The sequence below is a fragment of the Protopterus annectens genome, chromosome 10.part0 (assembly GCF_019279795.1).
Source record: "Protopterus annectens isolate FY-2018-M chromosome 10.part0, PAN1.0, whole genome shotgun sequence".
In the NCBI taxonomy this organism is placed as follows: Eukaryota; Metazoa; Chordata; order Ceratodontiformes; family Protopteridae; genus Protopterus; species Protopterus annectens.
Window position 1 is genome coordinate 211,569,616 of NC_056744.1, and position 144,179 is coordinate 211,713,794.

Here is a 144,179-nt window from a genome sequence, read left to right on the forward strand (position 1 = left end):
TTATACAAAGACTCATTATGTTGTTACAAGTACTGGCATAAATTTCAAGCACATGTACAGTATATGTGTATGTACAAGTGTGTGTGTTTGTGTATATTTGCAAGAGTTTTCACTGAGATATGTCAATATGACAGACAGATTTTGCAAGCTACAACCACTTGTGTTTGATTAGAATATTGCAGAGAATTGGAAAATATTTGAGCAAGAATATGATATATTTATACAAGTAGCTTGTTCTGGTAAAGATGCACATATGAGGGCATTCATTTTGCTGAACCTAGCAGAGTCAGAAGCCATTGAAAGGGAGCGTTCATTTGTCTATGCACCAGCAGTTTAAGAAGGTGAAGGAGAAAATCATCATGTTGTTGTGCAGGCTGAATCAAGGGAAGACCCCGAGTGTTTAAAGCACAAATTCAGAGAAATATGTAACCCCTAGAGTAATGTTACACTAGAGAGGCATTTGTTTTACATGAGAGATCAAAAGTAAGGAGAAACTTTCACAGCTTATATTACTGATCTGAGAAACAAAGCTAAAATGTGTAGGTTTGGTGATTTAAAGGATGAGTTAATAAAGGACAGACTTGTGTGCAGTATTAATATTGCTGCTGTGAGAAAGATTTTGCTTCATGACAGTGATTTAATGCTGAGTAAAGTCATTGAGATTTGTCAGATTCATGAAGTTACAGAAAGGTACACAAATATGCTTGCTAGTGATAAGAGTATGGTTTCAGTAGGCTCCAGAGCTCAAGTAGACAACATGCAACATGTGACAGGCAAAAGCAGGCCTAAGCACATGGCAGCAGCAGCCTCTATGGGACTTCCAGGTAAAACCCGTAGTCTTCTAGCACATTCCAAGAACAGTTCAGTTAAAGGAGCATGCTGAGTGCAAAACCAAGGGTACCTAGTGCAAAACAATGTTGCTCGTACAGCATAAGAGTGAATTAGCAAACCCAAATCAAGCTTTATTGTTAACGGTCACAATTGTGGTGCTAACCATGAGTCTAGAAGAGAAAAGTGCATGGAATTTGGTCAGCAATGTTATAAGTGTAAGAAATGGAACCATTTTCAAAGATTTTGTAAATCGAGTAAGCCTCACCCAGTTACAAAGAAGGGTCACTCCAAAAGCAAGTTAATCAAATAGACCTGCAGCAGTCTGCTTTCTATGTAGATGGTGCATCAGTAGTTGGTGAAAAGATTGATGTAGTAGATTTATTGGCAAGAAATGAAGTGTCTTGTACTGTCCGGATCAAGGGTAAATCCACCGAGCTTAAAGTAAGACACTGGTTCAAAGTGTAATGTCATGTCTACAGATACTTTTGCAAAGGTCAGAACTGGTGAACAACTAAATGTGAGGTGAAGAAATTCAAACCGAAGGCTCAGTAGTGCTTTCATGTTATATGGTTAAGAGCTGAAATAGCCTATTGTTATATGTGGTTCAAAGACCTATGCAGTCATTATTCAGTCTCAGAGACAGTTTGAAAATGAATATGCTTCTTTTACCAAATAAGTTCATCAGGTAAGCACATGTCCTAGTTCCAGCTTCACCAATACTATTTTTACAGAGTTTGCAGATGTTTTCGATGACAGATTGGGCAAACTTCCAGTTGTGTATTCCATGAAATTAGACCCAGAAATCAGTCCAGCAAGAAGAGCTCCAATAGCTAGGTAGCATAAGGTCAAAGCTCAGTTGGACAAAATGGTGCAACAAGCTGTAATTTGTCCAGTTACAGAACCTATAGAATGGGTGTTGTCCATTGTAGCAGCTCATAAAAAAGGCTCAGATGAAATCAGAATATGTATTGACCCAAGAGATTTGAACAAAGCATTGAAGAGACCACATCATCCCATGTGTACAATCAAAGAGGTTGCAGCCCTGATACCAAATGCCACTGTTGTTTTCTGATTTAGATGCAAAGAGTTAATTTTGGCAAGTGATGCTTGATCGCAAATCTTCATTACTGACTACATTCAGTACCCCATTTGGAAGATATAGATTCCTCAGGATGCCATTTGGAATAAATTCTGCAAGGGAAGTCTTCCAGTGTGCAATGGAGCACATTTATTTAGGCTGTCCATGTGCCATAATAGTAGATGATATATTGGTCAGAAGAAATGGTGAGGTAGAGCATGACAAAAATCTTGAGAGAGTTCTAGACAGAGCATGTGAAGTGAACTTGAAGCTCAATCCTCTGAAGTGCAAATTCAGACTACTAGAAGTTACATATGTAGGTAATTTATTTATAAGTATGGGCTTGAGACCAGACCTGTCTAAGCAATCAGCCATTCTTGAGATGCCAGCACCAGATAATGTGCAAGTTCTACAATATTTTCTTGGTATGGTCAATTACTTAGGCAAGTTTATACCAGACTTCAGTGACTTGACAGCACCTTTGAGAGAGCTCACCCATAAAAATGTTACTTGGTCATGGTTAGACCAGCACCAGAGAGCATTTGAAGTTCTTAAGCAGAACATTGCTACCCCCCCCAACATTAAGATACTATGATGTCAACAAACCAGTGACTCTTTCATGCGATGCTCCAAAATTTGGTTTAGGTGCGTTTATTCTCAAGAAGGCAGGCCAGTAGCCTACACATCTAGAACACTTACCCTGATTGAGATGCAGTGTGCTCAAATTGAGAAAGAACTTCTGACAATAGTGTTTGCATGTTCCAAGTTTCATGATTATATCTATGGTCAAGAAATCCAGACTGAAAGTGATCATCAACGTTTAGTTACTATTTTACAGAAGCAGCTCTAGCGAGATTACAAAGAATGATGCTCAAATTACAAAAGTTCAACTTCAAAATGTTCTATACGAAAGGCAAACTTCTTTATATGGCTGATACCTTATCCAGAGCACCTAGAAATACAACAGAACAGTTTCATGGAGAGAATTTTTACTTTGATGTTATGGAAGTGCGTATTTTTTCTGCCACAAGACTTAAAGAGCTAAGAGATCATACAATGACTGGTCCAGTTTTGCAAAAGCTCAATCACTATATCAGTGTTGGATGGCCGTCAAAGCAATCAAGTGTAACACCAGAAGTGCAATCTTAACTTTCTTTACCGAGATGAGTTGTTGATGGTAGATGGTATTATTTTCAAAAGTCCTAAAATTGTTGTTCCTGCTTCCTTACAAAAAGAATATATTCAGATTTTGCATCATAGTCACCCGGGTTCTGAATCTACAAAGAGAAGAGCAAGAGAACTAGTAGTTTGGACTTCTCTGTCGAAAGACATTGATGGAGTATTTTCTTCCTGCTCAGTATGTAATAGTATTAAAGTGCATTTGCAAAGAGAGCCACTTCAGCTAAGTCAAATTCCTGATCTACCTTTGGTCAATTGTAGCTACTGACATATTCGAGTGGAACAATCAATATTACTTAGTACTGGTAGACTCTTATTCAAATTGGTTTGAGATTGATTTACTACCTAATCTAACTTCTACTACAGTCATTACTAAGTTGAAATGCCATTCCTCAGTCCATGGCAGTCCACAGAAATTAATCTCTGACAATGGTATGCAATTCGCCAGTCAATTGTTTCAGAAATTTTCCAGAGAATGGGACATCATACATTTTACTAGTAGTCCAGAGTATCAGCAATTGAATGGACTTGCTGAATATGCAGTAAAAAGTGCAAAGCAATTACTTGAGCAGTCAAAGTGTGATAATACCGATGTTTTTTTTGAATTTACTCAATCTCAGAAACATACCCTGTGATGATATACTTGGCTCACCCTGTTCGGAGACTTCTACCTAGGCAAACCAGAACAACATTGCCTATCAGTTCTAGTTTATTGAGGCCTAAAGCTAAGAACAGCCAAGCAATCAAAGCCTAGTTATCTAGAAAGCATTCTTTCCAAACGTCCAGCTATGACAAGTTGAGCAGCTTTCTTCGTCCTTTGAAAAAAGGAGAGCCAGTGAGGATACAAACAGCAAAAGGTTTTGATGGGATTGGTCAAGTAACAAGTATTTGTGCAGAGCCGAGATCTTATTTTGTTAAATCCGAGGGTGTGGAGTATAGGGGAAATGACAAACATCTTCTTGCTGTAGCAGAACTGATATCTCAGCATCGTACCTGTGATAAAGACTCTAACTCTCAGAGCAATCCAGATGATATTCCTGTTCCAGAACATGTCTTGACTCCTGATACTGTTCCAGCAGATGACTCCAGTGTGCCTAAGATTGAACAGTCAGCAGAGGCAATCCAGTTGCTAAACCAGCTCCCAAATTTTATGTCACATAATATGGTCACATTTCAGAGCCTAGTGTGAAAAACTTGGACATAGTTGTATATATGTATCTAGTTTTGTATAATTGCCTGATGAAAATCATTTCTATGGAAATTGCATATTCATTAATTTCTGTGACAATGTCTAACTCTTTTTCCTCAAAGAGGGAGGATGTAGAATAATAGGTGTGTTGTACCTTTAAGAAGCATTTCCAAGATCTGTGTGTGCATATAAATACCAAGCATGTATTAGCTTCAGTGCCATTTTGAAGGTGCAGCCAGAAGGTTGACATCCATGTGCATGACAGCTAATTTGCTTATAAGACAATGCTACTTAACCTCATTTATGATGTGTTTGCATACAATAAAGCTGCTTGAACAAGAACCCATGATGCTTGCTTGTTTTATCCTGACCTGGTGAGCAACAAGAGTGTTAAGAACATTTATGAGCACTAAAACCTCTTTGATGTTTATGCATTTTGAGCTATCTTTTCTGTTACAAAGATACTGCATTTTTAGCCCATATACACTGCCCTCCAAACGAAGTCTGACTTGTCATTTGTTACAGAGTGTGCTACTGCTGAAAGGGAAAATGGGAAACCTGGATTTTGATAAAATTGGTCTGTCTGTCAAATAATTTCTCTTTACAAACCCCAAAACTGGAATCTGGAATGTCAGGTGATGTTGATGTTGGGACCATGCAAAAGGGCTGGCCTTCTCCATGAACGAACTAGGCAACTGTCTAGGATGTCATAGTTCTGGGTCCTCCAGAGGGTGTGGTTACAACTGACTTGCTGTTCAAGTCATGTTATGTTTGGTTAAACTTTGAGAGGTCACAGTAGTACAGTAAGGATGTGGTATTACTGTTTTACAATGCTGGGAGTAATAAACCAGATATTTTGGCCAACATTTCTGTTTTTTTATTTTAATTTGTGCATGTGTGTGTGTGTGTGTGTGTAGGGGGGGGGTGGGAATGGCATAGTAAGAAGTGTTCTTATGTTTTTAAAATACTGCTACTGATTAACCATATAGTTTGCCCAGTATTATTGGCTTTTTAATTTGTGTGGGAGGTTGGGATGAGGAAAATAGATTGGTGAGAATTGTTATTACTGTTTTTACAACACTGGCAGTGATCACAAAGATAATCTGGCCATTATTCTGGCTTTTTAATTTGTGTGGAAGGTTAGGGAATGGCATGATGGGAAGTGTTATCATTTTTTAGACAGTGCTGGCAACAGTGATCAACCAGATGTTTTGGGCAATATTTCTGGATTTCTGATTTTTATGGGCAGTTAGGATGAGGGGGACAGTGTGGTGAAATAAGGGTTAATTTATACTTTAAAATACTAGCAGTCATCAACCACATAGTTTGGGCAATAATTTTCTGGATTATTTATGTCTAACAATTTGGATTGGAATACCTTAATGTGTGGCAACTTGTTTTTGTGGACTGTGAAGATGAAATAATATTACATAGCCATGAGACATTGTAAATGTAACTGTTGGGTGGGGAATTAGGGTTGCCTGGATGAAAGTAACTGGCCTTCTTGTCTTTTCTCAGTTTAAAGAGTCACTATCTGGCTTTGAAGGACTAGTGTGCTTTTATAAGAAGAAAGATGGATTATTTTACTGGACACCTGTTATGCACAGACAGTGGATGTATATGCTTATTATTTTGCCTTTAAAGGGCTAATGTGATTATATGAAGCAAAATGCAATATTTAAATTTGTGGGAACAAAGATGAAATTCGTTACAGTGTCATCCCCCATTATCATAGTCTGTAGAAGTAACACATTGGAAAGATTATTGTAATCATTATTATTTTTTTTTATTATTATTTTCCTCACAATCAAACATCTGATGCATATAGAGGTGGCTATTTTCTTTGGGAGAATAAATAAGCATGTTGTTTATATATGTCTGCCAGCAAATAGATTATGTTATTTATTTCTCTAGTCTGTCTTTAGAAGATCACACAGAAGTTGGCTACCTTTTGGGGGTAGGGGGTGAGGAGGCATGCTGTATATAAATATGACAGCAGCAGCTTGAAATATGACTTTATGATTTATTTATTTATTTGACATTTGTTTACCAGAATAATCTGACTGAGCAAAAGCCCTTTTTCAGCGAAGGCCAGGGGAGAAAAGCTCCACAGTACAAGTTAGTAAGATACAATAATACTATATGCATACATTACAAGTATAAAACATTATTACATAAATCTATTATACAGAGATATTTAGTGTAAACAGGGGGTACAGGGAGTAATATAAATGCAGTTTAGGCATCAGTCCTTAATTTTAATCCCAATTTAACCCAGAGGGGGATGCAAAGAGAGTGATTACCTATTTTGAGGTGGGGGTAGGGGGCAGGTACTATAGCTCAATAATATAGATGTATCCTCACAAGCACTTGCCTTCTCAGTATATTCTACTCATCCCAACTGCCTACACAGATCACAGAGCCAGAAATATCACCAAAAACATTTGGTTGTAAAATCAGTAATAACACTTCTTATTATACCATATCCCTCATCTCAACCTCCCTCACAAATGAAAAAGCCAGAAATATTGTCCAAAATATCTGGTTTGTCAGCTTTGAGCATGAAAGCTTGGATACAACTTATTTATTACTTGAAATTTAAAAAAAAAGGTAAGATTGAGTTTATTTTCTGTATGCACAATTTTTGCTCAGGCCATCACCGGATCAAAAGGTTGGAAAACAAGCTCTAAAATGCATTTGAGTGCCTTTATAAGCCCATGGCTTATGGCTTCCTAGCAGCCCCCTTACCCCATGTTAATTTAGTTATTACAGGGTAGTTTTGGTCAGTTAGTGTGTATTAAAAGGATTCGGGGAAAGCAAAGCTGAAGACCGAATTTCCTTCCTTAGTCCTGGTTTTCATTCAGGCCATTGTTGGATGAAACTGTTGTATAAAAAAAATCTCATGCATGTGAGGGAATCTGGAAACTTCATAGCTTCTGGGAGAAAAAAAGTTGAAAAGCAATACTAAATTTATTTCTTTGGTCATGGTTTTTGTTCAGGCAATCATTGGAAAAAAAAAGGTTGTTCAAAAAAATCTAAAATAAATCTCATAGCATATAAAACCTCCTGGTTTCTGGGGGCCTAGTGACCCTGAGTCCCCTAGCATAATCCAGTTATTTCCACTGCAGTTATCACAGTGCAGTCTTGGTCAGTTAGGATGTGCTGGAAGGATGCAGGAAAAATAGTTGAAAAGCAATAAGAAATTTCTTACTTTGATCATGTTTTTGTTTAGGCAATCACTGAATAAAAAGGTTGTTTAAAAAACTGTAAAATGCACCTCAGGGCATCTAGAATCCCCATGGCTTAATGCAGTTATTTCTTCCACAGTTATCATGGTGCAGTCTTGCTTAGATAGAACATGTTGGATGAATAAATGAATGAATAATTAACTGCAAGAAAAAAAACTATAGAGTAAAACAAACTGCAAGAGAAAGGAAGGAAAAAAGTAATCTGGATAGTGTGCATAGGTGAGGATGGAATGGACAGTGAGCGGGGTGTGCCATGGAGCCTTTTTCCCCTAGAACAGCAGATTTTAATGACCACTGAATCTTCAGAACCACAGATGCCATCAGACCAGAGTCCTGAGAAATTTCTAGACTGAGACAGATATCTGAGAGGAAAAACTCAGAAATAGATCTACATACAAATTTACTTTTTCCTGTGCAAGAAAAATTCACTGAACTGAGGTATCTAGGAGACTCCTCAGAAAAACAATCTTGTGAGAAAGATTTAAGACTTTTGTATGTTCTCCTGGAACCCCACTTTGTGTATGAGATGTCTCACCCATGTGAGAGATTTCTGACACTTTGAAAGGAAAAATGTGAATACAGTCCAGTCTGCAATAAGATATCACTTGTACTTGACACTTTATAAATACCCTTGGAGCAGTAGGTGGGGTAATGCAAAGAGCCAATAGTGTGATACAAACATAGAAAACCTTAAGAAACATAAAATCTGGATCTATAGGATTATGCTAAGCATCGTTTCCATCTAAAGAGTGACCAGAAAACTCAAATGGTGACTGAAAGGTAGCAAGTTGTGAAGGGATAACAGTTTGAACTTGGGCCTTATCACAAACTGGTCTATGAAGGAAAGATCCAGATCTGAGCTCTATTTGGTACCAGAAACATTCCTGAATAAAACCCATCTCTTAGCTGAGGATGAAGGACCACTTTTATCACCCTCTGAGTCCACAGGTTCTGAATGACAGGAGGGAAAAGAAGAGTTTGCTCCGACAGGTGAGGGGTATCCTTTGAAAAGGTGGGGGAAACTCCAACTGCCATCTGTACCATGATGAATTGCTTTCAGAATCCACCTGTTTGAACCTATTACCAAAGACAGAGAGAGAGAGAGAGAGAAAGAGAGAGAGAAAGGAAGGTACAGACTTTTGGGTAATATTAAGACTTTGCCAGGGTGAGAAGCAGGAGGTGAGTGTTGTAGATAGTCATTCAGACTTATTAGACTGTCATTTGTTCTGTTTGGAGGTCCCCCTTCTTTTGCAAAATTTCCCTGACATTGCTTTTTGAATGTTTGCCTACCAGTAGCTTGCTGTGTTTACTTAATTTGCCCTTTGAAACAGGTTGTAGAGATAGCATTAACACCTTGGAAAACATGGATAAGGAAGGCTGAAAAATCTGAGAATCAGCTTACCTCTCTCATCACACTTTTTAAGGACCTCTGCAGCAGGTGGTTAAGAAACTAACTCAATGTTTAAGGGAGAATTAAGACTTTCATCTTTAACATCTTCAGAAAGGTTTTAAGTACACAACAAGCAATACTCCTCAGAGCAGTTTTAGTGGCAGCAGCTCTGAAGGTGGCATCAGTAGAATCACAAGCACATTTCAAACAGTGGGTAGCCACTTGAGACACAGAAGCAATCATGCTAAAGAAATATGTTTTCTCCTCAGAAGAGAAAATCAATACCATAATATTCCTCAATTTCTTAAATAAGTGTGGCAGAAGTATATAATTTTTCCCAAATCTATCAAAAGTTTTCCCATCCATATCAGAAAGAGAGGGAGTGGTATTAACCAGATGTTTAGCAGCAATTGGACTCATCAAAGAAAAAACAGTGGGGTCTGATCTGGGATTAGTATATAAAAACTTATAAGACTAAGGAAATTCATACAGGCTATTTGCTTTCTTGGGGGCAACAGACTGACTGACAGGCAAATCTGAGCCTATAACAGCAAGTACATCCTCCAATGCTGAAAAAACAAGAGGAATTTTTGTAGCTTCAGGAAAATACATTTGCAGTAAATTGTAATTCTTCTTCAGAGACAGTGGAATGTCAGTATGTTCCCAATGAAACAACTGATTCCCTCTAGAAATAGTTTCAGAAAAAGAAAATCCTTTGAAGGGACTGGCTGATGCCACACCTTCCTCAGAATCTGAATCTGAAACTGTGCAGGAAAAAACAGAATTTGTCACTTTACAATCATTTTGTTGTTTAAAATCTTGAACCTCATCAGAAAAGGAAGAATTCCCTTTTTTCTTGACAAAAAACAGCTGAATTGGAAGGGTCAAGAGCCTGATAAATTGCTTATATCCAAAGTAACTGAGACATGAGAAAACATATGTCTTAAGTTTTTTTCTTCTTTTTGACAGGAATTTCTGAAGAAGTAGATCCAATTTTTCTAGGCAAAACCTTCCCATTGCCTATCACTGGGAAGGTTTCTAGGCAAAACCTTCCCAGTGATAGGCAATCCAGTCCGGCTAGGCATAAATGAATTCCCCACTCCTTCTCCTAGAACCAACAAGAGTGATTCTCTTTTGCACACCAAGGGCACTCTAACTGTTGCAGAGGATTGAATAATCTCTGGAACATAGTGGTTGTAGGTACTTCACAGAGGGAGTCATGGAAATCAATGAATGCTCTGAGGAACCAGAAATGGCCACAGCAGATTCATGCATCTGTGGCTGAGGCACTGTTGATGCCTACAGTTTTAAAAAGGCTGTTTATTAAGTTCATCTTTTGTGGCTGGTAGAAGGAAGAAGAAGGGAACTGGCAAGTTGCTTCATGGTAAAGTAGTACAAAAAGTCACTTTTGCTACCAAACATCAAGAGAAAAGCATGTTAAGCACTTACTCCAGCCCCAAAGTAAAATAACTCAACATTTACCTGAAAATACGTGGTTTTAGATAACTTTTTCCACAAAAGTAAACCATTACGCTTCTGTTTAAAATCTATTAAAATTTGCACAATAGTCAATACAAGCACATTTTCCTAGCATAAAATGTATAATTTTACAGAAAAAGTTTAACTTCTGTCATAAAAGTAAAATGTGGAAGGTTTTTGCCCAAAGGGAATGTATCTGCCCAACAATGGAAAGCTCTGATCCTTGAAAGCTTGAGAGGAGATAGCTCTTCTATTGCAGAAACCAAAGCATTCTTTCACCTTGAGCTGGGTAATGGTTTGGGTGCATGGAAGGTGTCCTTGAAACTTTGAAAGAGGGCCAGCTGTTATAGCCTGTGTAAGATATAACCCATATAGATAAGGTTACTGCAACAGTGATCAAAATGTTGACATATTCAGTTATACAGCACAACATTATGCAACTAGAACAATGGTTAAAACTCTCATCTATTACTTGTTGCTAAAAAAGACTAAAATTAAAATGTTTAACCAGAAATTATTCAACTGCAAAATATTGACTTTAAAGTACTTTTCTTAAACAGCACACTAGGTAATCAAGTAAGCCTTACCAAGTTACTTGGAGTAATCATTTACCAACATCTTAGGTTTTGTAATAAGTAAGAAACTGGAATCACTGTAGAAATCTATACCATAACTAATTGACCCTTCATCAGTCATAACTCCTTAGGTTCTATTACTTTTACCTTCATCCTCAATATTAGCAAAGATACACCAAACAGTTTAATGTAGAAAGATGAGGCAACAAATCTGTAGAAAATCTTCCTGACAAAACACAATATTGCATAGTACTAAAAATCCACAATTAAAGGAAGTACATAACATCCTTTTTAAACTTGACAAGTATTCAACCCTATCAGCTCTAGTTGAAATCTATAATTCACCTAGACCACTAAGATCTGAAACCAAAGACAAAATACATTAAAAAATTTCAAACAACTGAGATGAAGACTGTCACACTGCCAGACCAGCTATCTGGGATTTTGTAAATAATTCTATGTCATTTGTGAATATTGATATGATTTATACCGAAGTGTGGTAAAGTGCTGAGCTAAAATGTAACCCGAGCATGCCCTATTGGAATAGAACAGGAATGTACCTGCACTATTGTAACTGTTTGGATGCATATGTGTAATGGAAACTGGAACATAGGATGTTAACTTGAAAAAAAATGCAGAGAAAATAGTTGAAATTAAATTGTTTCATAACCACGTATTAAAAGAGATGGTATCTCTCAGTTTCAGTGCAGTAGCAGACAATATCTAGAGCTAGACGTTTTGTGTATTGTCTTGAAAGAGAAGTAATTACTAGGTTTAAGATGTAGAAGTGTTTTATTATTTTATGACTTACAGGATCTGCAAACATCTGAAGGATATGCATTTTTCACAGGGAGATGCCAAAATTCTGTTAGTTTCTGACAAAGGGGATTTAGCTTGGGAATTAAAGTTAGGTGACAAAAAGTGATCTCATCCAAGCTAACCCAGAAGTAACATCTGATATTAGTTAAAAACTCTCTAAGTGGGAGACTGTACATTTTGTATCTGTCTTTTGACTTGACAACATCCACTCATCATCACCTTCTGCACTTGCATTACTTTGCCTTGCCTTCTAAGTTTCAAGGGCATAGTAACTCTTTTAGATTCAGACAGAAATATAGTAAAGTATGGCTTAGATTTTTTCTTTATTTATTTGAGACTGTCCTGCAATGTTGTTTTAAATATTTCCTGTGATTTTGAACTCTGATGTAACTGATTACTTACTGAGTATTGTCTTGTTTTTTTATTATTTATTATTAAATATATTAAACCTTTTAATCGTGGCTGGTCAGTTTACAAATATTTAAGCTCGTTGAGTACTTGCATATCTATTTGGTGACACTGTACAGGCCACTCCTAAATAGCCTTGCTCTTGGTCAGACTACCATTTGGATTAATAGTAACATTACACAGGAAGATTGGACACCCCTTTGTTAAGGGCCTTAAAGTAGCTGATAAGAGTTGGCTGGTGTCAGTTGGAACTACCTTATAGTCTGGGCAGAAGGGGGCATAGCTAGTAAACCTGTGCCAACCTTTACCAGATGCGTGTGTATATTTGTATATAAATCAAACCTGAAAGTGTATGCGTGTGTATCAGGTACTTTGACAGGAACATGAAGAACTGGTTGAACAGAGAGGGTGCTGGAGGTTTTGGGTGGCCACTCAGCTGAGATCTCAACCCAATAGCTGTGTCAGTGGGGAGTCTCATTGGGGATCTGGAGAAAGAGAGATAAACCAGCCCCAAACTGACTGTGATCACTGTGTGCTCTTAAGGGAGAGTGTACTTTACTGTGTGTGTACTTGTCATCCTCCCAGTGTACATTCCCCACTGTTACCAGTGCTAAGGATTGAGACTACTTGATTATTGGTCCAGTGCTGGGGCATCACATATTACTTGGTTTGCAGTGATGGGATAGCCACATCACATATTAATTGGCTTGTAGTGGTGTTCATAGTTTCATAGGTAGGTACTAGGCTATCAGCCCAAAGGCCTATGTAAGCCTAGCCAACAAGGTTCCCTGGCTTTTGCCACCCAAGTAGGTTATTTTCCTGTGCCCTTGTCGAGCAGAGCCACAGAAGTGATCCCTGGGGTGAATTTCCTATTTCCCATCCACTCATCAAGATTTTTTTTTGAAGAGTGCTAATGAGGAACCCTGCTTGACATGGATGGGTAGCTTGTTCTATTGTATGGGAAGTCTCTGAGACAGAAATCTATCCCTCCAGCATGTTCTGTTTATTGCGGTGACAAGGCTTAGGTCCCTGGAGCATGTAGCTTGGAGGGACTTGGATTTCTTTAGGTGCAGCATTTCCAACAGCTTGGGGTTTGGCATAGCTTTGTAATTTAGGCAGAGATCACCTCTGAATAGGCGATATGCTATGGAGTAAAGCTGGAGTTTCTTGTGATGGTCAACGTAGGGCATCTGTTTGAGTCTCGTAATCCTCTTTGTGAGATATTTTTGTGGCCTTTCCAGCTGTTGCAGTTGTCTTGTGAGGTACATTCCAAAAGGGGCATTGTACTCAATAATGGGTCTAATGAGAGCCGAGTAGAGGGGAACAGTGACCGCTTTTTCCTGGGTGAGAAACCTTTTGTGATGAAGTGTGCCATGTAGAAGAATTTCCTGACTACTGTGGCAATGTGATTATCGAAGGAGAGACTACTGTCCACCTGAGTCCCAAGGTCTCTTATCACACCTTTGGCATTAAGTGGACTGCCACTTATGTGATAGCTCATGTGTACTAAGTTTTTACCAAACGGGATGACAATGCACTTTTTGGCATTGAGCTTGAGGCCGTGGCTCTGGCACCAGGCATCAGTCACAGTGAGGACCTTCTGTAGGATTGCACATCATTTGGGGACTCGACTATGGCACCTAATTGCAGTCTTCTGCGAACTTCCTCAGACAGAGGCCCTCTGTGTTAGCCTGTACTTCAGAGAAGTAGATGCCAAACAGGAGGGGACCCAAGCTTGAACCCTGCGGTACTCCAGTTGTCACTGGTTTGAAGTCAGATTTGGAGTCTGCAACTTTTACATTGTGGGTTCTGTCAGTGAGCCAGTTGGCGACCCATCTTGTGATATATGGATTTATATCCAGTTTAGTGAGTTTATCTATGATTCCAGAATGGAGGATGGTGTCAAAAGCCTTGGCAAGGTCAAGATATGGTGTGTGAACTGTCTTACCCTCGTTTACAGCTTTGGTGACTATTTCAAAAAAGTTGATCAGGTTCAGGAGGCATGATCTGCCCTTCACAAACCCAAACTGGGTGGGGTCCAGAGTTTGGAGGTTACCAATGTTTTTATTTATGAGTTCCATGATGATATGTTCCATGGCCTTACAAACCAGGCTTGTCAGGCTAATAGGGCGATAGTTCCTGGGGTCCATGGTGGCTCCCCCTTTGTGGAGTGGTATAACTGTTGCTGTGCACCATTCAGTGGGTACAAAGCCTGAGGTGAGGCTGTGATTGAACATGGTGCTTAGGTGGGGGGCCAGTTTGTTCTGTTGTTCGTGTAGAAAGCAGCCTGGGATGTTGTCCGGTCCCATGGATGCTGTGTTCTTGGCTTTGGAGAGCACAGTTTTTACCGGCTCAGTTGTGATTGCAGGGACATTGCATTCTTCCTGCATGGCTATGAGCCCTTTAGGGGGTGAGGGGGGTAAAGTTGGCACTGAACCTATCAGCCAGGATGTGGTGATATTAGTTGGCTCCGTAATTTTCTTGCCATTGTGCTGTAACTCAGAGCATATCTGGGTGTTGCCGCTGAGATTCCTGACATAGCTATAGAATGCTTTGTGGTTGTCCTTAGAGTCTGTGGCAATCTTGTTTTCATAGCTGGCTTTGGAGGATTTTATGAGGGATTTCAGCTTCTTACTTCTGACTAGGGAGCCCCTCCACTCATGGGATTTTACTCTCTTTTGCAACAGTTTCTTCCTTCTGTTGTAGAGTTTGTTTATAGCAGGAGACCACCAAACTGGCTTACTTTTTTTGGAGGATAGCATCTTGGTTCTGCTAGGGATAGCACGATCCATGCACTTGTGTAAGTGCATATAGAGTGCATTTGTATAAGATTTGGCAGTTGTAACTGTATTGTCCATCTGCATGGGTGTCGTGAAGTTTGCCACTTCTGTCTTAAGAAGCATGAAGTTGGCTTTGGAGAAATGTTTACAGTGGTTTCTTTAATGGTGGGTGGGGGTGGGATGTGGATATCTATGGACATGCCTGGGTAATCACTATTTTCCTCTAGACGAGTGAAGGAAGTAAGTACTAGAGCTGTTTTCCTTGAAGTAACTTGAAAAAGGTAAGTACAAAACTGTTAACCACTAGGAAATGAAAAAGGTTGAGTGCTTCAGCAATTTGTAACTTAGTGCTTACAATAGATCTGAACCAGTGCTGAGCAAGGAAAAGCATATTCAAGTGCTAAAATTAAGAAACTGATTAGTTCTATGGCAAAAACAGAAGAGCAGACTCTGTGGTGCCAGGAATAGTTTAATCCTAGCTAAGCAGTGCTGCGCGATGTGGATATTGAATTCCTGTAGCCTGTGAACAGTGGTCACTAAGGAAGGTGTTTGTACTCTCAATCAGCACACAGTGAATATTCAGTTTTATATCACAATTGTTTTTTTTTTTGTTAGTTTTGTTAGTCAGGGAGTGCAGGCAAGCATGTCAGCATAAGAGTATGGCAAGCTGACAAGATGACAGTTGGCTGAGATGTGCCAGGCTAAAGGACTGGTGCATACCAACCTGACTAAGGCAGAAATTATTGTAGCCTTAGGCACAGCTGCATCACAGACCAGCAATCAAGAGGGCAACCAGGCTGGCCTTAGAGATGCACAACTCTTAGAAAATGGACAGTTCAACCTTCCCACAGAGGAGTTAAAGAGACTGGAACTGGAGGCCAACAGTTTGGAAATAGAATCATCAGAGAAGCTGTGGCATGAGATACAAATGGAATTAGAAGCAGCAGAGAGACTGAGATGTCTGGAAGCTGAAGAGAATGACAGGCAGAGGCAGCATAAAAAGGAGATGCTGATGCTTCACCAGGGTCATGGAGGTAATGGGGAAGGTAGTAACCAAAACACAGAAGCAATAAAGGTCAGTAAATTCCTTCCACAATTTACAGAAGGGGATATTTTTGATAGTTTCATTCATATGTTTGAAAGGGTATGTAAACAGTATAATGTTGACCAAGGGCTCTGGGTATGGTTTCTGACCCCTTTACTCTATGGTAAAGCTGTAACTGCTATTTCTAAATTGTCTGATAGTGATTGCTTAAATTATAATACTATAAAAATGTCTTTTAGAATGTTTTAAGTTAACATCTGAAGCTTATAGGAAAACATTTTGAGAGCATAGACACAAGGCAGATGAAAGTGTGGGTGAATATGTTTCTGAACTAAGCACTTTGCATAGGTGGGTGGGTGAATGTCATGTCAGCACTCTTGAAGGGTTGGCAGACCTTTTGGTGAGGGAACAAGCCCTTAGCACTTTGCCTGAGTTCATGAGAATCTGGTTAGCTGATAGACAATGCAATACTGCAGATGAGTTGGGGAAGAAGGGAGACCCATACCTAGCAAGCAGGGCATCACTGCACAGGAAAGGGACCCAGAGTGCTGCTCATGGATCTAAGGAAACCCATGGTGGGCAGCCCAGACAGCCCCAACAGAGTCCACCAGTAGCAAGGGAAGCCACTATTCCAGGTATACGTCCAGGACCAAAGGTTAAATGTTACTGGCCATGTAACATATAGATGTCCACAGAGGCAATGTGGGGAACAAAAGGTGTGAGAGTCAGTAAGTGGGAATGACAAAATGCCAGCAGTAAGTTGTTTTGAGACAACAAGGGTACCAAACTACCACAAGAGGTTATATCCTACCTTAGTGGATGGGAAGGAGGCCACTGCTAAGAGAAGCACAGCCAATGAACTAACCATTGTGAATCCTGCAGCTGTTAAAGAGGATCACTACTTTCTTGGGCAGTCTACTGCAGTCAGAGCTTTAGGAGGGAGCCCATTACAAATATCTTTGGCTAGGGTTCACCTTGACTGGGAAAGTGGAAAGGGAAGCCAGCAAGTAGGTGATTTTGAGGATATCCCTGCAGATGTCCTGATAGGGGATGATTTTGAAAATGCAGTTCCTTGTGTACATGCAGTTACACACAGTCAGGCTTGGAGACAAGCATGTGGGTTTGGTAGCCTGTGGGGACCCAGACAGACTGCACACTTGCAGCCAGGACTGGTGAGGCAGTTACTTCAGGGAGGGAGCTACCCTGTAGTAGTGAGAATGAAGGTGAGCCACAGCTGCTTGTGGGTACTGATGTTCCCTCAGACAGAGTGACTGCAAGGGCAGAGCTGAATAGCAGTACCCAGGCTGACAGTGAGGCACCGCTATCAGAGGATACTAGACTTCCTGTGGAAGGGGAGCTAGGAAGGGTTACAAAGAGAGATTGTGAAAGGCTCATCTCTCAGGCCCTACATTGCAAGGCCTGAGGGAGGTAGCCAGTGAGACACCTGATTCTTAAGGGGAAGGGAATCTGTATATGGGGACAAAGGGTTACTGTGTAGAAAGTGGACCCCTGAGGGAGGGCTAGAGGGTGAGAGAATACAGCAGTTGGTAGTGCCCAGAGCCTGCCATTTGGCAGTCTTAGCCATAGCCCATGATATTCTCTTTGCAGGTCATATGGGCATAAAGCATACCAAAAGACATATTATGCAGTACATTTATTGGCCTGGGATTTCTAGAGATGTAACAGGGTACTGCAGGACCTGTGAGCAGTGCCAAAAGGTAGGCAAAGCAGGAGACAAGGTGAAAGCTCCTTTGATTTCTTTGCCTTTGATTGAGGAACCATTTCAGAGGGTAGCTATGGATACTGTGGGGCCTCTGAGTACTCCAAATTCCACAGGGAAAAAGTATATCCTAGTGGTATTAGATTATGCTACCAGATAGCCTGAGGTGGTGACTCTATCCTCCATTGTGGCAGAGAAGGTGGCAAATGCTTTGTTATAGATTTTCAGCAGGGCAGGTTTCCCATAAGAAATACTGACTGACAGAGGTGCCAATTTCACAGCAGACCTGCTGGCTTGTCTGTGAAAGCACTGTGGGGTGAAGCACCTAAAGACCACCCCCTACCATCCCCAAACTAATGGTCTTATTGACAGGTTAAACCCTACACTCAAGACTATGCTACAGGAATTTTCAGACCAGCTCAAGAGGGAGTGAGACAAATATTTGCCCCATCTATTGTTTGCTTACAGAGAGGTTCCTCAGGAAACTACAGGTTTTTCACCCTTTGAGTTTCTGTATGTGCATAGGGTGATGGGACCTCTAGATTTGATTCGAGATGAGTGGGAGGGTGAGTGTGAATCCCTCAAGGAGTCTGTTGTGACATATGTCCTAAAGCTCAGGACAAGGCTCAGGGAACTCATAGGCTTGACCCAGGAGAACCTACAGAAGCCCAACAGCTGAAAAAGGTCTGGTATGAATGGAATGCTCAAGCCAGAGAGTATGCTGTAAGGCAGCAGGTAATAGTTCTCATTCCTGTCAGACACAACAAGCTGCAGGTAGCTTGAGAGGGACCCTACAAAGTAGTAAGGAAGGTCAATGATGTTAACTACATGGTAGAACTGCTAGGCAGGAGGCAGGGGCATAAATTGTACCATGATAAAACCTTACCATGATAGGAAGGCCCTTGTGCTGAGTATTTGCAGTGGATGGTAGGAGGAGTGTGAGGGGAATCTGGTGACTGATCTCCTCAGTAAGGCTCAGACTGACACCTCAGTGGAAGGGGTAGCAATATCCCAACAGCTATCCCCTACCCAGGTGCGAGAAATTTGAGTAGTGTTACAGGAGTTTGGGGACATGTTCTCTGGAAAACCAGGGTGCACCCACCTGGTGCAACACCATGTGGATACAGGACCCCAAAGGCCTATTAAGCAGGCCCCTTATAGGGTGCCTGAGAGGGTCAAACAGACTTTGAGGTAGGAGATACAGGAACTGTTGGAACTAGGGGTAATTCAGGTGTCCAGAAGTCCCTGGGCCTCCCCTGTGGTGCTGATACCAAAGACGGATGGCAGCACCAGGTTCTGTGTGGACTACAGGAAATTAAATAGTCACACAGAGTCAGATACTTACCCCATGCCTAGGATAGATGAAGCCCTAGAGCAGCTGGGTGGGGCTAAGTATCTTACCACCATTGATCTTACCATGGGTTACTGGCAGGTGCCCTTGTCTTCCAGTGCTAGAGAGAGGTCAGTCTTTGTGACTCCTTTTGGCTTGTATTAGTTCACAAAGATGCTACTTATGATGAAAAATGCCCTGGTGACTTTCCAGTGGCTGGTAGATCGTATCATTGCAGGAGCAGGAGATTTTGCCCTTGCTTACCTAGATGATATTGCCATCTACAGCCTTCCTGGTAAGAGCACCTTCAGCATGTCAGGAAGGTGCTTGTCAGACTACAGAGGGAAGGGTTGACCATTAAGCTCAGTCAGTGTCAGGTGGGTATGGCAGAGGTCTCTTACTTGGGACATAGAGTGGGGAGTGGTAAGATCAGGCCAGAACCTACCAAAGTAGAAGCCATTCAGGCATGGCCTGCCCCTGTTACCAAAAAGCAGGTGAGGGCATTCTTAGGGACAGCAGGGTACTACAGAACATTTGTCCCCAATTATAGTGCCATAGCTGCTCCCCTAGTACACCTGACAAGGAAAACAAGCCAGATAAGGTAGTGTGGACTCCAGCATGTGAGCAGGCATTCCAGAAGCTTAAAGTAACTTTGGGAGGACCACCTGTGTTAGCTAGTCCAGATTACAGCAAAGAATTTGTTGTGCAGGTGGATGCTTCAAACCATGGGGTGGGGCCTGTACTTAGCCAAGTCTCTTCAGAGGGAGAAGAGCACCCAGTGGTATATCTCAGTCATAGGTTCCAACCCAGGGAGGAATGTTATGCAGCTGTAAAAAAGGAATGTCTAGCCATAGTGTGGGCACTGCAGAAATATCAGCCTTATCTGTATGGAAGGAAATTCACTGTAGTTACTGACCACAATACTCTAACATGGCTACATTGAGCCAGCCAGCAAAATGTCAAGTTGCTAAGATGGAGCTTAGGGTTGCAGGCATATGATATAACAGTACAACACCATAGTGGCATTAGCAATGCCAACACAGATGGGCTCTCAAGACAGAGAATGGGGTAAGGTATTTCCAGATAGGCTGAAACCTCTCAAGCAACATTTTTTTAGGGTCACTTGAAAAACTAACAAGTTTTTTTTGGGGGGGGGTGCCACACTGCCAGCCCAGCTATTGGGAATTTTGTAAATAATTATATGTCATTTGTGAATATTGATATTATTTATACAGAAGTGTATGTAAAGTTGTTGTGTCTTTCGGCTTTTCCCGGTTAGGGGTCACCACAGCAGAATTCCGGTCCGCTAATGATTGGCAGTAGATTTTTACGTGCCGAGTTGCCGGCCCTGACGCACAACCTTCAACGAAGGTACGCCCATTCACACATGTCTCCACACAGAAGACGCTGTAGCTGAGAATTGAACTGGACAATGTCTTATTGTGAGGTGACAAAGCTACCGCAGCACCACCACCGCAGTGTAAAGTTCTGAGCTAAAATGTAATAGCCGCATGCCCTATTGGAATAGGACAGGAGTATATCTGCACTATTGTGACTGTTTAGGGGTGTCCAACCTTTTGGCTTGCTGGGGCCGCATTGAGTGAACAGATATGGTCTTGGGGCCGCATATAAAATATTTCATATAGTTAACTCTTTCGTTGCTCCGGAAGACCACAGTCGACCTCCTGGCTGTACTGTTGGTGCATTTGAACAATGAATAAATGTAATAAATGCCTAATATTTGCCCTAAAATTCTAATTCTCATTCTAGTTCTAATTCTCTAATCTAACAGTTAATTCTAACATCTTAGTTAAAAAAAAAAAAAAAAATATATATATATATATATATTTTTTTTTTAACAAATAAACAGATATTCACTACAGCACTAGCATTTCTCACTGGAAATACCATTCCAGCAGTCCAACTACATAAAATGTCAACATCAGCAGTCCTACAATACTATAATCCTCAAAAATAAGCCAACAAATTTGCAATAAAGTAAAGAATTCACATTACTGACTTAATAAAACAATTCTGAATAAGCTACAAAAGGGTCTCACCCAAACAAATAACTGGTGCCAGAAATATGGCCTCAAGCTAAATGCCAAAAAATGCATCATCATCCCCTTTGAGGAGAGTGATGTCCCCACAAATTATCACATTAATAACAGTGTTGTAACCACGCAATCAGTCATATGGTACTTGGGCACCCAGGTTGATACAAACCTGACTTTTGACCACCACGTTGTCTCCGTTGTAAGGAAAGCTTTTTACATGGCCCACCTCATTAGTAAGTGTATTTCATCCTGGGACAAGGAGGTCATAACATCCCTGTATTCTTCCTTTACAAGAGCTATTATTGAGTGCAATGCCCCTTTTGGCATGTGCCTCAGCAAAACACCCTGCCAAAACAAAGACTACAACCATTTCTGACAAAAAAGGTCAAAGGACTAAGTTCACTTAGTTATCCAAACATACTAAAAAGCTTCTTGCTTTCCTCTGTCTCTCACTAACCCCTATAAATTTTATCATTGGCTTGCTTTCCAGGCTAAGAAAGATCCTGCCTTAAGAGACTTCCTCTACATCAGAAATACTGGTTATACTTAAAACGCTCACTACAAAGACCACAGCCTTCACTGCAACATAAACAAGCCACTTTTTATGGACAGGTTCTTGACACAAAAACCTTCAACTTCTGTAAAAAGCTCCTCTCATCATCAAACAATGTAGTTCAGCAACACGATGGCTGAATGGATAGCCATAAATGTAGTCATTGGGTAAGTAGCATAGCCTTCATCAAACCAAATGGAAAATCCACATACTAACCTTTCCCAGCTGGATGGCTAAGATCTAATATTGGTTACTCAAGTCTAGTTGCCCAAGAAGAGGGGCATGTTTAACTAAGAATTCCATTTGCAAAATTATATTCAGTATACATATTAAATCTCTCTTACACACACACACACACACACACACACACACACACACACACACACACACACACACACACACACACACACACACACACACAATAAAGCCCCTACTTGTAAAACAGGCAACCTCAGTAATCTCATGACACCCACTCACTGAATGAAATTGTCTGGAAGTCAAAATATCTGAAAAAAAAAATCATAATAGAGATGGATTCATCCATGTAATTTCCCACCACCAAAAGGACCATCAATAAATCAACAAACAACTGCTCGGCAAAAAGTAAATCAATAAGAAAACCATAAACTATAATGCTACATACTGGTGTAAACATATAACTTGTGTCAATCCCCAGGTTTATCCATACCAAAATATTGTTTCAGAACTTTCTCCTAAAACCTTAAATCATTGATATTTGCCTTGCTGTAATTATAACTGTAAAAAAAAAATGTTTTTAAGTTTATTCTGTACCTCAATGATTCTCACTGTTATGAGATGTAATCTCTGCCATATTGTATGAGTACTACATCCATAATTTGCTGTCTCTCTCTTTCTCTCATGTATTGTATTATATTGTTTTATGTTATTTTTGGAGCTTTTCTCCCCGAGCCTCCGCTGAAAATGGACCTGTGTCCAGTCGGACTTTCCCAGTAAACAAATGTAAAATAAAATAAAATAAATAAAAATAAACTTCCCTCCAATCTAAAGCCATTTGACATTCAGACATTTTAATTTGTGCAGAAGTTACTCACAGACTGACAGTTTACTGAGCTGTAATGCTGACCTTCACTTTTGAAAAAAAACAAATTCCCAGACTTTGTCAATAGCTCAAAGTGTAGAGAGGATTATTTATTTATTATATATTTATTTATTTTTGGAAAACATCTTTAAAATTGTTAAATTGATTACACACCACCCAGAAACACAGAAAAGTTATTTTGATTATGTAAACCACAGACTGCTGCAAGAAATCAAAGTCACATTAGCACTCTATGCTTATGTCCGAACAGATGAATCATACCTGTCAATTCCAAAAGAAGTAAAGTAGCTTAATAAGGTTATTTGCAAGGTTACATGGCAGTTTATATTGGAAATAAGCAGAGATATTAAAAAGGCTCTGTTATTCATAATTATGCCTAAAAGTCTTCCAAGGTAAATACAACTTCTGATTTAGTATGGAACCATACCTCTCAATCTTAGAGCAAAAAATCTGGACAAAGTGAAAAATGAAAGTGGGACACAGCCCCAAAAATAGTTATGCATCACAGACACCATTGAAACAACTGTAGCTGCAAACATTATACATCACTTATAATCTTTCTATTCCATCATTGTCAAACATTATATGGCTCATTCAGTCATGCCTTCTTTTGCATCAAAGAAAACCATGCTTTGAAATGACAAATGCATTAAAAATAATAAATAAAACACATTGCGTCAACATCCTGCAACTCCCTAGGGAGGGTGGCCTAATGGTTAAGGTGTTTGCTTTACAAACACAAGGTGCAGGGTTTGAGTCTCACAAGGGATAATTGGCTAAGTTTAAAATGGCTCGCAAGGGCAGTTAGCTTAGTACTAACCTATGAACCTGCAAGCAACCTCAGAGCTTTCACTGAAACTAGGGCTGCTTGTTTCCCCAGAATGACAGCTCTCCCTAATTAAGTCTAATGGTAGGTATACAATCTACCAGTATCTGGACTACCTGAAATAAATTAAATTATGGCCTGTAAATTGAAAGTACACTTTGTTTAATTAAACTATATTTCTAAGCCCACTTATAATATTTTTTCAGTAACATCCCAATATCCATTTCCAGGTCACTTTACAAGACATTGGCTGTTGTAAACTTGGCATCCTTCGGAACCCCACAGGCCCACGCTAATACATTGTCCATTAAATGCAAATATCCATCCACTGTAAATGGCAAGAAGCTGCGTACCCAAGTATTAGGTTTTGAAACAAAGAAACATATTTTCCACAGTCTGTAAGTCTGTCTTTAATAATCGTCTAATGTTGCAGCACTCCCAACACATAAGCACACACATACACACTAAAATCCCCAACATTTAAAAAATGACATTGTGCCCACTTGATTTGCCAGTATTGATGATCCACCAAAGCTATGCTTACTGTTGTCCAATCTATCACTGCTTAGAACCCACCAATGAAAAAACAGTACTAGGTGCTTTTTTGTTTGTCTGAAAAAACAATACAACTTTATGTGCTACAGTCCTACATAGTCAGTCCACTACTAACCCATTAACCGTAGGCTGCTGTCTCATTCTTACTCCCTGGAACTGCATTACCTTGGATGACTACTTTTATTTCCTAAGCAAAAGACACAAATTGGAAGATGAGGCAAAAATTCAGACATTCTTTGAAAATCCATACAGTTAAGAGGTATGAGTTCATGTTCAATACAACACTCTCCCTGTCAGGAAAGCCACAATTTAATGAAAGTGTACTCTTAATGTATGATATATTTGTGAGCAACTTGTTTGTGTTCAGTAGGTAGACTGATCATTGTTAGCCTCTTTGTGCATGCGCCTCTCTCTGTCATGCACACATATAAACACACACTCTTCTTCTACTTTCACGCACACAATTCTGCTTTCATGCATGCACTCACTCTGTACTTACCTATTAACACAGGTAATTGCTGTCCCTTTCAAAGGCAACAGCGGCAAATCCATACATGAGTCCCTCTTCAGCGAGAACACACACACACACACACACACACACACACACACACACACACACACACACACACACACACACACACACACACACACACACACACACACACACACACACACACACATGCACACACTGATTGTTCGGCGCAAAATAATGGTGTAAACACATTGACCCTGTTTTGGCTTAAAAACAAAACTAGAAGGGTGCTTTGGCACATGCGCACACCAACATTAGTGTTACAGGTCACGGGAGTGAAAAACACAAAACAAAAAAAGTGTTTTGGGGTATGTGTACATCAATGTTGCAGTTAGAGGTTGAGGGCCGCATGGAAGAGGTCTGAGGGCCGCATGCGGCCCACGGGCCGCAGGTTGGACACATCTAGATGTATATGCTTAATGGAAACTTGAGCATAGGAGGTTAACTTGGAAAAAAATTAGAGAAAATAGTTTAGATTAAATTGTTTCATAACCACGTAATAAAAGAGATGTTATCTCTCAGTTTCAGTGCAGTAGCAGACACAATGTCTAGAGCTAGGAGTTTTTTGTATTGTCTTGAAAGAGAAGTAATTACTAGGTTATTGTTTTATGACTTCCAGGATCTGCAAACATCTGAGAGATATGTATTTTTCACAGGGAGCTGCTAAAATTCTGTTAGTTTCTGACAAAGGGGGTTTAGCTTGGGAACTAAAGTTAGGTGACAAAAAATGATGTCATCCAAACTAACCCAGCAGTAATATTTGATATTACTTTAAGAACTCTTAGAGGGAGACTGTGCATTTTGTATCTGTCTTTTGACCTGATAACAACATCCATCATCATCACCTTCTGCACTTGCCTTGCTGTAAGTAAGTTTCTAGGGTATAGTAACTCTTTTAGATTCAAATAGGAATATAGTAAAGTATAGCTTAGATGTTTTCTTTATTTATATGAGACTATCCTGCAATGTTGTTTTAAACATTTCCTGTGATTTTGAACTCTGATGTAACTGATTACTTACTGAGTATTGTCTTGTTCTTTTATTATTTATTATTAAATATATTTAAACCTTTTTATTGTGGCTGGTCTAGTTAAAGATATTTAAGCTCTGAGTGTACTTGCATATTTATTTGGTGACACTGTACAGGCCACTCTTAAATAGCCTTGCTCTTGGTCAGACTACCGTTTGGATTAATAGTAACACTATACAGGAAGATTGGACACTCTTTGTTAAGGGCCTTAAAGTAGCTGATAAGAGTTGTCTGGTGTCAGCTGGAACTAACTTATAGTCTGGGCAGAAGGGGGCATAGCTGGTAAACCTGTGCCAACCTTTCCCAGATGTGTGTGTGTGTTTGTATATAAATCAAACCTCAAAGTGTATGCATGTCTGTCAGGTACTTGGACAGGGACATGAAAAACTTGTTGGACAGAGAGGGTGCTGGAGGTTTTGGCTTGGCCACTCAGCTGAGATCTCAACCCCTTAGCTGTGTCAGTGGGGAGTCTTATTGGGGAGCTGGAGAAAGAAGGAGAAACCATCCCCAGACTGACTGTGATCTCTGTGTGCACTTAAGGGAAATTCTACTTTACTGTGTGTGTACTTGTCATCACCCCAGTGTGTACATTCCCCACTGTTGTCAGTGGTGAGGATTGAGGCTTCTTGATTACTGTACCAGTGCTGGGGCATCACAGAGAGTCTTTACACTCAATATATGTAGCAAAATTACTTAATTCCTTACCAACAAATGAAGAACTGAAGAAATATATTTGAAGAGATATTTTTATAACTTTATCAGGACAATCAGCAGGCACATAATACCTATCTTTTACGGGAATAAAATGCATATGAATATAATCTTGATAATATAGTTATATGTCTCAATATGTATGGGAGTGATAGAGGAAGGTTTCAGTGAAGTACATTCCTGGAGCAACAACAGTGGTCTCAGTAATTAGAAATATACCATAATGAAGTCACGGAAAATAGAAACACTCTCCTAAAATTTCTTTGAAGCTAGTACTTTTGTCACTCTCCAAAATAAAAAAAAAAACACAGTTCTTTGGGTGTGACAGTATCTCAGGATTCTGCTGAGAAGCATCAAGTCCCTTCTAACAAAGTCTCTTCATCAGCCTGGCTCCATGATGCAGAGGTCTAAAGTCCTAACAAGAATCAGATGACCAAGGTCTGACTAATGGCCCCAGAACTGGAAAAAACAGTCAGGAATAGGAGACTGGAGAGAGCATTGCTTGTGCTTCTGGAGGATCGGAAGAGCTGCTTACAGGGAATTCTCATTGTGGATATGAAGAGACATCCTTCATCATTAGCCAATTGCACACCTCTCCCAGGCACTTCACCAAGTGCATGCAGGGAACTAGGGTATTAAATTAATAGGTGGCTGATGACTTATGAACAGCAGGGTAAAAAAAAAGCTCTTCAACCTGAGTCTCTGAACTGGTTATACCCCTGATGTGTGGTGTCCTTGTATAAAGGTGTTTCCTCTGCTTACCCTGGGAATTACAGGCCTATTGTTCTCACTAGTATTCTTTGCAAGGCTATGGAAGCTGAGGTAATAGACAAATGATATAGGTGACCTTATAACCTTTGGATACACAGAGTTTCATCTATGTAAAAGGCAGATCATGATCTTTTAAAAGAGTTATTGAAGCTATTGATAAGAAGCATATAATACATGCTTCCTACATGCACCTTAGTAAGCCATTTGGCATTATCTCTCTCTTGCTAGGATTTTTGACAAATTATTCCTACTCAACATTAACCAACATATAGTTCTCTGGATACAAAACTGGCTATCTGACAGAGCCCATACCGTTAAGGCCAGGGATGTTTGCTTTAGACAGAGAAGAATGAGCAGCAGTGCCCCATGGGGCTCTGTTCTGGTCCACTCTCATGTTCATTATATACTACTCTGGCATGAAAGCTGATATCACTGCAAATCCTATTCTGATACTCAAATGTTTCAGGAATGGCTAAACCAAACAAATACTTGGTGTGTTAATCATGGCCTTACCCTCAACACCAGGAAATGCAGTATAATGTTCTTTGGTAAATCTAACATCCACTCACTACACAGATAGCATTCCACTTAAATCTGACATAGTCATCAAGGACTTGGGAACTACTGTTGACATTAGACGCTCTTTTGACTTCTCTATTGTGATTAGAAAATTCTTCTGTCTTGCTCAAATTATTATTCATGTAATTTCCCCAAGAACTAAAACATTTATAGTCCCACTTTATTCCTCCCTTATTAGACCTGTCATGAAATACAATATCCCATTTGAATGTACCTCAGTAGAACCTAAACCAGCTTGTGAGACCTCAATGTTTCCTTACCAAACAGAACTCAGGTTTCAGCACCTTTAGCTACTCTAATAAATTAAAGGACCTGTCTCTCTACTCAGTGTCATGCACATCATGATGGGTAACCTTTGCTTAGCCTTCCATGCTATGAATGACCCAGTACTCTTAGAACAGAGTCACCTAACCAGAACCAGTGATAAAGAAGATATCCACTCTAGATACCTAAATTAATACTATGATATCAACAGCATCAAACGGCATCACAGGTTCCTAACCATGTTCCCTATTTGTGGAATAGGCTGCCATTACATACCAAACAAACTATTTCCCTAGTAACCTTTCAAGCCAGTCAGGATGACTGGGTACATGATCACAAATTGTCAGTTTGGATATGTGGTACAAATATATTTAACAAGGGGACATTGTTAATTTCCCATCAGTATTGCATGATGTGGATAAGTTTCCTGACCATTTCTCTGGCTATAAACTTAGTAGGACGATATGAATATGTGAACTGAATATGACTACAAAATAGAAAGACAGACAATAAAACATGATCACCAAACTGGTTTTCTTAGCATGATAATGGATAAAATGCTCTGTTTTATCTATTGTATGATAAAATCAATCAGAAATGCTCAAGATATTGCCGTATGATACTCTTAACCATGAGTAACTGAAAAGGGGAAGTTATTGTCCCCTATATACCTCTTTACGTCTTCTCATCATTAAATGTAATACTACCTTCTGTACTTCTAAAGCTAAGTGTATAATTAAATTAGAAAATGTCAGAAGTTTCTTAAGAAGGAAAACTGTCTTGTTAGAAAAAGACTTATTCAGAAACTCAAGAAATTGTCACTATCCTCAGTTCATAGGAATTCCAGGTACTGATCATTATGTGCTTTTAAAGTGCAGTTTGCTTTGAAAATCTATGTTTTGAACATATAACATGTAGAGTTTACAGGATATCAAGTAATTTCCTTCTAAAAATGGACAGTAATAATACTAAGATGACATTTACTCTGTTAGTGTTTGGGAAACCCTGCATCTAAAAGTTTTTTGTATAAATCAGCAATAAACATACCCCGGGATTCATGAAGCTTGCGCCAGGCGCAGGTGTAGTGTAGGCGGAATAATGCCAAATATGGCCGTCGAGCGATTCAGGTACAATCCAATACCACGTGCACTACCGGCGTACGCCAGAACTGTGCAGCCCTCAGCATAGGTATGCTAATCACCCCATGCGCAGTGTCGCACCATGCAAATGAAGGCAGATAGTGATTCACAAAGTGGTGCAGGTGTAACCTAAGCCCACTGAAATGTAAACCAAAAAACACCATTTACATTTTCCCAAACAGAACATCGGAGCTATGGAAGCGGACCAGACTCATGTATTACAAAGTTAACATATGCCAATGGTTAAATACACAGCCAATGGCATAAGAAAAGATGCACAACACCTAAAAAACATTTAATGTCATGTCCACAGTAACGCACAGTACAACCGCAGGGCATGTGTGCGCAAACTGGAACATAAAGAAAATATATAAAAATGTCATAAAATCGCAATGTAATACAAAGCAGGTTTACACCATAATACACAATGGTAGGCATGGAACACCACAACCAAGGTGCAAGGGTTGCTAAGGGCCTGCGACAGTGTTCGGTGCGGTAACTATGAATTAGTAGTCAATGCCATACAAATGAGGCAGATAATACTGAATTGCAAATGTCCCACCGGATGAAGGTTGAACCATACGGCGCAGCACTATAATACCAAGGAGTGGCTCAGAGGAGATACATGACATCAGCAGAGGGGTGTGCCACCATAGCAGCAAGCACATTGGAGCAATGCAAACTGGCATGGCCGTTGCTAAGCAAAGCTACAGGACAGGGGTGGGGTGGAAGGTATAGAATCGTTTAGTTGAGAGCACACATGGTGCCCAAAAGCACATGTGTACAGGGATGAAAACATGCCCGAAACCCAGTAAGCGGATGCACGCGGCGCGAACAATATCACAAACAGGAAGGTCAGGGGAAGAAAAGAAGGAAATGCCAAAGTAGGGTAATTGGCGTACTAATGAGCAATCAACACCAATCAACTCACGGCGGCCAATCGACGGCAGCTGTCAAGTCTGCTCACAGAAACATGCAAAACAGGATAGGGGAGGCATCAGAATGCAAAGAAAGGAGGGGAGGCATTGGATTGCAAAGACAGGAGATCTGTCATAGCAGAGCAAAGCAAACCGACAGTAGACCGGCAATAGCACACATTACGGAAGATACGCCAGGTCTAGGAAAGTACAAATGAAAGCAGGCTGCTGGATGCATGCCAGAAAATGGTAGGTGGAATGTGCAGAAATGTAAAGGGAAGGTCAAGAGGTAATCCACGGCAGCCAAATGTAATTCAACACCAAAGGCACCACAATAGTAGTTCCTGTAGTAAAACACATAAGATACCCTGTAGCTACGATCGTACATACACACCCTATGACATCATCTGTGTTCACAGCACAATAGTATAAAGTGTGAAAGCACCCTACACACACCTGTGAATTCCCAAACACTGCACCATAGGTGTAAACACATGGGGAACTTTTAAAATGTACATGTTGGGAGCTGCCATAGCTGTGATTCATCAGCATGTGTTAGAGACTGACGGTGTTGTGGAGGATGATGCCGACAACCACCGCAGGCCCCGGAGGAGGAGAAGAGTGTTCAGACCAAGGGTAACCTACCAGGGGCTACATGATCTGGAGATAGTAGAGCGTTACAGGGTGGACAGGGACATCTTACAACAAATAGTGGAGCTGTGTCGGCCACACCAAGAACCAGAAATAACAGAGGGGAACCCATCCCAGTGGACACGAAGGTATGTGTAAGCATGCGAATACTAGCCACAGGTACCTTTCAAAGGCCAACTGGAGATATAATGGGGATCTCACAGGCATCAGCATCTAGGGTACTACACCAGTTCCTGGATGCCATGTTACCACATGCCAATGAGCATATATACTTCCCCCGAACTCAGGAGGAGTTGGCCAGCAATATGCGTCACTTCCACTGTGTGGCACACTACCCGGAGGTACTGGGTGTGATAGACTGCACGCACATACAAATCAAGTCACCACCCGGTGAGCATGGTAGGCGCTACATAAACCGCAAGGGATTCCACTCCATCAACTGCCAGGTCATGTGCAATGCCCAGGGCATTATCATGGATGTGTGTGCTGGCAGCCCTGGAAGCTACCATGACTCCGATATCTGGCAAGCCTCACAGCTGTATCAGGTATTTGTCAGGGGGGACATCCCACATGGCCACCTTGTGGGGGATGATGGCTATGCACTGGAGCCGTGGATGATGAATCCCATCAGAAATGCACACACACCCATGCAAGAGCACCATAATGAGGCACACGCACAAACCAGAATCATCATAGAGCGTGTGTTTGGGATGCTGAAATCATGGTTCCGGTGCTTGGACACATCTGGTGGAACCTTGCAGTACTCTCCAGGCACGTGTGCCCACATTGTCATAGTATGTGCCATGCTACATAATATGATCCTGCGGAAACAGCTGCAGCAGGGACAAAATGGTGAAGGCCCTCATAGCCCAACGCAATTGCCAAGGCCATCACAGGCACAGAGGGATTCAGACCATGAACACACTGTGCCAGCCCCAGTAGGCAGATGGAGGCATGCCCAATATGCCTACGCCTTGGCAAAGAGGGAAAGTATAGCACATACTCTGACAGTATAGGCCCCTACGGACCGACACACCTCTCCACCTGCACACACAGTAAAATGGATGGCACACAAGCACGACCACCTGTAAATTGTAATGTATAGGTGGCCCACTGTGTGAATCCCACATAGGCAGCCCTCAAACGTTGTACACACAACAGCTATTGGAACAAGGAATGTCAACACCTGAACAGTACATGCGCCTATCAGCATATGGTGGTGCTGTGTGTATAGGTTCCCAGGTACAACGGTAGGTTCACGGCCGATTGTCAGAGGCCATACACCAAATGGGGCAAACAGTGTCCACTGTCACCACAACATCGAGTAACCAACTGTCGCATAGAGGAGCAGTGGCAATCGTGGGAGCACATGTGTGTAAGCACTGTTCTGCACACACTCAGCACAGAGTCCCTGCTGTGTTAATGAGGGGCTCCACATAATATAACCATGGATGTTGTGTCAAGGCATGGGGTGTACCCATGACAGGTATTCATCACCCCAGCATGCTCCACCCATGGTCATTTGAAGGTGTAGCACAGTATCTTGTGTGGCTCACTGAGATATACATGCCCAATGCCAGAACACATCCAGTAAACATCACATGGACATACCATTAACTGGACTCATCAATATGCAAACTAACTGAGTTACCCATGTGAGTGCAGTATGGAGTAACAGCCGTAGTATACTCCATGTACAAAATGACATAACACGTGTACAAATCCCAGATGGCCATATGTTAAATGCAGTGACCGTCGTGCATGTTCCCGGTCCCACGTCCTGCAAGGGATGTAACGTAATCCCGAAGGCACGAGTAATGCATGTCGAATGCAGGTCAGCAGATCATGTTTAGCACACGTTACCGGGAATATGCATTGCCCACTGCTGGTAAGCAACGTTTAAATATGACTATATGGATATGCGCAAAACAGGGATAAGGTACTCCGAATATCGCGCAGATCACGGTCAATGATGTCCAGAACAGGTGAAACCAGCATTATTCACCCCTGTACTAATAGCACCTGCTCTGAAGGGTAAAACGACCACTGCCAGGTGTAGAACACGCAATCATGTATAGAATCACCTAACACTATTGCTAGGCAAGATGTACCTATGGTAGGGTTGCCACCTCTTCAAATGACCAATGTGGGACATACATCAGATGTCTGCAGGCCGACGCATACACCCAGCCAGTACGAAATTCAGAACTTCACTGTTTTGCCTAGATAAAATCTCATTCTTGTAATGTTTACTTACTTATTCTGTTTCTAGAACATATAGGTGGTTCAGATACAGAATAACTGTTTTATGCAACTATTACATAAACTATAGGAAATAAGTATTTTCTAAAATCCCAGGACATTTGCCATGTTCACAAATATTTTGCAGGACACAACTGCCCAAAGAGGGACTGTCCCTCGCAGAGTGGAGCAGCTGGTAACCCTAACCTATGGCAGGTGTGTAATGTGACAGGTACAGACACAAACATGCGGAGTCCAGGAAACAGTATACACCAAGTACACAATGAAAGGTGTAGCTTGCCTGTCACTTCCCGTCAGAGATATATATATATATATATATATATATATATATATATATATATATATATATATATATATATATATCTATATATCTATCTATATATATATATATATATATATATATATATATATGTACACATATATACATATATATAATACAGTTAGAAAGGGCGATAGAGTGATATATGTTGATATATACGGATTCAGCGATATCTGCAAATATATATAGATAGGTCAACGACATTCATAACACCTTGGAGGTACAAATAAATAGGATACCGCTAACTATGGAATGTGTAACATACCGACATGCGTAACCACGAGGCTGAAAGACTGAAAGATCACAGTACTGGAACAGTACAACCGCGAGTAATAGTATGATGATATGAAGGGACATTTAGTTACCACTGCCGGTGTTGCAGTCCACATAGTTACTGTGTTCAACTGTGTTTGTGAGCGCCGTAGTCTGTGTATGTATGTGTTGAGGGTGCTGTGTGCATCTCCGTGTGACTGTAATGTGTGTGTGTGTGTGTGTCCGCATCATGTGTCTGTTAGTGCCAACTCGGAGGTAGATCATTATGGTAGGTGTGGGTATAGCTAGCCGTAGGCATACGGTTACCACCTGTCCCACATTAGGAGGGACAGCCCCTCCCTGGGCAGGTGTGTCCTGACATAAAACATTACAAAGGGCAAATGTCCGGGATTGTAGGACATTAATATGTCCCATATATAATGTAATAGTTGCATTAAATAGTTATGCCTGTATGTAAGAAACGTAAATGTTACATGCAATATGATAAGTAGCCAAAGTCCCACAATAGGTATGTATTGAGGATAAAAGTATGTGCTAACCTGTGTACTGACCGTGGCTATGTGTTGGCCTGTAAACACCGCTGTGCGTCCTGCAAGTGCCCAACAATGGCCATATGAAAAGGTGGCAACCCATGGCAAAGAGGTTCTGTTACCAACACAACCGCAATGACTGCAAATATCTGGGACAGAAATACACGGGATAGCTGTAATTTAGACATATCCCTTTACATATCGCTGCAATTCCGGAGGTATGGAAGTATCAACCTCACCTGCATACTATATAGAAATCAATTAACAACGGCCCAATGTACAATCCCGTAACATAAGTCTAGTAACTGATAGCTCTTTAATTAGGGATGGAGCCCACACACATATATATGGAATATGTAGAAATGCAAGCCCCACAAACCTGTATATGCTATGTACACCCACCGACATCCCCCACACTAGAAACCATAGCAATACAGACTGCAATAACAGCACAAACATCCAGTTAGTCAATTACATCTGCAGAACCATCAACATACCTTGTGAGAGATACAATTAAAGGCACCATGAAAAATTGCAGCCGTTATATAATGGAACAAACGGCGATGTTACAGATTTTGTTTGCAATAGTCCGTTATCAGATGTTGGGATGACAGGAACACCCACATGTTGAACCACATACTCTAGCTGTCACACACAATCCACGGGGGACATGAATCCAAAGTATAATTGTCTCTACGCATAGCAGTTGCAATTACACATAACAAAACACAATACAGGCCGTCTCCCTGAAGGTAGGGCAAATGGGCAACGCCCAAGTGGAGAATTAAATTATACCCCACTGTTGCCGCATAATTGGCGAATGGAGTAGCTGCACAGCTGATATGCAAGTAATTAGTCACTCAGGAACACCAATTTGCGGGAGGAAACCACGTTACAGGTATCGACGTATATAAGGATGACTTGCCAGACATTCAAACCATATGCTCATACAAAATACCTGTTTAAGCAGTGTGAGAGAGAGAGATAGAGACGAAAGTCCGTAACGATAACAAGGTATGTAGAACACTCGTCATGTAAGTTTATGTATAGCATGTTTTTTATTCATTATTTACTGTATGCATAGCCTGGTTTGCATTAATTAAAAGTGTCTGCAATGCATAAAGTGGGAAAAGGTATTTATGTAGTGATGTCTTGCTGAGCATACTAACACATGTAGAAACTGTGCGTCCAGCAGTGGGCCACAAGGTACACATCACAGACACCACAAGGGATGCTACATTAAACAGAACAATTCCATACAACCAGCCGTCAGTGGTAGGGTATGTCCAACAAGTACGTGCCATAGCAGGGGATAGCATATGTTGATATACTGTCACAGTAGGCATGTGTATGGGCATATAACGACAATGACATGTCTAAGGTGGTCCCGCTGTGCAAGTATGCTTTGCATTATGGGATACTATGTGAAATATGTGTAATGTATAGTATTGTAGGTAGATATGTCAGATATTCTACACAGCATAGCAGGCATATCATGCATACCAAAGGTATCGTCTATTGGCATGCACAATAACAGGATACATATGGCTTGTAGGCACGGGACATTGCAATAGCATGATAGCTAATCTAAATGGAAGGGCTACCAAGTAACCATGCACAAAGGACATGTAATAGCTTCACAGTTTCATAGTGGGGTACTATGCAGTCTGACAAGTCTATGTGTAAGCACAACTACAGTGTTCACACCAGTGGCACCTCTCTAAGGTAGTGTCCTGTGAACAGCAGAGCCATGTGTTACCTGCACCTCTGCACAGTACAGCCACTGCAGTGATCCCTGGCGTACACGTGTCTCCCAACCACCAAGGGAGGTATCACATGAACAGTGCTACTGAGTGTCCCTGCGTGATGTACATAGGACTCATGTTCCAAAGCATGGTGAGTGACCGGTTTGGGAATGTATCTCTCAAGCACATCCCATTCATTGTTGCGTATGTGCACATATCCATGAGCATGTTGCTCACAGTGGCTTTTGCTTATGTCGCGTATGTGGAGTATATCCATTAATATTGTTGTGGACATGGGTCCTGTCTGTTCAGCAGAGATCACCCCTGAGTATGTAGTATGCAAATGTGTACAGACGTGGTGTCCGTATTTCAGCCGCATACTTTAACTGTCGGAGCTCAATAAACATCATGGCGTGTTAATGGTGTGGTATGTAAAGCTGTAGCTGTTGTGTAAGGTACACCCTAAATGGGGTGATGTACCCTTGAATGTGTGTAGACGTCTTGAGTTCAGAGGTACAATGGGTGCCTATGTACCAGCTACACACCCAGTACAGATAAGTGTGGCCACGTAGAAGGATATCCACATCACAGTGGCAATACGGTAACCACAGGAGTGGGTGTGACATACGTGTGTACTACAAACATGTACAATGTGACATGTATGTAGGGGACTACCACCTATGTGATAGTCAGTGGGTGAATGGTGTAATGCAAAGGTGATGTTCATGCACCTTGTGTCATGCAGCTTGAGGCCATGATATACATATCAGATATCTGTCACAGTGACACCCATATGGATGGAGTCAGTATCAGCTAGTGGATCAATCATGGTGCTTTGTATGCAGGGGGTTGTAAAGCTAGGCAGGGAAAGTCCCTCTGTGCTAGCCTGTACCGCAGGGAAGCATATACTGAACATGAGGGGCACAATGACTGAGGACTGTGGTATGGCAAATGTAACTGAAATGCAGTAGGTACTATGGTATGCTACCCTCATTGTGTGTGTCCTGTCCATGAGCCACATTGCATAACATCCTGAGACATAGGGTACGATGTGCAGGTGGATGTGTATGTTGTCAATACCAGAATGGAGAATGGTGCTGAAAGGCAATGAGAGGACAATGTAGGATGTGTGGACTCCCGTACCATCATCAACTACCCTGGTAACTGTATGAAAGGAGTCCACCAGGTGTAGGGGCCGTGCTCTGGCCCCAACATGTCCAACCCGGGTGGCATCAAAGGACCGGAGCCCAACAATGTCTCTGTGAATGACGTCCATGATGATGTGCCCCATAGCCGTGCAGAACAGTCCAGTCAGGTGTGTAGGACTATAGTCCCACTCGTGCATTGTGGTGCCACCTGTGTAGAGTGTGATAAATGTTGCTGTGTGCCATTCAGGGGCCACAATGTCTGATACAAGGCTATTACTGAATATGGTGGCCTAGTGGGGAGACATGTCGTTCAGAGGTTTGTGGACATCACAGCCTGGGACTTTGGAAGGTGACATGGGGCCAGTGTCACAGGACATATAGATTGCAGGTTAGTACTGTGCAGGTGTGACCGCAGGGACACCGCAATGTTCCTGCATGGATTGTGGCCCTGTAGTGAGTGAGAGGGTGTAATGTTAGCATTGAATCCATCCGCCAGCATGTTGCCAACATCACCTGGGTCTGTAATGTTCCTGAGTGACTGTTGTATGTGAGAGCAGATGTGGGTGTTGCCAACGACTACTGACATACCACCATAATGCCTTGTGATACACCCCGGAAAGTGTCACAGTAATGTTTACGTAGCTAGTCTTGGAGTATGTGATGAGGGATCCCATTGCCCTACCGAGGCTGACCAATGAGCTACCCCACCCATGGGATTGTACATCACTGTGCAACAGCCTCCACCTGTTGTTGTACATTATGTCCATGGAACTTGACCACCAGAGTGGCGTCTGTTATCTGGTGTGTACCATCATGGCTCTGTGTGGAATAGCATGATCCATGCAGTCGTGTACATGCTAATGAAGTGCACTGGGGTATGTTTCAGCATTTGTAAATGCATTGTTCATCTGCACGGGTGTCATGATGTTAACAACTGCTGTCATAAGACGTCTGTAGTAGGTGTTGTAGTACTCATGTACTGTGTATGCCATGAAGGGTGTGGTGCCGGGATGTGGCTAACAAGGTTGATTAGCATATGTTCAAAATCCACCAATGAGGGGATAACCCCAGGTGTGGAACACCAGTCACATGTTGGTAGTGTTCATGTCAAGGTTAATGTTGGTCTTGGAGGTGGTGTGTATGGGTTGATCCAGCCGAGTGGAGGTTATGACTCATGGATGTGTCGGTACATGAGTGGCTATCCCAGTTAAGTGTGGGGTAGTGTTGGTCACACATCAGTTGTAGCTGTCTGAGCCCTACTGTCCAGTACACCAACAAATGAGGTCTGGTAACCGTGGGGTATGTTGTTGAATCTGTAGCTTGTTACAATGTGTATAGCGGTTCCGGACACAGTTAGTTACATGTGGAACACCTCTGATGCATTGTGCTAAGTAACTAGCCAGGATGTGTGTACAACATAGTGGGATATGGGAACACCTCAGCTGTGGGTGTGCCGGTCCAGGTATGTGCCTGAAAGGTATGGTCTGTCTATAACCTGTCATTGCAGGTGTGATCTGCAGAGCCTAGAGGCAGGTCCCAGTCACAGCAGAGATATTGGAGTGGTGCATTATAAGGTGTGCCTTGCCTGCGTGCGTCACAGAGGAAGATGCAAGCAATGTGGCACATGACCCCATGTCCTGCTTGCCAGTTCCCGTTCTGCCGGTGACTGTTATTGGAAACTGTGCAAGACAGGCAGTATAGAAGCAGCAAAAGCCTTACATGTGATCTGTACTCCCAGGGCTGACAGGTGCAGGTCATCTGTGCCAAAGCATTGTGTTTGACCAGGTCAGTCAAAGCGGACAGATACCAGATGCCTGTGGGATGACAGCAGAAGCATAGGCAACTGTTAAAGTGACACAGTCAGTCATTGTACAGTGGTATCGGGTCTGGATGAATGCATAATGCTCCCCAGGGCTAGGCCCACACCTTCAGGGCTCCAACACTGGTGAGCTATTGCATGTCCCTGCACACATAGTCTGTGAAGTGGCATCTCAGGGCAGTCACACTAACATGGAGAATGACAGTCACATCATACCTGGTGAGGTGTGGCATGGGTGCATAGGTTATGTTGCAGAACCAGTTACCTGACAGCAAGATGTAAGCGACTATCACCTTGTGTAGCCTGCTGTGTGGAGCTGCAGTGTGACCGCCTACAGACTCACCTATGACTGGTGTGTTGTGTATGTTATAACACCCTATTGGCTGTATGTGATGGGCACACATGAGTCTGTGGGCTATACGTTGGTGATGTTGTGTTCCGTGATGGGGGCTGCCTCAGGTGCCTACACAGAGTATGGAGAGGTACTGCACAAGTTGTCCTCATATGTGTGGCCTGTGGTGGAGATCATGTGAGACTATGTGATGAGTGGGGTGTGTTGCGAATGTTACACATCCCCACATGACTGTCAGGTGCAGTCAGGGTTGGTGACAGCATTACCCCCAGCAGGGCTGCATAAGTGCATCCCCCACAGGCTGTAGTGTCGTATGTTGGGAGGTGAGCATTGAATGTGTACATGAGACAATTGCTCTATTGCCACATGTACGACATATCCATCATATAGACAGGCAATAGCACTGGTACGTGACAGTTGGACATGCCTGTATATACAACCATGTCTCACAGGATATGTGCATTACGTGTGTACAACAGCTGTTGTACCATAAGCAAGCTGGAAATTTTAGGACAGCCAGTGTACCTGTGGGAAATGGTGTGGAATGGGTGCTATATTAATCAGTAGCTCATGACATGCTCACAAGTTCTGAACAAGTGCCTAGCATGACCATACAATACAGATAGGGTGTTGGATAATATCAACCCACAAGTGGTGACAACAGTCATAATGGGTGGCACCACACTATTACCCTGCTGAGTATGGTGTGCATGGCCATGAACCATTATCACTGTAGATGTTAGCAGTACAGATGTACAAGACAGTACGGATGTTTGATTACAAATACCTTTGTATGTCACAGGAGTGTTCTACCAGTGGCCTGTTGACAGACTCACAACTACAAATGGTGCCAGAGTGACATGTGCATATCACACCAGTGCCAGCTACAGTAGAACAGGGTTAATGTGTTGTACTCCACCCTCATTGTAGCCCATACCACACAGACAAATGTTAGGCATCTGTGTATGTAAGGATGTGAATGGCCATGACCTATGAGGAATAGCTGTGTCAGTGTTGTGAACAACATACAGTATGGGCTGTGTGGGTGAGGTGTGTGACATATGTGCACATTCTGATGGATGATATCAGCATTGTCACCGCTAGGTGAACATCCCTGTACCCATTAACTACCACCTAGGCTGTGGTCAACATTATGGACACTGTGTAAGGGATGGTGCTGTGCAGTACACCTCCCTGCCTTGGTGATGTCTCCAGGCCCCTTGGGTAGTCATACGAGGTACCCATGTCATGACAGGGTGCCATCCATGAGCACGGAGATCATTGGACAGGCATATACAGCACTGGGGTGACCAATATTGGATCACATATCACCTTTAAGGGGTAATGGCCATGCGTGGATGGGCGATACCAGCCTTCGCAATCCTCACCTCCACTATGTAGCATGCTGTCTACCTTGCATAAAGACATTTGCTACACCATGATGATGGACATGCTACATGTCCATATCCTAATCTGTAAGACATACGTCATGGACAGCCACCGTCCTAATACTAGGATCGCCACATGCTGGACAGATCCCTGTGCCATACATGTGACATACTCCCGCCAAACCATGCAACCCTGTCCATCAAAGCTGCACATGTCATCCCAGTCATACATGGTGTGATGGCCGCATGGTAGATGTAGTATCAACTGTCCGGATCAGTAATGTGGCACTGATGCACCTCGCGGTGGCATACTGGCTGTCTGTTACAGCTAGGAAACCTTGCCCGTACATGCTATGGTTGATAACCATCCCTGCAAATGACGTCCGACTAGCCATTGTCCCATGTCTATCACATGTGCAACACAGGCGATCCATGGCAGGATGTTGAACAGCTGTACAGTGCTGTGTAGATGTATATGGCAAAACACATACATGTACAGGTGTCCATGCATATGTGTGCATTGTCACTGCTCAAGTCCATTAAGGCTGTGTCTGTGTTGATATGTGACATATACACAGCATCAAGGTCAACAGCAGTACCGTGGACACATCCAGGCATGTACAGATAGGTAAGAACACCAGTGCAGGCAAATAGACATGCCCACATCAAGACAGCATTCACATGGAGTATGAACACTGTAATGAGGTGACACACATATATGGTGATGATATCCAATGCATAAGGGAGGGGGAGTGTCCATTTTCATAAAGGACACCTACACCTCTCGATTGGTGGCTACTCATGAAGCATCAGAAACCATACAAGTTTTACTCACCATAGGCAAAACTGCCATACAACTGGTTGCATGTTATAGAACACCCTCCCAATCCCAGGAATCCCATCAAGCATTCCTGAAAACACTGGAGGATATGAATGTCACACCAAACACCATCATATTGGGTGACTTCAATTACCCCAACATAGACTGGGCCCACTATTCTAGCCCTAACACCCTGGCCCAAAGATTCCTGGAATTCATAAACTCAAATGCTATGGAGCAACTGGTCACCTCTCCTACGAGGAGAGATAATATACTTGACCTGATTATCACAAACATGGGGTCCAAATGCTCCGACCAGATATAAACCCCTCACTAGTAAGATCTGATCATAAACTGATCACGTTGGATGTACATTTCCCACCCCACCCCCAGAACAAAAAGACTACAGTGAAAAACTTTTCAAAAGCTGACTTTGCTCCTTAAGTCAGAAATGATATCCTTTAAGCCTACTGGGTTAATGGAAACCACATCCCAAAATGCTGAATCCTTCACAAAAGCCTTCTACGGACATCTCCAGGAATGCATGGATCAGGCAATCCCAACTAAAACCAAGACCCACTCCACCAAGGGAAAACGCCGGTTTGGTGGACCCGCTATAAACAAACTGTACAACAAAAGAAGGAAGCTACTGCAGGACAGAGCCAAATCCCACAAGGAAAGGCTTCCTGATCAGCACAAGTAAAAACTACGCCTCTCATAAAAACATCTAAAGCAAACTTTGAGAAAAAGATTGCCAAGGATACCAAAGACAATCACAAAGCCTTCTTCAATTATGTCAGAACCTTGGGAGGAAATTCTCAGATATGCTCTGAGCTAGTACACAATGACAAAAATTCACTGACCCTACTGACATTGCCAACATTCTGGCAGATAGGTTCAGTGCAAATTTCTCCTCCCTCACCCCTAAAGATGAAGTAACTATCCCTGCTGAATGTAACCTACCTGTCATCACAGACACACAGGTGAAATCAGCACTCAACAAGGCAAAACACAGCATCTATGGGACCCGATGGTATCCCCGGTTGCGTGTTACGTGAACTCCAAGATGAAATAAACCCACCCCTAAGAACTCTATTCAATCTTAGCCTCACTACAGGATATGTACCTGAACACTGGCACAGCAACAGTGGTCCCACTCCACAAAGGGGAAATTCTACTGACCCAGGTAACTACCGCCCCATAAGTTTGACCAGCCTGATCTGTAAGGCTATGGAAAGAATCATCATGGAACTCATAAATGGCGACATTGGGGATCTACAGACCCTTGATCCCACACAGTTCGGTTTTGTAAAAGGCAGATCCTGCCTCTTAAACCTGGTTGACTTCTTTGAGACAGTCACTAGTGCCATCGATGAGGGCAAGGCTGTCCACACTGCCTATTTGGACTTGGCTAAGGCCTTTGACACAATACCACACTCTGGCATCATTGACAAGCTCAGCAGCCTAAATGTAAATCCATATGTCACAAGATGGGTAGCAAATTGGCTAAAAACAGAACCCATAAGGTTAAAATTGCTGGAGCCATGTCAGACTCAAAACCCGTCACAAGTGGTGTCCCACAGGGCTCAGTCTTGGGTCCACTCCTATTCAGCATTTATTTCTCAGATGTGAAAGCAAATATGGAAGGATTATGGCTGACAAAGTTTGCAGATGACTGCAAACTGGGTGCCATAGTGGATTCATCTGCTCACACACATCCTACAGAAAGGTCTCACTGAAACGGACAACTGGTGCCGGAATCATGGCCTCAAACTTAACGCCAAAAATGTATAGTCATCCCTTTGGGAAAAACAAAGTACCCACAAACTATCACGTAGACAATAACCCACTGAATACAGAAGATGTAATCAGAGACCTGGGGACTCAAGTCGATAGTGACCTCTCCTTTGACAACCATGTTGCCAAAGTGGTCAGAAAGACTTTCTACCTTGCCCATCTCATCATGAAGGGATTCTCATCCAGATCAAAGGAGGTCATTGTACCTCTGTATTCCTCCCTTGTCAGGCCCATGATTGAATATAATGCTCCATTTGGGATGTATCTCACCTGGCACATGCAACAACTGGAAAGACCCCAGAAGTACCTCACCAAGAGGATCATAGGTCTAAAACATGTGCCTTATCCAGCTAGATTAAAGAAACTCCAGCTCTATTCAGTAGCATACCGCCTGCTCAGAGGCGATTTGTGCCTAACATACAGGGCCATGTCCAACCAGGAATTGATGGACATGCTCCATCTCAAAAAATCCAAATCCACCAGAACCACACGAGCTAAAGATTTCAACCTCTGCACAAATATGAATAGAACATGCTGGAGGGATAGATTCATAACACAGAGGTTACCCATACTCTGGAACAAAATCCCAGTTCACGTGAGACAGAGCCCTTCATTGGCACTGTTCAAGAAAAATCTCGATGCATGGATGGGAGATCGCAAGTTTACCCCGGGAGTGACCTCAGTGTCACTACTAGACAGAGGTATAGTTTACTAAATAATGGGGTTCCACATGTGTCAGTACTAGAGAGGCGCAACTATATAGTATGGGGTGGCGTAAAGCCACATCACTGTTGGCTAGGCTTATAAATGCCCCCGGGCAGATAGCCTAGTACACTACTATGAAACTATGAAACTATAATGGGTGTTACATGTGTGTGACACAAACACATCAGTCATGTCAGTGTCATGATGATTTGCAAAGATTTCTGTGCAGATGTACTAGATGTCATAGAAATGTATGTGCAGCAGTATCTCTGTACATCTCTGAAACTGTGACCTGTCACCATCATTATGTCTTACAGATAATGCCTCGTACATGCCTTCCAGTGTACAGCCGCCAGGAGGATGATGTCTTCATCCCGTACCTCCATGAGAACTACGAGGTGTTGTTCAGCCATGTGCCACAGCATGCCCAGCAGCGGGGTGACCTGTGGCAGGATCTACGCAGGAGGGTGAATGATGTGGGTGGCCATAACGGCACCTACCAGCAGGTGTGCAGACACTGCACGGACTTGATACGACATGCAAAACAGCATGCCACTGCAATCACCAGGGAACAAGGTGGAACAGGTGGTGGGCCACCAACCCAGCCCCCACTCACACACACCGAGGAGCTACTGGCCAGTCTGGGGACACCCTCAGAACAGCATCCACACACACTAGCTGCCATCGTGGAGGTGGGTGTCTCCCAACCAATGAGCCTGGAGTTGCCTGGTAAGTCAGTACTGCACATATGGCTATTATATCCCATTTAGTTGCATGTGTCACTGTACATTATGTAAAGTAACAACATATGCAAGGTATGTGGACACACATGCTGCATACTACAGTATGCTACCCTGTGTATGCACACATGTGCATACTATATGCTATTTTACAGGTGAATGTGTTAACCTGCACAGTGTACCCTGTGGCTGTCAGACAGTCAGGGATAATGTTCATACTGCTGTGTCACCCCTATACAGGTACCTCTGGCGTGCCACACAGACATGAGTCCGTTGCAGGTGAGACTGTCATCAGTATCAGGCATGTTAAAGCATAGATCTATTTGCCATGTGGCCAGTTAACAGTTGCACACTTGATGTTTGTTCCAGTCACGATATACAGGTCACAACACCCATCATTCACACAGGCCACCCATGTGCAATATATGCAAACAAAATGATACACCAACTTGAAACCACAGTACATGTGTGGTCAGCTGTGCATACAACGGTGGAGGTGTTCTACAATGGAGGCATATGTAGTATGCATTGGAAAAACATGTGTGGTACGCAAACAGTACCACACAGTGAGCTGTGATATGGGCAGCCCACAGGTGTCACCATTGTGTTATATGCCCCTGCATTGGGTGCACACATTGTGATGTGCCATCTGACATTTCCCAGACACGTAGTGTTCTGGCTGCAATATTGTCACACTATCCCATGATCCATACCCCACATACCAAACATACAACCCGTTGTCTGCATAGCCCTGTGGATGGTGACATATCTGACATCTATGGGTGTAGATCATATGGGACAACACAGACATGTGAGATAGATGGCCATCACACACATTTGGTCAACACATGTGCACACATAGCCATGGGGGATGGCCAGAGACACGTAGCCACACAGTAGATGTGATGTGTACACACCCTGTTGCACATTGTCCAGACATGGTCCAATTATAGCCTTAGTTGACTGATTATACAGTTGATGTGGTACACTGGACATCCTAAAAGCCTGTGTACAGCTAGTGGAGGTGTCACTGAAGTCTACCATATAAGATCTGTTGAACATCATGACTGTGTCATAGCATGACAGTAGTCACCTGTACAGCTTCCACAGACATTGACACCACATCAGGCCACAGATACTGTACATTTCCCTTGCTGCTGTAGGACATCACCTTTAGCTGTGCACCTTGTCTGTGTGGTACATCAGTGTCATGTGTGAAATGGTGAACTGACATGTCCACTATGTGTGGACATGGTTGCCAGGCAGCTAAGACCCTGTAGTTGTTGTGCAGGGGTGTCATCTGTAGGTCCTCCACTGACCTGTCACTTGACACAGCATGGTTTGGTGTGTATACACCTCAGCATCTTGGGTCACAATCCACAGTTATGTCATGGGTATGCATGCAGTTATGACTATGCAATGTGTACATATTATGCATTGTACAGCAATATAGATGCCTCATGATGCCATGCAATGGCACAGTGTCTGTACTTCACACTGTATAGCAATGTAGACGGCTCACACTACCCTTCCATGCTCATGCACATTTCCTAAACATGCATTCCATCTGTAGGGCATACAGACAACACCGCAATGTGATGCCCATTACGATGCTGTACATGTGTCAGGACACCATTGTGTCAGACATGTATGCATGTTAATGCACACGTCAGCAGATTACATGTCAAGGTCACGTCAGCCATGTGTACTGTTATCCTGTTCTGGTCTACATGGTATATCACGGGGATGCATGCATACTACCATGATTGTGTGAACTGAATGGCTACTGATATGACACCTGCTTGCTGTAGTGTGCACCCCAGGGAGGAATGCTTACTAACACTATTAATGTCTGAGCTGCATGTCCTCTGCGTATCACAGGCATGCTGCATACCATCTGTCAAATCACATGCATGGTGTGTGTGTCTGTGTGTGTGTGTGTGTGTGTGTGTGTGTGTGTGTGTGTGTGTGTCTATTGTAATTTAGAGTTTTTCTTTGCATTCACAGGTGATGTAGGTGCGTTACCCTCCTGCGGTCCATCTGATGTTAGTGTCCCCACAGATACTAGCAGTGATGAACATATGCATGAGGTACAGGCAGGGTTGTCAGGGGCTGAATCTGTGCCAGTGGTTGCCATCCCAGCTATGTCCCCCTTATCCCTGCACACAGTTTTGCTGCCAACACATACCGCATCACCAGTGGCCATAGAGGAAGGACAGTCAGCGTCTGTTAGCGTGGAACAGGAACGTGTGGTGGCTACAGAAGGTGTGTCTACACACCATGGTGTCAGTGTAATGACTGCAGATGTGCCACACAGTAATGTGGCCGGTGCTGCTTGTAGGAGGACCTCTGGCAGACATGCACCTGCAGGACAGAGCGCAGCAGCTGGTATCACCAGATGCATGTTCCAGACTGTAATGGCAGCACAGGCACATGCTGAACGGCAGAACAGAGAAGGGCAGAGGCTGCAGAGGGCTGCTATCCGTACCCTAAATGACAACATCCAGGCATTGGCAAATTCTCAACAGCAGATTGCTGATGTTCTGGACAGGTGATTGGGTGACATGGTCGGAATCCTTGACTGTGGCATGGCAATCCGCGAGCGTGAGCTGTCTGTGCTGGAACATCTGGTAGGAGTGAGGCATAGGCCACGTGGACATAGGCCAGCTACACCACCTAGTGCAGGTCAACATGTGTGCCACCTCACATGCCCGCTCCCATAGTGCTGGTAGCAGTAGCAGTGCAGCTGGTGCTGCACTGTCCACACCAGGACACAGCAGGCCACGTGGACGTGGCCCTGGATGTTCCCAGTGGGGACACGGTTCCAGTGGACATGTGTCGGTGGACAGTAGCCAAGCTGTACCTCTGCCTGGTAGTGCCCGTGCAACCCCTGGCAGGCACAGGTCACATGGCTGTGGCCGGACACAGTGAGCTGTACAACCTGGTTTGTACAATCTGGAGCTGTCAATAATACCCCGTGTAGGCCTCACAAAAGGCAGAACTGTGTGCACACATACATGCACACAGCAAAGACATCTGTAGGGCACCATAACACCCACATGCATACTGAACAGACATGTCCAATCATATCACTGGCCCTTACCCACACACAAGATGTCATCCATTGGTGCAGCCTATGGCCCTGGCAAACATTATCACCCTGTGCATATGATGAAGCCTGTGCCGCATCCCTGTCATCCACACCATTGGTGCAGGGACATGCTTAAATGGTCTGATGCACAGGGTGTACAGAATAGTGAGAAGTGTATATTACATTAGTTGTGTAAGAATAGTGAGAGAAGTGTATATTACATTAGTTGTGTGTGAATCGTGAGAGACGTGTATATTACATTAGTTGTGTACTGGTGACATGCACCAGACATACCATGTAGTACAGGTTTAGCATGCATTGTTATATGTTCACAGTATGTGTCTCGGTAACAACAGTAACAGCATATTGGTAATGATGCCCTGGTTCCCTCTTTATGGTCTACTTGCATGTGCCTACAGGTAGCACTGTTTGCAGTCTCCCATGTGTAAATGTGGAGTACTCACAGGCACATATGGCAATATCAGCATGCTAGACGTAGCCTCAGCCTGACTGTTGGAAAGTCTAACATAACACAGATGTCCACACATATACTGATCCAGAAGCATGTGGGCAGTTTAATAGGCTACAGTGGCTAGAGACATGACATCCATACCAGGTCACATCACAGGTATGTTGACATGGTGCAGGGGTTGTACACAGCGGTCTGGCCAATGATAATGTTAGAGGCCACTTGATAGCATGAGGCCTCACTGTGTAGCAGTAATACCCTGTCACATTACAGGAACATGCTCACACTCACGGGGTCAACAACACTATAACACACACCCCATAGTGTTGAGGTGAGGACCCTTGCCTATGTGGTCATCACCATCACAGTACTGTGAACCCACATGATGCGACACAGAGAAAGAACATGTACAGGTAGCCAGTGCAGCTGAGACTGATGGCATCAACAGGGTAGTGGACTGCATCACCGTGAGGGGTTAGGGATCCTGTGTGTCCTGTATGGTAGCATACACCCTCACTCCATGCACCAGACAGCCATACATACCTACATACACACACACACTGTGGAGACCACAAATGTCATACACATATGGATAGCTGATGTGTGTGATACACACACCACACCTGCCTACATCATGCTTTCCACACTGCAGTATGTACAGATCTCTACAACAGTGTACAGGGGTGTGTAACAATTGGGATGTATTCCCCACCATATGTGGCATATATGGTCACACAAGCAAACACACATGGCAGTACTGTGAATGATACGCCTGCTATATGATGATACGTCTGACAGACATGCAGCAGTATTGGCCGCATTATGTGTACCAATGCTACCTTCGGCAATTGTGCTGCTATATGCACACGGGAGGATGTAAGTGTTACAGGTGTCAAGTGACGTACTGTCGGTGACACCTGACCGCTGTGTAGGTTTTATGTCTCCACCGTCAAGTAACGGTAACATAGCGTACTGTTTGCACATGTAATGGTAGGATGGCATGTGACACACCTGTGAGCCGTCCCCGGCAAACATCCATCTACACAGGTGGATCACCACTTTATGTACACACATCCATCCATACCTGCTGTACATCCTACCGTACTGTCAGTATGTCACCATATACAGGTGTCAATGATGGGGCTGCATTGCAACTGCATGTTGTAGTTAGGCACAGATTAGTTACTTACATCAGCTACTGCACATGCATGGTAGCTGCATGCACACTTCAGATTGTACATGTGTGTTGATCCTACATGCCTGTCATGTAGCCATGTTTGTATGCATTGCAATTGGTGGACATGTGTGTTGACATGCATAACACATGGACTGTTGTATGATATGATGGGTGTCATGGGTAACTAGTACAGAGGGAATGTGTCCTCGGTCAACATTGCTGCCTCATGTACTGTTAGCATTCAACAGCCATAGACCCACCTTCCATTTGCATGCGTATGATTGCTGTAGCCACGTGTCTGCATGGAGGACAGCAAAAGCTATGCTATGTACATATGTGTTGTGTGTGTGGTCCATGCACATATCCAGTGCAATTACATGTATGACATAGCCAAACATGTGTGTTCGTTGGTGTACAGCGACAGTCATCTGTCACAGCTGTGTAAGACCCAGGGCCCCTGGTATGTGTAAAGCCGACCTGGTTATGTACAGTGGTATCATTGCAATGCATAACACATGATGGAACCCTGTCAGTACATGTGTAGTCTGCACAGTTGCTGTAGACCTATGTACAGTGCACTGGTCATGAGTCACACGGTGTTGTGTTAATGTATGGCTGTGTATTGCTGGTCCAATGACATGGTGATGTCGGAGGGCTACATTGTAGATTGTGGTGTGTACCTCTGTGATATGCACCTGAGACATCTGTGATAGCTCCTGAGTGTGTACTGGTCAATACATGTGAGTGGCCTTCATGTACATGGGGACAGTAATACCATACTGTGCCCTTCCTTGTTTAGAATCCGTGTGCATGCAAGACGGCCCTTTGCAACTGCTAAGTGTGTGAGCATGCCCAGTACGCCGTTGTGTAGATGGACACACAGTACATTCCAAACTGCGCCCTTCCATGTTTAGAATCCGTGTGCATGCAAGACGGCCCTTTGCAACTGCTAAGTGTGTGAGCATGCCCAGTACACCGTTGTGTAGATGGACACACAGTACATTCCAAACTGCGCCCTTCCGTGTTTAGAATCCGTGTGCAATCAAGTCTGCCCTTTGCAACTGCTAAGTGTGTGAGCATGCCCAGTACGCCGTTGTGTAGATGGACACACAGTACATTCCAAACTGCGCCCTTCCGTGTTTAGAATCTGTGTGCATGCAAGATGGCCCTTTGCAACTGCTAAGTGTGTGAGCAGGCCCAGTACGCCATTGTGTAGATGGACACACAGTACATTCCAAACAGACATGTGATACTAAGCGTGTGGGCATGGCCATTGACATCCTGTATAGCGATGGTGGTCATCCAGGCAACAGATGTCCATTTTCAATGTCACGATGGATGCCTACATTGAACACACTGGTTGCTGTCTTGAAGGGTGTACTGTCTGTGGCGTGCCCCGTATCTATGTAGTGTTGTTGTAGTGCTCCGTAGATATTTGGTTGCCCTGATCACACCACTGCCGTGTGTTTGTCTACGTCTACCTTGGGACAGTAATATGCTTTCAGACTGCTCACTCTCTATACATTCCCTTTCAGCGTCCTTGCCTTTGTGGATGATGTCACCCACCTATAAGTATGCCTTTGGGAGTGCTGTGCTCAGTAATCTCAGTAGCGCGTTCTGTAAATGCGTAATGCTGTAGTGTGATAAGGTAGTTAGGTGTATGTTCGACTCCCAGCCCTGTCAAGTGTGTGTGTGTGTGTGTTTCCAGCTGCCTGGGGACACAGTAATGCTTTTAGATGCCTCACACCACACACATTCCATATCAGCGTCTTTGCCTTTGCAGATGATGTCACCCACCTAGAAGTATGCCGCTGGGAGTGCTGTGTTCAGTAATCTCGGTAGCGCGTTCTGTAAATGCGTCATGCTGTAGTGTGTTAGGGTAGTTAGGTGTATGTTCGACTCCCAGCCCTGTCGTGTGTGTGTGTGTTCGCGCGCATGCTCCCGTCCGCCTGGGGATGCAGTCTTGCTTTTAGATGCCGCACACCACAGCAGTTTGCTACTGACGTCTTTGCCTTTGCTGATGATGACACACACCTAGATGACTGCCTCTGGGACTGCTGTGCTTAGTAATCTCGGTAGCGCATTCTGTAAATGCGTCATGCTGTAGTGTGTTAGGGTAGTTAGGTGTATGTTCGACTCCCAGCCCTGCCAAGTGTGTGTGTGTGTGTGTGTGTGTGTGTGTGTGTGTGTGTGTGTGTGTGTGTGTGTGTGTGTGTTCACACGCATGATCCCATCCACCTGAGGACGCAGTCTTGCTATTAGACGCCACACACCACAGCAGTTTGCTACCGATGTCTTTGCCTTTGCAGATGATGACACACACCTAGATGACTGCCTCTGGGACTGCTGTGCTTAGTAATCTTGGTAGCGCATTCTGTAAATGCGTCATGCTGTAGTATGTTAGGGTAGTTAGGTGTATGTTTGACTCCCAGCCCTACCAAGTGTGTGTGTGTGTTTGCGCGCATGCTCCCTTCCACCTGGGGATGCAGTCTTGCTTTTAGATGCCACACACCACAGCAGTTTGCTACCGACGTCTTTGCCTTTGTGGATGATGACACGCACCTAGATGACTGCCTCTGGGACTGCTGTGCTTAGTAATCTCGGTAGCACGTTCTGTAAATGCGTCATGCTGTAGTGTGTTAGGGTCGTTAGGTGTATGTTCGACTCCCAGCCCTGCCAAGTGTGTGTGTGTGTGTGTGTGTGTGTGTGTGTGTGTGTGTGTGTGTGTTTCCAGCTGCATGACAACAGTACATTGCTTTTACAGTATTCACTCTCCATAACATCCGTGTGGCGTCTTTGCCTTTGATGCTGCTGTCTGCAGGCTAGCCGTGTGCCTGTGTGAATCATGTGATCCACTGATCATGGTAGCGCATTTTGTAACTGCATGATGCTGTCGTGTGGTACAGTGCTTACGTTTATGTTCTGCTCCCAACCCTGCCACGTGTGTGTGTGTGTGTGTGTGTGTGTGTGTGTGTGTGTATGTATCTATCTACATATATATATATATATATATATATATATATATATATATATATATATATATATATATATATATATATATATATATATATATATATATATATATATATATATATATATATATATATATATATATATATATATATATATATATATATATAGATATATATAATGTATATTGTATATAGATATGTATGTTGGGATTATCACTCTTGACTCTGCTGCATTGTCTGTACGTGAGCACCATGGATGTATGTTCATCTGCTATGGCTCTGTGATAGTGCACATACTCTGTGATAGTGCACATACTGTGTGCTGTAGTGATCGTGGGTTATACATGTGTAGTGACTGGTTATTGTGTTGCTGGGTATTACACGGGCATTGGAAACAATGTTAGTGCAGCACCTTTGACTGGTCATATGCAGATCTCGGCAACAGTCAGTGGTGGTTATTACATTGGAGTGTGAGTATGGCTCATATCCATCTGTAGTAACTGTCAGTTCTATGCACCTCAGGTTAACATTACAGATGCACGTTTATCCACAGGTTGTGGTACAGATCCCAGGACTGTATGTGTAGACATTGACAGGTGCAGTACTGAGTTGTGTTGGATGCATGGAGGGGTGTCCATGGCCAGTAATGGGGATCTCTACAGCCTGGCAGGTACGGTCTGTGACTGTCCCACAACCTCCTGTATATGGCTGACACATGCTGTACCTGTGTATATGCAGACACACACACTTACCACAAACAGCTACGGCTATCACATACACACACCCATTGCACCACCATTGGGCCATGCAATAACCATTGTCCCTCAGACACACACACCTACGTGTACATTGGATGGCTCTATGACAGCTCTGGACATGTTAACACCACACCCTGTGCATATGATGTCACCTGTGCCACCACCTGTGATGTGTAACATTGATGCAGGATCTGACTAACCTGGTGCTGCTGCACACGGTGGCTTTACTCCACTGTATTGATGTTAGCATGCTGTTAACACACAGTGTGTTACTTCCAGGTGTGCTTCAGCAGGCATGATGCATTGCAGCTATGACCATCACTGTAGCATAGTTTACAGCACTGTTACTTCTGATGATGTAGTCTCCATCCATGTGCCATTTCACTGATGTGTGTAGTATTGGCAGCATGAGTGTCTGTGTGTGCAGTACGTGTGTGATGTGTGTAGTACACATGTATACATGCTTACAAACGCATACACAACATTACACGGGCTTCACCATTCGTACACTAGCTTACTCGTTCTTCCACATGCACACACAGGCTAACACACGCGCACACATGCTTACTCAGGCTTACTGGCATGCACGGGCGCAGACACACTGTGGGCAGGTTTGCAGGTCACATCGGTGGTATCCATGGCGTACGCCATCAGTCTCCTGACATTTCCTAGGATAGCTCATGACACGTCTCTTCCACTGAGTACTGACAGCACATATGTGACACTGCTCCGGTGAGGTTACAGTGTTTTGTACATACGCACTCATGTTGTCACCTATCTTCTACTCTAATAGTCCCCTTAACCTACACTACACTGTAGAGGCTTGGCCCATATGGCATGACATGTTGTGATTCACTATCCTCAGCCTCACTTGCCTCACATTGCCTACACATGTTTCGTTACATCTCTGACAGAGCGCTTCCACACATAAGTACCAGTACGCAGTAGCCATGTTGTCTCCAGCTTGTCATTCATCTGCATGGCGTACTAACATCTAACTAAACCTACATTTTGTATGTATATTATCCATATGTCTTGTTTTGAAGCGCAGGGCATTCTCATGGCACTGCACTACGCTTCCACACCAGGGATCGGGGGAGGACAACTACTGGTTCATTGATATCCAATGGACAAAGCCACCATTGGCCTTGGACTTGGACATTGGCATGCTTCTTCGACTGTATTTGCAGCTGTCATTGCTCCATTTAGCAACATGCAAAACATTAGTCGCATAACATCCGGGTACATTTCTGCACATAACTCTGCTCTTGCACGGACAGCTTACTATTTCATGTATCGTGTAATTACATAGGGTTACCACCTGACTTACTTTGCGAGGGGCAGTCCCTCTTTGGGCAGTTGTGTCTTGCAAAAAATGTGAGAAAAGTGGCAAATGTCCTGAGAGTTTAGGACAAAATTATTTTCTATATTTTATGTCATAGTTGCATAAAACAGTTATTCTGTATCTGAAACACCTAAATGTTATAAGGAACTAAAATGCTACAAGAATAGACTTTTATTCAGGCAAAAAACTGAAGTTCTGTCCTTTGTACTGGCCGTGAGTATGTTTTACCCTGCAAAATCTGATGTTTGTAGCACAAATGTCCCACTTTGGGCATTTGGAAAGGTGGCAACCCTATCATGACATCATTTGCATAGCTTACACATACAAATGGGGTATGTTGCAAATCCCAACATTGTCCGTGCAATGTTCGTGTTATGGGCGGTCTTGCATGCCCCTGCAGGTGTTTGCTGAATAGCCTGGCAGTCATCTTTCCTTGCTGTACTCTCACTCAATCCATACATGCCGGAGGCTTCATGTATCATGGCCTAGGGTATGCTGTGTGCTATGTCTATTTGTGGTGTATGCATGGCTGTGGGTATGTCCCACTGTCATCATTGGTAAAGGTGACACCCTATAGGTACTTCCTGTAGACTGCTGTGTCATTTGACATGTCAGCACATACCTGCAGATGAACTTCCTACATCAGCGCTTTTCATACCTTCTGAGTTATCTTGCAGTCAATAATGCTGTTTCCTCAGACATGTATCTGTTTCAGATCATACCTATCAACCTCCTAGTGCAAAACATCTGTACAAAGCCTAACATGATGGGGGGACAGATGGGGCAGATTCTACATATTTCTCTTACAAACGTAGATAGTTGACAGTATTATAGGTTTTGCATTAGTATGACCTTTCTGAGGGATTTGGGGTCTTAAACACATATGTTTATCATTATTTAATGATGTCAGTTCTCAGGTATTTGGCAGACAGGTACAGATTGTGAGAGGAACACACCACACATATGAGGCATACATCTGCACATTTGTACAGTTGCGAGGTATGTTTCTGATACTGGACATCAATTTCCTTACGCCAATACACACAATACATGGTGCCATCACAGGCCAGTTACCATTACATTCCTATTGCAGGACACACCCACCCACTGGGTTATATTCCTCACACAGGCCAACAGGTGCTTATCCACACTAATTATTCCATCATGTACCTTATGTGTAGACCGGTATTTGCGCTTTCCGTCAGTGGCAGAGCTCACGTACGAGTATGGGGGACTGGACACTGTATCGGTGACACTGCATGACACCCTGAGGGACACATGTCTTTTGTGTCTATTAACCTTCCACATTGACTTTCACAGGCCATACATTGTAATTCACATTTGTGGACAAACATGCTTATGACTTGTACATGTTTTGCCATTTGTCCTGACGTCTTTCTTCTCACCTGTCCACCTAGTATCACTAGTTCTGTACATTTCATTAGGACTGGTTACCTTCATACCTCTCACCTGTACACATTATGGGTATACGCCCTGGGGTTTGACCTATGATTCTGTTACATTTGTCATGATAATGTGACTTTCTGGTAGATTGCTGGCAAGCCATGACGGACTGTGCAGTTAGGTAATCATGACTGACATTTCTATTTCATGATTACTAACTCTCATAACATTCGTATTCCTGACTACGCAATTATTCTATCAATGGTCTGACTTTGTCTGAGGTATATTTAATATAGTCCCTATTTGTCTGTCGTGTACTATGCCTTAGTCCAGCTGTCTTATTCTGACATTCTGGCAGGTATGGTTACCATCTTGGTCGTACGCGTGTCCATCCATGATAATCGCCTACATGACACTGATATAGGTCCCTACATCTTCCCCCAATGGTTTACACAATATCCAGTAGATGGGTTGCACCTTTTTGGAGAATGTAGGCGTGTGCTATACCCACATAGGTGTATTGATCACTCCCATGGGGCGTACCTAATAGATCTGTGCCAACCAACACCTTGGCCCAATTCTGCATACCCATGATTCCCATACCTGACACACCTCCACAGTACCCATTAGACATGTTTAATGTGAGCGATAATAAAGTGTGAAGACACTTCCGAGCACTCCCCACTCTGCGGATATCAGTTCGTATGTCATACATTCAATCGACCCATGTGTTATTACCCTTGCACCTGCTACTGTTGCATGTACACCTATATCGTAGTTGCAGGTGTGACTTCTTTTGCATCAATGACGGTTGGCACTTTGTACAGGATCAATTTTTGGGGTCCTGCAAAGGACACCTATATTCATGTTTAACGTGTAGAACTTGCAGGCCCTGTCACACTGGTACTTTCCGGGCAATGATTTGGAAACCATCGATGTATTCTCCTTTCATGCATGTCTGTCTGTCTATACATATTAGCTATACCGTGACCTATTTATGTACATGTGTTATATGTACAGGGACATATGTTTGTTGTGTATATATCTATTCATGTATCGTGTGTGTATAGATTTATATATGTACGTATATACATATGTCTGTACATTTCTCATCTCGTAATTTGCTTTGGATTATGTCTGTGGATATATGTGTATATATATCTCCATATCATACCTTTCAACTGTACAGATTTCCGCTGCATGTACAGCTGTTTGCCTCTTATCTTTGGTCTGTTTTTCATAACCTTGTGTCTATCTGGCAAGTTAGTGGCATATCATTAAAGACTGACATTGGTAAATAATGACAAACATTTCAGGTTACGACTTCATACCCTTCAGAGAATCCATGCTAGTGACACACCTGTTATTCTATCCACTTTCTATGTTTGTTAGGGCAATATCTGGGGATTGTCCCTATTTGTAACAGTTGTTGTCATGGCTTTGTCCGGTTTCGTACTTTACGGGTTTAACAGGTATGAGCCATGTACATAGAACGTGGGGAAAACACCATTCATTTTCTATTCTGTGAGCGGATTACACACGCGCAGGCGCACTTGCATATCCTTATTGTTGGTTACATGTGTTTCATAGATAATTGTGCTTCTGTAAACTTTCATAATTCCGACCGTAACAGTTACATATCTGTATTCCAGTTTACGGACTACTGCGAAACACATGTTCACCTTTAAATATTTAAATGTGTGCACTGCACGAACGCTTTCATTACACTTTCAAGTTATATGTGCAGTGGTTGTAGGTCAACCGGGACTGCATTCACGTTGGCCGGATACCGGAACCACTATTCTATTGGTGTTCTCCCTCATTGATATGCATACCCATAGTACATAGCTACATCAACATACGCCTCACCGCTTCACCTACGACACAGGCATCCATTCTCCTGCTGGGAAAAAGGCGGTACTACATATTACACATTCCCTATTGCCTACTGCTGTGGACTTCGGCTGCATTGTTAATCACTCCGAGGATATGCAGAACACCAAGGCATATAGTCCAGCCACATACAGGTCTTTGATTGTCAGAGTGTTCATGTAGTGTCCTGGGTTTAGACTTGTCCACCTGGTGAACGGAACTTCCCTGGCAGAGGTCAAATGTCAGACTAAGCATATGGACAGGGATTATCTCCCTATTTTGAAGTTTTACCTGTGTTTATAGACACAGGTGTTTGGGCACCTGTCAGCAGCTTATTCTGTTGGCATTACATATTATGGGTGGGGTTGTTATAGTCCATACTCCATGGTGAGGGGTGTTTCCATTCACATTTGACTATTACCTGTATACAGTCATACGGGGATTATTATTTTTGGATATGATGTGACTACAGGTATGCAGTTGTACATTACACAAGTGTGAAGGGCTGTTCCTGTAAATATGTACGGACCATACCTCTCAACCTCTTAGAGCACCGAACCTGCGCAAAACCTACACGATGGGGGGACAATTAGGGACACATTTTAACGATTGCTCTTACAAGCTTAGAACGTTGATAGAATGCTAGGTTTTGCATTAGCATGACTTTTCTGCAGGTTGTGGAGTCTTATACTCAGGATATTTCTCATTATTTAGTGACGTCAATCCTCAGCTATTTACCACACTGGTGCAGATTATCGGAGGCACACACCAACACTATGGGGCGAACCTCTGGTCATTCTTAGGGTTGCCACCTTTTTGGCTGCCCAAAGTGGGACATGTTCTGTAGAGATGTCAGATTTTCCAGGACAAAACATACCTACAGCCATGCATAGTACTGAACTTTAACCTTTTTTGTACATATAATAGCTTATTCTAGTAACATTTGAATTGCTTATGCTACTTCACATAACATATTGAGGATTCATATATAAAATAACCATTTTATGCGACTATTAAAGTAAATTAGGAAATAAACTCTCAGGACATTTGCTATGTCTTGATTTTTTTCACAGGACACAACTGCCTACAGAGGGATTGTTACTCACAAAGTGGGATAGGTGGTGACCCTAGTCATTCTGCGAATATCCGGACAGTTGAGTGGTATGGCACGGACCTCTAATATGATGTTGTGTTCTGGCATGGCAGTAGCTCAGCATTAAAGACTGCAGTCGGAACGTGCTGACAGACAGTTGGGTTTCAAACTTCATACTCCAGACATTAATGCCAATGTGCAAACTGTTATTCTATCAAATTCTATGTTTCTAAGAGATATGTTTACAGATTGTCCCTAATTTTTGCCCTTTGTCTCACTTATATTTATGGCTCTGTCCAGATATCTTGCTCACACAGGTTGACAGGTATGGTCAGTCACGACTGCACACAGTCAGTGTCCCTCACATTTGATCAGGGTTGACTTGTTTGCATAGTGTCTTCCTCACCCTCATGCCATTTTCCACTTTGCAACTGTGTGCATTATATTCTCCCTCCTATTCGTGTATGGACACGTGCGTCACGGGAAAGTATTTTATGCTGGGTGGTAGGTTATGCATGCGCACTTAGGGCTGGACAGTGTCATGGACCTCCACTGCACATTCTGACTTGTGTCCAGATATCTACTGGATTGGACATCATGTCGTCATACCCATTCTACTATTTACACAAGTTGGTCATCCCGTGAGGGATATCCCAAAAATTGGTCAAAACCAAAACAAGTTAGATAACGAAGATTTTTTTGGCTGCACGAAAACGTGCAGGGGGTTTTACCTGCAGGGGATACATGGTTTGCAATCCTGACACTGCCTAGGGTGACAATACCTACTACATATGTGTAGGGGTCACTGTGTGTAGCTGTTTCTGCAACAAACCAGTGGACCAAGTACGGCTGGATTTGGTGGACATTCTGGTATGGTGGCAGGTAGTGTGTTGTGGAGGGTATGCTGGGTAGGCTATTATGCATCCAGGTGTGTTGAGTTTGTTATGGCCAGTTCCATCAGGACCCATCTGTGGGTATGTGACGGTGCTGTAGCTATACATTTGTCTCGCATATTTCTATATTCATATGTTTGTGGGATTGTGTTCTACACTATGGCCTGTCTGCTTGTCTTGCAGCTGTTTCTACATGAGGTTGTGTTTCTTTCAACTTCACCCACTGCCCCCTCATATACCTCCGGTTCACATTTTCTGCATATGACACAAGTATCGCCTTTGAGGAATTTACCATTAAACACACACCCCTCACACGCAAATTACTCACACCCTATAGAGCACTACTTCGGTTGTTGGCCCATGACACGGCCAGAGTTACACATTGACTACCCTACATGTGTCGGGTACCTTTATGGTTGTGTGGACTACCCTGCCATGTTTGCTTTCCACATGCTATACCTCACGCACATAGGTACATGCCCTTACTTCACTTTCATTACTTGGTTGGTGTATCCGGGTACTACCCGTTCGACTGTGTCACATACACGTTTGGATTATACAGCTGACTTCTGGAGTTTGCCAGCCTGTTCTACTCATTGGTAGGATGGCACCTTTTCCTATGTCCAAGCTATTCCTTACACATGTACGACCGTTGTGGACATTGCCTCCCCACAGTCAACGGTTGTGTTTCCACCTTTTCAATTGGCCACAGTGTGACATAGGGTTACCACCTGTCCCACTTTGAGGACAGTCCCTCTTTGGGCAGTTGTGTCCTGACATGTAATTGTCAACATGGCAAATGTCCTGAGATTTTAGGACAAACATATTTCTTATATTTTATGTTATAGTTGCATTAAACAGTTAATTCTGTATCTGAAATGCCTGACTGTTATGAGAAACAGAATAAGCAACTAAAATGCTACAGGAATACGCTTTTCTGTAGGCAAAACAGTTATGTTCTGTCCTTTGTACTGGCCATGGGTATGTGTCGGCCTGTACAGTCTGATGTCTGTACCAAACATGTCCCACTTTGGCCATTTGTAAGGGTGGCAACCCTACTGTGACAGTTGTGGTGAACACAGCATATTTTACAGGCCGACACATACCCACGGTCAGTTCGGCAGATAGAACTTACAATTCTTGCCTATATCTAAGCTTATTCTTGTAGCATTTCGGTATCTTATTCTGTTTGTTATGACATTTATGTATTATACATCCAGTGAAATATGTTTAATGCAACTATTGCATGACGTCTATGGAGGAATTATGTCCTATATTCTCTGAACATTTGCCAGTTTTACATGTTTGTGTCAGGACACATCTGCCCACAGAGGGACTGTCGCTCGCAAAGTGGGACAGGTGGTAATCTTGGTCGACGGTACGGATCATACTGTTCCTTTTGGCCTACATGTGTCCGTGTTGTTATGGCTCGTTTATATGCTCCTTCTATTTCGTTTACATGCGTATGCTATTTCCTATCACATTTGGTATGTGAAATACGGACATACCTTTTGTATGTGACTATTACATGGCTTGTGGGATATGATTCAGACATACGGTCACTACCTATATCTACATTTCTCCTCGTGTATTTTGTTATGGACACATCTGCATAGCTATGTTCCTTCCCTCAAATTATGGGTCGGCTGGTGACCCTCTCCGTTGGACTGGACATACCTACTGGTGGTGCGCTAACATCTGATACGTTTCACTTCCACATAGTATAGCTATCAACACTACGTTGGACTACAGGCACACGGTTTTCCTGTCATTTGTTCATGGGTAGGGACCCGTTATTCCCTACCGTGCATTTGTGTTTGACTCTTCATTTTCTGTTCGCAGGGACTCTGCTTTGCATACGTTTCAGTCTCCACGGACGCTGATAGGTACGATTACTATTGCTGGCGGAATATAATATTCAGCAGTTTAGGTTGCTCCTCGAAAGCCGACATTGACATGCCTCCCTGCACAACTTCGATACGCCCCTTCACGTTTCCTATGCATGTGGCTGTGATGGCTGCACGCCTTCATTAATATGCATATGGCGCATCTACTCCACATCTATGCCGCATGGCCGGCGCAAGCCTTACGCCGGACTTGCGCCGAGCTTCATGAATCCGGGGGATAATCATATCTGTACATAAAGTAGTCATGCAGAACAATCCGCACAAAAATGTTTATACAGGATTATGTATATTGCCATATGGAATAAACTGTGCATATCCCACCCCAAGATGAATCCATCATCTATGCGGAAAATAGCCCCAATTAATCCTATAATGCAGCAACTATATTTAATAGCACCATTCCTATTTGAAGTAATCTGTTCATTAAAATACCATACATAGTCCATGGAATATGCACAAAATCATACTCTAAAAGCATAATATATATATACAGAAACCGTTTCCCCTAAATTTTATTTTAGCAGGTTTGTTATTAAACTAAAATGTTACACATAGAATTCTACAGCAGAAAAAATAGCTATTCTGAAATCAGTTTACTACAACAAAATAACCAAGACATTCAAGCAAAACATTTTTTCAGAATTATTATTTTTATCTAACGAAATGTCTGCATGTGAAATGATCATACTAAGAAGTGAGGTTGTGAAACAAAGTCTAACCCTAAAACTTTGCATTTATTTTGTAGCATTGCTACCATGTAAGCAGAATGGTTCACAAGCATTATAGAGATACTGCATATATGGTACAGCTTTTGTTTATGCTTGCTTAAAGTCTCTTCACATATAAAGTTGTGCATTTTTATACTTGTTTTCTTAAAAGAAGGGGTATATTTCACAAAAATCATTGTAATGAAGCTCAAAACACTATAGACCAAAGTTTGGTTATTACATCGCTATAGATATCAGTGGCACATGTCCTTTCATATTATGAAGGCACATATAGCAGATTCTAGGGCCTATTGCAGGCCAAGGCCAATAATAGCTACAGAGCTCCCTGCTTGCAAGTAATCATGTGACTGTGGCAACATGACCAGCCAGGGATATTAGGTCTAAAGAATACCTGGATGATTATTTTAAATATGCTGATGAAACAGAAGAATAGTTATGTAGAGAAAAGAACAAATAATAAATAGAAGTAGCATAGATAAGGTGAAAATGCTCAATAAAAACTTTGCATATAAAGAATTTCTTTACAAGCATATAATTGAATGCAAAATATGTTTGCAAAACTATGTAGAAATTAAATCAGTGTACAGAAAGAACATCAGATAAATTCTGCTGTCACCAACTCCTTCATACAAATACAAAATGGTATGAAAACATTGTGCTAAAAATGCTATGTATTATGCATTCAAACATAATACCTGGACAGAGATAACCATTCTAAAAGTATATTAAGAAAACAGAAAATTCTGCCACAATACCCACACCAAATAAAACTTATAATGAGTGAGTCGTTTTGTATTATTTGTATTATTCTGATATACTTCATCATCTGCAGCTGAGCAAAAGCTAGCTCAGGGTGCAGCCACATTATACTTTAATAGATATTTTCATCAACATATCTTTCTGGTTCTGATACACTTAGAGAAATGAATGTGGATGTCAGTTTTCTACACATGTGAGAGACATAAAATCTCAACTATAGTGCATGATTGAGTGTTATGCCTTGAAAGGGAGTGGTATTTGGACAATTATATAAAAAGGAGTTTGCTGCCTCTCAAGGGACTATTCCATATTTTGATTGGTTGGCATGATTAATGAATGATGATTTGCAAACAGAAGTCCAGTTTAACAGCATGCGATATTTGGGTGCATAATTGTCCATCTAATTTTTTATGGTTAATGGTGTTACTTATTTATATGAGGTTTTTTTTTTTTTTGAGGCTTCATGGCAGCAAATGTGCCCAGCAGTTTTAATTTACAGCTTGAACTGACCATCCTGCATTTGGTATTGCTGTGAAAAGTAGCAGCTGCTTCAAGGATTTCTAATGCTGCAGCACAGAGGGGTATAACCGCATCACTTGACCTTTGAACTGTGGTACAAAATCAACACAGTCGGCATGGTAATCTATGGAAAAGAAATGCTTACAAAACTCTGTAGGGTTGTTGTGCTGCTATAGCCATCAATATTTTGTTGTGCTACAAAAATGATGTCAAGAGGCCAGCCGAGTGGCAAATGACCCTAAGGTTAATCTAACAAAAGGTGACTCTATTCTCTGGGGCAACTTAATATTGTTATTAAAGAAAATGTTTTCATGTTTTTTAAATTAATGTTTTCATAGTTACATTGCTTTTTGTTCTATTGCATAGTGTGTGTGTGCTTCCAGCTGTTACAGTAACCTTTTTAGAAGGCTTTCAACCAATTAGAAGGCTCCATCCCAGTGATCGGTCTATAATTCAATTTATTATTTTGACATTAGTGAGTTCCTTGTGTTTTCCAGCTGACAATATGTCTCTAAGAATCTATGTTCCTATTTTGATCTGAAGCCTAAGTACACTAAATGGAATATTATAGAGAAGTAATCCTATGGAAGTAAACTAAATAATGGATCATAAATGTTTGCCATGTTTCTACACTGTATTTCTATGCGTGGGTAAATATAATTTGGTTTATATAGCTATACTGAATGAGACAGAATGTACTATCTACTGGTTTGGCGAAACACAAAAATGTTTAAGTTTATTTTTAGCCTTTGATAAGTCTGTAGATCATCATGCAATTGGACTATCGAACATTTTTCTTTCTTGGTGCAAACGCGTTTTCATCCATACTTTCTCATTAGGTAAGCGATTCTCATAGAAATGAAGGGGAAATAATCCGGTAACTCATAACACAATTGGGACTATTGTAAGTTAATATCACAACTAGTGTTATGTTCTAAAAAAGGAGGAAGATCTCCATGCCTTATGACTTACACTTTCAAGCTATAAACAGAGATGTGTTAAATGCATAGAAACACTAATGTATATAAGCCATTACAAATAACTATTTTCATCACAAGATGAAATATCAGTGAGTCCACCAGTATATGTTCTTTAGTATGAATCTTGACAAGTTCATGCTGGCATTTAAGATGTAATTAAAGCAGCATTGAGGACTTTATTTGTTAAAAAAGCATTTTTTATTAGCTCTTTAAGCCTGTGCAATAATTGGGTTTCACAAAATCCAAGCAACTGTGGTCAACATGAGAAGAATATAGCTGCACATAATGAATGAGCAGGAACTCTCTGAGCTTTAAAGCATGCATAACTTTAGATATAATACATACAACAAGATCTGTGAGCTACTTGAAATCTTTTCATAATGCACCCTAAACAGAATTTAGTTGACACGTATTCATGTGAAAAAACGTCATGATAATATAATATCTGAAATCAAGAAGGAAGTAACTACGAAAGCTAACAAGTAGATTCAGGAAAACTGACTGCTGATAATTTTTCACACAGAGAGAGGTGATTAAATGGTTTAGACTACAGTTTTGAAGAGCTGATATTTTACATCATAGGGAGAAGTTCAAAGTTAGAATGGTTACAGTGGTATATAAATGGATCTAGGATTATTCTTTGGAGAATTATGAAAGGAAAAACACACTACTCCATTGAAAGAACTTAACATGGAGGCATACTCTCATCAACAAATCTCATTTTATATCCTGAGTAAGTCTGCTGTAGTGTAAGCTTATTTTTCAAATGATAGTAGCATGTTGCTTGATTACATGTTTATCCAAGAATTGTACCACAATCTTATGAATAGCAAGCAAGAGTTGTAAAAAAAAGCAGACATGAAAGAGCAGACATTGTGTTGTTCAGGACTTTAGACAGATAGTAGGTTTAGCCTCTTCTGGATAGAGAACTACGCTTTTCAATGGTTCTTCACCACAACTTTCCTCTGTCCCTCCTCCCACAAAATGTATGTGAATGTGGAAATATGACAACATCTTTAGAATTCAGTACCTGGTTTACATTATCAAAAAACATTGTTTTAAGGCTAATTAATGAATTGATCATTTTCCATAATAAGCATAACTGATTTTGTCTTGCAAACATTTTTGTGAATGGGTACTTTCCACCTAAAACAAAATCTTATATTTTTTTGTTTTTGTTAAAAAAAGTCTGCCAAGATAAGAAAAGCTTATGCAGTATGCAGTATAACTAGTAAGTTATGTGAATAAGAGTCAGTGCAGTCAGATGGTCAGTGTGGTCAGATGGTCAGTGTGGTCAGACGTAATGTCCTAAAGGCTACCACTACATCTGCCATTTAAAATTCCGCCCTCACCCTGGCTATACTGAAAACAATTTTAAGTTTTTAGAACAGAGACCAAACTTGTGTGGAGTTTCATGATTTCAGTAAATCTGTGTGAGCTTCTTCAAATGGCCTAGTTAATCCTGTTGGGAATACATACTTTAGTATTAGTGCTGTATACATGTCAATTTCTCAGCTGTGACAAGGAGTGTAAATCATTCTGAGGACCACTGACTCAATTCATTTTTGAGAGACTCCCCCAGTTCTCATAATCCTGTTGAGCTCCTCCACCAGCCCACCCTGCCTCAGTTTCTTTTGACTGGTCTTCTAATTCTGTTAATCCTTGTTAAACCTTCTTTAATCCTGATCTGTGTCCTCTTATTTCTCAGTTCTGATAGGACCTCCTAACTCTTTTAGTTGGCTGGACCCCCTGTTATAGTTAATTCTACTGGTATTGAAACATTATTCGTTGGAAGTAGTTAACTGTACTGAACCCATCATTTCCTTTAGCTCTTTTGGGGAATTTCTGAGTTTGTTACTGGTACTAAAACCACTGTCTCTATGAATTATTTCCTCTAAACTATGTGTGGCTTCTGTTTTTGCTAATTTTGCATCTGGCCCCTGATCCATATAGTCATGCTTGGCGTAACAAAAGAATGCCTGTTAATTAGGTATGTGTATGATTATTAAATTCACTATGTTGCAACAGTGCTTGGCTTAATCTCCTTGTCAGAAGCAAGATTGCCATTTACTTTGGCAGTTTGTTTATAGCTGGCTTGTGTAATGCTTATTTTGCATGTATGAATAAGGAAAGGGGTGACTTGTACTATGCAGTTTATTGTGCCAAAATAAGAAACAATTACATTTGAATGGTATAATAATATTTGTCTGTATTGGGCTGCACTGCCATAAGAAAGTTTACATTTCAGTATATATTGCCATGTTATATAATTGTTGTAATGGGATAGCAGATGGTTGTAATGAGTGACATGTTAGTTTGGTAAATCATTTTTGGATAAGACTAATACTAGCATACTATATGTTTTGCTCATGCAACACAGAAGTAGTTTACCAAGATCCTCTACATGGTGTGTGTACTAATTTGTGCGTTTGCACTGTGTATGGATATATATGGGGAACGTAATATTGTATGCTAGTCTGATAAACATTTGCTTAATTTGTGCAAGCTTGACTGCATGAATGATGTTGCATTTGCTGTGAAAGTCAACTAGAAATAAAAGATGAAGAGGATAAGTGGCACTTGTGTGAGGAGTTGCATGAAATAATAGTCATTGAACTGGGCTGCATGCAAGGTTTCTTGCACTTGTGTAAAGGATTGCATGAAATAATAGTCATTGAACTGGGCTGCATGGAAGGGTTCTTGCACTTGTGTGAGGGGTTGCATGAAATACTAGTCAGCGTGGAAGGTTTCTTGCACTTGTGTGAGGGGTTGCATGAAATAATAGTCAATGAACTGGACTGTATGGAAGGGTTCTTCCTCACATCTCCAGGCTCTGCGGTTCCCTGCGCTCTCAGTTGCTATCTTCTGTTGTCTGTGCTGATTTTCTCTGGATACTCTGGTTTGCAATCTGTCCACAAAAAATGCTGTTTGAATACACATGTATTGTGTCTGTCCTTCAAGAGTCATACCTAAAACAGTCCACAGATCAGCAGGTCACTTACCATTTAGGAAATTAAGTAAAGATGATCAGATGAGGCTGATTTCTAGAAAACAAGAGTAAGGTAAACGATGTAACTGAACATTGGCAGGGCAGCACTTTGGTGTCATGCAGAAGTCTAACAAAATTGCAACCGAGTCGATCTTTTTGTGTACTACTCAACAGAAAAGTCTTTATTTATATAAAATCATGTAAAGTAATAAAAAAACATATATGATGATGAAGGTTGCAGTTTCAGGATTATCTCTGTAGTGTGGCAGTAAGAATACTTTTTAAGGGACTCCAAAACTGAAATTTGTTTGTGACCCTGGAATGCTAACATCAACTCTGATAATAATAAAATTAACCATGGCCATGTAGTTTTCATCTCTAGCTTTGCAAAAAAAAAATGGATATCTGCATCATCAGTAATTAACCCAAGACAAGAACTGTATAATTTTATTCTGATTATATCAATCTAGGGGTGGCATCTTTCTTCTTAGGAAATTTGTCTTAAGGTTCTCAGGCATTGCACTGGCTGTCAATCATAGGCATACAGCTTTAGTTACACGCACAGGGCTGGATTCATTAATGTATCTACACTAATGTTCTACTTACCTTGCCCCCATACACTGAAAGCATCGACTGTGCATACCTGTCAGGTGCAGCCTGCACCTGACGATCGAGAGCTGTGTCACTGACTCCTGATCACATTACTAGTATAACATCCATGCATGACTTGCAGTATTAAGAGTTGTAGCAAGAGGTTATCTGGGTCACATGTGCTGCGAATCTATGCTGTAGCTCATGGCATTTGGTAGAATGTGATTGGCAAAAAACTCAAGAATATTTGATTGGAATTTGGATAGGGTTTTAGCATTCCTTCCACTGGCATATGCGTCAAGTCATTCCATGTTATAATTTATTGTATCATTGAGGCAGTCTGTTAAGATCTTTTAGGGGAATGCTGTAAGGAAAGGTAGCTTGAAATAATTTTGCTTTTCATCAAATTGTAGTTGGCATGTAATGGAAATAAATCACTGCTCAGAACAAACAGGCTAATAGGTAGTTAATGGGCCATTTTTGCATGGCACTCTCCTAAGTTTATTAGTCATTTAAAAACTCTAGAAATGCATAAATCTCTTTATAAAGCAACAAATATTTTAAAAGTGATGCTCTATGGCTTTTGACTAGTGCTTGCTCTTTGAAAAGCTTTCTTCTTTTTGTCTTGTAAACCTCTAGAGTGTGGAGGTGCCCACCTCAGAAGAGGTTGAGGTACAGTTATACTAGGTCATGATGAGGGCACCTTTTTATTGCAACATTGCAGAAGCAAGACCGTGTCCCTTGCCCTGTCACTGCTTTATCAACGCAGCAATTCTGTGTTTTTCCTATTTCTTTAAATGGAGTGTACAGATACCTTCTATTCAGCAAATGGATGAAATTTTTATGAAGCTAAATCTAAGAAGTCTTTTAGTGTCAGTTGGCATTAACCCACAGTATGAGCACACATAAATAATTGAGTTTTGAAATATCCCAGAGAAACTCTTTGTAGAATATGGGGCTGAAAAATGCATGCAGTCTTGAAAAGCAAATGAAAACATACCACTAGTCTTATCTGAGGAGACTGGGATTATTATACAACTAGCACTTTTAAAATTTATGATGTAAATTTATTATTTGTGTTTGGCATTTAAAGAGACTTACTGGGCTCTTTTTATTATACTCTGGGGTCATTATGTCCATCTGCTGCAAATCTAATGATACTCTATTTTTCATCTGCTGTGGTGCAGCACAGATATATTGACTGCCTACCCACTTACTGAATTTAGTATCGGCATTTTCTATCAACACAAAAATTTCACTGAACACCTTTGTCTAAGACCTTATTATATACCCATGTTTACAGAAAAGGCAGACTTCAGTAACAATAATCTGTGATAAGATGAATATACTGTACAGTCTAATGAATGTTTAACAGTACAGAACCATCAGCTACATCCCTGGTACCTAATATCTGACTAAGTTCATTAAATCCAGCTCTGTGATATGCAGACTAAATGGCCCTGTAATATGTATATTTTGGCTATAAGCTGAATCTAGGAGAAATATGATGTTTGACATCTGACCATGCATTTAAATGAGCTTAATTCATGAAAATCTCAACTTACGACAAAAGACAGTTTGCAACAAAAGACTGTCACTTGCTGAAAGTAAATCTGAATTTCTTACATTAATATGGGCATAGAGTAATCATTAACAGTAAACGTATCATTTGATGGCATTTTCAAGTGCCTTCATTATGTTTAGGACTGCTTGATATAACTACTTATTTTATCCAACCATTGTAACTTACTGCACATGGACTGGTAAGGTCTCTTTTCCACAATGCACTATATAAAACAGCCAATATATGTTTCAATATTTTGTATTTGTCTGAGATACAGAGAGCAGTTTTACTCTCTAGGGTGATATATACTGAAGAGTATTGTTACTTCATTGGTGCAGAGGCTTGCACTTCATAAGGTTTGAGATTTTCACATGACACACAAAGTTTTCTTGTCTATCAGGCCTTAATGAGGCTGTTTGGGACAGAATAAAGACTTCTGTCTTGTAAATATAACTGTCTTAGGTCTGGGTGACTGTCTTACTATTTGCAGATATGATTATCAGTACAACTACCTCATGTCATCTTTCTGATAAAAAACTAGAGCCAATGTGCAGTTAAATACTTGACATGAATGGAACTTACATTACAGTTTTTTCTTTCAAATTGGTAGTTTCTTCAAAAACATGTTTAATAAAATAGTGTCTGAATGAGTTAGTTTTGTATATTGTGTATGGATTATCACAATGCTCATTTTAGTCCCACAGAATGACATTCCAGAGCATGAATTAAGCAGGAATAACTATTTTTCTGGAGTCTATAAATCACAGTAATTGCAACACTACCCCCATTGTGATTCTAAATATGCATAGTTGTTGTGGTAGAGTTGGAAATGAATGGTTTAAGCTGTGTTGCAGGAGAGCTCATACAAAAGAAGCCTTTTATATGTTACATAAGTCTCTCTCAGTTTCAAAACCCAGAGACCAGTTATGTCTTTCATAACTAGAAAGCTCATGGTGGTTCTCCCCTATGTATACTGTGTTAAATTGGGCAGTAGTTGCAGTTGCCCTGTATTTTTCTATCCACCCTGAGGCATCATGGAAGGCCTTCCTTGTCAGTAGCATAGACAGGATTTTGTGGCCAAAACTGATAAATTCAAAGCCCTAATGGCACAGCTTTTGAAAGATACTGCTGTGATTAAAGCAGGATGCTGACATCAGCAGCAGTTAAATGAGTATGCCCTGCAAGTGCCACATGCATACCAGACGTATTCAGGAACCTGACAGTCGGGTAAAAGATTATAACTACTGTATCAAAGACTTGAGCCCAAGGATTTAGAAAACAGAAGCAGGTATAAAAACTTCAGCCTAATTGTTCTGCCACAGAAATTTGGAATAAAAATATGTGGTCTTTTCTGGAAATTAAGCTGCAACTGGAAGTGGCAAAACCATTGGATAGGAATATAATACTCAGGTCTCTGCATTCACCAGGTCCTCTAGAATTCCCACAGTGCCTTGAGATAATTAGGCGTCCTTACTTTAAATACAAAACATGTATAATGGAAGCATTGAAGGATGTGCAGTAGTTCCTGCTACAGGGCTGCATGGTCAGATTGTTTCATGCCCTGGTATTAGTAATGTTAGAGAAGATTACTGTTATTCTTTTATGTTTCAAACTATGTTCCAGCTGTAATTTATGGAGACATTAGAGAAGAGATGGGCCTTCCCTATGGTGTGCTCCTTGTATTTTAAGAATGGTTTGCCATGCTTCTTTAAAGATAAGGATAAGCATCACTTATTCAGGTCCCACGAGTTAACTCTTATTTTATGCAAATGAACCTTCCGACTCTGGTTGGGGGATAATGAAGTGTTAGTCCAGTAATACTCAGGGTCATCTCAACAAATGATGTTGAATGAGGGGTCCAAATACACATCAGGCTCTCGGAAGTGTGTAGTGATACCCTCCACTGGTCTGATGCTTCATATTAACAGACCTACCATGTCTGAGAATATAGAAGCACATGGGGTACAAAAGAAGCTGAAAGCTGAGTGGGTAATCCAAGTCAGCTGTTTGCAGATGGTGTACTCAGCTGAAATAAAAATGATATCCAGGTAACGGTAAATGGGTTGGTGGTTATGGATACCACTTGCTGTAAAAGAAAGTAGACAAAAAGTTGGGGAAAAATTGATCCAGTGTCACAAGAATACTCATCCCAGTCTATTGAGAGGTATTTGGTCTGATTTAAACCAAAGAAACAAGAGAAGTCAAGAACACTTTTGTGTCTCAGACACTATGGTATGATTTTACATTGTAAAGAAGGGGCTTGATGGTGGGGCTAGTTGCAGGAAATCCTCCTTACTTGTTGTGTATACACTAAACAATTGGAGGAATGTGATACCATCTCACAGCATTAACTCAGTGCATAAAGGTTTGTGGACTTTTTGAGTTGTTCCTGCATAATATGGGACTAGAGCTTCGGGGAGGTTGTGAGTGTTTTTGTGATACTATTATTGTATACATTACAGTGTTATTTTTGGTTGATAGTATCTTATTCAACATTAAATGCATGTCACACCAAATAGGCACAAAGGTGCATTATACTCACAAATTGCCTGAGAAAGCAGAAAGTTTATGCAATTTGTTTGTAGGAATACTAAGTAACCAAACATCATGCCATTGTACAGAGAAGTTTTTGTATGGACAGTATATGTTTGAGCTCCATAAAAGATGAATTAAATCATTAGAACCTCAGCAAGACTCCCGTCCTGTAAATATATACATTTTAGATCTGGTAGACTATCTTGTTTGCTGCAACATAACACTCATCAATGCCATTAGCAGAGAAAAGATGACCATTTTCAGTCTTGGACAGGCTAAAGATTAGTGACATACCCTTTGTGTTAAGCTATTAATAGAGCATAAAACCTATGTGTAACTTCCTTAAATCACACAACTAGGATAACAGAAGCTATAGAAGAAAAATGATGTGATAAGGGGTACAATGATTTTTGGTAAAGTCATTTGATCTGTAAGATGAAGTAACGACCAGTTCACAAAAGGAAGATTCTTAAACAAGTGGTTTTGACACTTCTGTCTTGAAAAAGGGAGTTCCTGACACTTAATGTAAACAGTTAAGGATATGAGCTGTTAACAAGCTGCTTCCTGTAATCCAGGGCTTCATTCCTTCAGTTGGAGTTAGTGCACTGTGCTCGCCTCTATTTGTTTGTGTCTTTTGTCTTTTCCCGGTTAGGGGTTGCCACAGTGGAACTCCAGTCCGCTAATGATTGGCAGTAGAGTTTTACGTGCTGGCTTGCCGGGCCTAATGCACAACCTTCAATGAAGGAACGCCCATTCACGCATGTCGTCACACAGAAGACGCTCTAACTAAGAATCGAACGGGCAACGTCTAACTGTGAGGTGACAACGCTACCCAGCACCACCACCGCAGTACTGTGTTTGCCTCTATAATAAGTAAAATAAAAATAAAAAAAATGAGTAAAGTTAACACACTGAGAAGTCACTCAGTATGACCCTTTTTTCAGTAAACTCAATTTTAGTTGGCAGAGAAGACTTTGTTGTCTGTGGGAAGTTATGAGGAGACATAAAATCCTTTCAGGGACAAGAATATATGTTGCCACAAAGATGCACAAATTTAATAACGCTATGAAAACTTACTGTACTAATGAATGAAGCTTTTACCAGGAAAGGGACTTTAGAGTGACAGCTCACTTGAAATAGTATACCATGCTTGTTATGACTTTAGCACGGTGCCATTCTTCTGAAATTGCTTGGCCTGGGTACAGTAAAACTGAAGGCCTAAGCTCTTCCTCATCTGGTGGCAGAGTGGTGTTATTTTTTGTCAACGCATTTAAGGTTAGACTACTTAGTTTATGCCAAAATTTAGAAATTATATTTTTTAAACTGACAAATTCTTGTATTGTTGATTTTCTACCGTATCTTGGCTATGAATGTAGAAAAGAACTTGAGTGTTTTACATAATTTTGCAGTACAAATCAGCTAGTGCCATGAAGGGGGACTGTAAATGCCAGCAAGTGGACTTGTAAACATCACATGCATATCCCATTATGACTTATAATTTGTTGACCTAATGACCCACAATGATTTTTCTGTCAGTTACATTTTCTACTTAGGGTTGTCACCTGTCCCTCTTTATGTAGGACAGTCCCTGTTTGGGTGCTTCCATCCAGTGGAAAAAATGGAAAATGTCGAGAGATTTTAGAAATAGTTGTTAGATTTCCTCTAAAAGATGTAGAAACAATTATTTTTTTAACTGAACCATCTTAATATTATACTGAACTATAGAAACTACTCAAATTCTACAAGGGCAAGCTTTGATTTTGGTAAAAACATGAAGTTTAGAGCTTTGCTCTGGTTGTCACTATAATTTGTCCTGCAAAATCTCACATTTCTGTAAAAATATGTCTCACTTTGATGATTCGAAAAGGTGGCAACCCTATTCCTACTAGAAGCCCTAATATTCTTGATTCAGTTTTGTCCTTTGCAGCTAAACTTCACTTGTCACTTGCTCCAAAACAAGTGCAATATAACAATGAACTTCTGGACAGATTAATTAAAACACGGTATAACTGACTTAAACTGGAAATATTAATGTTCACCTGGGTGTCATGAGCCTTGGCTAAGCCTCCTATAAATTTGTATTTCAGTCTTAAAAAACAAAATAAATATTGGAAGGCACAGAAATGTGAAATGTCCCTTTTAGAGTACGTACTTATAAAAATGTATGAATGCCAAAATACATAGGTATAAAATCTATATAGATATAGTACTATACTTTAGACAATAAATAAGACTAAACAGTGCATCAAGATCTCTGAAAAGAGCTATAGATGAGGCAAAGTGAAACTCTTTGCAGTCTTTATTAATGTCTGAAACCCTTATTTTATATACAGAAACTCACTAGTTACATTAGTTGTCTACACAAGTCCTTTGCTACACAATAATAGCTAGTGCTCACTTCTTTGCTCACAACATCTCGTTGGTATGAACTACAACACATTAGCTAACTACTACTGATAAGATAACAAAAGCTTCCCTCTCTGAAGTCAAAAAGATCTCTAGCATGGGACCTGATAATCTGTCATGCTACTTTATCCACATGCTTGTTGATGAAATAGTTTACCCTCGTATATCCATATTTAATTCCTTAATTCAAAAAGGTATTGCTGCCAGAGAACAGAACATAAACATAATGCCACAATTTAAAAGTGGAAAAGTAGAATTTGTGGAAAAATGATTGACCGATAAGCTTAACAGGATGCTCAGCTTGGGGTTGTCTGGTTTGGTTCTCTGCTGAAGTGCCATCCATGTGGAATCTGCATGCCCTTGTGTTCACTTCATGTTTTTATTTGATACACTGCTTTCCTCCCACATTTCAAAGATGTGGTAGGTAGAACAGCCACTCTAAATTTTCACAGGCATTTGTGTTGTGTATGTTTGAGTTTGTTCTGGAGAAAAGTTCTGAAAATTCACTTCCATTCCCTACTTAACTGGTAAACTCTGAGGATGGAAGCAGCTGCTCATGGGATTGTTATAGGAGATGGATAGACAGAATGTTTACCATCAATTATTGGCAATTGCTTTGAGAGATGTCTGTCTAGAATATTGAAATTTGGCAATAATTGCACATTATGTATAGGTCACTATCAAACTGGCTGGTTCTTAGATGGTAGAGAGACCTTGTTAAAACGTGATTGACTTCTATGAACCAGTCATCATGGCTTTAGACCTAATGTAAGAATTGCTGTAATCAGTTCAGATTAAGCAAAGGCTTTGACACTTTGGATCATATATAGTCATCAACTGTGTGATGACACATGATTCCAATCATTTCTTAATAATATGGGCTGAAAGATTGCTTGGGCATAGATTTCAAAGTCAATTACACTGGACATCAATTAAATCTAGTGTACCCTAGGAGTTTGTCCTAGGACTAGTACTTTTCGACATGGTATTTGCAATTATTCCAACAGATACCACATGCTAGATGAATGCATATACAGTTTACATCAAGGATGGGTTTTAAGTGACTAGAAATTCAGATATTTTGTAGCTAAATGAGTGTTTAAACTAATTAAACAAGGGTGTCGAATCCAATAGTTTGTTTTTTAGTACACTGAAATGTAAGATGATCTGAATGGGAAATACAAAGTTCAACATACAACTGCATCAGAACAATACTGCCCTTGAAAAAGTAAATATTAGAGATGATTTAGATATACGGGTTAATAATTTAATGGCTCCCACAAATATCTCACAAGCTGGAACCAGAGGCCTATGCCAACTTAGCCTACTGTTTAGAAAAAGTTCTTCAAGAGACTTGAGGACACTTGCTGGTCTTTGTGTTAGTCTTATTTGCCCATTACTAGAACATAGCTCTAGTTCCTGTGGATACTCTGAATCAGATCCAAACTTGTTTGTGCAAGCCCAAAGAAGATTAACAGAATATATACCATCATGCAAAATTTAGTCTAATAGGCTAAGCTAATGTGACCTCAATCTTTTCAGTGTAAGTTATTTTACAGGTAAGTGATAGCTAGTCTTAGAGTCTTACACAATGGCAGATTTTGAGTACTGCTGGGCTTGAAGTTAACATGAATTCTGAAAGTTGTAAGTAAGCAAATTCAACATTTCTTATTGCTCATTTTATTGACTGCAGAATAATAACATCTTTGTCACATATCATTCCTATCATTTAGAGTAAATTACCAGGCCACATCAGAAAAGCTGGATTTACGTGTTCACTTAAAACACCATTAAATAACTAGAGTGGAACTAATTGTTTTTGTATGCACATACGTGTTTCAGGTAGGCTTGAAGACCAGAACTAAGGTTATTATACATAAGGGCTAAAATCTTTATGGGAATATATGGCTATAGGTTTCTAATGCTCCACACAGATCAATAGCTTGTAAGTGCCTATGATCCTATGAACTTACTAATTACTATGAACCTATGATTCTCTGCTATCCATTCTGTCACAAATGGAAAGTTATGTACATATTCTAGAGATATTAGCAAAGAAATCCTTGTGTGTTATAGCCAGCATTATGCTACATTCTTATGAGGAGAGGGATGACTGGGATGGTTTGATGCTTTTTTGAGAGAAACTGATCTTCTGTTGCTGACATTTGAGTAGCAGGAGATGACATCCTCCATCAACAAAGGAAAAAGGAAACAGAACACTTAAAAGTACCCCAAAAGGAAATACCTAAGGGTCTCATGGGCTCAGTGCAAAGTTTTTCCATTCTTAAGTCAGTCCTGACTTGGCTTACTACTGTCTTATTTTATCACCTTTGAGGAGCAGAAATGCATCTACCCTGCACTCTGCCTTGCAGTGTAACAGTGTTGACAAAGCCAGGTAAAAATGCAATCGATGTGGCAAACTTTCACCCCATCTCTCTAAATAATGTGGATCTTAACATTTATGCATGAATATCAGAAGTCATTCCTTTTTTGCTGGGTTTAATACTTGCCAGGCAAGCAGGTATCATCAAGGGGAGTTCAATTTCAGGCCATTTCAAATAGTCTTAAATTATATTCAAAAATTTAAAGTGCATAAGACAGGGTCAGCAATTTTTGTCCCCCCTCCACACAAGGACCAAACTCAGTCTTTCTTCTGCCTGCACCCTAATGGCCCATTCATTCTTGCCCAGGAATCTGCACTCAGCAACAGTCAGGTGGTAATGAGTGGGCCAGCTTCCTGGTCATGCGGAATGAGACACATTCTCCCCTGGTGGAGGAGCTCCTTCTCACCTGCAGCTCTTCAGAGCTCCACTATGACTGTCCTCTGAGGGGAGGCATGACTCTGCACGATGAATTCACCTCAACTCAATGTGTGACTTACAAATGGTAGCACAGACTCAATAGACTCAAACTCCATGGGGTAGACAGCTAGTGTTCCTGATAGGAGATGAGGTAAACTGGACCTTCTTGCCTACCTGTGTCTGTCTGGGATGGGTGAGCTGGCAACTGCTGCTCAGTCCTGTCCTTCCTTCACACCTCCTACTTTTACCTGAGCTGATAGTCAAATCTGGGTCACTTGCGCCATAGAAAAGGCTTTTTCCTCTACCCCACAGAGCTGGTTCCCAAGTGTCAGTAATTTTGTTGGACTTTGACAGGGTACTAAACATGATACAGTGAAGTGATATCTGGAAAATGTTAGACTTCATGAAATTCCATAATTTTTATATCAGGGTAGTTCAGACACTATACTTATCCCCTTTGGCTCTCGCTCTGTTTCTTAGAAATGGTTTCCTCACCCCCTTCTCTTTATACAAAGGCACTAGACACAGTTGTCCAATGTCTTCCACTTTATTCCTTTTCATAATGCAGCAATTAAATGGAATAGTAAATGGATCATCAACTATCTTGAGAATGCAGCTGTATGAGGTCACTGTCAAAACTCTGTTATTTGCATATGATTGCACTATTCTGTTACAATGCACAGTTCGAGATACAGAGTTGGTAGCTGCTATTCTCATTCACTTCAGTAAATTATTTGACCTTAATTTGTATATATCAAAGACTGGGATTTTTTTCTCTCAACCCAATGGCTCAAAATATAATGGCCTCTGGAGTGCAGACTATTTTTGTGTGGGAAGATCATCAACTCATTATCTGGGAAAATGGATAGAACCTGATGTGACTGTGATAGCTGACAGAAGTCTTAAAAGAAATTTGGAATAAACTATTTGTTTGGGTACTTAGCTGGCAGAAATTAAAGCTCTCCATCACGGAGGAAAGTTGGAGCTGTGAAAATGTTTAAAGTCTGTCTAATTAATTATGTGTTTTGTCATTTGTTTAATTTTACCAAGGAATAGATTGATTTGTAAGCTATGTCCGTTAGTTTTTTAGTTTATGTGAAAATCACAAAGGAGAGTCTCCTTTTCTATCTGAAGTATAGTCTAATCCAGGTGATGGTATTAGGTGTGTCTGACTTGTGCAAGTACTTCTCATCATTTACCCTTAATGAGTTGTTCTCCCTGAACTGAATGTACCCACCTATTTAGGTACAGCTCATATACTTAATATCTTAACATCATGGGCCCTTAGTTGGTATGAAAAGTCTCTCTCTCTCTCTCTCTCTCTCTCTCTCTCTCCAGAGAATCTTAAAAGGTGGCACAACATAGCCACTCCATGTGGTAGAAGGATAAATCCTTTACTATATCAGAGGAACCTGAGATCAAATACCATTTCTAGCACCTGCAGCAGCTGGCATGGAGGATGGGAGTGAGAAAGTGGTATTGGTCTACACATACTGGGGGGGGGTTACTATGGATTGTTGCATTGGTGACACCTAGCAAGAGCACTAGGCATTTACCATGTGGAGCTTGAGTTTAGCAAGCCTACACTGCCATGTGTAAGATGCACTGTGACTCAAGGGGTATTCTGCATATGAATGCACACTTCGTCTCAGACGGCAGCTATAGTGGAGCTTATAAAAATCTTTGCAGGGAATGGAGGTGCTCTGCTGGGAGAGAGTGTAGGCTGCTCCTTGGGACAAGACAAGCTTGCCTGCTCTCTGCCACCTATTAGTGGATGAGCTCACTGCACATTACCAGACATGAATGAATAAATAAGAGGACTCTAACCTTCCAGCATTTTCTAGTTTCCATAGCAATATAATGAATGGGCCAGTTGGGTACATATAGAGGAACCATCAGGCTTGGTCATGCAGGGTATGAAAAAAAAAGGCTAGCACATCTTACAGGGTAATTTTCTTAGCTCTCAGAGCCTATTTTAACTCATTCACACCAATGGCGCTCATGAAGTTTGCATTGTAACTTCCACTGTGCGGAGCCTAAGCCATTTAACAGAATCAAATAATGTCCTCACATTTCAAACAAATGTTCATATCACTGGAGTTTAGGGTTGCTACCTCTCTGCTTTTTTTTCTGGACTATTTGGAAATCAAACCAACTGTCCAGTAGTCAGGAAAACACTGTACAGACTCTGGTATTCTGTTTCAAAAAGAAACAAGCTATCAGAGTTTGTTAAATTGACAGATTTACTATGCTTTTTTTTACAAAAAAGCATAGTAAATTAGCTGAAAGCAGGTATCAGGAATGGAAAAGGAGGGCGTCCCCCATTAGCTGATGTCATAAAGATATCACAAAAATGGGTGGGACATGGATGGCAGAGGGGGCGGAAATGGGCAGGGGTACGGGTGATGTGAGGAATGTGGTCTTTCTCCAGTTTTAGGAACAATGAAAGGTGGCAACCCTACATAGGGGTTAAAGAAGTATAAATGGTAAAGCCTTCACCCATACTATTTTTATAGTGGTAGCATTCTTTAGGTTCTAGGTCTTAAACTGAACTTTATAAGTTACAGTGAACACAGTAACTATTACGTTTGTAATATTTTGTAAACAACTTGCAATATGTCAGCAACCAGTCAAGTTACACACATACTGTCAGCAATATTTTATTCATCTAACTGAGAGCTTTCATATGAGGCTAAGGAGTTCTGTCTGTGTTACTTGGCTGTTGTGATATTTAGAAAAATGTGAAAATTATATCTATATAAATTAATATTATAAAAACAATAGTTTATATCTCTTCACCTGCACTAGACAAAGGTCAAATATTAATGCAGTTGAATTTGCCATTGTGTAAGCTTTAAGATGAAGTCTTTTAAAACCTTGTACATAGCATGGTTTTGGAATTATTGATGTAACTATGAACATGCAACATTTGACACCTAGAGGTGTCAGTAGGAGTTAACTGCAGATGCATCTGGAGGCGTCACTCAGATGCCATAAGCTAACAAATAATGAAACCTAATATATGGGTTTCAGCAATCTTCCTCTGGGGATATCTGCCTCTCAAAGTAGATGAGAAACTCCACGTGGACTCAGAATGGGCTAGAAGGGGTGTGTTATGGGTATCAGATCTGAGTCGAGAAGTGAACTGAATATTTACAATAGATCCTTTTCAGTACTTAACAGAACTGTGTATTGTAAATCCACTCTGATCACTGGAAGTACTCCCATGTGCAGAGATGTAGCTTTGGTGGGGTGACCACGGCAGCCTTCCCAGGAGCATGGTATTAAGGGGCATGAATGGGAGATGCCAATCAATCTGTAGTGCAATACTAGCTTTCATTTCTGTGCAGGCATTTCTGACTTCTGATACTGTTTTTGTAGTGAGGTCTGCAGTACTAAACTGCTTCATGGCTTTGTGAGTGGTATAATTTGTAGCAAGTCACTTCCTACAAATGTAGCAAGGGGCTTGATGCAGTTTAAAAAGCAGAATCAGGACTTTTTTTTTCTCCTCATCTTAGAGTTGAAGGGTACAGAAACAGGACCTGGCAAGTTTGTAAGTTTTAGGAGTTCCAGCCAGATCAGAATGAACCTTTTTTTGATGGACTCTAGATCAGGGAATGACACCAGGCACTAAATGAGTCAGCTACAGCTCTGACATTACATGCCAGTGAGAGTAGTGTTCTACCCCGGTGAATAACGTGGGCTTACCCATACTTCCCATTACACAGTTCACTAAGGACTGTAGACAAGGATTCACACCTGTGAGAGCAGGTAGCATAGCATCCTACATATATAATATTCTCTTTATTAAACATATAAATAAAACTGTCATTGAAGAAGAGAATTTATTCAGGTAGATTGTAGCAGAGGGCAGTGACTTTTAGGCACAGGTGTTCAGTGCTACGATAAAGCAAGAAGGTAAATCCCAAGTCTCTTATAGTCTTACTCCAAGAATGAGTAATGAAAGTGGATTTATGATTTAATTTGAGTGTGGTGCTGGATAATTTGAGTCCTTTTATATATAAGAGGTGCAGTGGTAAGGGACAGTGCCCAAAACAGGTTTTGAGACAAACTGATATGCTCTGGCATTTGAGAACTTAATGAAAACTTGAGCCATGAATTTTGGTCATGCCCCACGATACACTGTATATGGAGGTTTGCTGTTACTAGAGTATTTGACATGTACCTAATGTACATACCTTTAATATTGCTGTTTTCATTGCAGCATTCTATACATGGTGGTATATCTGACATGTTGATAGTGTGCACACACTTGACCTTGCTCTTTTCTATGCAGCAGTCCATCCATGGTGGTGTCCTACAGAGGAGTTGGTGTAGTTATGTCTTCTGCAACTGACAGTGGAAGTCTTCCAAAGATTTGTCTGTGACTAACTTCCAGACATGAGCTGGAGATATAGCAGAAGCCTGGTGTGGAGCACAATTCATAGCACTACAAATACTCATTCTGTAATCTCATTGGGTAAGCACAAACCTGGTTCAACTTCCTGTTGAATTGATGGGACTTGCAATGCCATGTCCTTAAATGCTGAAAAAAAAGACTGAAAATGCAGGTGAAGACCAAATGGCAACCATCAATTCTCTTTTTTAAACTTGTTTGTAGCAGGGATGGCAAGCCCGTCTTCTCTTTCTTGAGACTCAGTATTTCAGGTATTTCCAGTTTAAACAGTTACCATGTGGCCTTGTGTTGATTTCGATGTGTGAGGTAGTTTTGGGATCTAGGGTTCAATTACCATTCTGATAGTGCCTGAAGCTTGATTATTTAATTCAATACAGACAGTAGGATCAATGATTAAGCTGCTAACTGTGACATTTGTCTACAGTTTCGGGGGAATATTTACTGAATATAATAAGCTGTTTGGGATAACAATTACGTTGCCATACAATAGTTCTCTGGTTTTCTTTGTTCTGGGTAGTTTTTTAGTATTTCCTATCATACAGCTGTGTCAGATAGTCACCGAACATTAAGGATTAGTTAATACTATGAAGATGTCAAGGTTTAATTTACCTGTATTTATGTGTGTACTTTGAATAAGTATCTCAGAACAATATGCACAGTTACTAACTCAAGCTTTCATTTTATTTTTTCATTGCATGAATCATTGATGTTGTCTGAACAATAAAACATACCACCATTAAGCTGTCTATAACTAGCTGGATAAAGTTGCTTTTAAAATAATAGTTTAAACCATAAACTTAATGGAAATGCAGTTTAGTTAACAAAACATGATAGTACAGGGTATCAGTCATTATGCATGTACTCCAGCAATGGCCGAAATATTCATACATTCATACATATATCATTCATACATGTCTACAGCTAATGGGTTTGGCTACATTGGCCTGAATGTAACCAAAAAACTTAGACTGTATAAAAAAAGGCATAGGCATTCAGAAGCCATTTGGTTGAACCACTTGATGTCCTTAAGGGGTCATTTGCATGTATCTCACAAGCCTCCATTATGGGAGGTTTAAGATTTCACACACAGTGAAAACTCTAGCTTGGCTGGATTTTTTTCTTGCAGCTTCTCTTTCTCTTGATATATATATATATATATATATATATATATATATATATATACATATATATATATATATATATATATATATATATATATATATATATAGTTACCTATTAGAAAATCAAAGTTACAGAACTTCGAATACCATAGGGTTGGCACCATATGATCGAAGTTCTGTAACTTCGAAATTAAAAAAACAAAGAATAAAAAAACAAAGACAGCTTACTCTGATGGGTTAAACCAAGGGGGAAACCCCCCCCTGCACCCCCACACCCCCCACTACTTAAATATACCAACTCTGAGACTGCACTTTAACAAACTATGGTGGGGAAAGGGAAGATTTCCCTTTCCTACACTGTAGCACAATCTTGGATATTTAAGTAGCGGGGGTGTGGGGGTGAAGGGGGCCTGCCCCCCTGCCTATACCCTTTACTTTTTCTTTTTTTTTTTAATGTTAAGTTTCACAAATTCGAATTTCCAATTGTGCGATCATTAAAGGTCGACCTTTAGTGATTCGGACAATTGGAAATTTGATGTTCCAATAGGAACCCAATATATATATATGATACACCCATGAGTTCAGATTGTCATGGTACAGAGTATAGTTCTCAGCCTTAAGGTAATTTCATGAGTGTAGCCTTTCTGACTTCTTACAGATGTTGCAACAAATGTATCTTTATTTTAAATTAGCACTTAAACTTGATTATCTTCACATATGTTTAAGCAGTCCTCTTTGGTGTTTAATGTTCAAACCAGAATGCTGACGGAATGTGTTATGCATTTTTTTTTTCATGTGAGACACAGATTTGCCTCCTGTTTAAATCATGCTGTGCATTCTACTTGCTGTTGGCACAAACCTTTAATGTGTACATACTTAGTGCTACTACAAGACTAAATTAAGGGTGGTAAAAATCCAGTAAACCAGAAGCCTGTCTTAAGCTTGTATCACTGGTAAGTAATTATTTGTGGTACACTGAGTGCATTGATTATGCTCCAGTTTCAGGGAAAGACAACATTGTTAAGCACTTTTGTGATGTAAGAAACATTCTTAACAAAGTTTCGTTAAACACATTTCAGCACTGTTAAGCTCGAGCCTCATGATACAGCATAAACAATGGCCACCACAGAACAGAAGTGAAAGGTTAAAACATTCAGACTGACACACTTTTTTTTTCTTTCTTTACTATTTTTTGTTTGTATGTATCTACAAGTAGCACATTGTAGCTGTTTGTTGGATCAAATGTATACTTTGCTTCTGGATAGTGTTTATGAGACAGTGTTAAATGTGTTATATCTTTTGAAGCTGCAAAACACTTCACACTTCTACACAGTTTTCAACTAATAATGCACAAAGAAAGGCAGCTAAAGTTCCATGCTATCCAACAAATTCTGACTGAGTCTGTCTGATCTCACTTCATTCTGTTCTCAAGGTGAATTCCTTGACATCCATGTTTCGAACACATACCATGTTGGTTATAAAAAGATACCCTATCATAATCCTCCAGATTATACCTGCTCATTTTGTCCATTTTGGAAGGAGTGCACAACGAAGGAGTTAAATGGCTGCAATTCTAATACTGATAATGATGTTTGGAATAAGCACAGACCAGGACAGTTTTTCAAAATTATGATTACATGTCTTTTCTGTTGTTACAAGGGACTGTAACTGATGGTATCCAAATCATATAAACTAGTGCACTGTAAATCACAAAGAATGACATTTCTGGCCCATTGGCATGCAGAGTTCGAACTGTGTGATATCTTTAAGTGCTTGCTCTTGGGTCAGATTTCACTGCAACATACAATAATCTAACTTTATTCTGAAGCATTTTAACTGAACTTCAAATTTAGAACTGTGTTCAAAGTCTATTTTTAGAAGTGATATGCTCATTTCTATACATTGTAGCGACAAATTTTCATTTTTTTGCATTAGTATCATTGAAATGTCCATGCAAAGTAGTGTAGTAGTAACTAGTTGTAAGCTGCCACATGTATAAACACTTCATGAAACCATGACATTGGAAGGACTATTCTCCTTAGTTAATCTTCAAATATATATTTTTTATTTTATTTTTATTTTTTTATTTAACATTTGTTTACTGGAATACCTGACTGGGACTGAGTCCATTTTCAGGGGAGGCCCAGGGAGAAACGTTCCAGATATATGTCATTGAAATGCGGAGGAAACCAGAGTGACATGCACTCTGCATAGAAGGCACCCTAGTTGAGAATCCGACCAGAGAACCTCTTGCTGTGATGTGACAACGCTAACTGCTGCACCACTGTGCCGCTAAATATGAATAAACCTTGTTGGTGTATTATGCAAAAATGACTTAGTATACCTTGGAGAATGCAGTCAGAAAGAAAACTGGAAAAGCATTCTGGAGAGAGAATTTAGATATTCTGTATATATATATATTGTACACACGTATAGTCATGTCCCATGGGTACATTGTAATGATGAAGGTGTAGACATTCACAGTGACTTCCACTAGCAGTTGTGCTTTGCATTCTGGGAGCTCATCACTGCTGCTGGTTAATCACTTTTTAACAGCATCATTGCTGGTGTTAATAACCAATGTCTGCTATTATCATTTCTTCAGGGCAACTGCTGTAATACTTTAAAACAACCACTGTGCTACATAATCATGCAAATGCAGATGCACACACACCAACACACACACACACACACACACACACACACACACACACACACACACACACACACACACACACACACACACACACACACCATCATTTATCTTGGTAGCTACCAAATAAAACCAGTGCAGACACAGGTAGAACATAACTGTGGTCATAATCAAACTCCACACTGTTCAGACACTAGACCTGTGAGATACACACCTTGATACTGAGCCAACATGATGCTGCATATAAATGATGATCAAGAACACATTTTAGAATGGATTTCAACTGAAGAAACTACTTCTTAAGACAGAAGTGGTGAACTTCATGACACCCATGCAGATGGACAGTACAGTTACAACTGCTGAATCCTACACAAATACACTCTATAAGCACTTACACGAGTGCATGGATCGTGCTATCCCAAACAGAACCAAGACACTATCCTCCAAAAAATGGAAGCCAATCTGGTGGTCCCCTACCATAAACAAACTGTACAACAGAAGGAATAAACTGTTGCAAAAGAGAGTAAAATCCCATGAGTGGAGGAGCTCCCTGGTCAGCCTCAGTAAGAAGCTGAGATCCCTTATAAGATCATCCATAGCTAGCTATGAAAAAAAAAAATTGCCACTCATTCTAAGGACAACCACAAACCATTCTATAGCTATGTCAAGAATCTCTATGGCAACACCCAGATCTGCTCTGAGTTACAGCACATCGGCACGAAAATTACAGAACCAACTGATATTGCCAACATCCTGGCAGATAGGGTCAGTGCTAACTTTACCCCTCCCACCCCCTAAAGGGCCCATATCTATACAGGAAGAATGCAGAGTCCCTGTAATCACAACTATGCAGGTAAAAGCTGCACTCTCTAAAGCCAAAAACACAGCATCCATGGGACCAGACAACATCCCAGGCTGCGTTTTACATGAACTTCAGAACGAACTGGCTCCCCACTTAAGCACCATGTTCAATAATAGCCTTGCATCAGGCTTTGTGCCCACTGAATGGCACACAGCAACAGTTGTCCCACTCCACAAAGGGGGAGCCACCACTGATCCTGGGAACTATTGACCTATTAGCCTGATGAGCCTGGTCTGCAAGGCCATGGAATGTATCATCATGGAACTCATAAACAAAGACATTGGTAACCTCCAAACTCTGGATCCCACCCAGTTCAGGTTTGTGAAAGGCAGATCATGCCTCCTGAACCTGATCGACTTCTTCGAGGCAGTCACCAAAGCTGTAGATGAGGGTAAGGCGGCTCACACATCCTATCTTGACCTCGCCGAGGCTTTTGATACCATCCCCCATTCTGGAATTATAGCTAAACTCACTAAACTAGGTATAAATCCCTACGTCACAAGATGGGTTGCCAACTGGCTCACTAACAGAACCCACACTGTAAAAGTTGCAGACTCCAAATCTGACCTCAAAGCAGTGACAAGTGGAGTACCACAGGGTTCTGTCCTGGGACCTCTCCTGTTTGGTATCTACTTCTCTGAAGTACAGGCTAACACAGAAGGCTTCTGGCTAATGAAGTTCACAGATGACTGCAAACTAGGTGCCATAGTCAAGTCCCCAAATGATGTGGACATCCTACAGAAGGGCCTCGCTGAGACAGATGCCTGGTGTCAGAGCCATTGCCTCAAGCTCAATTCCAAAAAGTGCAGTGTCATTCCCTTTGGTAAAAACTTTATACCCATGAACTACCACATAGGCAGCAATCTACTTAACACCGAATGTGTGATAAGAGACCTTGGGACCCAGGTAGACAGTAGTCTCTCCTTTGATAGTCACATCGCCACAGTAGTCAGGAAGTCCTTCTACGTTGCACACCTCATCATAAAAGGGTTCTCATCCAGGAAAAAAGAGGTCATTGTTCCCCTCTACTCAACATTTATTAGACCCATTATAGAGTACAATGCCCCTTTTGGAATGTACCTCACAAGACATCTGCAGCAGCTGGAAAGGCCACAGAAGTATCTCACAAAGAGGATTACTGGCCTCAAACAAATGCCCTACACTGACCGCCTCAAAAAACTCCAGCTTTACTCTGTAGTATATCGCCTACTCCGAGGTGATCTCTGCCTAACATATAAAGCTATGTCAAACCCAGAGCTGCTGGACATACTACACCTAAAGAAATCCCAATCCCTCCAAGCTACACACTCTAGGGACCTGAACCTTGTCACCACAATAAACAGGACATGCTGGAGGGATAGATTCCTGTCCCAGAGTCTTCCCATACTCTGGAACAGGCTGCCCATCTATGTCAAGCAAAGTTCTTCTTTAGCAGTCTTCAAGAAAAATCTTGATGAGTGGATAGGAAATAGGAAATACACCCCGGGGATCACTTCTGTGTCTCTGCTCGACAGTGGCACAGGAAAATAACTTTCTTGGGTGGCTTAAGCCACGGAACCTTGTTGGCTAGGCTTACATAGGCCCTTGGGCCGATAGCCTAGTACCTACCTATGAACCTATGAAAATCTGCAACATTTCATGAACTAATATAAGCATATAGAAAATCTGGGCAGAAATTCTTAAAAAATTGTCAAAGGTATGACCCATTTCCCACTTGATACCTCATATTAATAAATAAAATGAAGAATACTAGAGTCCATGAATAACATTTAAGTCATAGAATTTCACGTAATAATCAATCTTCATATTGGTCTTCAGGTTAAATCTTTCTGGCTACCTGTTATATTTTGATGTTTCTAATGAATTTCAAAGAAAAAAATCTGGCTATGTATCCACCTGTCTGTGGATGGCAGAGCTACTAATAAAACTACATTTTCTTTGTGTACCTAAGGCTTCATAGTTGTTTACAAAATGAAGGGGACAATCCATTTTTGACATCTAAAATATTTTTAACATTTTACCAGCTAATGACATTGTAAATGCAGGTGGCATTACAGGAAGACTATGAGACAAAAAACTACATTTAGTGACCTTGTACTATCTAATGGATATTAAGTAAAAAACACTGAATTTTTAATATGAGAGAAACAGAGTGCTGAAGTACATGCCTTTAAAAGTCTAATCTGTTAGTAATTAGGGAAAAAGCTGACAAAACAGTATTATATCCACATCTGTGACAAAATTAATGGGAAGATGCTAGTGTTCTCATATAAACATAACCGATTTAAAGGGATTTTTAAGCATCTTTTAATTGAATTATGAGTGCAACACTACAACAAACAGAAAACAAGACAATGCAGAAATCATATAGTTATGAATATGCTAAATTGTACACACAACTGGTAGGGACAGGATGGCAGCAAGTGAATTGAGGGAGGTGACAATACTATATCAATCAACATAGCAGCTGTATATTTTGCCAAATTTACATATAGAAATTGCGCCAGCCTTAAGAAACCCTTGTGCTATAAAGATTTTTCTCATAATAAACAACCCAATTTTTCAAAGCTAGGAACTGTTCCATGTTATAACTGTTCAACATGTGAAACAATCAACACTGAAGTTTGTTTTATATACCCGGTTAATGGTAAAAAATATACATGTGCCTGTTATGCTAATTGTAATTCCATAAATATTATTTATCTAGCAACATGTAAAAAATGTCCTAGTTTTTACATTGGTAAATCTGCCAGAAAATAGAGATAGAGAGTAGTAGAGCATAAGTCAGAGATACGAAGAGGTGTTATGAGTAATTCTTTGGCACAGCATTTAAAAGAAAATGATAATGACCATTCCTTTATGTTTAGGGTTATGGAAACCATGCTTAATAATATTAGGGGTAGGAACATAAATAATAGGTTAGAATTGAAGGAAGATGAGTAGATTGTACGTTTAAATGCCGATCATCCATCTGGCACTAACAAAATGGTTTCTCTTAAACCAGTTTTAAAAAAGAAGCAAATGTGTTTAAAATGAATGTTGTTACTTAGACAATTATATATTGTTTTTTAAATATTTTTAATTTATGCGGTGGTGGTGCTGCGGTAGCGTTGTCGCCTCACAGTTAAACGTTGCCTGTTCGATTCTCAGTTAGAGCGTCTTCTGTGTGGCGACATGCTTGAATGGGCGTTCCTTCGTTGAAGGTTGTGCGTTAGGCCCGGCAAGCCAGCACGTAAAAATCTACTGCCAATCATTAGCGGACCGGAGTTCCGCTGTGGTGACCCCTAACCAGGAAAAGCCGAAAGACACAAACAAATTTTATTGGCTGTGTGAAATCATGTGATTTGATGGATTTTACATATAACCGTGTTCTTAATTATGTACTGATGAAGAACTGTATCTGAAAGCTTTACTTTATTTTCATTAAAGTGCTTGACATTACAGTGTTCATTTTCTTTTTTAGTTTTGTGTATTGTACATTGCTCTGCTTAACTACGCTTCCTCACTGGTTGTATTGTAAGCACAGTGTAAAGACCAGAATACACTCACTGTCTTGATCATAAACTTGTGCATGCTAAGATTAGCAGATTCCAGTGCAGAACCTGTATGAATGAACAAATCTAGCAAAGTTCCTTGAGAAAACTTAAGAAATGTACTTTTGTCCTGCCATTCCCCAAAGTCTTTCAGAAAGCAATGTGGTTGGATGAAGTTTGCCAATAAAATCGGTTGTCCGATCTCTTCTAATTTCCTATGTGATTGCACAGACTTTGCTGTAATATGGATATTTTACAGATATGAAAACAAAAGCACAGGATGATCAAGTTTTTGTAGGGAGAAATTTACTGGGAGTAAAGGTACATATTAAAACAAACAGGACAGCAATGCCAACCAGAAAAAATTGCTTCAAAGCTAGTGTTGCAACGTGTGGAATCAAGCATAGCTTAATGTTTCATTTTCTCAGCTGTTTGCAATATCACTGACTTTCAGTTTCCTCTGCTTGCTGTTTCACTTCACAATTTCAAAATATCTTACAAGATGGTGGCACAGTGGTGCAGCAGTAGCATTGTCGTCTCACAGCAAGAGGTTCTCCAGCTTGATTCTTGGCTGGGGTGCCTTCTGTGTGGAGTCTGCATATCCACTCTGTGTTTGTGAGGATTTCCTCCCATGTTACAAAGACATATGTCTGGAATATTTCTCCCAGGGCCTCTACTGAAAATTGGCTTTGTTCCAATTTGGACTTTCCTGGTTAACAAATGCTAAATAAAAAAAATAAATTGAAGTAATTTTATGGTCTATCTGAATCTTTATATAGTAATTAGAATTAACAACATATTCACTTGTTTATAGCCTTTTGCTGTATTACACATTCTGGTGATGCTTTTCAATAAGTCACATATTACACACACACACACACACACACACACACACACACACACACACACACACACACACACACACACCAGAGCTGAGGTCCCAGTTTGCAGTGAAAAGTCTATGTACACTGAAGGAAAACTGAACTATTTAAAGGAAGAGTATTCTTATTAGTCAATATGATAAGGCAGAATGATCTTGCCTATTGCTGTGTCTGCAAAATGTGAGTTCTACAAAAGTGAAACAGCAAATCTAGCCTTAGCCTCTGGTGTTGAGGACAAAACCCTGTTCTTGACCCAGGTGACTGGCATTCCATTATCTCTCCTTACACTGAAGGAGCCAGGTAGGGAAGGGGAGAAATGAAAAGACATGGTCTGGTCACCTCTCTCATGGGATGGGAAGGGATGTGCACACACAGGCATATTGGCTAGTGCAATTTCCTCTACAAGGCACTGTGTAATCCACCACTTGTGCTTCAATGAGAGAGGCAGGGTTGCCTCAGAGGAAGCACCCCTTGCAGAACTGAAAGGATGCCCTTCAGTTTAGCCCATTGCAGTCCCCTTTTTGGCATTTTGCCAGCTACATGTGGGGTATAGGGCAGCACACAAAAAATTTGAACCATCTCAGATGGTTGTCTGAATGATGGCCCTTCCTGGCCAATCCTCACCCTGGTGATGAGGCGTGAATAAGTTGATTGGCAGGGAGGAGACTGATAATCAATAGACAGCAGGGACAAAAAGAGAGATAAAGGTGAAGCAGCAAATCAAGGTAAATAGTTATCAGTTATATGCAGCATTAAATAATTCTAATGATAACACAGCTTTGCTCAGAGGTTTCAACCTGCAGAATGAATGCAAACAACGGGAAAGCACTGAGGTTTTTGTAAAGTAATGTGAGGAAAATATAATGCTAAAGCACAGAACTTTGAAAGAAAAGTGACTGTATTTCTGAATGACTGGCTGAAAATATAATAAGGAGGCATTAAATCCATATCTGTGGAGAAAACACCTGAAAACAAAAATATAGTATTCTCAGATAAACATGTACATTTAAATGACCTTTTAACTGTGTTTTGCTATGCCACATTTGAGAAAAGAAACAACATTCAAGGAAGAAAACATTAGCCACACAGACCGCAAGTCTGCAGCCACTTTTTATTTAATGGAAACTTAAGTCAGGGAAATAGTACCTTTGGAGGAAATGGTACCTAGTTGCGAATGGCTGACTAATTACTTGTTAAAGTCATACAGGGTAACTTGTGCACATTACACTAATTTAGTATCAGTAGTGGGAGTGGGTTTAATGCAAATTAACCAAAACATAAATATGATTTGCTTCTTTGATAAGGACAGCGTTATTTTGACGTAAACAGTTCTGTATCAATCCACACTGGAGGTTTACTGCTATCCATTAACATGGCCAAAAAGCTATGTTAATGGATAGCAATAAAGCTGTTATCATGGCTGATGTAACACTGCTTCAGCCAGCTCTATTTGCTGCCACCATCTCCATTACAACTTTGTGCAATTTAGCAAAATCTTAACAATGCAGCTAGTGAAAATCTGGTGGGTTTGCTAATCTGGCCTTTTAGTAATGGGTCTAGATCTCTATTTACCATAATCCAAAACAGTGTAAGAAACTTCTCTGTGTGGAAGATCTTCAGTCCATATATTTCTAGTTAATCACTGTATATTAATCAGATCAGACAATAGTAGTAGAAGTAGCGAACGTAAACTCGTCAAGTCAAAAAGTAATAATAGAAAATATATCATTCTACAGCATTACTAAGTATTTGAAAGTAATCCAAGCAAGGCAGGCAGTCTGTTTCCAGTCGAAAATCCTTTATTAAGTACACAGACAAGCGATCCAAGTAAAACAAAAATAGAGTAATAATTTCCTCACAAGCTTTCTAAATATATATATATACTTTTTATCAGGCATGGGAGTGGTTTATTGTGTTGTAAAACAAAGTGTTATTAGTACACATGTTAAATTCACATCCCTTCCCCCATCAGTGTGACATTCGAGCTGGTCCTGCCCTACCTAGTAGCTGTCATAATAATATATAGCCCTAATGTACTTTAATGGTACATCTTATTTAACCAAATTATTAAGTAGATTATTAAGTCTGTGATTTTATACAAGGCAATATACTACATGGCTGGAAATATATCAACCTTAGTTCATTTTGCGATCAAAAATTATATATAAATATATACATATACATTTTCATGTAAAAATCAGTTTCTATTTTCATAACCTATTGTTAACAAAGATCGCTTTTAGTCCTTCTAGACTTCTTCAGGTCTGTGTACAAGAACCCTAAAACCTATATAATTGTATAATTAGTTAGTATTGTTATTACCATAATTTTGAATAAAGTGGAAAAAACAGAACCAGAAAAAAAAAAAAATATATATATATATATATATATATATGTATATATATATATATATGTATGATGATGGAAACAAAATATACACTTAAATTTCAAATGATTTAAAATGGTATTTAAAACCAATTTGTAGAAAAAAATAAAATAAATATATGGACTGAAAATCTTCCACACAGAGAAGTTTCTTACACTGTTTTGATTTTAGACCCACTACACTTTAGTGGGTTGTTTTGAGACTTCGGGGATACCACGGAGATTACTTATTTACCATAATCCATAACAACAGTAGCAGATTCTGTAGGGGTGTCACAAACATATATATGCCTTTGCACTATATGTGACAAGATGAAGTATAGGTTCTTTCCTCAAATCTCCATCTCATATGTCTGAGCAAAAAAAAAAAAAAAAAAATAGCATGGGATGAGATCACCTGCTATAAGGAAATGACCACAGTATTGTAATCCCTGACATTTTTTGAACATAAGCCTACCTTTCCAAGATGAAATGCAAAAGGAACTTGAGCAGGAGGGAGTATATACATATATGGGAAATGAGGATGGATTAACAATAAAACATGAACAAATGTGAACACAACTCAGTAAGGAATACTTTAGAAGACTGAAAACAGCCTTACAACTAGGAACAGAGTCCAAGCTATAAACCAATTTGCTATTCCTGTTCTAACTTATAGATCTGATGTTGTTAATCTTCATTCATTTCTTACTGATGGGTTATCAGTTTCGTCTTCGGAACAGAGCCGGCCAATATAAAGCTCACGTCAGCAAAAAACTCTTGAGCCAAGGTCCTACCCAGAATGCTCTGCTACCTGTTACCTCAGATTTCATTTGCCATGTTGCTGTTCAGCAGTGTCAAGCCACTCTCTCAGCTAAGTGTCTAATTTTTTGAAAGTTTTATACATTGTTCTTACTTTAAAGTTTTTCAGATAGTTTCTACTAATATTTTCCTATCCTATAGTATACATTAGACTCTCTCCCTTTAGTCTTTTTCCCTTTATTACCCGTTTCTTACCTCTGAGGTAATTCTTCATTATCATCGTTGGTAATCCTTCCTTTTCTCTTCTTACCCTTTTGGGTAGCCTTTCCTCTTCTTTTTGGTATTGTTTTTCTTCTCCACATCATAATGTTGGAAAAGAAAAGTAGAGTTGGTTTCGAGCAGTGTAAGGATTGCAGCCTTACGTTACCACTTTCGGATGGCCATGACGTATGTGTCTACTGTCTGAATGTCTTCCACCTTACTATGGATCCCCCGTGTGGGATTTGTAGAAACTTTTCAACCAGGACTCTTAACAAGAGGAAGAATAAATTAATATTGAAAGGTCTTCTCAAATCTCCTTTTTCTGAGGCTATTTCTGGGTCAGACGGCTCACCCCCTCCTGTTAAACCTTATAAGAGGCATTCTTCCTCTTCATCATTGAGGTCACTATTTTCTTCTCCCTCTGGAGATTGTAGGGAGTCAACTCATAAGAAGGTGAAATTGATTACTACTTCAGAGCTACCACCTGTGACCCTGTCGGCTCCAGGCTCGGCACCACCCCAAATGATTCTGGCTCCAGCCATGTCTTCCTTATCAACACCAGCACTGGAGTTCCCAGTGCAGACAACTATGGCTCTGACAGTTCCATCGCAACCCTTACTGGCACCATCCATGCAGGTACAGTCCCCTTCGGCACCATTAGTACAATCCCCTTCACCTCCGAGTATGATGTTTCTGTCCTCCACGGTGCAGACATTTTCAGAGCCGACAAGTTCTTCAGTGCAGTCCTTCTCAGCACCATCCTTATTACCGGTGCAGACATTTTCCTTGATGGTACCATACCCATCGGGGCAGACTTTTGCCTTTACAGTGCAGATATCGTCAACTTCTATGGCGCTGACATCTTTGGCGCAGACTACTTCCACACCCTTTTCTTTGGTGCAGACGTCCTTGGTTCCAGGCCCTGTACCTCACAAATTAGCAAGGACCAAGTATTCTCCTTCCTTGGATCCATTTGCTGGTAATCAATATAGTCCTTTTCTAGAAAGGCCAGAATCGCCATCAGCTCTCTCTCTATGAGGTCATCCAGGAGCTTCTCTGAGAAGGATGTGTTGTGGCTTGTTGACCAGTTGCTTGTGGCCAGAGGTCTCTCTCACCCATTGAAGTCCACGTTCCCTCCTTTAGGTGAACGTATATCTCTTTAAACTCCAACATACACTCCTCCTTTGACTTCTACCCAAGTTGCAAAGCCTGTTACTCTGACAGCAGCTTCTCTTCCTCTGACTCCAATAGTGGATCTCACTTTGGAACCGGAGTCATCCTTGTGGCCCTCGGTGCATTGGGCATCAGGCTCTTCTCAGGCCAGAGCCTGTGCTGTGGGGAGGGCTTTATTGGTTCCATGCTGATTTTTTCTATGGCACCCTCCAGGAATCCTCTCTCTCTCATGGTTCACAGTCCTCTTGAGACTCCTGGTCTGAGGGTCAGCTCGTCAGGGTGGGGTGTGAACCCAGTTCTGAGGTTGTTGTGCTCGCTTCCAGGGCTCCCATTCCTCCTTGGGTGGACTGGCCTTCCAGGCCATGGAGAGGGCACTTGCCTCCGCTGGCAAACCCCACATGTCAGAGTCCTCTGCCCCCTCTGTGCTGCAACTGGCAACAAGCGACAACCACCAGACACTGGGCACAAGGGCTTCAGGTTTCTCCTCCTGAGGAGACCCCCTCTTTGCAGTCTTCCACAGAACCTCCCACTAAGGAAGTACCCTGGCAAAGCACCCTGCAAGAGGAAGCACATGGACTGCACTGAGGAGTTGTTGACTGAAGATACGGATTTTGATGATGGGGAAGGGTCCACATGGTCACCCTCTGATGAGGTGTCTTTTGGTGACATCCTTGAGATACTTAGACAGAGGGGTGACTGGAAGTCCTCTAATCCTTCCTCTGAGGAATCTGTATTCATGCAGGCTTTTTGTGCCCTGCCCCCTACCTCCTGGGTCACCCTGCTGGCCAATGAGCTCGTCCAGCTCATCGTCCAGCATGCACGGAGAGCTCCTGACACCCTGGAAGTGATACCAAGGAGACCAGATAAAATATTATCACCCCCAGCTGAGCACCCACATTGGTCACGAGATCTTCCAGTAGATGCTATGGTGGTGGTGGCTACAACTAAGAAGGATTTGGCAGAAGAGAGCCAAACTGTCCATCCACCCAACAAGGAGTCCCAGGCAATAGACAGACTAGTGAAGCATGTGTTTGCTTCATCGACCTTCGCCGTAAGGTCTTTGAATATTTGGCGCATTTTACTAGGTTTTAGAGGGATCTTATCAACCAGCTCTCTGAAACCTTGGCAGAAGGTGTTTCTGATGAGGTCCGTGACAATGTGACTTCTCAGATAGCCACCCTAGAGTTCATTTCCAACTCTTTCATGCATCTTATTTCTCACGCAATGGAAGGAGCGACTAGAGCAGCGGGCGCGGGTATAGTCTCCAGATGACATGCCTGGATGCACTTTTGTGACTTCATGGACTCCTTTAAGGCTTCCTTCATGAATGCCTCCATCAAGGCCGCTTCTTTGTTTGGCCCTAAAGTGAAAGATATGCTGGCAAGGTGCAAACAAGATGGCAAGACCCTGTCTGCCATTGGTGTCAGACACTCCACTCCTCAATGATTCTACTCCAGAAATCAGAGGAGCAAGAAGAAATGGCATAGGAAATCACAGGGCTCTTTCCGGGATGCACGTGCCAAGTTCTCCCCTAGAGGCAGAGGGGGAAACTCCAATGGAAGTTGCCCCTTTTGGGGCAGAGGAAGTCTACAAAACCGGGGTTCCAGAGATTCCTTCTCTGGCCAATCCTATCAGCGCTCCTGAAGCTTTGCCTGACTGCTCACCTCTGGAAGCAGTCGGGGATCGTTTCTCCATGTGCCCCGCTGCCTGGCAAAATATAACCACAGACTCTTGGGTACAACGAGTAATATCCAGAGACTATCGTATTCCCTTCCATCTTTGTCCAATCTCATCCAGAGTATTACCCGATGTTTCTCCCAGTCAAAGGGAAATAGCAGCACATGAAATCCAAAAGTTGCTACAAAAAAGAGTCATCCAGACTGTCCCCCCAGACCAAATATGATCCGTATTTTACTCAAGGTTCGTTTTAGTGCCAAAAAAGACAGGGGACTGGAGACCAATTCTGGATCTCAGCACACTGAACAAATTTGTAAAAACAGAGAAATTCTGGATGGTCACAGTTCAGTCTATCCTTCCTCTTCTGGAAGAAGATGATTGGATGTGCTCTGTAGATCTTCAAGATGCATATTACCACATAAAAATGGACAAACACTCAAGAAGAAACCTCTGCTTCCACATAGGAGCCAGTCACTACCAATTTTGAGCTCTGCCCTTTGGTCTCTGTACAGCCCCCAGAGTGTTCACCAAATGTATGGCAGTGGTTGCGACTTCAAGGATTCCAGGCATTTCCATATCTAGATGACTGGCTCCTCACCGGCCCACCAAGCATCTACTGGAAGAAGCCCTGCACTACACTTTCCTCACAACACAAAGCCTGGGAATCACTATAAACTGGGAGAAATCCAACACGACCCCAGCTCAGTCTTTGGAATTCATCAGGGTACTGTTGGACATGAGAAATTGCACAGCATCTTTTCCGGACCACAGGCTTCAAAGAATAAGTCAACAGATTCAACCACTGCTCTGTCACCGCAAATCTCCCGCTCAATCTATACTCCAACTCTTGGGGTCAATGGCAGCCTCGATCACCATTGCTCCTCTAGCCAGGTTCCACATGAGACTCCTTCAGTGGTTACTTCTAACTCAGTGGTACCCTCTATAACATCCCTTGTCTTATGAGATAAGTGTAACTCAAAGATGCATGCAAGATTTACTCTGGTGGAAGACTTGAAATGCCCAACAATGGTCTTGCCCCTCCTGCCCCCATCAATTGATAGCCAAAGCAACCACAGGCACCTCCCTGATGGGATGGGGGGCTATGTAAGGGAAACTCAGTCCAAGGCATGTGGTTGGAGACAGAGGTCCTTTTGCATATCAATGTCCTGGAACTGAGGGTGGTGCTACTAGCGTTGTAAGCATTTCATTCCATCCTTCCATTAGGGACTATTGTGATTCAATCAGACAACATGTCAGTGGTCTGGTACATCAACAAACAAGGAAGCACCAGGTCTTAGCCATTATGCTGAGAGGCCTTAAGAATATGGCAATGGGCGATAGCTTCCAACCACTTTCTTATTGCAATGCACATTCCCGGGAGCTCCAGTGTGATAGTGGACAAATTGAGCAAGTGCATTCTGCAACCTCACAAGGGGTCCCTCAATCCTATGATAGCAGCAAGAATCTTCAACCGCTGGGGCCAGCCTTTCTGCAACCTATTTGCCTCCCCAACCAACTACATGTGCAGCAACTATTTTGCCCTGATCCCCCCTTGGGGACAGTCACAGAGAGATGGTCTAGTCCACGCTTGGCCCTAGGGTCTACTTTATGCTTGTCCTCCTCTTCCTCTCATCTCCCAATTTCTGAAGAAAGCCCAACAGTTGAAAAGCAAAGTGATCCTCATTGCTCCATATTGGCTTCAACAAGTCTGGTTCCCCTTCCTCTGGCCTCACCTGCTAGATCAACTGTGGATCCTCAATCCATCCCCAACATTGCTCTCCCATCTGCAGGGTCTTACTCACCCCAATCTAACAACCCTGAAACTGGCAGCTTGATTTCTCCACTTCCAGTGGTTAACAGGCAGGAAAACCTCTCGTCCCCTGTGTGCAATATTCTTATTGCATCTCATAAATCATCCACAAGACTAATCTATCTTAATAAATGGAAAAGGTTCTCTTTATGGGCAGCGAGTAAACAATTAGACCACTTATCAGCCCCAGTTTCAGTGGTTTTGGATTACTTATCACATATTTTCCACTCTGGGGTATCTGCCTCTATTATTTGTGTGCATTTAGCTGCCATCTCAAATTTCCACATTGGTTTTCAAGAGTCATCACTTATGTCACATAGACTCTGAAAAAACTTTCTTGAAGGGGGTTATCCACCTAAAAACTCCCTTTAGAGAACCGGTACAACCTTGGGATTTGGCATTGGTTCTGCAAGCCCTAACAGCTGCCACCTTTGAACCTGCGTCTACATGTGACGTGAAATATCTCTCTTGGAAAACTTTGTTTCTGATTGCTATCACATCAGCCAGATGCCTGTCAGAACTTCAAGCCTTATGCATCAAACCTCCCTATCTTATCTTCCATAAGGATAGGGTATTACCGAGAACTATTTCTTCCTTTTTACCAAAAGTGGTGTCAGAGTGATCTATAAACCAATCAATTGATCTCCCAGTGTTCTTTCCTAACCTCTCTAACAAGGGAGTGTATTGCCTGCACTCCCTGGATGTTCATAGACAATTATGTTTTTATCTGGACAGATCAAAATCTACCCGTAAATCAGACCAACTGTTTCTGGCCTTTTCTGGATCCAGATGAGGTCCTCCTGTCTCAAAAGTTACAATGGCTTCATGGTTGAGAAATTGTATTACCTATGTCTACAACAAGAACAACATCACCTTGCCTCACAGAGTGAAAGCACATTCTACAAGATCTATGGCAACTTCAGCAGCTTTCCATTCTAAGGCTTCCCTCAATGATATTTGCTCAGCTGTGACTTGGGCCAAACCTTATACCTTTATTAATCATTACAAATTGGACTTGGCCTCCAGAGTTAGAGCTTCTTTGGCTCCATGGTGCTCCGGAATTTCCTTCCACGAGGGCCACCCAGGGATACAGGTAGCTGGGGACTCTGTCCCATCAGTAAGGAATGAACGAAGATTAACAACATCAGATAAAGAAGTTATGTCTTACCATAATGTTCCATCTGTGTTGTTGATCTTCGTTCATTCATTACTTCCCACCCTCTGTCCCCCACCCGGAGGTTCCTGGTTGATCTCATATACTCCTTCATTGTAGGTCAGTTATGACCAGAGGTAGCCTCTAATTTTATCTACCAACTTGGAAACTCGATCTGAGGTAAAAGGGAGCAGAGCATTCTGGGTAGGACCTTGCCTCGAGTTTCCATCAGTAATGAATGAACGAAGATCAACAACACAGATGGAACATTATGGTAAGACATAACTTCTTTTTTGGTGTGACTGACTGGCCCCAAAAGTATTGGCTCTTGTTGAGGAAAAACAAGGAAAATGTAAAAGAATAGGCCTTGTTGTGATTGATTTTATGTATATGATATAGTATTAATTGTCTGTCTAGATATCTGCTGACCTCACTAGATAACATAGTGAGTGTTTTAAGTAAAAAAATAAAGAGAATAAAAACCTCCTGCCTGCTTAGATTGAAAACATATCAAATATACACAAAAAAAACACAAAAGACAAAAAACCAGAAAAAAATGAACCAGGAATGGAATGTGCCAAAAACAAAAGAAATAATATAATGAGATTGATCAGATGAGAAGGCAAGGAAAGGCATAAGTACAGAAAACTCTTGGAACAGCTTCATGCTGATCAGGATTTGATGCAGGAATGGTTAAGGAGTGGTGAATTTAAACCAAAATATGAAAGGTTAATATTGCAGCCCAGGATAGTGGACTACGTACCTGTTGATTTACAAAGTCAATTGAACATGTGGGAGAAACAGACAAATGCAGGTTCTGTAAAACAGAAGTGGAAACAGTCATACATCTTGCTGCTGGGTGTGGTACACAAATGGCAGAGGGCCTATATAGTGAAAGGCATAATAATGTGACAAGACTGTTGCACTGGGGATTGTGTAAACAATACAATATTAAAGTAGCTGAAAGAGATTGGAAACATGAGCCACAAAGCATTATATTAAATGATGAAGTTTATATCCACTAACTACCTTGATTATAGCAAGCTCAGATGCTCATAAGCCTAGTACTTATTATACAGCAGGAACTTCTCATTATAACATTTGTTAATGTCTGTTATGTACTTCACAGATAAAGATTCTAGTTGTCAACTGATGTACTATGTTCTTCATCTGTAAATATGTTGTAAGTAATTGCTATGTTAAATTGTTCAATGTAACTACTGTCTGTTTATTTTACTGTGGAGCTTTTCTCCCCGGGCCTCCACTGAAAATGGACCTACGTCCAGTCGGACACTCCCGGTCAACAAATTTAAATAAATAAATAAATAAATATAACATGGGATCATCCATTACCAGCAGTTCATAAAATAGATGCGAGAAAACCAGATATAGTAGTCCATGAAAAGAAGACAAAAAGTAGCACTGGCCATTGAAATTGCTACGCCTACTAACTACAATGTTTTACAAACAGAGATGCAAAATTATAAAATATCAGGATTTGTAGGCAGACACAGGGGCAATGTGGAAGGATACCCAGACAGTTCCAATAGTAGTAGAAGCAATGGATCTCCTAAAAATAATTTACAGTTGTATTAGATATTCTACCTATACATGTAATTCTGTATGAATTTCAGAAGGAGTCAGTTCTGAGTACATTATGGGTGCTGTAAAGAGTACTTCTGGCTAACATCAAAGATTGAAACAATATTAATTTCACAAACTTTAATCATACTTTAATTTAGGAATGGGTCCATTCCCATCATGATATTAGAAACCCAAAACATTTGGAGAAATTAAGCTGAAGGGAAAATATAGCTTGTGGATAAAAATGCAGCTCGGTTGTCTTTCTCTTGAAGTAGTTGGACATGCAAGAAAGAACTGCGTTAATGCTGTTTAACCTGTAAGTGGAAACGTGGATAAATGCACTCATAAGGGTTTTTGTAAGCTCAGTCTCCTCAGGTAGGCGGAAGCAAGAAACATATTGCTTCTGTGTAATCAGCTTAGCTTTTAAAGTGGCAAAACTAGCAAAATCCACACTGATCAGAAATGAATAACATGTATTGTAGTCAGAAGATTGCTTAACTTATGACAACCTGGTTTTAAAATGAAACAACCCTGTTGTAAATATCTGATCTACTATCAAGGATCCTCATTGATAAGTCCATGGTTGGGCATTTCCTCTCTACCAATCAAAATGTGGTATATTACTTAGCAAAATCTAGGATATCTCCATGTCTTACCAGTGCATGTTATGACACAATATGCTAGTTATCAGGAGCAGCTAAATGACTTCAAGACAAGAGAGGGTGCTGCAAGGAGCAGCTGAATTTATAGGACTAACCAGAATATGCGGTGACTGCATTTACTGTATTAAGACAAGGCCAGCTTTGAACATGCTTACAGTTTTATTGAATTGTTATAATAGTATATACTTCTACAATGTTTTAGCTTGTATGAAGTGAAAAATGAGTAAACAAAACTCATCATCTAATCCCAATAATCTTTTTTACCTTGAGGTAATTGTAAATGTCAGCAATGTCTACAGCATAACAGATAGTGTTAGAGGTGCTGCTAATGACTCTTCTCCATTTACATGCAATTTTAATAAATCAGCACCTGTCTCTGCAGCTGGAGTCGGAGAATGCTGTAGCATTCATTTTTCAGAAGTACTACATACTGCTGTCTACATTAATGCACCATCATATAATGGATTAAGAGATGAAATATGACAATACAGCTTCAGGGTATAATACCAACACATGTGATTTTAGTTTAAAACATCTGCTGCTACACTGAGCATGAACTCTCAGAAGTGAGATTCCATGAAAGTGTTACACCGTATGCAGTCACAAAAAGCAATTAACATGCACAGTTACAACGCAAAACATTCTGCAAAACGGAATTCCAGAGTCGATGTGGTATGTATTCTAATCCAGAGACTTGTAAAATGCAACAGACTAAGCAGTTTAAATATGTATTTTTAAGCTATTTCCTGATTATAGGAAATAGATATATTTCTCTACTGCTAATGAATTTATTCTGATGGTTTTATAAAAAGTATAAAAAAAGCACAGCAGAATCCATGCTGTAACCTAGATCACAACCATACTGCACTGTTGATAACACAAGGACATGCCTCTCCACTTTCCTGGTTTTCACAGACTGTCCACATTTTTACCTCATATTTTTTGAATGTTTCTAATCAAATCTGTGGTTTTCTGGCAAAACAAGTGGGACTGAATTCACTAAATAATGACAGATATTTCAGTTTTGGACTTCATGTCATTCAGAAAATGCACAGTAATACAAAACATTTTATTCTAGTAACTTTCTAGATTTAGAAGAGCAATAATCAAAATTTGTCCCTATTTTAGACCATTGCCCCATATTATTTTTTGCTTTGTCCAGAATTCTTGTGCTAAGAGGTTAAGAGGTACACCCAATGAGCATGAGACATTAAAACTGCTATAGCATACTTGCTATATAACCAGTACTAAACAAAAAGCATCTTAGACTTTTATCAGGAATGACTTAGAAAACAATTGCCATCTCATGATACTCAACTATATCTGCATTCCAAAGTATTTCATAATTCAGCAATGCTGTAAAATATGTAAAGCAAACTGGGTAAAACTAAATAGCTTTAATACAACATATCCTCTTTCTAACCATTCCATTCAAATCTCTACTGTATAACCATCATCTAAAGATGCTCACAGGTTTATGAGGAACTGGCCTAGGTCCCTTAATCCCTTTCCCTTACAAGTTGCTACCAGATGTTTTGGGAAAGAAATCTGAGTAGTCTTGTATTATCCTACCTTTGTAGTTTGTGATTAGGGATGCCATTATAGTAGCCAGGAAACACCCCTCCCCAATTTGTCCTGATAGCCTTTCAAGTCACTGCCTGATTAGGCAGACCAGCAAAATCTAGAATATCTCCATGTCTTACCAGTGCATGCAACTAAGGATCCTTAATGGTAACATCTATATGATCACTTTGTTCCAGAAAAGATCCCCTCAGAGATTGCCATATTCTGACACCTTGTTACCTTACAAGGAGACTACATCTCTAGGGAGATGTTACAAGAAAATGTACTCCTCTGCCATGTTGGGGCTTGCGATTCTCCTCTGATTTTACATATTTTTATTAAAAGTATTTAGATGTTTAAGCTCTAATCATCTTATATCAGAAAAAGCACCAAGACATTATAAAGAACAGTATAATAATAGTAGCTATAATTAAAACCATACAATCTAGTAAAATACATAAATGATTCAACCATTTCTATGTGCTAGAAGTTCCTTTGTTAGGATACAATAAACCCTCATAATAGAGGACTCAGATTCGATTGCCTAAATCAGAGAAGGTAGTTCAATCCACAGGACTTGGACAAGGTAAGCAAAAGAAAGTTGGCTATACCAGGTAATCCCAAAGTACATTTGTAAAAACAAATGATGCTAGTGAAAGGAAGATGAGATTGATGTCTGAAGGTCTTAAGAGGCATAGTTATTCTAGGTTTTCACCACTTTGTCTCTGATTTGCACCCTTCTGAATGATGAGGTTATTCTTTTTTCAACTTTTGCTGTGGCTCGAAATCCTCTCATTTAAAAAGCAGGTCCAAAAGTGAGCAGCTTGATTCAGAGAAGGGAGCTGTAGCTATGATAATAATGACAATGTTGGTGCCTCAACCTCAGTTTTCTGAGCAGAAGTGTCATGTTGGAAAGAAAGGCATGCCCTACTAGATGTCATTTACCAGTTAACCAATATGGGTGTTCCTCAGGAATTATCATTTCTGGTTAAGTAGTCTCCCCATCTCCATGTTCTTTTAGTTGAGGCAGAATTATAAACTGTTGTACTGGGGTCCATCCTTAGGTAAGATATTGCTGCATCAGACTTTTGATGGCTACTTCATTACTAAATATTGTGGAAAAAAAATGATGCTCAGAAGCTGGCAGAGTAGACACCATCCAGTCACTTGCTTTGTGGGTTTCCATTTAATTTTTGTTACAAAAAGTTTGCAGTGGGATACTTTGCTATACTCCATTATCTATCCAAGATGTTGTTAATCTAGGTCTTCTGTCTCCAAGGTTATGGAGGATAGAAGAGAAAGCCACCCATATGTCAGATTTGTAAGGTGTGGCTGGAGATGAAGGCTCTAGAAAAAATGATACAGTTGGTCAATATTAGTCCTTTTCAGGCTCCTGGAAAGGGTGCCATATTTGTGAATACTCTTAACTTGATGCAAAAGCACTTTAAATATTTATGGGATGGGTAGGGAGATGTCACCCTTTTAAAAAGAGGTGTACTGAACCCTTCATGTATTGAGCAGTATAGGCCTTCTAGTCTTTCTGTGAAATGGAGGCATTTGAAGAAGTGTTACTTGGTGCATCCTAGAAACCAAATTAACAGCCTCCATCTCCCAAGAGATGTTTTATTATTTGCAGGGGGCAACGCAGACATTTGTACAAGAACCTGGTTGCAGGTTCATAACCAAATCTTCTAGAAGGTCTGAAGTTGTAGCAGGCTTGAACACTCTGACCTGTTACAGGGATGGTAGAATTTTAGATAGGTTTGGCAAGACAGTATATACCTAGGTTGCCTTGGGCAGCAAGGGTAATCAGTTACCAGTGCCATATAATACAGTATTAGGGTATTCCCAAGTCAATGAACTGGCTCAGGGTATTTGAATTATTGTTGTAAAATGAAAGCCTTTAAGATGGTAGAGTCAATGGAGAAACAGTGTAATAGGTTTAACAGCTCCTTACCCACCAAATTTCCAAGAATTCAGGAAGGACTCTGCTAAGTTCTGGCTCTTTTATTGGAAACACGACAGACAGCAACAGTGAATGGTACAGACAGTTCTAGAAGAAACAGTATTTCTGGAGGGGAGTCAGAATCATCTTTGACAGCATTAGGGATAGGTTCCCCACCATTCAATACTAACAACTTAGCACAGTGACTGTGCTGCAGAGATCTTTGTAATTTCCTCCCCTCACAGGTAGACATCCTGGAAGATGATGTTTTTAAAGAGTAGCAGTTTTGCCTGACATTAGATGGAAGGGGGTTAGTGTGTACAATGGCTAAACCATAGAATTTGTTCAGTTTTCCTTTACTAAAACACATTTCTTTTATGCCAAAGATGATACATGGCAGGTGTGGGAAAAAACAACCCCTCCCACAGAAATAGGCAGTAGTATATCCAACTAAGAATCTTCTAAAAATAAGGAAAACCATGACTTAAAAGGCAGCATATCAAAACATTATAGACATCCTTAGTTAAATCAGCCAACCAGTTCTGGAAAGGAGTGAATCAACTCACAAGGAGGAATATTCAAAAATAACTTAACAACATCAACTCCTACATTCTTTCTCTTTGACTTCATCTTTTTTGAATTCCCCAAGCTACCCAACCTATCAAACACTCACACTTATTCTCATCAAACACTCACACTTATTCCTATCAAACACTCACACTTATTCCTATTAAACATTCTCACTTATTCCCATTGCCGCAGAACCACCTTCCTACTTTCACCAAAGTTATTTTATTAAGTCAAAACAATAGTCTTATACTCTCTTCTTTAACAAATAAAAACTGGAAGCCCACCAGACACAGATAGCTTTGTTCTTTAGTTCATATACCACTGCAGAGCCCTCATTACAATACCCCACCCCACAACACATCTTCATTCTCTGCCTAACACATAATAGCACACCAAATATAAGGATAATAGTCATTATCAGCCCAGTCCCAAAGCCATCTAACCCCATCAGAGCTTCCCAGTATAAGCCAATTTCAGTCCTTCCCACTCTAGGCAAATTGCATGAAAATATTATCAAATGTTCTGGTCCAGTCATAGCACACTCAGAGCCTTATGGGCCCTAATCAGCGAAATACTGCTATCTATGATCAGAGGCCAGCTCAATGGCACCACCTTTATTGACCTTACAAAAGCCTTACATTTCATTGACCACATCAATATCCTCCATTACCTACTATGTTTAGGTATAATTCCTAATTCTCTGCCTTGGTTTCTAAACTATCACACCAGTTTCCACTGTTCCGTCAAAATACATTGATTTCCCAATCAGTCAGTCTTCAAAAGGAGTAATAAAAGATTCCATACTTATTCCTCTACTATTTTCCATCTTTATAAATAAACTGCCTCCTTGACTCACATCATCTCCACCTCTCTCTATGCAGATGATATGATACTGTTTTGCACAAACAACTCAGTGCCCAACCTCAACATAGATCTGCAAGCAGATTTCATAGCCCCAGCCTACTGGTCCTCCAACAAAAGCCTCCATCTCAACTTCAACAATACCAAAACTATGACTTTTGGCATCGACAGATACTTAATAAAACATACACACACAAAACTTTCTGCATATCTATGACCATAACAATACCCCACAATAGAGAACTATTCCTCTTTTAAATGCCTTGGCATTTGGCTCAATCCTTCCCTTAACTTTTCCACTCACCTCAAGTACACAAGGAAAAAGGTTAACTCTCTCCTATTTTGGGCCAGTAAGATCTACCCCTTTCTTACTAATGCCTCCAGAACAGCTATTAGCAAAGAATACTCTCCCATTTTTTATAAAGCCACATCAACAAAAAACAAGCCCCACATTCATTCTAACAATAATGAATAAAATCTGTAGATTTATTCTCAATCTCCTAAAAATGAACGTCACTGTAAAAAATAAGTCCAAAAACTTGGGGAAGTATTCCTCCACAAATACAAGCTTATCCAAAATTTAGGACCAAATAAAGGCCTGTGTCTTCTCATCAGCCAAATGATGTTGTTTCTTATCCAGTCATATCACCTAACCTGAGTTACATCATTCTCTTTCGCTTATTAGTAGCACTCTTACTGTCCCTCATATTGTAGGTTCTATTATGCCAATCTTCTCGCTCACACATTCTTTTGCTTAATATAACTTCTCTTTTCAACTACTCACAACCTTTGTCTACCATCCTTCACTCCACTCAACTATCATATTATTCCCACTAAGACAACAGATAGCTGTTATTATCTCATAGACACCTCACTCTGTACATGAGATTTGTCTTGATTTTTGCAAATAACGTATATTACAATTACAGATACTCTCTACATTTTAACTGATAATGGTAATTGACAGAAATGTATTTTCATTATATTCTTGCGGTCTCTCACTAAATGTAGTTTTGATTTTCTTCATATTCTTGAGACTGAAATTGGTCACTTGTGATCAGAGCTCTACCCTCAGTAAACATATTCTAAATAAAATAAATAACTAAATAAATTATAAATCAAAATTCAGTCATCCGGGTTATGTTTAAAAGGATATAACTTGTCACACTGCTTAATATGCAGGGGAAGTTTATTTCAGTGGTTAGGGATGTACTGAGTTATAAACTCACCCCTCCGCTATATGTTATGTATCTGTTAGTGTTTATTCAGGTAGTAGTTTCAGTATTTGCGGAGCTATTGGACTTATGGAGATAGAGGAGGTCTGGGACAACCAGGTCTCTAATGGCACAGTAAGCAAGATCAAGATCTCCCCTCAAAAGTCTATAAGACACTGAATAAATGGATAGAGCTTCCAGACTCTCAATACCTTAGGGAAATTAGGTCTGTGATCATTTTGGTTAAGAACCTGTAGGGTCTTTCTAACTGCTTGATATGTTTAGTTGGATACATCCTGAAGGGGGCATGTACTAGATAACTGGGCTAATCAATGCTGAGTATAAGGGGTGATTACCTTTTTAGATCTTGATGATATTCCTTTGACAACTTAGCTGGGCTAAATAAAAGGATTTCATGACACCTTTTGTCACATGATGGTTGTGACAGAGAGAGAGAAGAGAGAGAGAGAGAATTATCAACTCAAGTTCACAGCTCCTTGATTACATTCTCATTTTTCTCCCAAGAAGGCCTGTCCTTTATGATTTGAATGCCCACCTTCATCCCAGCATGTGTATGTAGCTCATGATCAAACCATTGCTCCTTCCAACCTAAGATTTACAGTCAATAGGTTGAGGATACATAGAATAGATTTGAAGAACTCTGGCTCAGATACAGGGCAAACATATTTCATTTCCGATACATTTCTCTGCGTTTGCTCAAATACTCCATTTTTTTTAATTTTTCAGTTTTTAATACAGACAATTGGTTAATAGCACCTGATACACTTTGCAAAAAATACAAGAATATCCCAAGGAAAAAAAAACATTTCACCAGTAATGAGATCCAGATGACAGCACCTTGAACATCTGAAATGCAGTTCAGTAGTGTGATCGACTAAAATCAAATATAGACAGCAGAAAGCAAAGAGATAATGCAAATAGTGCTGTTGATAATTTAACTCATTAGTATTTCTGAGCTGTGGAATGCCACACCTCTATTAGCCTGCACGTATCTTTTTCATCTAGAGCATTTTCTGAAAAGTTAGGTTAAAAAGCAAAAGACAAACAAATGTAAATATTTGTGAACAATGAAAGCTATTAAAAGGTACCAATAAAGTTATCTGCAAACATTTTTCTTTTCCAGTGATAGTGCTCTCATAGTTTTTACATCAGTACCACAATACATTACTGTAATATATTATAATGCACACAAACCCTGAATGACATTGACATTTTTCTGTAAAATTTCGCAAACAAATTAGCATATCTTTAAAACTGCACAACCGAGACTTTGTTTTCAGAACATTTGTGTTAGGGATTCTTCACTGAGCGTTTTTATTGATATGTTTACAGACATATGAAAAGTGTACTCATTTGCATTATTAACAATATAAATATCACTGAACATCTCTCAAGATATGTAACTTACAGTACGGATATCAGTGACAATAATATAATTTATGGATTCACCTAATGCCATGTAATGCTTTCTAAGTCTCTTGATTTGGAAATAAGAACTACATATGGAAATACTGAATATCTTTATAATTACTAGCAAACAAATAACAATATGTCTGGTATTGTTTACTATAAGTGGATATTGGTAAGATATTTTTTATCTCCTAATATGGCATTTTACACCATGGGCCTCAATAACGTAACTCTTTCAGTTTTGAAAATAGGAATGAAAATATGAAATATGAATGAGAGGTGACAATGATTATAATCTCTACTGCAGAACAGTCTAGATTAAAAAATCTTACTGTCATTTTGTCACTTACACTGTGCCATTTCTAATGCTATTATTAATTGCTAAGTCTATTAGTAAAGGATGCTGGACTCAAAAAATGTCTAGAGGTGTTAACTGGAAGTATACCAAAAAGTCACTTTAGTCTTGAATGAGATAATGTAAGACTGCATACAATTTAGCCACTAAAATTGTACTCTGATACAGACTAAATATAACATAATATAATATAGTTACAGGTTCATGCAAACTAAATATAATATAATATAATATAGTTACAGGCTCATGCAGACTAAATGTAACATAATGTAATATAGTTACAGGCTCATGCAGACTAAATATAATATAATGTAATATAGTTACAGGCTCATGCAGACTAGATATAATATAATATAATATAGTTATAGGCTCAAGCAGATTAAATACAACATAATGCAATATAGTTACAGGCTCATGCAGACTAGATATAATATAATGTAATATAGTTACAGGCTTAAGCAGACTAAATATAACAAAATGTAATTTAGTTACAGGCTCATGCAGACTAAATATAATATAATGTAATATAGTTACAGGCTCATGTAGACTAAATATAACATAATATAGTTACAGTCTTATGCAGACTAAATATAGCATAATGTAATATAGTTACAGGCTCGGGCAGACTAAATATAATATAATGTAATATAGTTACAGGCTCATGCAGACTAAATATAGCATACTATATTTACAGGCTTATGCAGACTAAATATAACATAATGTAATATAGTTACAGGCTCATGTAGGCTAAATATAATATAATATAGTTACAGGATTATGCAGACTAAATATAGTATAATGCAATATAGTTACAGGCTCAGGCAGACTAAATATAACATAATGTAATATAGTTACAGGCTCATGTAGACTAAATATAACATAATATAGTTACAGGCTTAAGCAGACTAAATATAGCATAATGTAATATAGTTACAGGCACAGGCAGACTAAATATAACATGTAATATAGTTACAGGCTTATGCAGACTAAATATAGCATAATGTAATATAGTTACAGGCTCAGGCAGACTAAATATAACATGATGTAATATAGTTACAGGCTCATGTAGACTAAATATAACATAATATAGTTACAGGCTTATGCAGACTAAATATAGCATAATTTAATATAGTTACAGGCTCAGGCAGACTAAATATAACATAATGTAATATAGTTACAGGCTCATGTAGACTAAATATAACATAATATAGTTACAGGCTTAAGCAGACTAAATATAGCATAATGTAATATAGTTACAAGCACAGGCAGACTAAATATAACATGTAATATAGTTACAGGCTTATGCAGACTAAATATAGCATAATGTAATATAGTTACAGGCTCAGGCAGACTAAATATAACATGATGTAATATAGTTACAGGCTCATGTAGACTAAATATAACATAATATAGTTACAGGCTTATGCAGACTAAATATAGCATAATTTAATATAGTTACAGGCTCAGGCAGACTAAATATAACATAATGTAATATAGTTACAGGCTCATGTAGACTAAATATAACATAATATAGTTACAGGCTCAAGCAGACTAAATATAGCATAATGTAATATAGTTACAGGCACAGGCAGACTAAATATAACATGTAATATAGTTACAGGCTTATGCAGACTAAATATAGCATAATGTAATATAGTTACAGGCTCAGGCAGACTAAATATAACATGATGTAATATAGTTACAGGCTCATGTAGACTAAATATAACATAATATAGTTACAGGCTTATGCAGACTAAATATAGCATAATTTAATATAGTTACAGGCTCAGACAGACTAAATATAACATAATGTAATATAGTTACAGGCTCATGTAGACTAAATATAACATAATATAGTTACAGGCTTAAGCAGACTAAATATAGCATAATGTAATATAGTTACAGGCACAGGCAGACTAAATATAACATGTAATATAGTTACAGGCTTATGCAGACTAAATATAGCATAATGTAATATAGTTACAGGCTCAGGCAGACTAAATATAACATGATGTAATATAGTTACAGGCTCATGTAGACTAAATATAACATAATATAGTTACAGGCTTACGCAGACTAAATATAGCATAATTTAATATAGTTACAGGCTCAGGCAGACTAAATATAACATAATGTAATATAGTTACAGGCTCATGTAGACTAAATATAACATAATATAGTTACAGGCTTAAGCAGACTAAATATAGCATAATGTAATATAGTTACAAGCACAGGCAGACTAAATATAACATGTAATATAGTTACAGGCTTATGCAGACTAAATATAGCATAATGTAATATAGTTACAGGCTCAGGCAGACTAAATATAACATGATGTAATATAGTTACAGGCTCATGTAGACTAAATATAACATAATATAGTTACAGGCTTATGCAGACTAAATATAGCATAATTTAATATAGTTACAGGCTCAGGCAGACTAAATATAACATAATGTAATATAGTTACAGGCTCATGTAGACTAAATATAACATAATATAGTTACAGGCTTAAGCAGACTAAATATAGCATAATGTAATATAGTTACAGGCACAGGCAGACTAAATATAACATGTAATATAGTTACAGGCTTATGCAGACTAAATATAGCATAATGTAATATAGTTACAGGCTCAGGCAGACTAAATATAACATGATGTAATATAGTTACAGGCTCATGTAGACTAAATATAACATAATATAGTTACAGGCTTATGCAGACTAAATATAGCATAATTTAATATAGTTACAGGCTCAGGCAGACTAAATATAACATAATGTAATATAGTTACAGGCTCATGTAGACTAAATATAACATAATATAGTTACAGGCTTAAGCAGACTAAATATAGCATAATGTAATATAGTTACAGGCACAGGCAGACTAAATATAACATGTAATATAGTTACAGGCTTATGCAGACTAAATATAGCATAATGTAATATAGTTACAGGCTCAGGCAGACTAAATATAACGATGTAATATAGTTACAGGCTCATGTAGACTAAATATAACATAATATAGTTACAGGCTTATGCAGACTAAATATAGCATAATTTAATATAGTTACAGGCTCAGGCAGACTAAATATAACATAATGTAATATAGTTACAGGCTCATGTAGACTAAATATAACATAATATAGTTACAGGCTTAAGCAGACTAAATATAGCATAATGTAATATAGTTACAGGCACAGGCAGACTAAATATAACATGTAATATAGTTACAGGCTTATGCAGACTAAATATAGCATAATGTAATATAGTTACAGGCTCAGGCAGACTAAATATAACATGATGTAATATAGTTACAGGCTTATGCAGACTAAATATAGCATAATTTAATATAGTTACAGGCTCAGGCAGACTAAATATAACATGATGTAATATAGTTACAGGCTCATGTAGACTAAATATAACATAATATAGTTACAGGCTTATGCAGACTAAATATAGCATAATTTAATATAGTTACAGGCTCAGGCAGACTAAATATAACATAATGTAATATAGTTACAGGCTCATGTAGACTAAATATAACATAATATAGTTACAGGCTTAAGCAGACTAAATATAGCATAATGTAATATAGTTACAGGCACAGGCAGACTAAATATAACATGTAATATAGTTACAGGCTTATGCAGACTAAATATAGCATAATGTAATATAGTTACAGGCTCGGGCAGACTAAATATAACATGATGTAATATAGTTACAGGCAGCCATAGCCCAACCAAGCAGCACCAGTATGAAATCCTCACTATTTGTCTTACTGAATCTTGGTTATTGTATACATAATTCAGTGATCCTGAAGAATGGGAAGCAGGAGAATTTCATTAGGGAGCAAAGCATCAGATTCCCAAAGTCCAAGGTTCAAATATTTTAGATGAACACAATGTTGATAGTTCAGAGATTCCTGTCTTTGGGTTCTCAGATAGATAAAGGCCAAACAAATTAAACCAACCACAGGAGAAACACAGTCACAGTCTAAACACAAGCTGATTTGGTACTTGAAATTGTTTAGTATGGAAATGCATAATTCTCTTCCCACACCCATACATCAGTAACATTATTAGAACATAGTGCTGGCAAAAAGCACAGACAAGCAGCAGGCAATACCAGTAAAATCAAAGACTAAAGCTTAAAACACCAATAACACCAATAGCTTATAAAGTTGATATTTTAAACTAATTTGACCAATCTGAAGATACCAGTTAAAACTGTAAAGCAAGTGTTCACCTCATATACTCACTTCTATGCCCCCCACACCAGTGCAGAAGATAAGCTTAATGACTTCCCTAATTCTAGGCACAAGGAAACATTTATAACACCTTGTCTGAAGCATTTACAACAGGATGCTATGCATCCTGCTGCAGTTTGTGACAATATTGATGTTTTATCTAGAGATGCAGTTTCAGTGCCTGAGTACACAGAATAATGTGGCTGAGGTTGTCTTACCTAAAGGAATACATTGGAGACAAAATATTGGATTCTGACTTTGTAGGCTAATGTTGTTTGTATGATAGCTCAATGAACTGCTGTGATCATCTGAGGAAGAAGCAGGCCCTCACCTCAGTGAAGTGTCTCAATGGTCACCTATGTAACTTCCATTTATTCCTTTTCCAAACTTGGTCAACTTTGTTAGAGAAAAAAACTTTCTCAACACATGAAAAGGCCTTCAAATACTATTTCATCTTGTTCTATCCTGCCACAGGATTTAATGACAGGTGTTTCAGTTGTGGGATATACCCACATAGCACAGGGTGTGTGTGTGGAACTTAGTGGGGAGGGGACTACACATGAAATCAACTGGATCTTATGGCAGTTCTCTTAACCTTAAAGGCCCTGAAGAAGCATTTATCTCTGGAGCCTCATTTCAGTCAGTCACACTACCAGTTCAATTTGTGATAATTAAACAAGTGACCGTGAATAAGGCTGTGCCTCCTGTACAAGGAAACAATGCCCATCTAGCATTGGGGCATAGACAGTGACATTACTCTCAATAGTTTATATCCCAGGGTAGGTCAACATAGGCAGTGATGTTACTCTCTTTATAGTTTATATCCCAGGGTAGGTCAATGAGTTCTTAGGTGTTTAGTCCTCAAAGAGCTGTAGTTTCAGAAGCTATGCCTGTTCAAGATCTTCTAGAAGTTGGGCAGTCATGCGACTATCCTCTTTGCCACTCAGAAAAATGGAGTTCTCCTCCCCTTTCTTGGTGTAGCATTGCAAGAGGAATGCTTACTCCACTCCATTATACTGGAGATTCCTGTATGCATACTCAGTATTCCTGCTAATTTCAGACCTTAATTCGAAATATGAAGAAGAAAGGAAAAATCATTCTCATCATCAAGTGGTGTCCAAGAAGGGCATACATTCAGACTCTAAGGCCCTTAGTACCCTTACTACCAGTGGAATACTTCCTGGTTCGAAACAAGTACGTTTGGGAACATTAGGTGGGTTGAAGAGTGCCCACTACTACCCTGTCTGCTAGTTTGCCACTGATCTTGACATATCTCAAACACTGTGTCAGTGTCAGAGGCACAACAGGTAGCACATTTTACTTTGGTGCAGGAAGTGGTGGGTTCTATTCCTACACCAGGTAGATGGATTGCTGAAAATACAAACCAGCATAAAGGGGGTGCTGCACTGCTGAGTGTATTGTCCTTTGGATGAGATAATAAACCTGTATACTTGGACATATGGTTAATCCAAAGTGAGGATACAGTACAGTGTTACATATGAGCATCATGACCTTGTTGATAGCATGATTGTGGCCCAACACTGACCGGTCAAGAAGTTGTTGAAAAGACTCTTGCATTTTCATCTACCTTTGATGTAATCCTACCCTTTGTGGGGTTTAAACTTGCTAACTCAACAGTGAGGAAGTTTGTTATTTCAAAATCCTCATTTTGGTGACTATCACTTCCACAAGGTGCATCTCATAGCTGCAGTTCCCACTTTGTAGGGAACCATATATAGCTATCTAGAAAGATAAAGTGTCCCTATGGACTCATTTTCTTTCCAAATCTAGTTTAGGAAGTTTCCTTAAATAAGCTTATTGACTTCCCACTTCTCGTTTCCGTAGCAAATTTGGATGTGCATTAAGAAATCAGGTATTACTGAGAATGGATGTGTTATTTAAGGAGGATGGATCAGTTGTTCATCTCTTTTGCTCCAGAGAGGGAACAGCTTGCTTGATGATAAGTCCATGTGGATTGCTAACAGAATTCTTCTTTGCATCAGTCAGCCAACTGTTCAGTGACAAATGCTGCAGTCAAAATCCACTCCACTTGGCAAGTTGTTGTTTCTATGGCTTGCATCTATTAAGAGTATCCCTTGAACAATTGTGTAGTGGCCACTTTGTCCTCAGTTCATACCTTCCCCAAATGTTATTATGTTAACTATGAATCAGGGAGTTGGTACAGTGTTGTAAAGTGAGTAATCCAAATTTCGGCTGTCCTTTTATGGGTTCATAGGTTAGTACTAGGCTATCGGCCCTAGGGCCTATACAAGCCTAGCCATAACAATTCCCTGGATATTTCTTCCCACAATATTTACTTCTCTGGACCCCTGTCTAGCAGGGCAACTGACATGATCCCTGGGTGAATTTCCTATCTCCCATCCAATCATCAAGGTTCCTTTTGAAGAGGGGCAAGGAGGCGCTCTGCTTGACATGTATGGGCAGTCTATTCTAGAGTATGGGGAGTCTCTGGGTCAGGAACCTACCCTCCAGCATGTTTTGTTCATTGTGATGACAAGGTTTAGATCCCTGGAAGGTGTGGCTATGAGGGATTGGGATTTCTTTAAGTGGAGCATGTCCAACAGCTCAGGGTTTGACATGGCCTTGTATGTTAAGCAGAGATCGCCTCTGAGTAGACGATATGCCACAGAGCATAGCTGCAGTTTTTTTAGATGGTCAACATATGGCATCTGCTTTAGGCCATTGATTCTTTTAGTGAGGTATTTCTGTGGCCTTTCCAGCTGTTGCAGATGTCTTGAAAGGTACATACCAAACGGGGCATTATATTCTATAATGGGTCTAATGAGGGATGAGTACAGTGGGACAATGACCTCCTTTTTGAACATTTTCCTTCCATCCTTTTGGATAATACTAGGGAATTAAACCATCCACAAACCTCCAAAGAGGATACATAATGTTAAGTATGATACATATGTTTTTACTGCAGTAGCTGATGTATGATAAGATCATTTTTAATGGGTCAGAAATATACTCTTCCTTTACCTGCTCCGGACAAATGATCTTTTACCTTCTTGCCCTCTTTTTTAAACAGGAAACATCTTTATTATACCATCACTTATGATATAAGCAATCGTACGTTTATATAAATGAAAATGAACCACACTGGCACAATCCTAGTTGTAAGCATTTTACATCACAAACCATGCTGACACACTCCAGTTGCAAACATTACATCAGTTATAATTTACAGGAGAAAGCTTAACAAAATATCATACAAAGCTGACTAAAAATCAATACAATCAGGACTACTGCCATACTACAGCTACAGGAAGAAGACATTAGTAGTTGTATTCCATATTGCTTTATTCACCTTTTGCTGGTTTCCAAAGCTGTACTGTAATCTAGCCTCTCGTTTCACCCTTTATGACAGTCTTTTAATAGGCATACTATATATTTAGCTCCACAGCACCAAATCCAAAGCACTGAAAGGTTTTTCATGGTATGTTTCATACTTTAAAGATAAGCAACTAATATGATGTCAAAAATCTAGATGCTAAAATATCAGCTAGGAAACAAAATTACAGTCTATATTTTATTTTTGTAAGGCAGTTTAACATTTTAGAACAAACTAATATTGAGGTTCAGCTGAGATTTTTTTCTATTTTCAGTACCACATCAAAGGATTAGCTAAAACTGGTGATTAAATATTTCTTAATTTATTAACTTCATGTTTGAACTCTATGGATTGAGTATTAAAGTTAATCACATGAAGTCAGTCATAGTGCAAGATGGAACTCTTCACAACACAACAACATAAAATAAAAAAATGTTACAGAAGAGTTATTCTGATTAGATTCCAAGCTGCATGTTATGAATTCATGCCTATGTCTTTAACAACTGGCTCCATTACTACTAGTTGAAATGAACTCTCAGCACTGGCAGATTTATGCTTTCATGCAGGCAAGCTTCCCTTCATCCACTCCATCACTTGCTCACCTTTTGCCCTAATTTCATCCCATGTTTCATTCCTTGCTGCCCCCTGCTGCTTGAAGCAATAAATTTTATCCATTGTTGTCTGAAGTTTATAGCCATCAGGATCGGCAGGGGGTAGCACCTGTGACAGCCAGGTGCAGGGGAAATAGAAACATTTATCCATTTGGTTTAGTTCACCAGCATTCATAAGAAAAACAAATAGGTACAGGGAGCTGTTGTATTGTACTTGCAACTGCTACATCTAGGTTCAGAGTTTCATTTCAGTAGAATTCTAGGCAATTTTGCTTACTACATCTCAAAGTGTTCAAACCCCAAATTTCAGATAAGAAACCTGTCTTCAGATAAACAGACAGAATTTTAAGAATAAAGATAAATCTGTTTTTGTTTAGCAGTCTGCACACTTACCGAAAGTAAAATGATCATACACACAGGTTATTATCTTGAAGCAACACAGACTGTTTTGAAAGGTGGCCTGTAATGTTATGAGTATTTACACAAGTATTATGCATGTAGCTGATCTTCTTCTTCCTTCAGGTTACTTTTACTCTGACATATTTTCGTTCACAGGTTGAAGATTTTCAGTAAGGATACACTGCATAAGAGACTAGTTGGTGATTTCTTTCTTTTTCTGTAAGTCCTAACTAACAACAGAGATTTCACTGTTGTTGTTGTTGTTGTTGCCATGTCTTTCGGCTTTTCCCGGTTAGGGGTCGCCACAGCGGAACTCCGGTCCACTAATGATTGGCAGTAGATTTTTACATGCCGAGTTGCCCGCCCTGACGCACAACCTTCAACGAAGGTACGCCCATTCACGCACGACTCAACACAGAAGATGCTCTAGCTGAGAATCGAACAGGACAACGCCTTACTGTGAGGCGACAACGCTACTGCAGCACCACCACCGCAGTTCCAGCAGGGATTTCACTGTTAAACATATAAAATAGTGCATGCACAACTATCATATAATGCAAAGAATAATTTAAATGGATACAGATCCTTCAAATCTCTGTTGAAAATGCTTGAGTAAGAAACATTTACAACACATATATTAAATATGCAATAATAATGGCAATAAAAAGAATAATTTCTTGGTATGTTTCATATACAAATTATTTTAGTAGGTCACATAATCTGAACTTTAGATATTGATTAGTAAGAAAATTAAATTTCAGATTACTCACTTATAAGAAAATAGCCATTTTATGACTTAGTTTTAAACTGTACCAGGATAGTGCTTTTGGCAACACATAATGATTTATTTTGTAGCCATGCATGATTATGACTTAAGTGTTATACTAATTACTTTTGGAAATAAGCTATTTCTCACATGGCATATTTAATGTGGAAAATGAAATATCAACATATTTTAATTTATTTTTATTTTTAATGTTATGTTTAATTCTACCAGATGCTGACCTGTTTTTATGGGAAACGCAAGGTTGTATATACGCAGCAGGAGGAAAGACCCAAACACCTCTTCTCATCTTTCCAATTAGTGCCATAGGATCATTAGCATTTACCCAAGTTACCACCATTTCAGGTAGGTGAGATATTGTTTTTATTGTCTGCCCTGAAGGATGAGATATTGATTTAGTGTCTGCTCTGAAAAATGTTACCGCAGTTGTGCAGCATAGGAGATCTGTAACTCTTCAAATGTAGAGCTTCTATAAATATGACATTTGAAGCAGATTTCCAGAAGTAGCAGCTCCCAGAATGATTTAACATTGCTTTGACTCTAATGTGTAATAACTTTAACTGTTTTCTCTTCCCTAATGTTTTATGACCGTGACTTGGTATCTATTTATATCTATCTGTATCTATTGCATTTATCTATGCATCTATTTACCTATATATCCAGCTTTTATAATGGATCCATGTAGCACTTCTCTCCCAACAATGTCATACCACAGTGTCAGTACTGGAAAACGAATGAGAAATTCCAGTCATCAGACAAGGGTTCAACCTACTGATCCACTTCTATTAGTAAAACCTTTCTTTCGTTTTTTTTTCCAAAAGATTTTTTTTCTTGTTGATTAAAGCTGATCCATAGCACTGGGAAACTAGAGCTTTTAATTTTATTTGTTTACTGACAGAAGGATCCGATATATGCACATTGTTTGCTCTTTAATTGTAGTTGACATTCAGCTTCTCCTCCAGTCCTGTCTTCTCTTCTTTTCCTTTATCTAACTGCCCATTGCCTTTATGAATGCTTCTGTGAATTCTGTCTTCACAACCTGATCATGTAATCCATTTCATGGATCCAAGCCCTCATTGTAAAGACGTGCTGACAGTGCTGCAGGGAGTAGTTAATCCCAACAATGTGCTTGTATGTGACCTCTTCTTTACCACTGTTGCTTCTGTTCAGGGAAACTCCTTCACATCTCCATGACATAATCTTGTGACCCAAATCATGTATTCTCATGACCCAAATCATGTATTCTCTATGTCTAATGCATCTCTCTCTCTCTATCTGTATATATATATATATATATGTATAAACACTTTCATAGACCCAGGGAGCATTTAGTCTGTAAAATCTGCTGCCTATGTCACCTTCTTCCCTCTGTGTCCTTGTTGTCAGGATGACTGCTTCCCATCTCCTTGATATGATCTTGTGCACCACTATCATCAGCATTATTATGTCTTCTTGTCTCTTCTAGTTTGATGTAAGGAGAGTTCATGCTCCTCTAGTATCTGCTCTGGTTACCTTCAAACCATGGATTATTGTGGTGATTCCTCTATGGACATCTTCCAGCACCCTAATGTCCCTTTCCTTGTATGACCTCCAGGATTGCCCACAGTATTCAATGCATGGTATAACCAAAACCCTGTATAGTGGAATTCTGGAGTCCCCTCCCCCCAAGAAAATACCCTACAATTATGGTTGCTGCAACTCTCTTACTCTGCTTCTGGTGGTACAGTCATGGTGTGATAAACACCCCAGGTCCTTTTTCTGCTCTGTTGTAATCAGTTTCACTTTCTGATAACAGATAATTCTCACTGGGGTTATTTTGGCCCAGATGTAGAATTAAGCACTTATTTTAAGTGAAGCTAAACTGACACCTTTCTGTCTGCATGGTAAGCCTTTTCAAACCCTTCCATATTCTTCTCTCCATCTTCCATTACTGCACATATCTTTGTGTCAGTGAAGAGATTGTTCCTGTTCTCTTTCCCATGAGAAAATGCATAGCCAGCGTTAGACACCCGCCAAATCCGCGGCTGTGGGGAATCCCCGATTATCTCTCTGCATATGAAGGCCCCCCCACATGAAGCCACTGTGGGTTTCTCCACCTCCACATTGCCTTGTTGAGTACCTCCTAGACATTTGCACAGCTGTGTAACGTCACTGCGTGAGTCCGCTTTTTTTTTTTTTTTATTTTTAACTTTTGCCTGTAAGCTGTACTCAGTCAGGTCCATTTCAGTAAAACAAGGGACCTGATTTGCTGCAGCAGACAGACAGCCAGGGAAGTAAGTTGTATTTTTTTTTTATTTCAATTTATTTTATTTACTTTTACTTACCAGGATAGTCCCACTGGGCAAGAATCTGTTTTCAGCAGAGGCCCAAGGGGAAAAGCTCCGTAACTACTTATGTAGCTCTCAATCTCTTAGCAGAAAAAGTCTGGACTAAGCCTCAAAGATAGGGACACATTTTAAATATTTTTTTATAACCTTAGAAAGTTGCTAGAATAAACAGTCTTGTGTTACCATGCATTTTCTGAAGAATATGATGTCTGAAACTCAATATTATCAAGTCATTATTTAGTGAATTTACTCCTCACTGATTTGCCACAACAATTTATTTTAATTATTTGACATTTGTTTGCCGGGAAAGTCTGACTGGGCTGAACAGGTCCATTTTCAGCAGAGCAGAGGTCTGGGGAGAAAAGTTCCACTATAGTTTTAAAACACTACAAGAAATATAATAATAAAAAAATGTTTACAACCAGTATTGCAACAGATAAGAGGTCACGCATAAAGAATAACAAATAAAGTTTCTCATATTAGCGAGGAATTTGTTAGAGGAGGCAGGAAGAATAGATAGAAGATGTAGGAAGAACAAAAATAAGATAAAATATTGGTAGTGGGCAGGGGGAAGTAAAAGTGGGTTATTTAGTTTGGGTTGGAACATGCACAAATCCATGATCTTGCTAAGTGAGTTTTGAGAAGGTTTCTAAAGGTTATTTTGTTGGCCATGGTTTCATAGCCAGTGTTAGGCACCCACTGAACCTGGAGAGACCCCAATTATCTCACTGCATATGAAGGCACCTACACAAAGCAGCTGTGGGTTTTTCTACCTCCTCCGTGCCTTATTCAGCACCTCCTAGATGACTGCATGGTTTTTAACGTCACCACGCAAATCTGCTTTTTTTAAACTATTGCCTGTAAGCTGCACTTAATCAGGTCCATTTCAGTAAAGCAAGGGACCTGATTGGCTGCAGCAGCTAGACAGCCAGGGAAGTAAGTTGTATTTTTTTTTTATTTAATTTTATTTACTTTTGTTTACCAGGATAGTCTGACTGGGCGAGAACCCATTTTCAGAGGAGGCACTGGGAGAAAAGCTGCTAAGTTACCTACGTAGCTCTCAACCTCTTAGTGCAAAAAATCTTGACAAAGCCTCAAAAATAGGGACACATTTTAAATGTTATTTTAACCATAGAAAGTTGCTGGAACAAACGGACTTACGTTACCATGCATTTTCAGAAGAATATGACATCTGAATCTCAAATGACTATCATTATTTACTGAATTCAGTCCACACTAATTTGCCACAACAAATTATTTTATTTATTTAACATTTGTTTACTGGGAAAGTCTGACTGGGCTGAACAGGTCCATTTTCAGTGAAGCAGAGGCCCAGGGAGAAAAGCTCCATTGCAGTTTTAAAACATTACAAGCAATATAATAAAACAATATTTTTACAAGCAATATTACAGCAGATAACTTGTCATGCATAAAGAATAACAAATAAGTTTGTCATATTAGAGAGCATGAGGAACTTGTTAGAAAAATAGTAGAGGAGAGATGGCCATTGTTTTTATGGTGAAAGATAGTGTTAGTAAAAGAGAGTAAGGCAGTGGTGGTGCTATGGTTTGGTCAGAAACCATGTTGAGTATTAGAAAGGAGGTTGTTAGTAAGGAGGTAGTCTGAGATTTGAGAGTGAATGCATCTCTCTAGTATTTTGGATAGTGGAGATAATATCGCTATGGGGCGGTAGTTGATTAGTTCTGTAGAGGGGGGCTGCCTTTGTGAAGGGGAATGATGTGTGATATTTTCCATAGTGTAGGGACTTAGCATTCTGACAGAGTTCGGTTAATCAAGATGGATACTGGGTAGGCTAGGGCATCAGCTGCAATTTGTAGGAATTCACTTGGGAGGTTGTCTGCTGCTCATTTTGTGGGTTTAAGTTTAGTTAAGAGTTTTCTTATGTTGGAGATAGGAATGGGAGAAAATGAGAAGAGTGTGGGGAGATTACTGGGTGAAGGTGTGGGGTGTAGGGGAGGGGGATTGTGTTGTCTACCTAGTGATAGTATGGTTTGTGTGAAGTGTGTGTTGAATGAGGTAGCAATATTTTCTGAGGAGTGAGGAATGTTAGGTGTAGGGGTATTGATTTTACCTGGGTGGAGGATGGAGTTTATGGAGGTCCAGAATTGTTTGGGGTTGTGTTGGGAGGAGTTGAGGGCAGACTGGTAGTATTGGATTTTGTCTTCCTTTATTAGCTTTTTGACTCTATTGCGTAGTTCTAGGAATTTCTGTCTAGCTGAATGGGTTTTCATTTTGCGCCAGTGTTCCCAGGCTTTATCTCAGTTTTTCATTTCTGACCTAGTGGTTTTCTGTAGCCATGGGGAGGGTTGGGCTTTGGTTCTGGTAAGTCTTATGGGGGCATGGTTATTTAGGATGCTTACGAAGGTAGTATTGAAAAATTGGACTGCGTCATCTAGGCTGAGGTAATTTAGAGGGTGCCAGTTACATTCTTTGAGGGATGAGATGAATGTGATTGGGTTAAAGTGTAGTTTTTTTACATATTTGATGGTAGATGACAAGTTTAACTTGGTATAGGTGTTTTTTGAGTAGGAATGTTGGGGAATGATCACTGAGGCTATCTGATAGGCAGCTTGCTATATAGGACTGGGGAATCTTGCTGACTAGTATCCAATCCAGGGTAGTGTGCTTGTTGGAGTTTTTATTTATTCTGGTTGGTGACTGGACTAGTTGGGTGAAGCCATGAAGGTTTAGATGCTGGGTTGGATGGTTGCCGCAACAGGATTGCCAACCAATATTGAAGTCACCTAAAATTATGGTCTCTTGAGGGAGATTGTGGGTAGTCCAGCTGAGGAGGTTTTCTAGTGGAGAGATATTTTGGCCAGGTGGGAAGTAGCATCCTATTATGTTGATAGTTTTATTTTGGTTTATTTTCAGGTTGGTATATATTATTTCTTCATTGGCAATTTGGTGAGCTGATAAGTTTAGAATCTGGATGTTTAGATGCTGTTTAAATATTATAGCTATACCACCTCCTTTCTTGTTTAGTCGGTCTAGTCTTAGTATGTTGTAACCATTAGGGAGGATTTGCTCACTGGTAATGTGAGGCTTTAGCCAGGTTTCTGTCAGGATGATTATATCTGGGGAGTGTAAGTCTATGGTGGCATGGAGTTTGCAGACTTTGTTGGCTATACTTCTGATATTTAGGCTTAGCAGAAGGAGGTCATTTAGTTTTCTACTGGCTGGGATTTGGGAGATGTGGTTGTTAGTCTGATTACTAGAAGTGGGGCTGGAGATGGAGGGGCCGGGGTTGGGGTGGATGTCTCCAATGAGGGCAAGTTTTGATATGCATGAGGTTATTGGTTTTATCAGTTTGTGAAAGAGTTTGCATTTTAGGGAAACTTTATGACTGGGTGCAGTCTACCTGCGAATCTAAGAACAGTAGCACTTCACTACTCCCTTTTCCCACTTCTTGTCATGGTTCTTGTCACCACAACCTTCTGTATTTTTTCATTCAGCCATGCAAGAAATACGTTCCTTAGTTTTGATCCTATGTTCCCTACTCCTTCCATTTTCCCATCAACCTCCTGTGTAGGAGGTTGTCAGGCTTTGATGAATTCAAAGTAGACAGTGTCTAGTGGAAATTTTCTATCAAGTTCAGCTGTTTGACTGGTATATTTCTGGCCATGAACCCATAGTGGTTGTTGTTCTGTTCATGTTAGTGTTCTAGAAATGCTATACTCAGGATTCTACCCCCAACATTTTTGATGACTACTGTTAAGCTAAAAGCCTGCAGTTGCCCCATTTTACCTGCTTTCCTCTCTATTGCACAAGAAGACCACACTAGCTGTCCTCCATTCTTTAGGTACTTCTACATTAGACAGTGATCTTTTTAAGATCTTCATTGGGGTGTCTGCTAGCACACTGGCCAGTGTTCTGTGAACTGTAGAAAGTAACCCTTCTGGACTTTGTGCTTTAACCTTCCTAAGGGCAGTCATTTCCCTCTTTATCTCCTCTCCTTCATCCTGATAGCTCCTTACTATTTCCCCATTCTGCCCTCCCCCCCGCATTTGATACTATTTCCCCATTCTGCCCTCCCCCCTACATCTGATACTATTTCCCCATTCTGCCCTCCCCCCTGCATCTGATACTATTTCCCCCTTCTGCCCTCCCCCCCTACATCTGATACTATTTCCCCATTCTGCCCTCCCCCCTGCATCTGATACTATTTCCCCATTCTCCCCTCACCCCTACATCTGATACTATTTCCCATTCTGCCCTCCCCTGCATCTGATACTATTTCCCCATTCTGCCCCCCCCTGCATCTGAGCATGATGCTCTCCCACTGATTTTTTCTTTGAATGCTGAAGGTGAGTATTCATTCAGTACCTCATCTTTTTTCCTTTTGATTCTCTTGTGAACTTGATTGCAGCTTTGCTCAGCTTTGCTATCTATCTCTCCTTCTTTATGTTTCCACAAATACCTAGTTTTCCATTTTGATTCCTTCTGCTAACTCTTTTCATTTGCATCTTTGTTGCCTTCATCACATTGGTTATACTTCTGCTTAGCCTCCATGTACTGTGTTGTCTTCACCTCCTCACTCAGTCCTTGCCACCTCTTGTAGGCCCTGTCATTTGCTCTAATTGCTAGCCTCCCATTCCTAGATTTATCATATCATCTTTCTCTACATTTTGGTTTTAGGTTCATAGGTTCATAGGACAATACTAAGCTATTGTCCCGAAGGCCCTTATAAGCCTAGCCAAGAATTTTGCTCATGTTCCCTCAAAGTCGGCACCTGGTTCCCCTGTCCAGCAGGGACACAGATGAGATCCCAGGGGTGTATTTTCTGTTTCCCATCCAGTTGTACAGGTTCCTCTTAAAGAGGGCTAGAGAGGTACTCTGTTTGACATGGAGAGGGAGCCTATTCCACAAATGGGGGAGTCTTTGTGACACAAATCTATCCCGCCAACAAGTTGTATTAATGTCACAGACCAGGTTAAGGCCTTGCATGTGGGTTGCTCGAGTGGAGTTTGTCTTACAGATATGCAGCAACTCCATCAAGGCTGGGTCTGAGATGGCCTTGTAAGCCAGACACAGGTCAAGTCTGACCAGTCCGTATGAGACTAAGTTTTTTGCATCTTTCTCATGTCTTTGCTCATAGCTCACAGTACTCCATCACTATCCCATTCTAAATATCTTATGTGCTCTGTTAATTTGCTCCCAGTCCCCTAGCTCATCTTTGACCCTGCTTGCTAGCTCACATAATCCACTTGTTTGTTTATCTACTATGTTTATGCGCTGTTATTTTTTACCTACTATCTATTGCATGAATACCTAGCAACTTCTGTGTCTGTGACACTTCCTCAGCACTTGTTTTTCACATTGTTCATATCATAGTTACATGAATTGAATGTTTCTGTGTTGAACATCTGCACTTTTTTGACCCTTTTTAAAGCCTATAGTTAGAATCGCCTTGGTTCCACTTTAGTGACAGTAGAGGAGACCCAAGTTATTTTCTGGGCTGGGATTGTGTAAAGGAAAGATAAGTGTGCTATTTTTTATCAGCCACAGGATGTTAAGCCTTACATTACCATATTCACTGTTTTTGGCACATGTTTTTCACATTGGTTTTGTCACAGCTACATTAATTAAGTGTTTCTGTGTTGAAAATCTGACCTTTTTGACCTTTTTTACAGTCTTTAGTTAGAATTGCTGCTCTCTGCACAGCAGCACCTAATAGTGATCTGTATAGACGTCAATATCTTCCAGTTTAACCCCCATTGTAATCTGTGTAGACATTGATTTCTCACAATGTAAGTTTCATTAAAACATCCTTACTGTCTAAACAGATTTTTTTTTACTACTAGAGCATCTAGTTTGCTCCAAGCTGAGCATTGTTAATCAAGTTCATTGTGTTATTGACTTGTTCAATATTTAAGGTTTCCTCACTCCTCCCTAGTAGAGCAGCAGCCATGGATATGCACTTCCTGACTCTCTCTGACCAGTTTGGGTAAGACAGGTATTCTGAGGCATCGTAGCAATTGCCTCATGTATACAGACAACCCACTTATTCATAATACAACAAATAAAGTATGTGAGAGGTACAAATACACTTTAACTCTGTATGCAAAACTTTCTTATACAACCTAAACTAATCCTATAGAGGTTGTCGGTGACATTTGCACCATGGCTACAGCACAAGGTAAAGACCCTACATGTAAAACTACTTATGCTGAGGCAGTTATAGGTAACCGTCTTAAAACACTAAGACCTCCTGCAAAGTACAATCAAAAACAGGATCCTCAGCCATCACGTATACACTCCAATAAAACACCACCCACAACCACACATAGTAGCACTGTATCCAGTGCTTCTACTGCTAAGCCTTTAAGGCAAACCAGTGTACAACCAAATTAACTGGTCATTGGTAATTCTATAGTGAGGAACACTGATGTCCCCTTCAGCAAACTGAGTAAGGTCAGAGTCACGGTTAGCTGCCTTTCCTGGGGCTAGGATTTGTCAAGTCACACAGACACTTAGGACATTGAACCACAAGCACTACTATGACTCTGTCATAGTCCATACGGGTGTTAATGACCTGAGATGTACCTCCCTTGACTATATGAAGGGAGAAATGATTGAGCTCACTAATCATGTGTCTCAGGCAGGTGTGAGCCTAGCACTAAGCAGCATCCTGCTTTCTCCAAGGATGATGCCATGTTACTAATAGAAAATGATTGATTGTAATAACTGGCTTAGCTTCTGGTGTCAATCCAAGAGGGGTACAATATTTGACAGCCTGGGAGGACATGATCAATAGACCACACTGCTTTGCCAGAGATGGTCTGTGCTTATCCCCTTGAGGCTTTTGGATTTTGGCAAAGACCTTTGCCATCCCCATAGTGCCTTTTTAGGCATTGTCAAACTGATAAATCTACTGACTTACCGCAACCTATGAAGGATTATCTGAAGGTGGCACTGCTTAATGCTAGAAGTCTTAACAGAGAACTCCACTCCTGCAAGCCTTCCTGTCTCTGGTGGGTGTAGACATCTGTGTAGTAATGGATACATAGTTTAAAGTCATAGAGAGTAGACCGGTGGTGCAATGTTAAAATGCCTTTCACACCTTTAGACCAGCCACTGCATAGGAAGGAGCTAAATGTGGAGGAGTCTCAGTCTATATTAAAAACAACCTCACATCCAGACTAGTTAAAGTGTATGACCCACTGGAACTCATAACCAGGCAACTCACCATAAACAGGGTCTCATACCATATCCTTGCAAACTATAGCACTGCCTCCATGTCTCAGGAAACCCATACTACCTATTTCAATGTACTAGAGTCCCTCACTGTTCAACCCAATATGATCTTCATGGGGGATCTCAACTACCCCTCTGCAGATTGGGAGTCCGACACCAGTTCTAATGCACAAGTCCTGTTATTCCTAAACTTTGTTAATACCAACATTCTGGAACAGATTATCTATTTTCCTACCAGGGGTACAAACATCCTTGACTTTTTACTCACAGTTATGGGGAAGCAATGTTCCTCGCCCAATGTAATGCCCTCTCTCATCAGATCTGACCATAAGTCAGAATTGCTTGAAATAAAAATTAAATCCAGGCACCCAGTGAAACCAAAAACCATTAGAAACTATTCCAAAACTAACTTCTGTCTACTAAGCAAACTTTGGATAAATTCCAAGAACCCCCAAACCCAGTAACCGCCATAGCATATGCTAAGCTATTTACACAATCCCTGTACAGCCATACTGATAACTGTATAGAGTAAGCTGTGCCCGCTCATATTAAGAATAAGACAATCTCATAAGACAAGTCACCTTGGTGTAATCATAATATCAATTGGTTATACAACAAAATAAATAAATCTTGGCCAAGCATATGAGTAACAAAGCTTAGCATACTAAAAAGACTCTGACCAAAACAAGTAGCTAAGAGAGTTAATTAATACTTCAAGGCTAAATTTGAAGAAAAAATATTGTCTCTGGCAAAAGACAACCACAAAGCTTTCTCCAGCTATATCCATAACCTCAAGGAAAATATGCAACAATGCTCTGAAGTTATTGTAAATGGCATCACCCACACTGAACCAGAGATCATGGCCAACTTTTTAGCTGACAGGTTCAGCTCAAATTTCTGCCCCCATAACCGTGATAGTCCAAAGGAAATGCTGCATACCACAATCCCTCTAACCACTACTAGGAACAGGTTTTTAATGCACTTTTCAAGGCCAAAAAGATTGCATCCATGGGCACTGATAACATCCTGGGATGCTAAATAAATACCACAAAACATGACCTCTCTGGTGACTTGAATCACTTTTCAGAGGGGCCTATAGTCATGTTTTTTGCCCAAGGAGAGGAAGATGGCTTCAGTTTTTACCCTGCACAAAGGAGGTCTGACTACTGATCCGGATAGCTATAAGCCCATAAGCCTGTCCAGCCTCATATTTAAAGTCATGGAAAGAATCATCATGGAAATGATAAATGCGGACATAGGCAACCTACAAAAGCTGGACCCATCACAGTTCAGCTTTGTTAAAGGAAGGTCATGCCTATTAAATCTCATGGACTTCTTTGAGAGGGTCACCAAAGCAATGGGTGAGGGCAAGACTGTGCACACAGCTTACCTTGACCTGACCAAGGATTTTGATGCAATGCACCACTCAGGCTAATATTATAGACAATTCCAGTAAACTAGGTACAAACCCCTTTATCACCCACTGGATAGCCATCTGGCTCACTGATATGATGCAGGAGGTCAAAACAAGTCAGACCAACCCCTACCAAGAGGCCAATCACTAGTAGAGTCCCCCAGGGCTCAGTTCTTGGTATCTTTGATGAACAAACAGAGCCAAAGCCATGGTCTGAAACTCATGCAAAGAAATGCATAATTTTACCCCTAGAGAAGCCCATCCCAGCTATTTATCATTAGTCATGGATCCATTGGTCATGGATCTGGGTAAATATGTAGACAATGGCATTACTTTCGACCACCATGTGGCCACAGTGGTGAGCAAATATTATACGTTGTGCAACTTATAAATAAGGGCATGGCATCTAGGTCTAAAGAGGTCATTATTCCATGGTACTTTGCCATTATCAGACCAATCATAGAGTACAATGCTCCCTTCGGTATGTACCTGACCAGGCATATGCAGCAGCTAGAGCAATCTCAGAGGTTTCTTACAAAAAGAATAGAAGACGTAACAAACCTGCCTTACACAGAATGCCTTAAAGCCCTTTCCTTCTACTCAGTGTCCTATAGGTTGCTGAGGGGTGATCTATGCTAGACTTAGAAGGCATCCACAAACCCAACACTTATGAATCTCCTGCAAATTCTAAATCAAACAGTACCAGTAATATAAGGTCTAAGGACCTCAATTGTGTCTGAGACTTAAACAGAACATGCTAAAAAAACAGATGTGTGCCCCAGAGATTGCCTATCTTATGGTACAGGCTTCCCATCCATGTGAAGCTGAGTTTATCTATTACTCAATTTAAGCGCAACCTAGACTACTGGATGGGGACTATGAAATTTACACAGGGCCTAGCTCCCATGTCCCTTATTGACAGAAGTACCTTATAAATGCCTGGCTCTCAGTGTCCTATTTGGATACAGGATGTCTTTATTCTTTTGGGAAAACATGGCTAGGTTTAGAAAGCTCCCCATGGTAGTTAGCCTAGTAACAATCTATGAATCTATGATATTAGTGTAAAGGTGCAGCCATTGAGATGTGCCTTTCAGCCCATCTTGTAGCACTTCTTCCTTTTTGTGTTTTTTGTTCTACTAGTCTTAAGGCTTTAAATGTATCCACTGCTGCAGACTATCCCTATACTCTATAAAACTTTCTGCTCTCCTTGTAGAAGCTGCTGGACAGGTGATACTTCTATTAGTGCTTCCTCTACCCATTTCCTTTGTTATCTGTCTCCCACCTCCCTGGCCATACTATCTCAACTTTCTCCTCTGACAAGTCATTGGTGCTTACATGCTTCAAAAAATGTAGCTGTCCCTGCACCTTAGTAATTAGACCACCCACCCATGTCTTGCTGAGTCTAAGCCATGAGATCAGTTTCACTGAAAACTCATCACTCCTTTATCAATTGTCTAGCCTTTTAATCTTTTTTTGTTGTTAAGTGTACAACCACAACAAAAAACTTCTTAAGTTTCCCTACACTGATCAGAGCAACTTCACCTCCTGTCTCATGCCACTGCCCCTCATATCTGTAATCGTCCTCCTTCACTTCTATCGCAACAGCCCTCATCATAATTTGTGATATTTTCTCCCTCTCTGAATTATATATGATCATTTCCCAAGACGTCTGTGCTCTTTTGACAAGACCTCTCTTCTGTTCAGTCTCTTTTGCCCTCCACCTCTCTCTCATCCAGCTGAGAGTTCCTCCCTGCCTGCTTCGCTTCTGCTTTCCATGTAGTGGCATTTGCATTGCCAAGGTTGGCTTTATCTCTCCTTTACTAGTTATTATTACTTTTTGTACCTGCCTTTCCATTCTCTTCCTTCTTTTTGTCCTTCTTTTCATGGCTGCATCCCTTGCTTTTCTCCTTCATTTTACTTTGTGCTCACATTTGCTTGCATTATTTTAACAATGTCTGCCCATATTCTCCTGTCCTTTGTCATTCTACCCTTCACCCTCCCATCTCAGCAAAGGCTCACATCATATCTTAATGACTGCTCTTCTGCTAACAAATATGGTCCACTATTTCTGGAAACCATATGTCCTAACTCTCAAGCAACCCCCTGAACTTTGTGATGGCTTGTCTTATACCTCTTTCTAAGTTTGCTGGTATATAAAGAAAGACAACTTATTGTCCCTTTTACTTTTCTGGAAGCAATGAAAACATTGTCTACGTATTGTAATACATTGCTGCAATGTTCCTATAAATTAATAGTGCTCAGAACCTTCATTATTATTTCATGGAAAAGTGCTTGGCTATTACTTCCCATGTCATTCACTTCCAGTCACTGACACTGTACTGCTGCAAAGAGCACTTCTGGCTAACATTAAAGATTGAAACAATGCCAATTTAATGAACTCTAATCCTACTTTGACTTAGGAATGGGGTCCATTTCTGTCATGGAAACCCAATAGACTTGGAGAATTTAAACCACCATAATGGGTGAGATGCTATGCTTCCAAAGTGATTTTCTTTGGGTCAGATGTCACACCGCTGTTTCATTTGATGGTAATTCACATGGGTGTATAAGATCTCAAAGCTCTTAAATAAAAATATATAAATTAAATAAAACTACATAAATACCTGAATAAATAATAAATATAGAAATAGTCAAAGAAATATAGTAGTTAATAAAAAAGTCTACCCTTCATTTTTAATCTCCTTTTAAATTTAAACAAACATTTCCTATAAATAATGCATGTTTCTTTCATTTGCAGCTTTTTATCCCCTTTTATTACATAGCAAATCTTAACATATTCTTTAACTTTAATGGCTCATTTTTATTTCTTTTTTTTTCAGTGACACTGCTATCGAGACACCTTTCTTACATGAATGCTTACAAAGTTCACATTAAAATAATTTTGCAATTTCTCCCTTACTTCTGATGGTTTTATTTATTTATTTTATTTATTTTACATTTGTTAACTGGGAAAGTCCAGCTGGACACATGTCCATTTTCAGCAGAGGCCCCGGGAGAAAAGCTCCAGTTACATATGAGGTGCATTATCATATATGAACAAGTTAATAAAAATGGTGGATTACATATACAAAGGATTTAACAATCATAGGTAAGTATGGACAGTTTACAAGTCTTAATATTCAGATAGTAAACTTATCTTACACTGTAATATATTATGTATACATTCAACACATGCAGTATATTACAGCCTTATACATTAGAATATAACAGTAGTTAGCAGGATTGTATATATTTTATAATGTTTTACCTTATAGAAGTAGACAGTTAAATGTGAAGAACTAGATCCTGAGTTAAAGATATTTCATATTAATAAAAGCAGACAGTAATATGTGAGAAGCTAGACTTATCATTGCCATGGTGTGTATATATTTCTAGTAATTCAGCCTTTACCCAGGGGCAAGACAAGAGCATAACCAGTTGTTGGTGAGGTGGGTTTTTAGTAGTTTTTTTTAATTCTGTTGTTCGTTATTTGATGTTATTTGGGCAGGTAGGGAGTTCCAGAATTTTGAAATGTAGCAGCTGAAGAGAGATTTACCTGCCTTATTGTTATGTCTTGTAACTTCAAGGAGGTTAAGGGTGCTTGATCTCAAGGTTCTTGATGTGGTGTGGGGGTGTATTAGGTTTTGGAGGGCTGGAATCTTTTGTGAGTGATGGTGTAACTTATGTGCTAGTGATAGTTGACTGAGTTGAAGTAGTTGAGGGAACTCCAACCAGTTCAGTTTTTTGAGAGCTATGCAGTGGTGTGTTCGATATGCTGATTCAGTTGCAAAATTAGCTATTTTATTATAGCAGGTTTCTAGTTTGGATAGCTCTGTTTTATGGAGGTTGGTATATATTGGGGATGCATAGAGGAGGATGGATAGTAGATGTGTCCTGGCTATTGTGATTTTGGATTGTTTGGAGAGAATTAGCTTGTTACGATAAAGACGCCCAAGTTTTTTGTGAACCTTTTTTACAGTTTGAGCAATATGCAAGTTAAATCTTAGGTGACTGTCTATTTCCATGCCTAAAAGCTTGGTGTGGGTATTTGGGATAATAGCAATTTTATTATTAGAGGTGATAGTGAAGGTGTCTAAATGAGGGAAGGCTCTATAGGGGGTGAAGAGGAGTAATTTGGTTTTAGCTGGGTTAAGTATGAGCTGGTGGTCACTAAGCCAGGTTTCAGCTTGTGAGAAGCATTCTTGTGTTTGGAAGTGGAGGTGTTTGAGTGTTGGGGCAGCACATATGATAGTGGTGTCATCTGCATATTGAATTATTGTGGCTGTTGGCATGGAGGATGATAATTGATTGGTGAATAGAGTGAAGAGTAGTGGACCAAGGATGGAGCCTTGTGGGGCACCCAAGGATACTGGTAGTAGAGAGGATATTTAGATTTGCCATTTTACAGCCTGTTGGTGACTTGATAGATAGCTCTTGAACCATGTGAAGGAGGAGAAATTGAGTTTTAGGCTAGATAGAGTATGGAGAAGTTTGTTATGATCTGCCATACAGAATGCTTTAGATTGGTCTAAGAATATGGCAGAGACTAGTTGGTCATTATATTTGTGCTGGTTAATGCTGTTAGTGAATGCCAGTAGTGCTGTGGTGGTACTATGAAAGGGTCTAAAGCCATGTTGGTTTTTGGACAGCAAATTGTTTTTCTGAAGGTAGTTCATGAGTTGTGTGTGTATGACCCATTCTAAGATTTTTGATAAGGGTGATAAAATAGCAATAGGATGGTAGATGTTGAATTCAAAGGAGTTACCTCCTTTGTGTAATGGTATTATATAGGAGGTTTTCCATATGTGTGGCACTTTGCTTTCAGGAGATTGACCTATTGATGAGGATTCCAACAGGGTAGGCTATAGGTGGTGCAGCTATTTGGAGGTATTCTGAAGGTAGGTTATCAGCAGCCAGAGTGGTGGGTTTGAGCTTTAGTAGAAGTTTTTGAATAGTTTTGGTTGATACTGGTTGAAAGGTAAAGTGATATGTATTACTTTGTTGTTCTGGTGGTTCTGTTGTACTTGGTGTGTTTGTTGAGGATGGGGGTGTAGTATTCAGTTGGTTATTTGCTAAGGCTTGGATTGTCTCAGTAAAATATTTATTAAACTGGGTAGGGATGTTATCATGGTTATTCTCAGTTGTGGGTGAGGGCTTGTTGTTTTTCCTGCAATACAGAGTTGATTGCAGCCCAGAACTTTTGAGGGTTTTTTACATGGTTTTCTTGTAGGTTTTGGTAATAGTTGATTTTGTCCATTTTAATGTTTTTTTTGGCTTTATTCCTCCGTTCTAAGTATTTCAATTTGTCTAGTTGTTTTTTGTTTTTGTGAAATTGGTTCCATGCTTTATCCCTTTCTAAGAGAACAGTTTTGGTGGGGTTAGAAAAAAACAGGGTGCATATTTAGTTTTTATTCTTGTGGTTCTGGAGGGGGCGTGGTAGTCAAGAATTTGTATGAAGGTTTTATTAAAGTACATTACTGCCTCTTCTAGGGGTAATTGATTAAGAGAGGTCCAGTTGCAATATCTTAGGTCATTGATGAAGTCATTAGGGTTAAATATTTTCTTATTTCTGACTTCTCTTAAAGTTACATGGCTTATTTGGGGAGATTTGGCTCTGTCTAGGTATGTTGGTTGGTGGTCATTCAGAATGTCTGGTAGACATCCGGTTTGGGATGCAAGAGATGGATGGGATAAGAATATCCAGTCAAGTATAGATTGGCATTTGGATCTTTTGTCATTCCTGGTAGGGGAAGTGATAACTTGGGTAAAGCCTTGGAGGTTGATGTGGGTGAGTGGAGTTTGGCTTGAACAGTTAAGCCAGTCTATGTTAAAGTCACCAAGCAAGATATGTTCTTGGGGTAAATTGGTAGAGATGTATTCAAGTAGGTTTTCTAAGGTTGTGATATTACTTCTTGTGGGGATGTAGTAACCAATGATATTAATATGTTTATTTGAGTTCTGCATTATTGAGTTCTGGTAGGGTAATATCAGGCTGTTTGAGGATGAGATGGTCTTTGTACATTATGGCTACCCCTCCACTCCTTTTGTCTATTCTGTCTCTGTGAATGATATTATATTCTGGGGCTGTAATTTCATTATTGTGGATTTCAGGTTTTAGCCAGGTTTCAGTTAATAGGACAATATCAGGTTTGTAGACAGATAATAGGGCATGAAGGCCATGGACTTTGTTAAGGATACTCCTAATGTTTAGATTAAGAAAGAGGAGAGAGGATTATGGTCTATGGATTAAGGGGTTGTGTTGACTGGTGACTGGGATGTTTGTTGTATTTGGTCCGGGGTTGGGGTGTATGTCCCCATAACATGTGAGTTCTTGGAATAGATGTGAAAGGAATTTTTTTAAATTTGATGGCTATTTTAAATTGCTGTAGTGAGGTGTGGCACTTATTAATGGGTGGGAGTAGTTTGTATAGGTAGTAGTCTGTGTCAAAAGTTTGAAACAGGTATGGGGCTAGTTGAATGGTTGTTGGGCCTACATAATGGAAAGGAGTAGTGGATTGTTTAGGGGTATTTAGGTTGTGGGGTAGTTGGACATGATAGTTTGTTAAGGTTGCTAGAGTAATAAGAATAGTGAGTGAGATAATATGGAGAAGGTCTCATGTTTATGGTGTGTAGAAGGGTTTGCAATTTTACTTGTAATGAGAGGATTTGACAGAATAGGTGGGGTAATATTAGTTAAGTGATGAGTATGGTAGTAGCTTAGGTAATTACTTTGTTAAGGGAGGTGGTTTAATGAGTATGGTGGGAGGAGCTGTGAGGTAATGTAGAGGAGGGGAGTATGGGTATAAATGAAATTGATGTGTGGGTGGGTGGGAATGGGGTAGGGTAGGGGAGCAGAGTGAGCCCGAGCATAGCAAGAATGAATGGAGCTGATCCAACCTGGCTGATGGAGGCAAGAGTCTGAACAGAAACAATCAACAACAGTACTATCCTGTGTGATGCTGGTCTGTTTTACTACAACTTCTAGCTAGGTAGAGTTTGTAGTTAGGGCTTGGAAGCCACGCACTTGCTTGGGATAATAACGGCTATGTTAAAAATAGAAGCCGTAATCTTTGTTTTCTAGTGTGTATTCCAGCTAGTTATCTAGCTTTTTGGTTTGGACAGAGGGAGCTTACTATTAAGCATTTACATTCTGTGAAATCATGTATCAGTCAGTCTCTTCTATCTCTTATAAAGTATATATTCTCTCTTCTTTTTTGGATGTCCACTTTAACTGATATTTGTTCATGTCCAGACATCTTTCCAGCCTTGTATCCCATAACTGGTTTAGTGGTACAGCAGAGGACTAACTGTGTATGAATTACTGTATACAATTCCTTTATTTTAAATTAACATCTATTTCTTCAACTTTTATACTGCTAATCTTTAACATGCATTCAGATCATAACAAATTACACAATTCTTTTCAGAATTCTTTTAATATTTCCCTGTAAAGTTACAGTTTTGGTGTTTTAACTGAATAACATAATAACATGTAGAACATTAATTATCAGTAGTTAACTATCGGGTTACTTAAACCTATTTCTCCCTTTCATCTCTTATTATTTGCAGTTACTACCTGTATCAGATTTGGTCTATTTTTCTAAAAAGACCAAAATGAAATCAGATTTCATTGAAAAGGACTGCTTAACTCAACCAAGATAACTTCACATCCCTGTAAGTACTGAACTCATAAGATACAGTTTATGGCATGACATTAAAAAGCATCTCTCAGCAGAAGTAACCTGTTTTATATTCTGTTTTCTTTTTCTGACCTTCCTGTATTTTCTTTCCCTAAATTTTATACATAAAATCTTATCTTTTTATTGAAAATATACTGTAACTATTCTGTGTTTTTTATCTATTACTTTACTTTTCTCCCTACTAAGAATAAACCTACATACTTAAAAAAAAAACTATGGGTTAGTTTTAACACATACTTTACATAATGAGCATCCTTCCATCCATTTTTTGATAACCATGGGATGATGTAATCTATCCTGACAGCCAATTGAGACAACTCTTTGAAACTTATTCTGGACAGAACAGTAATCTATAACAGAATGTGCAAGAGTTCTCATTCACACACAACATGTACTGATATTGACAATTTGGCAGATCACATGTTTTTTGGAGGTGGGAGGCAAACAGAGCACCTAGAGAAAATGCATGTGGACCCATGCAGGACATCCACATTCTGCAAAGAAGTAACCCCAGATGAGTTGCAAACTGGTCAACCTTGTTGTAAGGCAACAATGTTATGCATTGCACCACTGTGCTGCCACAAATACTTTATAAATAATTAAATCATTGGCATAAATAATGCCAATGTGTACTTTCACTCATATTACAATCCCCATCCCTTGTTTTCCTTATTATCCCATTCTCCCCTACACCAAATGGTAGAGGTCTCATTGTACGCCCCTGCCTTATCTAATTACACACTAAAACATATTTTTTTCTTATTTATAAAGTGAAACATTATACATTCAAAATAAAAGCCACAACTTGTAATAATTTGAAATAATCGTGTAATAATGTCAAAGCTTTTATTATATCTATTACTATTATAATTTTTTTTTATTTTATTTCTTATATCATTCAATAGTATTCTCAATAATTTCAAAATACTCCTAATATATTTTCTCTTAATTATCCCATATATTCTCAGGTCCCTATTAATTATTCAAACTTTTCAAAGTTCGAATGTCATATGGTCGACACCATATGATCGAACTTTGAAAAGTTTGAAGGTTAAAAGCAATGGCTCTGTACAGCCCAGAATGGGAAAATTTCCCTTTTCTGCATTGAAGTGTGATGTTGGAGTTGGTATATTTAAGTAGGGGGGTGTGGGGGCGCAGGGGAGCTACACCCCCTTCTCAGAGCATTCAGGAAAGTTTTTTTTTTTAATTTTTTTATTATATTTTCGAAGTTTCAAACTTTGCATATATGTTGTTGAACATATGAGGTTCGAAGTTTTGAAACTTCAAATATATAATATAGAGCCTATAGTCTCTTTTCTGTCATATCAGTTAAAACTTATGAGATGCTTAACTGCATTATCTTCAGTAATATTGTATAATTTATTTATCTGACATTTGTTTACCGGGGTGGTCTGACTGGGTCTACAGAACCCATTTTCAGTAGAGGCCCAGGGAGAAAAGCTCCACATACAGTACAATACAAATACAGTATAATCCAATACAATAAAGATTACATTAGAAATACTATACAAAAAATAAGTTGAAAAATCAAACAGCTACAAGATGTTGTAATATATTACTACATATCTAAACAGTTCTATACAGTTAAAACATTACAGATGATAATAGTCCCTCTCGTCACACATGATGTAGATAGTGTCAAAAAAAAAAAAAAAAAAGAAAAGAAAAAAAGGTAGTGCAATGTGTGACATTTACTGTTGTAGTACATGCAAAATAGAATGTTAGTCTGTTAGGAAAATAGCAGCCAGAAAGTTAGTGAAGCAGACATATAGTGAGAGGGAGTTAAGACGAACAGAAGCAATAAAGCCTGAGCAGTAGTTTAAGGATATGGTATAGAAGCAGAAAAGGAGTTAGAAGAGCTTTGGGATCTTGCAGTCTGTGAGGGATTGAAATGTGACAGAAGAGCAAGACCTGAACATTAGTCAGGCTTTATGCAGGAGCAGAGCCATGTATTTTTGAGATGATTTTTTTAAAGAGGCTTTGAAATGGGTTAGGCCAGGCATAGACCTGGTAGCTAGAGGTAGTGAATTCCAATGTATACAGACAGAGTATGAATACAGAGAGTGACCAGGTTTTCTTGTGGGTTTTGAGATAGCTAAGAGATAATTGCATTTAAGTTAGTCAGCTGGTTTCCATTTAACCAAATTACACGTGTGTCCTTTTTCCAGGAAAACCTTATTAAACTCATAATCATTTCTTTATGTCTCATTCCTTTTCCATACTTTTAATTTAAGGTAGCTAAAAATACCAAATTAATCAGTAATAAAATGTTCATACTAACCATATGTTAAACCCGAGATACTCATTTCTTGCCTGGCTTAAAGCTTCCTTAATGTCTAACATATTTATATTCCTTTCTATTTACTTTAGTTTTGTTTTCATTTGTTGTTTTGTATTACTGCTCTTCGCCTTCACATTTTCCCTTTCCTTTATATAATCTTATTAAATATTCATGCTTGGTTTCTTATATCTCCTACTAACTTCTTACATTTATGGTTCCATTATATATTCTCAGGCCTTCCATATACATTTACTTTTTCCCTGTAGATGACCTAATAGTGATGTTACTTTTTTTTCCCTTTAATTCCACACTTTTGAGATTCTGCTATATTTTGATGAAATTAAGCAAGCTGACATTGTATCCAAATTAAATAGAGCCATCAAAGCTTTATCTTGATAAAAAAAAAAATTTATGCAAATGGCAAGTGTTCTTCTCCATCTCCACACCACTGTACCCTCTTATGTATATGAATAAATAGGTAGGTCATTCAATGTCTACTTATAGATATAAGACAACCATATAAAAAACGAAATGCCCCAAAACTGTATGTTATTACTGGCATACAGATGTATTACCAGTAGTGAATCCATAGAAAGAAGGGTGAACCAAAGCTTGAATATTAGTAAAGAATACATTGTGAGATGAAACCTCATTCAGTTCACACATGAGAAAAAATAGGATAGTTTATTTTTGTACTATTATTCATTTTCAAGTTGTACTTATTTTCTATTATAAATCAGTCCTGCCTTTCATAAACTTAATACTGATATATATTTTTTATTTTTATAGGTAACACAAATTCTTTATATCAACTTTCTGATATCATATCCTTTTCTGTATACACATCATAAATTATTTTTATCTTTTGCATATATCGCCTCATTTGCTCCTTCTGAGATGATACATGTTTTCTTCTTTACTTTTCATTTATAACCTATCAACTATTCTGTCTTATCATCATACCCACATGATAATATCATAAACTGTTTATTCTATTTTGCAACTTCTGTTTTTGTAGAACATCTAATTTAACTTTAAAAAGTATTCTATTTTTTGCTAGCTCAGATATTCCATCCAAATATCTTTTATTACTAACTAATCCCAAAATGCATTGTCCTTAACCCACTTTCCTTTAAGTCTGCATGATAAAATTGTAATACAGTATTACAAGAACTTAATAGTAAAATGTTTGGGACACTGTACACATTTTGGTTATTTCCAAATATTCTTTTACAGCTGTTATATATATATATATATATATATATATATATATATATATATATATACTTCAAAATGATGATTAAAATCTCCTATTCAAAGTCTTTTCAGTTCCTATGAAAACATTCTCAGCTTAATCCCTTACTGTCCTTCAGATTTACATATTGTAATGTGTTTTCTATGATATATATAATGCTAACAGTTAATACTTACTATTGTATAATCTGCTACTTTAATATCGTCTTAACTTGAAATGAGTAGAGCGACTCCTGAGGACTATATTCCCAAATTCCCGATTCTTTACTCTCCCCAGCTATACTCAGAATCCTTTTACTATATTATTTTATCATCTTCATATCTTTAAACATATAGCATACTATCCCAAAGTTTTTAGCCACTGTAGTATAATCATTTGATTTGCCTCATATTCATTATTTAAATGTCATGTTTTTACCATTGGCCCACCTTTTCTCCTCTGTTGTATTTTTCTGTTCCTCACCTATTTTACAATCTAATCCACTTCATCTACGGACTATTGTTACATTGCTTCTTCTCCTTTTATTTGTAGTAATCAGAAGAATTACTAAGCTCATTTTCAGAATAATTACCCTCTTTCTTTCTTTGTACAAATTCCACTTTTCTCTATGTTCTTCTTTAGTATCCTATCATTTTTACTACCCCCATTTCCTTCCCTTGCTATTCTTCCATAATTTCCTTCTTCCTTCTCTTCTATTTCTCAATAATCCATCCATCCATCCATCCAAAAATGACTTTTCTGGTCATGCTTATGACAAACAGGTTTACAATCTGTCTTATTGTATCCCCTTTACCAATGCTGTTCACACCTTCCTTTTGGACACATTTAACAACATGCCTGAAATCTCCGCATCTAATTCCTCTAGTGCACACTGCAGTGTTTAGGATAAACCATTTTTTTCATCATACCTTTAAGCATCTATTGCAAGACCAGTAGTTATTGGAGAGCCCACATTCTGCCTCTCAGTAGTCATCTTGGTATTAGTGCTTCTGTTTTCCCCTGGTGAGAGAAGGAGTGCAGTTACATTATTTCCTGGAGACTGCTGATCACCAGAAAGCTTAATAACTGATTTATAGGTGACAGCTTGGAATATGTGTTTATATTCTGATCCTGGTGAGAGTAGGAGCAGAGTGCATTGATCCCTGACTCTTTCTAGTTGGAGAGTGAGTGTCTGCGCTTAACATACCTGATTGGTCTGGTTGCTATTTGAAGCATCTACCAGAAAAAGGCTACAAGACTGCAGACCCTTGCATCATCTGGGACAAGACTGTGGATCACCAAATAGGTTGTGACCTGCTTCTCTTCTTGGAATTGGTGCTAACATTTGTTTCTGGTGATAGAAGAAGCAAAGGAGTATTGTATCCCAACAGAGTGAAGCTATACTGAGATAGTAGTCAGGCAGTAGCCATTCATGTGACTCCCCTCTTTTCATCAGTCTTGACAAGCTAATTCTTTATTTTTCAATAAGTACTGCATTTCTTTCTAACGTCAAAATATCTGCCTAAATACTTCAACCTTACATTTTCAGGGTCTACATATTAGTTTCCCCTCAAGTGTTTGGCAGTGCTCTGTACAGACTCAGACACCCTGAGTGACATTTTGTGTTAGATACACTTATATATCCAAATTGGAAGCCATGCACTCTCAAGTCAAGACCGGCATAGCTGGTCAAGAGGAGAAGATCAGCACCTGCACCACACCACATGCAACACATAGCCCTCCAGAACACCCACCATCACAGCTCTCACATAAAAACACAAACCGCACACCCACCTTCACAGAGGTTCTCAATAGAAATCTACCAAAACAGCAGAGATCTCCAAGGCAGAAACGCACTTGACCACCACAACATAGCACAAACCGCAAGACACATAGCTCACCTACACAGTGTGCCCCTCAACCTAAGCCCCTAAGGCAAAACAACTTGCCCAATACACTAATCATAGGTGACTTGATAGTGAGGCACACTGATGTCCCGATCCCTAGGTTGAATAAGAAGGTAACAGTCAGCTGCCTGTCAGGTGCCAGACCCCGACACAAAACACACACACTCAGGTCACTCCACAACAAGTACAAGTATGACTCGGTCACTGTCCATGTGGGTGTGAATGACCTGATATGCACCTCCCTGGACTACATGAAAAGAGACATGGAGGAGCTTCTGGATTATGTGGCCAGGGCAGATATGACCCTAGCCTGGAGCAGCATCCTACCATCACCCAGAATG